The 138,799-nt window shown below is 49.7% G+C and overlaps 7 protein-coding genes across 13 annotated transcripts; 4 read left to right on the plus strand and 3 right to left on the minus strand.

Moving 5' to 3' along the window:
- Positions 1-44,005: 44,005 nt before the first annotated feature.
- WDR93 (WD repeat domain 93) lies at positions 44,006-56,065 on the minus strand. The gene is made up of 17 exons (XM_075764435.1): positions 55,723-56,065; positions 55,006-55,350; positions 54,042-54,237; positions 53,326-53,390; positions 53,006-53,088; positions 52,026-52,149; positions 51,434-51,472; positions 50,421-50,508; positions 49,602-49,785; positions 49,363-49,433; positions 48,843-48,929; positions 48,403-48,534; positions 47,635-47,851; positions 46,878-46,938; positions 46,009-46,162; positions 45,702-45,882; positions 44,006-44,539 (listed from the first exon to the last, which is right to left on the minus strand). The coding sequence occupies exons 2-17, from the start codon at positions 55,267-55,269 to the stop codon at positions 44,422-44,424; spliced, it is 2,064 nt and encodes a 687-aa protein (XP_075620550.1). The 5' UTR covers positions 55,270-55,350; positions 55,723-56,065; the 3' UTR covers positions 44,006-44,421.
- On the plus strand, positions 56,063-61,600 carry PEX11A (peroxisomal biogenesis factor 11 alpha). Of its 3 annotated transcripts, XM_075764439.1 has the most exons (3): positions 56,063-56,201; positions 56,659-56,774; positions 58,357-61,600. In XM_075764439.1, exons 1-3 carry the CDS (start codon positions 56,146-56,148, stop codon positions 58,920-58,922), a joined length of 738 nt encoding a protein of 245 aa, XP_075620554.1. In that variant the 5' UTR covers positions 56,063-56,145; the 3' UTR covers positions 58,923-61,600. The 3 variants fall into 3 exon arrangements, 2 of the variants coding, with proteins under 2 accessions (XP_075620554.1, XP_075620553.1); XR_012837430.1 differs by lacking the exons at positions 56,063-56,201; positions 56,659-56,774 and having other exon boundaries at positions 57,500-58,976; positions 59,094-61,600; XM_075764438.1 differs by lacking the exons at positions 56,063-56,201; positions 56,659-56,774 and having other exon boundaries at positions 57,500-58,947; positions 59,094-61,600.
- Positions 61,601-61,720: 120 nt separating this feature from the next.
- On the plus strand, positions 61,721-71,808 carry PLIN1 (perilipin 1). Of its 2 annotated transcripts, XM_075764436.1 has the most exons (9): positions 61,721-65,040; positions 65,802-65,860; positions 67,228-67,426; positions 67,575-67,657; positions 68,024-68,276; positions 68,445-68,644; positions 69,176-69,328; positions 69,997-70,230; positions 70,750-71,808. In XM_075764436.1, the coding sequence occupies exons 2-9, from the start codon at positions 65,816-65,818 to the stop codon at positions 71,119-71,121; spliced, it is 1,539 nt and encodes a 512-aa protein (XP_075620551.1). In that variant the 5' UTR covers positions 61,721-65,040; positions 65,802-65,815; the 3' UTR covers positions 71,122-71,808. The 2 variants fall into 2 exon arrangements, with proteins under 2 accessions (XP_075620551.1, XP_075620552.1); XM_075764437.1 differs by having other exon boundaries at positions 61,721-65,860; positions 71,580-71,808.
- A 200-nt stretch (positions 71,809-72,008) lies between these two features.
- Positions 72,009-75,734, minus strand: LOC104631238 (ras-related and estrogen-regulated growth inhibitor-like protein). The gene is made up of 4 exons (XM_010298640.2): positions 74,938-75,734; positions 74,457-74,510; positions 73,916-73,992; positions 72,009-73,431 (listed from the first exon to the last, which is right to left on the minus strand). Exons 1-4 carry the CDS (start codon positions 75,089-75,091, stop codon positions 73,006-73,008), a joined length of 711 nt encoding a protein of 236 aa, XP_010296942.2. The 5' UTR covers positions 75,092-75,734; the 3' UTR covers positions 72,009-73,005.
- A 79-nt stretch (positions 75,735-75,813) lies between these two features.
- On the plus strand, positions 75,814-86,073 carry KIF7 (kinesin family member 7). 4 transcript variants are annotated; one of them, XM_075764285.1, is made up of 18 exons: positions 75,814-76,161; positions 76,918-77,118; positions 77,377-77,788; positions 78,535-79,066; positions 79,385-79,522; positions 79,668-79,895; positions 80,279-80,478; positions 80,747-80,853; positions 81,155-81,325; positions 81,668-81,870; positions 81,986-82,183; positions 82,450-82,575; positions 83,064-83,240; positions 83,534-83,749; positions 83,971-84,177; positions 84,567-84,765; positions 84,867-85,016; positions 85,227-86,073. In XM_075764285.1, exons 1-18 carry the CDS (start codon positions 75,858-75,860, stop codon positions 85,607-85,609), a joined length of 4,152 nt encoding a protein of 1,383 aa, XP_075620400.1. In that variant the 5' UTR covers positions 75,814-75,857; the 3' UTR covers positions 85,610-86,073. The 4 variants fall into 4 exon arrangements, with proteins under 4 accessions (XP_075620400.1, XP_075620402.1, XP_075620399.1 ...); XM_075764287.1 differs by having other exon boundaries at positions 81,170-81,325; XM_075764284.1 differs by having other exon boundaries at positions 85,224-85,752.
- Positions 86,074-87,742: 1,669 nt separating this feature from the next.
- Positions 87,743-105,171, minus strand: TICRR (TOPBP1 interacting checkpoint and replication regulator). Its single transcript, XM_075764156.1, has 22 exons — positions 104,413-105,171; positions 103,577-103,862; positions 102,801-103,042; positions 102,307-102,550; positions 101,652-101,787; positions 100,751-100,893; positions 99,804-100,016; positions 99,056-99,204; positions 98,188-98,282; positions 97,738-97,831; positions 97,482-97,561; positions 96,920-97,162; positions 96,234-96,330; positions 95,911-95,983; positions 95,269-95,409; positions 94,676-94,766; positions 94,096-94,157; positions 93,106-93,261; positions 92,203-92,357; positions 89,698-91,993; positions 88,542-88,655; positions 87,743-88,196 (listed from the first exon to the last, which is right to left on the minus strand). The coding sequence occupies exons 1-22, from the start codon at positions 105,067-105,069 to the stop codon at positions 88,078-88,080; spliced, it is 5,886 nt and encodes a 1,961-aa protein (XP_075620271.1). The 5' UTR covers positions 105,070-105,171; the 3' UTR covers positions 87,743-88,077.
- A 5,986-nt stretch (positions 105,172-111,157) lies between these two features.
- On the plus strand, positions 111,158-119,986 carry RHCG (Rh family C glycoprotein). Its single transcript, XM_075764730.1, has 10 exons — positions 111,158-111,690; positions 114,998-115,184; positions 115,657-115,807; positions 116,562-116,709; positions 117,102-117,268; positions 117,961-118,098; positions 118,449-118,585; positions 119,126-119,250; positions 119,433-119,506; positions 119,669-119,986. The coding sequence occupies exons 1-10, from the start codon at positions 111,480-111,482 to the stop codon at positions 119,732-119,734; spliced, it is 1,404 nt and encodes a 467-aa protein (XP_075620845.1). The 5' UTR covers positions 111,158-111,479; the 3' UTR covers positions 119,735-119,986.
- The last annotated feature ends 18,813 nt before the right edge of the window (positions 119,987-138,799 follow it).

A 138,799-nucleotide genomic window follows, 5' to 3' on the forward strand; every position in this document is an offset into this window, starting at 1 on the left:
AGATTTCAGCCTTACACAAAATTGAAATTTTGGTCGTCTTTAAATAACACTACCCTCTTTGCCACAGTGAGCAGCAAACTACATTAGCCAAGACCATTTTTTAAACAGCTGTTAAGAAAAATGGGATCTTCTAGTAAACACAATCATGTGTCTAGACTGGGCCTGAGAAGCATCCACTAAAACCACCCAAAGAGAGAGATTTAGCAACAGCAAAGCTTTCCTTCACAGAAGAAGAGGTCTTACCCTGAAGGATCCAGAGCAAACCTTCACTGGAGAGTTTCAAGGAGCTGCTTTAAGGAAAAAGGAGAAGAAAAAGTTAAATTCTCTCCCAGGTTCAGCCCCAGCACTTTCCCAGATGGTTCAGATGCTTCCGATGCAAGATTTTGGCTTCTTTCTCAGCTGGAGTCAGGCCTCTGAAGAGTTATTGCAAAGCCCAGCACCCTGGTCAATAATTGCATCTGTAGAGGTTGCATTGTTATGTGTCCACAGCTGGACCCCGGTGCCTCCCTGCCCCTTGCTACCAAACTCAGCCTAGCACCGGGCAGGCAGCCTGCAACGTCTCATGTCTGATGGGGAATAAGAGCTGCAAGTCAATACACACAGGAGCAAACCCCAGCAGAAAGGGATCACTGCAAGGAGACATCGTGAAGGTCTTTGTGTTTCCATCAGGGCCAGGTTTCCTGGTCCTCAGAAAAGGCAGGAGGTGGGCTGTACCCCCAGGGCTCAGCTCCTGCCTCCGGATCCGTCCCACTCCCTGTGGCTGGCCTGACCTGGCAAACCTCCGCTGTTCACCTTGAGGCCATTCCCTGCTCAGAAATGCCCAGACAGTTTAGATTATCCTCCTCCCTTTCTAAAATGTGTCTTGTACTCATGGCCAGGGCAGGAGCACTTTAGATAGCATATATAGAAGTAAATGATAACTATAAAGCAAATAACAGCAGCGTAGAGGGAACAGCATCTCCCAGAGTGCACTAAGGCAGTGTTAAGAAACACAGAACAAGCTGCTCTGAATATCAGATCAGGAAGGATGGCGTTTTTCTTCCTCTTCTGCCTGGTGAAACCCCAAAGGCATTTCTTGCTCAGCTCCCAGGCACAATGCCAGCACCTCTTTTACAGAAACTTGTTTTCTAGCCAAGTGTGGGGACTGTGAAACTGGTTAATCAAAACGTCCTGCTCTCAATACTCCAGTGGGTGCTGGGTTTTTCTAAACTTCCACTTTACCTCCCATGACAGCAACCTACAGGAAGTCCCGACAAGAAGAATCTGTTTTCCATTTCTGCTTCCCAATTAGACATCCCTCCCTCCCCATTTACCAGCGTTCCTCAGGGACACTTCCATCCTCTTACTCCTCCAAACTTATTGCTCTTATCCAGCATCTCCTGCTTCATCATTCAAGTAATGGTTTGTAGGAAGGAGTATGAAAGCACACTGTGTGTATGGTATGGGGGCCAAAGGAAGCTGTTGAGAACTATTCATCAGAAGAAAATGTGTTTTACTACACCGTGTCACTTATCCATTTGGTCTAATCAGTGGAAATGGGTGGAGGGTGCTGCTTGGAGAGGTTTGAGGTGCCCTGCATGGCTCAGTAAAGACAGGACATCAAAATACAAGAGAGAAAATAAATGAAAGATGTAAAGTGATATTAGTGTTACAGCAGACCTGGGAATTTCCCGCATCTCAAAAATCACTTTTCAAGGGTGGGTGGATTCCCACAGCACTGCTTTTCCCCACTCAAAGCAGGGCTAAGGTCCCTGAGCACAGGGTGAGGAAGTAAAGAAAAACCTCAGGGATGCTGCAAGAAACATATTCAAGGCAGTGATGGAGTTAAAAGTCCAGCTCTTGGAGGTACTTGAATGTGGCCAGTGAGAGACAACCAAGGAACGTGCACGATAATACAAAGATGTTGAGCAAGAGCCTTCAGGATCAAGAGGACTTTGGCAGGATCCAAAGCCAGCCCTAGGGTAATAGAAACATCACTGCCCAAACAAACTAGAGCAAGCATCAGGATGCTGTTGTGGTAGCAGGCAGGTTCAAAGCAAATCACTAAAGACTAAAAGATTACACCAGGGAAGAGTCACTGCGTGCCCTGCTTCTCTTGTACTCTTCTCTGCACAACCTCCGCGGGCCACCATCTCAGGCTGAGGTCTCTTCAATGCAGTATTCACCATGGGGGTGCTCCTGCACAGTAGGAATGGAATAAAAAAAATAAATATAACTTGGTATGGTCCCAAAACTAAATGAACACTTAGCTTCAATTTGCACTCAAAAAGGTGGATTTTGAGCTCTGGGACACAAATAGGATGACTAATAAGAATGAGTTAATAGAAATGGAAATCACCCCCATCTGAAGTGGAAGTAAAACCAGAGCTTAACGCTCTAGTTAGGGGGACTGGGTAATTCCTGAGGATAATTAAAAAAATAAATCTATCAAGGCATAAATGGCAGTGTGTGCTAGGGAACAGCAAGTGTAAAACTGCATTTAAGAGCAGCCCATTAATCTGACTGCAATAGCGTGCAAGATTTCCTGAACAAGTTATGAAGGGAACAATAATTAAAAGATACGATGGTTAATGGAAAGCAGTATAAAAATGTAGCACGGGTTTACAAAGGGAAGCTCATGCCAGACTGAGTCCAATATCTTTCTTTAAAACGATAACTGGTTTTCAATGGGGGAAATGTGGTAGGTCTAATCTATTTGAGCATCTGTAAGGAACTTGTTAATAAAACTACATGGAAAATTGCTAGTTGGAGCTAGGAAAGAGAGAAGGTGCTACAAGAATTAGTAGCAGGTGAGAAACTCACCAAGGAGGTGACCAGGATACACACAGAGGGAATTACGCGTCCCAGAGGAGCCTTGGCCATCCTGGACTGAGCTCAATGACCATGTCTGGCACTTTTGGTGCCAGCACTGACTCAGGCAGGACAACTGCAAACTCTGATGGCAACCTGAGTGGGAGAGACCAGCTCCAACAAGGCTGGGCTTTACTGCACAGGGGCCACAAAGACACGTCCAGGACCAGATTAATAAAGTAGGATTAAAAAAAATGTCTAAATTCAGTCATGCATTTAGGTGTCAATGAGCATCTGTGGTCTGACATGAGAGCTTATCAGTTGCAAAGGGAGGACATTAGCCCATATCAGAGTAGACACAAGACACCAAAGTCCTAAAATACACCAAGTCAGAAATTTCTGCTAGAAGTTACCCAAAATCTTTGCATAATTTTACAGAAGAGAGCAGCAAGGTGGCCATTAAGGATGTACGTACTATTTCATTGCTCACATTTTGGAAAGTTCAAACACCACCCATCACTCAGACATGCATGATGTCCTTTCCACCCACAGCTATAAAACCACCACCTCGAGGTCAGTAGTACTATTCTAAAAAAAAAAGCCCCACACAAAAAACCCCACAAAACCCCAACCAAAACCACTAACCAAAAATTCTCTCAGCTTGTGTTTGGCTGAAAACAAATATCCAAGAGATCCTTCCTGGAGACATGCACAAGTCCCAGTCCCAGCATCTACCAGCTGATAGCTGCATCCTACCTGGCACAGGCTGACTGCCAACAAAACATTTTCTCCACATTATATTCTTGCCCTCCTATCTTTTATCTTAGACTAACCTTAAAAAATTAAAGCCACTGCTGGGTTTCTATGGTTGATGAAATTCAATTCTCACATCTCAGGTACTTAATAAACCTACATGCAGAATGAGCTTTTTTCAGGGAATGTAAAAATTTATTGTCTTTTGAAGTAGACAAGGACAGTAGTGTAGGTGTCCCTAGTTTTAGAAAAGTTCTGTGGAAATTCTGTGTCATAAAGCATCATGTTTCTGATGCTCCCCAAGTCTGCAGTTCTCCACAGCTGCAGAACAGCTTTCTTTCTTCACACAGTTTCAGTCCATCCTCTGTCTCTTCTCTGCAAGCTCAGTCACATCACTGCAAATGACAAGGTGTGAAGTTTGCATCACACTGACAAAGAGAAGATCCAGATACTCTGTCCCCAGCTTTGAGCTATGGATACTGCTGGAGCACTGAAGATGGATGTCAAGCATGTGGCAAACCATCTGCCCCACAAGGGCCAGCAGCATTGGCCCCCACCACAGCTGGACTCACCTCAGTGATGTTTTGCAGCATTTGATGCTGTTCTCTGTAACAGAGAGGGAACCCCTTGAAATCTGCTATGAATGTAGTTTAGAAAAAGGCACTCATTGGCAAAGGAAAGGACTTGGACCATTCTTCTGCCATCAGATGGGGAGACTTAGCATTTATTTATGGCTATTAATCAATACTGTACTGGCACAAGTCAAACCCAACACCAATCTACTGTGGAAAAGCCCAGCACACAACTTGCCCACCATAGTCCAGACAAGTCTGATACCAAACAGGAATGACATTGGTCTGGACAACAGCTGGCTGTGTTGCCACTTTCCAAAGGCACTTTCACCTTGCCTTGCTGGAGCACGCTGCCACTCTGAGTTTTCCAACAGGCACAGTGGCTCTTCAGCTCCACGATCACAAGCCAGTGCCTAGAAGGCACAATTTTCCCCATATTAGCAAGGTGGCAGATACTTTGGTGGCATGAAAGCATCTGTATGGCTATTAAAGAAATAAAATCAGGAAAGGCTGCGCACACCAAGTGGTGCTAAACTGCTATAAAATTCAAATCGGGCTGCATTACATTGCACAAACTTCCCCCCAAACCCACCCCAAGTCAGGTTATTAAATGCAAGTGACTCAAGTGCTGTAGAGGAAAAACAGTATGAAAACTCCTGAGAAAGCCAATGCATAATTTTCCTATCTCAAGGCCATAATGTAGCAGGGCTAGGAAGGTTTCCTATTTTGGAAACATCAGGCAGGCACGTTCTGTCTCCATCCCAGCATGCTCTAATCAAAAGCATCCCGATCTCAGGTTCAGCAGCTATTTGCGGGAACAGCCAGCAGCATGCAAGCGATCAGAGAGATTACAGAAGAGACGAGCCCCGCACCAAGCAGCCTTAGCTGGGTCTCTTACCCTCCTGAAACGTACGTCTTTGTGCTTTAATATCTCCATCCACTGCTGCACGGACCAGACAGGAACGACACAGACAAGATGTGAGCAGTATGGCCAAACCAGGCTTTCCAGGGCATCGCTCACTCAAGGATGCTAAAGATAATTGGGTTTAATTGCACACTTGTGGTGTGTCTTGCAGCCTCTGGGTATGGTGAAGGAAGCAAAGAGAAGGCTGAGAGCATGGTGGGAAGCTGCTCAATCAGCCTGGAAAGTACCTGCAAAGAGCAGCAGCATTTAAAATTAGAAGTTGGCTTTCCAAGGAGACAGAAGAAGGTCCAGCCCTGATATAATTTATGGTTTAACTGTTTTAAAGAGGCTCAACTATGCACAGACTCATGGCTCTACCCTCCCTGAAACCAGAGGTTCAGACATTGTAAAATAGAAATCAATGTCGATGAGCCAGAGCTCACTTTTCATTACAGAAATAATGAATAAACAGCTACTCTTCACAAAGGGCAATAGAAAACTTTACAAGACCATCCACAAATTGAATCTTAACAAGCTTAAAACATGAATACCATAAGCATTTGATCTTTTATGGGGGGGGGGGGGGGGGGGGGGGGGAGAATATTAATTTACCACTGAAGAATATTTTGGTTTTTCATCTCCTGTAATGAATATCTCAGAGAAAATCAAATCAGTTTGCATTACTACATATATATCATCAGATCATACTGAGGTACCATTCAGAAGGTAATTGAATAAAGTTTTTAATCTTAGATGACATTCAAACATAAGTAAACAGTTTTCTCACTATTAAAAAATATCACTCTTACTTAACAGGCAGCAGCCGCAATGACAGCTTTTAAAGAGATTGCAGCAGTAAGCTGAACAAAATGACAGAGCTGACAATATCTCTTCAGTGGTCTTTAGAAAACAAAGTTTGCTCACAACTGTTTCAGTCACTGTTTCAGAAGCTTTCTGGGAAAGATCAGTTTACATGAAGATGGTCAGAAATTTATAGAAGACAAGTTTTATATGCAGGAAGATAAATATAAGGTATCAAAAAGATACAAGAAAGCTGATACAGTTTATAAACCAATCTCTTCCTACTATTAGCTTTTGGGGAGATAATGAGCATCTTGTCCTAAGACTTGATATGTAACTGAAATTATTATGGGAAAAGGCAATACATAACCTTAGTAATCACTATTTTTTTTATTTCTACTCATCCCTATAAAGGAATCCCTTGAAATATTTCCATTGAAAAAACTGTGATAGCTTTCACCAAAAGCCTTCTTGTAAAGGGATGAAGAAAGCACTGTGTTTCTGACACAAGGGCAGCTTGCTCAGCTGCTCCCCAGACTCCAGTCCAGCTGGAGCCTCACACTCCTGCAGAAAGCACATGGCCATAAGCCCCCGTGAAGCTTATGGGATCACCAGCAAAACACCAGCAGTTAAAACTTCTTCATACCCTGACTGTAATCAGCGATTTGCTGCCTGCAGGCCCCTGTGCCCACCGTGCAGGGGGAGGACAGGCTGCAGTGCTGGCGCAGGGAGAGGACACTCGTGCTGCTGAACCACAGGGCAACACAGCCCCAGCACCTCCTGACCCACAGCAACCATCACAAGAGCAGCACTGAAATACCCTGCCTGAGGGTGTTTTTCCTTCCCTGGCTTTCGGTTGAGCCCCCTTAAGGACACAGCCGTTGGTTCCTCCATGCCCATCCTCCCGCTGAGCTGAGCGGCATCAGGGAAACTAAGGCAGCTCAGGTGCTGGTGTTCAACACTGCCTCCACTCATCACCTTTTTGGGCACATCTGCCCTTCCAAGGGTTTAAGGAAATCAATATCCTCTGGTCTACAAGTATAAGTGAGACACAAGGCTTCTAGGAAGAAGCACTATATTTTACTGGGACAGTGATGTAGTTAGAAAAAAGAAAAAGCAAAATAGGAAGGAACATACTTGCCTGGAAGCCTTCCTCACTGCTTCTTTTACCTTAATACAGATATTGCAAACCTCCTTCCTGAGATATATGAACATTTAAAGAGTTTGCAGAATTTGCTGAACACTGTGAAACTGGCTCCACCTCGACACAGAAGTTCCCACAGTAAAACCATGCTGCAATAATATCCACCTGAAAGACATTGCTGTCAAAACACAGCATGCCCGCTAAATTGAGTTGTATTGCAGAGACTGCAAAATTCCCCTAAAATGAGGACTAAATGCAATCATCCACAGACAACTCATGACCTCCTGGTCAGTGCCAAGTTCAAAACCAAGACACCCCCCCCCGAGACTTCTTCAGATATCTCAGCTCCTGGCTTCAGAGAACCAGCCTCTCCCTCACTGCCTGATCTATACATTCAAATATACCCTGTCCTGCTGCGCTGCACCAGGCTCAGTCCTGCTTCACCTGCATGGTGCCCACCATGTCCCCATGTGTTTTGGAAACCCCTGCAGTCAGAATTGCTCTCTGTTGAGAGTAGTTAACAATCCACTTAGCTCAAAATTAGCTCTAAGGTGCAAGGCCAGAAGATATTTAAGTCAGGAGGAATCCTCTTTAATTAACTTTGGTGGAAAGAAAGTTTGTCAGATCAGGTACTGATGTGTTTGTTTTGGTTCACTAGATTTTTTTAATAAACACGTTAGCTGCAACATACTATGCTGAGCTTAATTGCACAGCTATAACAAATTCAATAAAGAACATAGTTAACAATTGCTAAACTGCAGTTGCTGCTGTTATGGCTTCTAGAGTTATTACAGATGGTGGTGGTCATCTGTTTCCCCTGGAGTCTAAGCAGAGCAAGGCCTGCATCAGCCCATAAAAGAGGCAAAAAATGGGAGACTACACTTTAATTGTGTAGCAGGGTTTTATAAATTTCAACTTCTGTTAACACCTTTTCCTATAGAGAACAAACAGCTTCAGCTGGCATGGTCCACCCTTCTCCCACCCAGGAGCCATTCTGTTCCTTCACTGAGAGCTGAGCCCACTGTGAACTTTGCTGCAGAGATGCTCCAAGCACTGAGGACCAGTCCTGCTAAGCTCTTCAGCAACACACCAGGACAGAAGATCATGGCATCGCTCCTGTAGGGCTCACTCATACCAGGGACAAATAATGAACCATTTTACTCTGCAAGTCAACACGTGGCTTTAAGCATTTTGGTTCACAAGCTGGACCCTTTTGAAGGGAAGAGCAGAGAGCAGGAAGAAGAGGTACCACCAGCACCACCCTGCTGCCATGGGGCATGCCATCGCTGCTGTAAGCATTATGAGGGTTTGCCCAGTTTCTCTATCTAAACAACACAGCTAAGCAAAATGCAGATTGTGTTCTTCACTAGTAACATTACTAGAGCCTCAGACAGTTTTTTGGCTATTACTTGCCCATGTGCTGCACAGGACTTGACTGATGAGGAGCACTTATTTTGCAGCAAGAAGAATCAATGCCTCTACATGTATGATCTTCCTCTGGCAGGAGAGGAAAGCTGGACTGGGGCGGTTGGAGAGTCATCCCAGCATGGTGCTAGCACAGATCAGGAGCACGGCAAGGGCAGAACAGGTGAGACCCTGTGATCCCCTGTACCAAGCAGCACAGAGCAGCTCTGCACACACTGGATTTTGCTGATGGAGACACGTCCCACCCCAGGGAGCCCTCCAGGCACAGCCCCTCCACATCCCAACCCATGCAAGTCCCACACTCAATACAGACTGACCCAGCTGAGGCAAGGAGCAGCAGTGACAGAGACAAATAATTCTGGTTTTGTTTGACATAGATTCAAATTTCTATTCCTCCTGATAAGCTGAGCAGCAGTTGATCTCAATACATATATATAGAACATGTATTCATGTGATTCATGAGATGGACATCTTCCTTCTCTACCCATATCCCTCAGTGCACAAATTAACCTCGGTCAATCAATCATTCTATCAGCATCTATCACCCTATATTAACTCCAGTGATAAGATGAAGTTTAGATATAGGCCTCTAACCTCTGGCTGGTGCAAATGAGTTTACACAGCCCATACTTTTGCAATCCCATGAGAAGCAATAATACCTACTACCTCCGGTTTAATGATGAGCACAGACTGTGTATTCGTACTTTACGGTTACCCTGGAGAAAGGTGAGGGGAAAATGCACTCCATAGGCATACTGATGAGTTATATAGAAGTACTCCCAGTACCTATTAGACCCTCTAATATGATGTAGTCTATTAAGGAGAATGCGGGCTGGATGAATTACTGTACTCTGTTCATTTTATGAGTGGTAGGCAGAGAGGCTGTGGACAGAAGGAAGTTCTCTGACTAAAATTTAATCAGACAGAAGACAGTGCACAGGGGTTTTGCTGCTGTTCCACCCATCATCCCTCAAGAGGCGAAAAAAAAAAATGATCCTTCCTCAGTTGTGCTGATAGATAAGAATTACTGCCACACTGGGGGCAAGGGTTGAGGGCATTTTCTCCACAAAATAGACTCCAAGAGCTGTTCGTTCACTTTTGCCTCCTCCCAAAAGGCAATCATGTCCCAAGCCATCCATTGCACGTACCCTCAAAATGGTGTCATTTGTTCCACTCCTTGGTAAAGTCCATTTTGGCCTAAACCAGCAGCAATTTAGCAAAGCAAAATAAATTCAACTTCTTTTGGTAGATGAAGCGTATTAGTCATGGAGAAAGATCTGCAGTTTTCCTCCTCCTGCTTGGAATCGCAGCCTGTACTTGGCCTCAGGTGGTTCAAAGCATTTATGTTTGGAAATACTCATTGTCTGCAAGTAAAATTGTGTATTGCCACTCATGGGAAAGGGCAAAAATTCTCCCGAAAGATTTTGCAGACACCTGGTGCCTGGCTGACCGTACACCTCTCCAGACCACACAGCCATCCAAGGAGGCATCACCAGTGACTAGCTATCCCACTATTCGGTGAATATTCACTATTCAAAGGTGGTAACGAAAGCAGAAAGAAATAACCTGCTTCAGCTGTGTCACAGCAGAAAGCCTGGAGAGCATCAATTAAGGTCAAGGGAAAGATTTAGGAGGACTAAGAGCACAGGAGCAGTCAGCAGCAAAATATTGCCAATTAACATAAAAAGTGCACAAGATGTTCATTCTATTTAAGCTAGTTAAATACTGAGATTAAATGTTATGAACTATTAAATAAAATTAAAGCCAAAATTAACTGCCATGCATGCTATGCTTTGCCTTATAATGGCTTATTAGCGGTGCTCACCCAGGAGCACCACCCCTCTCACACACCACTGATGCTGCTCCCTCCCAGGGTCTGCTTGTGGTTAGTTCCTGTGTGCCAGGCTCCCAGCAAAGCCAGCAGGCAAGTGCTCAGCAGCTGTGGTTCAGGAGCCTGCCCTTGTCTGTCCGAGCTAGAAACAGCTGGCGATGCATAATAACCAGCAACCATCGCCTGAACAGTTCAAGCAACAGTTCTCTTTTCAGAGCAGCTTTAAAATCCCCCCTTTCCACGTGTTCGCTAATTAGTCACTCCTAAAAATACATCGTTTGCCCTGGAGACCAAGAGGATTAAGTCACAGATTCTTTTTTTTTTTAAGACATGATATTTTTATAGGACGAAAATTTGGTAAATATATGGAAATGAACAAGCTCTCCAAAAAGGTTCTCTAATTTTAAATGAAGACTGTTCTGCACCACCAGCTGTTTATATGCACTGATTGAAGGCTTAATTGACAAGGGATTATTGCTTATTCTTCCTAATATATGGTGAATTACATTTTTCTGACTCAGCACATCATGCTGATGAGAAGCCTGGCAAAACATTTGTGACAGAATCAGTTTGGAGAGCAGGACCCACACATGCTTTTCAACAGGAGCAGGTCACTTGTCTACATTGACTGTGTCTGCTCACCCCAAGCACTGGAGAGCCATGCTGAGTCTTGAAGAAAGCCCGTGACACTACCCAAGAAGGCTGGGTCTCCATGGTACTACGGAGCAGCTCGGCCAAGAGTGCTACAGAGGTACCAGCAAATCATCCGTGGTGCAGAATCGGCAATCGAGGGAGCACAGATGTGTTCTGAGTGTACAATAGGATCAGAGTTTAAAACTGCAAGAGGGTTTAAATATTATTCACCAGTCGGGTAAATGTCAGATCTACTTAAGACTATGAGCATTTAATAATGCTGATAAAAATTAGCAAAGGCTGATAATTGCTTTGCAGAAAATACAGCACAAGAAATGAACATGAGGAGGATTTAAATCCCTGTAATATTTGAAAGTAAAAGATTTTGTCCTTAAAACACTTCATGGATCTTTAAACTGGGAAAAGGTTTTTCAGAAAGGGTTTCATGGATTTGAGAAGTGCATTTGGAAATCTTTCCAGAAGTCTCGGAGATTAAGTTAGAAGAAGCTAGTAATGGGTGCCCTCAAGTCCAGCTAATTCCCCAGACTCAGCCCAGGAGCAGCAAAATGCCTCCTCAGTTTTGCATTTCTTGCAGGGTGATACAAGGTCTTGTTGGTGTTGACAGAGAGGTCATATACAAGACAAGATGACAAAATTCTTCCTTGATCAAATACTGGCTTTTGTGCTTAAGCAAATGCTTCAGGCAAGCGAGGCAGACCATGGCAGAACTTAACAGGCACTTGAAAGCATCCTGACGCTCAACTCTTAAGAGACATCCTTTGCACAGACCTCTTTGGGAGGTAGTAGCAGCATACAGCAAAGGGCAACAGCAGTCTGTCAGCTAGTGTGAAGCTTTGCCCTGGCATAACTTCCCCAAGTCAAAGCTGGACAAGGAGCAATCAAGGTTGGATGTTGTCAACTAGATGGGATCTTAAGACAGAGCAATATTGTCCTAGCAAGTGGCACTGAAGAGTCTCAGCAAAAGGAGAGAAGCACTAACAAGACTCAGATTAATAGTCACTTCAGTAAGGGGAAAGGACAGATAAGCCAAAGGAAGGGAAGAGTCTGTAACAGCAGAAGTGGTCCCAAGCAGCAGCAGAAGCCCTAGGAAGCCCTCTAAACCCCCACGTCCCCAGGCTCTTTACCTACACTTAAGCAGTGTGATTGCCTCGGTGGAGAGGTGGAACATACCTGCTTCATCACCCCAAGGACAGGCTCTTAATTCAGTGCCAATGACTTGACACACACTGCTAAAGGCTTTCAGCACAACATGGGAACACAACAGGCATAGAACATCACTGTTACAGGTTTCTGCTGTTTAAGTCAGGAGACAAGAAAGGATCTGTGGAAAGCTGTGAGGCCGGATTGTGTCTTTGAGGCATTTTGGGGCTCCAGCAGCGATGCCCAATTAACACAAACAGCCAGTGCCAAGAGCACTCCCAAAGCACTAGGTGCAGATTACTCTACAAAATACAGACATCAGCTTACTGTCTCCATGCAGCGTGTTTTCCAGAGGCTCTGCTGCATCTCACCAAGTAGAGTTGTTTTCTTAACCTACTGCTGTAGGCTATGGGTTTAGAAGCAATACAACAGAAAAGAGGAAGAATGAGGATAACCCAAAGAAAATAAACCTGCGCTTGCTTCAAGCAAACTGCTGGCTTATTCATCAGCCAAGAATTAAATGGCCATGGCTATTCAGCTTGGGGTTTGCTGTACTGCCCCATGAAATGAGACACTTTTAGCCTGGATTCGCTTGCTCTGCATGCTGAGGGGCAGGGGTTATTGATACAGAGCTGATAGAGAGCAAATGTTTTGAGAGCCATTGAGCACTCCTGCCAACGGAGGCTCTGCAAGAGGCTATATCATTCACAAGAGAAGGGTGTGAATGCAAGACACAGTGCCGCTCCTGCTAGCACAGGTAAGATGGCCAGCAAGGACATAGCTAAGGTCCCTGCACACATGTGCTGGCCTCCATCTGCATCAAGTCCATAGCACAAGGTGCGCTTCCCCAAACTCCAAGCTCACAGTGGGGCCTCAATGCCCACCAGACTCCATCATTACTGCTGTCAGATAAGGGAGCTCAGAGCCCAGTGCTTGGAGCAGTGACAACACCAGTGTGGTTCTCTCCACTTGAACTTGCTTATCCTTGAAGGTACAAATGATAGCCACGAGGTGAGGTACCTTCATGCTGTACAGAGCACACCAACCTATTGAGGTGAGGTGCCTCTGCAATCAGCTGCTGTATGAAAACAGCCTTTTCTGTCAGGCTTTGTTCCTAGTAGTCTAAGTTCAGCCAAGCCAGCTATCTGGCAGGGAATGCAAGAGGGGGACAGGAGACATCAGGGAAAATAGGGAATCAAAGATGCTTCCTCTGCACTTCAGAGCACAAGAATTAAGGTACATCTGTAACTTCAAGAGCTCTCCGAGTGATACTCACAAAAATGAGTTACAATGCACGCTTAAGCCAAAAAAATTACCCACGGCTGTTGAACAAGCTCTTGTAGCTCAGAAGATGAGAGTGTTAAAGCCCAGCTGCATTGCTGAGCAGCTTTCCAACTCCCCCACTGCAATGCCTCTTCATGCTGCAGTTCATGGGTCACAAGAACGGAGGCTCAAGTCTGTGGGCTAGTTGAGGTGCTTGACATCGATGTGCAAGATGGCAATACATACAATGGGTGTTTGGGGGACAGCTATGCTGATTTGCCTCAGTTTTTTCTTATTTTGTTGATTTCTGTAGTGATCTGAGTGACAGTAGCTGGCAACTGAGGGACAAAGGGGTTGGACTGACTTGTCCATGCTGATCAAGATGAGTATCTGCTGCAAGAGTATCAGGTGAGTTATTAGGTGATAGTGAGCAGGAAGGGTTAAAAGGCCACTCCAAGGCCGATAGAGATACCCTATTGTAATGCCAAACCTAATTAGGACCACAAGCTGGGGACAAGAGGGGGACAGCCAGTCAGCACAGCACTGTTCTGGTTTACAGGGGTTGCTGGTCTAATTCAGGATCCCTGGGAACACGCAGAGCAAAAGGCTCAAGAAAGCTGAGAAAGTGAGTAAGGAAAGTAAGTGTGCTACAGATGCAGACCATGTAATTACAGGCAGAGACACCTAGCTGGCTCAAAGGCAGAGGCAATTGAACTTAAGTTCTTTAAGGATCTAACACGAGAGCCAACGACCTCTAATGTCAGCACTAAGTAGAGAGTAGGTGCAACTCTTCAGGTTCAATATCAGTTTATTTTGCAGAACAGAGCAGCCTGGGCACGACTGGGAATGGGAAGCGAGCAAGAAGGTTTTTCTGCAAACTCATCTGGAAAGACGACAGGGAGAGCCAGGAGATCAGCCAAGGGGCTCACAGCTGGGACTTGCAGTCATGAATCTGTCTTAGCCCTGCAGTGACTGGGAGATGCCTCCCTGTCTCTCCATGCAGCAGCTCTGGCTTATTATAGAAGCTTTGCACAGGGCTGCACCCTGCCTGAAGATGAGTCTTCCTCACATCTCCTACAAACATTGTTGTCTACAAGCTCACTGGCGTGCCTTAACTGGAGCAGCAAGGTCTCTGTTCTCCTTTGCAACAGCTGAGGAGTCATTTCTTTAGATACACCACTGATTTCCACTTTGGAAAATTTAGCTCATTTAAACCAGTGGTGGTTTTTCCTCTGCTCTCCTGGGTTAAGTTTCTTCACTGTTCCAGATTTTTCAAGCAACAATGGGATTAATAAAAGAGGGAAAGAAGGGAAGGAGATATTAAGGCTTAAACATAATTTATATAGCTGGAAACTTAAGAGGGTGGAAATCCAAAAAACCACTACTTCATTCCTCTAGGACAATGGCTTTCGGATATTTTCATTGTACCTACTTTTTGATCATTTAAAGAGCAAAGGGGACCCTTGTTACAGGCATCCCCTGCCATACAAAAACAGAAGATGCTCTGCCCCCTGCCAGGTCACACTGCCTTGTGCCACCAGCTCCACATTCAGACAGAAAATAGCTTTTTCGGCCCTAAGCTCACAACATCCAAGAGGCCATTGCCTTTGAGCTGGCCAACCCCTACCTCATGTTAGTGGAGACAGTGCAAGGAACTTAGAGGGGCAGAAATAATGGGTTCAGAGACACACTGAGCTCCAGAAACACACTGGGCTTCTTGTATTTTCTTCACACTATGTAACTGGGAAAAAACCAAAACATAGTCTACGTAGATTGCAGCAGCATGCTTTGCACCAACACACATTCAGTACATGCTGCAACCTTGCTCATATGAGTCCCTACACAGAGAGACTTTTCAATCCCAACCACCACCACCTAAAGCAAAGAAACATTCCAAGAGGGTGGAGAAAAAGCCACTTTCCTAGATTGTATCAAAGCTGTTGGCAAAGACAAAGTGAGAACTTGAGCCTCCTTCCTGCAGGAAATGCTGAACAAACAGCAAGATGTGCCCAGCAGCAAGGCCACCGAGGGCACCAGCAGCTTTGCAGAGCTGGACAGAGCCATGTATTGTCATCCCACTCTTGGTGGCAGCTCATGTCCCAGACCCTGGTGGGACCCACCCTTGGTGGCACAGGTGCTGCCTCACAGCAGCAAAGGGATGCACAAAGTGCTTCAGAAGAGAACAAGCTGCCTCAGACAAACAAGAGAACTTGAAATCCTGCCCAGCAAATCATCCCCCTGAAAGGGAACTTTCAGATCAGCGTTTATTAATTCTGGAGTGTGATTTTGTTTCCAAGAAACTTTGTCGGCTGCAACAATAAAAAAAATTGCTGGTTTGGCAAAGTTTCTGATTGAGGAGAATTCAAGTGACAGCATGAGTGTTTTGCTGATAACAAAATCATATAAGTTTTTGTTTTATAGCCACTGCTATTTGCTGCAGAATATTTATGGGATGTGCAAAAAGAATCTATACACTCAGCACAGCTCACACTTCTTCCCCCTGGATAGGTCTTTTTCCAATCAGAAGTTTTGTCTGTACAATGTACAGATGTTACCTCCCAGAGATCCAGCAGACATCTCTGCTGCATGCACACAGGCCAGCTCACTCCTCCTGCATGGGACCAGGACTGCCAAGAGGCACCAAACGGAGCAGGCAGGAGCTGCACAAGACACGTACTCACCCATGTCCATGAAGTCCTGTTAGCTGGGGTACAACAGCCCCTGTGGGTTGAAGTGGATGAAGCAGAGGACCCTGTGTCACCATGCAAAGGGACCTCATCTAACAGGGCAACCACTGCTTCAAAGCCCCCAGGCTCCCCCCAGCTGGTCACAGAGGCTCAGCCCAGCCACGGCAGCACCAGCCAGAGCCCTCTGGCCACAGCATTACTGTATACAGCAAAGCCCTCGCCAAACAAATCTCACCTGGGAAACCAATCTGAAATTTAGTTTAGCCAGAGGAACACACAGTTGTCCTGCTCCTATGCACAAGGCCCATAAAAGCCCACTTGACAGCTCTTTCCCTCCTATATTTTAAATACAATCAATGTTGTCCAAATAGATGCTCTCATATAAGCTGTTTCTAGGCAGCCTAGGTTATGAGTGTTGTTTTATCTGACTTCAAAGTGTGTGATTTGTTTGTTGGTTTGGTTTTTTTTAAACACCTCTTGCAGTTAAGACGAGAAGCATAAGGTAATTTCCAGCTCTGGCTCTTGCCTCACTCAGTTTGCCTAATAGATCTTCAGGCAATGCTGTGGGTTACTTGACTGTCGCTAGATCTCACGTTGCCACCTCTGAAAAACAGTGTGTTGACAGACACCGATGACTGTAGGTCAGAGCAAACAGCTGGCAAATGGCTATTAGCGTTCCTGTGGAGGAAGCAAGACTATCAAGCCTGGAGTATTTATCAGACTGCAGGAGAGCTGACTTGCCTGCTAAACAGGGTGGGTTGGGTTTTTTCCCTCCGTTCAGATGAGGAGGGAGTAGGAATCTCATACGGATGTTTGCTGGAAAGGAACAGCTTTCCAGTCTAGCGATAGCAGCCTTGCCTCAAATACCGCTATCCTGACAGCCAGGATATATTGCCTTCTACTTTTTTTAAGAAGAAAATTCATGGATTTGCAGCTACAAACCCTACCTTTAATCATCTAGGTCCAGAGATCTGATTTTTTGTGCATCTCCAGCAGAGCCCTTTGATATGCAAAAGATGCCTTAACCCCCAGGTGATGGGTCTGACATGGAGGTTCAAGAGCACAAACCAGGACCACGTGTTTCCATTCAGATGAAGGACAATGATACAAGTTGGGGAGCACTGCAAAGGGCCTGGACACCATCTTTGATACCTGCCTTTCTTAAGGACATGCACATGCTGGAGATGTAGAAGTCTCCTCCAACTCGATTGAGAATTGCAACCTACGTGCACCAGGTCAGGATACCCTGCTGAACTGTTCAGGCCCATGTTTGCCAGGTAAAAACAAGCCAGGTACACACAGACAGGGCACTACTCGAAAGTTGTGACATATCTGCCATCATTACTGAACACAGCTGGTTTCCTTCATTTCTCAGTGAAGCTCATCAATCTACAGAGAGGCTATTACTGTTATTGATGTGCCTCAGACCCCAGGAGTCCTCAGACTTCCAACCCCAAGAGCTTTAAAGTCATGAATTAAGCACTAAAAGTCATTATTAAAAAAGCTCCAACCATTGCATTATTTTCATCTGCCGTCTGTTTAAATGCTTTAGGCTATACTTAGCTCAAGGTTTCTCTCCACAAGAGCTAGAAATGTACTTGCTCTTAATGAAAAAAGTCTGATTGTCCTGGAGTTATGCAATGATTTGAACTGAAGTTTTCATTATTGCAATACTTGCAGTATAGGCAAAATGCTCCAGTGCTCCCAGCTTGTCCTTGAGAAAACTTTGCTAAAGGTGGGGAAGGATGAAAATCCAAGATCCATCCAGAGCTCATCTCACATCATTTGTTCCCACACACCTGTGGAAGACAGAGGTGAGACTGTGCCACCATTCACATCAAGGCAGTGATTTTTTTCTTAGGATTAAGTTTCTTATCTCAGGTGTTCACCTGCACTCCTCATCTTTGATTTTAAATCACTAGATCAAGAGGAATATGGTTTACCTTAACTTTTCCACTTGGATTCATTTTCAAGCCACCAAAAGTGAATTGGAAAGTAGACCACAGCTTGAAGTTCCTGATCTGCTCTGATGAATCCACCACAATCCTCTCAGAAAACAGCCTTCATTCACCCACTTTCACCAAGAGCAACACTGATGGTAACAAGTGTGGGGAAGAGAATATTTGCCCTCAAAATTAAGGCTTTTTAAATTTTGCATTTTCCTCTTTACTGAACTCCCATTTACCCCCAAGTCCTAAAGAGGAACGAAGCTCAACTACAGGTGATTCAAAGATGTTCCCTTCAGCAGTTACAGTATCTGAAGCCCATAGACTCCAGACAGAAATAGCCTGTTTAGATTTTAATTACTTCCAATTCATTAGTAGAAAGTTTGTGGTTACAAATTAGGACCCAGTGCTCCTTGAAATCTGTGGAAAAAATGGCACTGAGATCAGACTTGGCCTTGCAAAGGAAAAAACCTGCTCTTTCTTTAAGAATGGTCTTAATTTCTATATTCAGAAGGAATTCAAGAAAAATCCGGTATGTTTTTAAAGCTGGGCAGCGCTTCAGTTTATTTTCTGCTTTATAAAATAATCCTATTGGAAACATCTCTGTGCACACATTCAGTAACTCTATTTCAACAGAAAAGGAAGCCCTACCCAATACTGTAGATAGCTTTAACAAATACTGAAAGGATTGCTCTACAAATACCACAGCCCTGTGCAGCACAGGAATCAAGAGCAGCAGCTGGAAGGTGGATGCATCATCCCCATACATAAAACACACCACTGTCCTTCCACAGTACCCTCGTTATGCAATAATCCCCTCTATATGGGTATCAGCTTAGTCAATAGCAATATAAAGCAGATTTATAACAAGACATCCACAAAAGAATGGTGTGGAACTCACGCATTCACATTGGTGGTAAGGCAGTTGCTCCATTAAGGAATGAGACCATTCACTGAAGTCAGTGGAAAGGGTCTTCGCTTGTAAATGAGAGCCCACAAAGAGAGCTGTGCCTTGTGCTGTGCTCTGAGCAGGTCCATCTCGCATGGGTTCCCTCTTTGGAAGTTGTGAACAGACCCAGACATCTGGGAGTCTTCACATCATCAATGAGGACCAGGCACTTTGCACAGCCCCCACTGCATTTTGGGTGGCTAGATGCCAACACAAAAACCAAGAGTAATAAGTTTCTCTTAAGACCCTGAATAAACTCTGAGTTAAAGCAACTTGCAGATTCAACTCACACCCGTCCTGGCTGAATCAATTAGTATTTCCTGCTGCTGATACCAAGGTCTCCTTTCTTGAGAGCACTGAATGCTCTAAAGCAGCTGTATCACTCACTCACAAGGGCACTAAATTCCTTTAATAAGTAATTTTTAAACCACCTACCACACTCAGCCATTCATGTCTTCAGTGCTCATCTGCTGCTTTACTGAGGCCCTTTGTTAAGGCACAACATGATTGACTGGAAGCTCTCTAGGGTGAGCCAATTTTCACAGAATATGGCTTTAACAAATTCTATGTAGCCAACTGGAAAATTAAGAACTGTCTCTTTTTTTTCCCAGGATTTATTAGGTTTGAAGTGGTCTTTATAAGTGTCTTCTCAACATGCCAGTGCTATCTAATCAATTGAAGATAAATTAAAGGTTTGATCAGATTTTCTTTCACAGGAATTGACCTGATGATTAGAGATGATGCCCTGTGTGTAACTTCATCCATTGCAAGAATTGAGGCAACCTGACCCATTAAGCTGTCAGAACAAAGTTTGATTGTGACCCATGTCAGAATTGCTGGACAGTATTGACAAGTTTGGCCCAATATCCTTTGCGCTCTCAGTTGCAAGAGATGCTTCTCAGGCACGTGGTAGTGATGGCTGTAAGTCTCCCACGCGCCTGCAGAGATCCTGAGACAGCCATGTATTCATTTCAGGGAAATTATTGAAACAGGGACAGGAAAAAAAAAAATCACAGCCCACAGGAAAAAAGTTCCTATTTGAGCATAACGGATAGCCCCTGGGAAGATGACAACATTTGTGTATTTGCTGATAGAACAAGCCAACAATATGACTGGGCCACAAGAGAAGCTAATGAGTTTCTGCAATTATTACAGAAGGTCTGCTCAGGAGAAGCTAGAGATTAGTGTCATTGCTCAGGCAGTGGTAGGGGATCTGAAAAACAGGACAAGCCCAGGCATCCTAATTCAAGAAGGATCTAATTCAGACTGGAACAGGTACAAAGAACCATAGATGTTTAGTTAGTCTCCCAAAAGAAGATTAAAAATAGCTCATTTTGGTTTGCAAATGAAAGACCAGGGGTACAATTACAGTCTTTGAATAGATCAGGGAGATTACTAGCATCAGAACCTGCCAATTTTTACATTGAGAGCCCCGAGAGCTGGAGTGATCCCTGCCTCCACCAACATGTAAGGCAAAAAGCAGTTTTGGCACAAGAAGAATTTTTGCATTTAATTTCCAGCACAAACTCATTGATTAGTTAAGTGTCTAAGTGTTAGATGAGGGGAAGTCTGGAAAAGCTTTCCCATAGGAGGGGAGAGAGAAACAGGCATCCTTCATTAAAGGGCATCTTATCTTGCAGAGAGGGTAACAGTGGCACAGCCAGTAGCAACCTGGTCTAGACTTCATTTGCTCTTGCTTTGACAGCAATGTTTACATCAGCATTGTTTTATTTTTTCATTGATGACCATCCTTCCCCTGGGAGGCTGTCTGAGCACATCCCAGCAGCAGCACCTGCTTGCAAGTTCCCTGGACAGGACCGGGATTCTTCCTTGAGCCAAGATATTCAGTTAAACCTCCAGCTCTTTCCCTTTTTTCCCTGATCCCACACAGCAATTTGTAGGGTCAGTAAAAAGCCCCAGTAGCACCTGCAAAGCTGTTTATTTTTCAGTCTCTTCATCACTGAATATTTCTATGAAGCAATTGGAAGTTTTTCAGAAAAGGGGAGAAGCAAGTTTAACATATTGGAAAATTAAAAATTTAGGGGCAGGATAAAACTAATTGAATCTTATATTAAGTTATACAAGTACAGGAATGCCAGTACAATTTTATTATTCATACTTAGTCTAACAAAACCCTCAGGCCTTTAATTTGTCTCCTCTCCAGTACCATCCTGCATCACAAAAGGGTTTTGCCACAGAGCAGAGGTCAGGCTTGCTGCCGAGTGCCACAAGCTGTAAATACAGCCGACTGGCTTCAGCCGCTTCCCCTGTGGGACTGACATCAGGATGCTCTTTTCTAAGGATAAATGAGAAGTACAGCACCTGAAAGCTCATTTGCTTTCATGCTCTGTACAACTGCTTTGCTGTCAGAAGTGGGCACAAAATCATGCAAAGCTAGGATGGGTGAGTCTCAGCTGGGTTTGTGCATTCAGCAGCATCCCCAACACACAGCAATAATTCAGGGTTTGTGCAATTGCTGCTCATCAACAGGCCAGGAGGAACAGCTTTCCTTTTTCCAATGCCCTCATCCATCCCCTCACTTCTCTTTGCATGGCATTCGTCCCAGCTATAATGACGCCTTCCCTCCCTCTTTCAGCTCCCCCATTACCATCTCGATTGCCTTCCTGGGCATGCCCCAGGCTCTGGGCACACAACCCAAACCCGATGCCTGCACCCACAGGGCAGCATCACCCCCCTGCCACCTCAAACCAGCCCATAACCAAAATTCAGCTGCTTCATCACCACCACTTGCCCTCAGAGGGATCCCAATAGCATTAACCACATTGTTATTTTACAGGATCTCCACTTTCTCTTTAAAATGCCCCAAATACAGCAAAGCTCACCTAATCGCACCCCTTCACCAAACCTCCCATCCAGATTTTTTTGGGGAGCAGGAGGCGGCACCATAGTCCAGAGGAGAGCAGGCAGCACAAGACAGGGAAGAGAATTTTGCCCATAAAATGATTCAGTTACCATCATCCTCAAAGACTAAAACCTTATAAGACCCTGGAGACACAGATACCTTTAGTTTCCCATGCACAGGAGCAGACAGCAGTGGGTAACGCAGAGGGGAATAGGAGCTCTCAGATCTCACTGAACCTGGCTGGAGAGCAATGACCTTGCCATGACATGCTCTTACTGCCATGTTTAAATCCAAGTTCTTCAGAATATCATGCATTTTCTGGGGCAGTAGCAAGCACAGCATAAAGGCAAGTCAAGCTTTGAGATAGTCAGGACTAATACATTAATTTTGCCTTTTCATAACGTGCATTTAGAGGACCTCCTGTAGACCACAGGCAACTACTCAAGGACTGCAAGGTATTTAAGCCAGGGAAGCTGGCATCCTCAGGATTTACCCAGCTTCCTCAGCCCAGTCCCAAATTGCCTGAAGAGGGCAGGGCTGTGTACCAAGCAGCTGCCAGCAGCACATCTGACCCCAGGAGACAGAACAGCTAGTGTCGGAGCTTGCATAACCTGCAAGACCTGCTGTACTTTAGTCCCCAGACCTGTAGGGATATGTGACATTTTGTGTATCTTCTGGACTAGATATTTATTGCACCATTACCTGAGCTCAGCATGCCAGCTGATCCTCATTAGCCCTATGTCCCTGTACTCCTTTGAAGCCCTGTTTTGAGTTGGTTGTCCCAACACAGGAATTCAACATGTTCTGGAAGATCCATGTGGCTCAACCTGCCTGAGATCTGGGTGGATTTTGATTTCACACATCAAGTTGCACAGTGAAACCTTTCTGCTCCTAATCTATTTCCCAGCAGGATTCACAGGACCTTGCTCTTGAAGTACAGATCCCTGCTAGCCACTCGCCCCACTCAAACCTCAAGCTCAGCCTGTGCACCATCATTCAAAACTGAGTGGGGTATAACTTCCACAATGCATTTCAAGAAAATTTCAACAATAAAAAGCCAACAAGAAAATGAACAGCTGACTAAACTGTGGCAAAACTGACATGTTGCATGGTTTTGAAAAATTATTTAATTTCCCTTATTGATACAAGCTATGCATTCGTAAGCAGCTCAGTGTCTCACCAGCCTCCTGCCAGACTGAATCATTTTAGCTGGAAGATGAGAAACCCCAAAAGTTCAAGGTTGGCACAACAGCAATCAGGCTTTAGGTCTGGAAATACTATAGACAGCTAAGCAAAATATCTCTCAGCCTCAGGACATTTGAGATTCAATTTCATCCAATAAAGCCTTCCGCATGCCGTCCACCGCAGTGCTCAGCAGCATCGCAGGACGGGGTCCATGGGAGTTCTGCAGTGGCCCAAGCCCCAAGTGGCACAGGAGCACAGGGCTGTAGCACTACAGCATGGAGGTACCCACCAGGTACCAAAGGGTACCCTAGAGAGACAAGTACTTAGCTGCAAAGATGCCTTTTAGGTTAAAATTTTAAGGTGAGAACTACCTCTCCCAGGATGAAAAGAACCATCAGAGCATCTCCCTCAGACTGAGAAAGGCAATGCAACTACACTGTCTTGCTGCATCTGCAGGGACACCTCAGACAGCAAGCTGTGGAGCTGCACTAAGTAGGTACATATGGTCAGGGACCACCTTCAAAACATAGCAGTTTTAATTCTTTTTGTTCCTGTGCCAGACATGTGGCATTTTACCTTCGGTTTAAATGCCATCAGCTTCTATTCCCATGCTGTTCCTATCTAAAATTTGTTCTCTTTCTCCTCCCTTCAATATTTTAAGCTTCCATGGAACTAGATTTTTTTCAAAGGAAAAGTTTGTAGCCAAATATGTCCATGTCATAAGATGAATGATTATACAGCTAAAGTAGTGATGTTTTCAGGATTAATCTTACCTAAATATTTCATTTCTTCAGTTTGAATTATGAACCTTTTTTACATAAATACTGATATAGTTTATAGATCATTCCTGAAAGCAAAGTTTGATTAAAAAACCTAGCAAACCACTTGGGGAAGAAAACTTCAGTCTTATCTAAAAGATCATTTTTGCTGTCTACCAAAGAACCCATGGCAAGATGATAGATAGTTCACTTATTTTTTTGATAGTGGTTTTATTTTGACTAAGAGGACTATCATAAGTCTTGTGCTACTTTTGCCATTGTTGAATTAATATAATGAAACATTTAAGTATAAACTGCTAGGCACTGTCAGGGACTACGTGGGACTCACTGTTCTGCAAGGATTTGGTAGTGTGCACCTTCTGTATGGTGGAATTCATCGAGAGCTATCGATACACATTTCCTCTAGAAAATTAGAAAGCATAAGAAACCCTGTGGCAGACAAGATGCAAGACTGATGAGTTGCAATCAGTATAAATTAGCGCCTGCAAAGGATAAATCCAATACGCAAGGAAAGAAAAAATACCTATTATGACTATCAGAAAAATCCAGGTGCAACATGAACTTGAGAAAGTCACAAGATTGTTATTTACAGCAAAACCTGTTCAGCAACTGGAGCTTTGCAAAAAAAACCCCAAGACTCTGCTAATATCTACTTAGACATCATGAAGTTGGGTGTACACCATCACTGCTAGGCAAACCCAGCTCCCTTGTGCACCAAGGTAGATTTAATCTACACTTAGAGGCTCTCTTCCTGGCAGAATCACACAACAGGTGGATGTATCCGAGTCCTGAGCAGCAGCAACACCCACACCTGCTGCTAAGGGCAGCAGCACAGCTCTAGCACCACACACACGGCAGAGGTTGTAAAGGTCCAACAGGGGCAGGCAGCTCCGGAGCACAACACTCAGTGCCTTCCATGAAGCGAGTAATGCCCCCCCATGCACACCTGAGCTGCAGCATCCACCACAGTGGTCTCCAGCTCTGCCAGAGCCAGGCAAGGTGGCTCCCCTGTTGGTGCCAGCTTTTTGAAATACGATGGGGGTAGCAAACCTTCCCTGCATAGCCTGTCTCTCCAGCCACCTGCCAGTCAGGGCCCCATCCTTCTCAGCTGTTAGGTAACACGTAAGAGCTCCTGGAAAGCCCCCAGATAGCCCAAGCTGTTGGGGAGCAGCCTGGGAGACCCTGAAGGCAAACCCCTTCCTCCAGTATGGGACACTTCTGATCTAGCTTTTCCTGAAGCCCCTGGTTTGACATTCTCACTAATACCCCCTCCTGGTGCTGTGTTGTCTGTGTGCTAGCCCCAGGAATCCCAGATACTTTCCATCTGGAATCTGTTACACAGTCTTGCTCCAGCCAGGACTGTCCATGCTCCAATTTCTCACAGCTGCCTCCCACCTGCTCTGAAGACCACCTCATCAGACCCAGCAGTGACCCGGGATAGCTCCAGAACTTGGTGACTTGCATTAATAAACCAGCTGATATGGAAAAGACTCTCCCACAGGCTGCTGGATGTATCTGGTCCCCAGGTCCTGTCCATGATGCTTGCACCAAAGCCAGATGCTCAACCACCACCTGGGCACCAGCTCAGAGATTGTTGGAGGGCTAGCTGGAAATGAAAGTGTTAGATCTGCCAGAGGAACAGTTCTGCAGGTTTCTGCATATCCAACAGGGTCTATTTTTCTCCTATGGGATGCTGTGCAGCCAGAATAGAGACCCAAACTGGACTGGAAATGCTCTCATAGACCATGCAAATGAGAAAAGGAAATTGGTGTCAAGGACAAGCACAGCCCAGTGTCACCAGGCACCCCAGCAGGTGATGTAAGCCATCTAAGCTATGGATTTCATTTAAATCTCCATGTTTTTACTACATCTGCACAATCTGGGTAACAATCTCATCCAGCAGCTCTTCCTTAACTAGGAGATAAGTACCATTAATTACCAGCAGGCCTGAGGATATCTCCTTTCCCTACTACCCCAGTTCCTCAGGCACTTTGATAAATACTGAGTTTCCTCTTGTAAGGGGGAGGGATCATATCTGCAAAGTGTTAATAGTCTAAAGCCACTTTCAAAATAGCTTGTACCAGCTGATAAGTTTATCCTACATCTCGGCACTTTAAAAACAGCAGCTCCAAACATATTTTTTTCCCCAACCAATTTATCAAGATTTATATCAGATTCAGGTTTTCTATTCCAGCTTGACTTGCCCAATTTTTCAACATTCTGTAATCAAACCCCGAGAGGCCCATGACTCCTGTGCAGAACATCATCTGCTTTCGAGATGCTCCTGGGTTATGAAATGAAGAGGTAACTGTGTCGGGCAATAAGCAGGAAGAGAATATTTCATGAATACAAAGGAAATAATTAAAACTCAGCAATTTATTTGGGAACATGTATGTGCTTTTGTTGGTAGGAGAATGTCATCCCCGGCTTTTTTAATCTCAGGATGCACTGATGTATTGTGACACTTTGTGCTTTCCGGTGCCACGCATTTCCATCCATTTCGTTCCCTCAAGTGGGGCAGGCTTTCCAATGGATTGTCACCATTTAGTAATTACAAATATAAATGTCACTGCTGTCAAATAATATAACACACCTCACGCATCAGGACACAAGCTGTTTAAAATCGAACTATTATAGTAAAGCCGCCGCTCTGTGAATACGCCTTGATTACATTCAGAGACATTAATCATTTTTAATAAAAACTGAATTTTGTCAAGGCAGCAATGAACTTTCCAGAAGATATAGGAGCAAAGTAATGTTTCCAGAAGGCACTGTTCCTCCAGGCATTGCTTTAGCACTGGAGAACAGCTCGAGTACATAACATATAGCTGTAAAAAGCATTTTATGCAAGTGACTCCCATACAGCAGTTCAACACTGCAAAAGCCCTGAAAGCTGCAACTCTGAACATGCAGCAACTGCTCACCTGAGCACAAGCAGAGCCATGGCAATCAGTAGCATTGCCTGCATAAGCACAGCCCTTGCAAGCCGGGGTCCACAGTAATTGTTTTTACCACGCTGTCAATCCCACCCCCAGGAAGAGGTTTCCCTGCCAGGCTGTTCAATGCCAAGACAGTTTCTATTTTCCACGCTGTCAGTCTCAAATCCTATCAGATTTCAGGCTGTAGAAGACAGATTATCTCGGCAGCATTATGACGGATGCACTGCTCAGGTTGTCCAGTTACTCAAAGAGAAAAGGGTAAATTTTTTCCCCTTATGCCTTTCTATCAGTGTCAGACCCATCTGCCATCCACTGCTGCGTTCATCTTCGTCACGCCTGGGAACTGTGAGTCTACCAAAGGGTCTATGGCGTGCATTAATTAAGCCAAAACATGGTTTGATGAAAGGATTTAGCTTCTTTATCTTTCTAGAGAAGGGATATCCTGGGAAAACAAGCTATGATTATTTCCCCTATATATTAAAGAAGTTATTCTGCATCAGGATCAAATTGCAGTCACAGAGTGGAGCAGCCACTTGGCACAATGATAGATTGCTGTATCAGTCATACCTGTGAACCTTATTTACAGAAGCACCACAAAATTATTTGAGCTGGCAGCCATTCCATTTTGAGAGCAAATATAGCTAAAAATGTTTTCTATTGTACAGAATTTACAACTTTTAAAAAAGTTAAAAAAACATGCCTCTCCTCACAGTCCTTCAGATCCTGCCTGGTTTTTTCAGTTAAAAAATTATTAAAAGCATGATGTATTTGCTAAAACATAGACAACAAAGTTGATGTCATTGCTCAGTCTACTTACGAGAGTCCAAGTCTGAGACCAAGAGCAGATGAAAGAGGAGACAAATCTCAGACCCAGATACTGCTCAGCCTCAGCTTGCTGCACGTCCAGCCAAGTCAGAGGCTGTGTTCTGGATTTACACCACTGGAGCTGGCATACACCATCATGGAGTCAGCCTGCACTTAAAATCCTGGTTTCCCAGGTGGGACTGAGCCTTGCCCAGTTTGGGGTGAGTGGAGACACTGGTTGCCCAAGCACCAGTGCTCAGGCATAGGGGACAGCAGAAGTCCCCTGGGGACACAGCAGAGCCACAGCAGCTACCCACTCTCAGGGTCAGACCAGCCCCAGAGCCCAAATTTCTTACCTTCCCCACACATACACACACTTCAAAATCCCAGGAGAGCTCAGAGCCCCCACACGAATTGGGTACAGCCACAGGGACAGCCCTGCTGACCCCTCTCCTCCCCTCAGCTCCATGTGCTCCCTTCATCACCCCGGTACAGCTGCACACACAGCTGCACAGCAAAAGCAGACTGAGGAACTGACCTGGTCTAAAAATAGGGACAACTCTTTGCAAATAATCTCTTAAATTTAGCTTCAGAAGATGCAGCAAAACTCTGCTTGAATGAGGCTGGTCTGCTGGGAGCAAGGTGCCTGCTGGCAGGGAGCACCCACCATTGCACGCTCAGGTCCTCCCAGGAGACGTGGAGTTTCTCCATGCTGCCCTCGTGCACACCAGCAGCGCACACCGCAGAGCCTGTGGTGCCCACAACACCACGGTCCTCCCCTGGGCCACCCCCACCAGGCAGGGCCAGCCTCACCAGACAGACACGAAGCACTGCAAGGCAGCTCATCTGGCCTACCCCAAGGGTACCCAGTGGCTCCAGCACATAGTCTTAGTCAACAGCAAAAGCCTCTAGATTTTGGTGTTTACTATTTTTATAAGCTTTCCTGATGAGCTGGAACATGCATCCATACATTCCACAAAAGTCATCTGTCCACAGCCAGCAAAGAGAAGCAGGCAGGTAAGACACAGAGAAGGCAGAATCTGTTACGAATGCAACTGCCAGAGCACACAGCTCTTCCCCTGCCAGCCCCTCACATTAACCAGCTCTGCAGCTCAGCCCCCTCATCCTGATATCAACGCACATCAGAACAGAACTTGTGTCAGAACACAGACCACATTGCCACCTACCAACAGAGTCAGCCCTGCACTTTATACCTGAAGATCTCTCCTGGGTGCTTATTACAAAGTCAGGTCAACATTTGACTTCCCTGGCACCAAGCAGAGCAGCTCTACTGAAAGCTGTTTAAACTGGAAGAGGTGGCACTGGCACAACCCCCTCTCCCCAAACATGCTCCCTGAAAGACCAGAGAACATCACCACAATTAAGCACCCTCAGCACCCCACAACAAGAGATTGAGTCCCAAAGTGAAGCAGCTGTTTCAAGCACAAACAAAACCAGAGCAGTCACCACCCAGACCTACCGTTCAGGCTCCCAAGCAGCTTCTCTACAAAGGCTCTTCATCCTGCAAGCTTCCAACTTGAGCTCTTCACCCACCACCATCCCTCTGAGCTGGGGAAGAGCCTTTTATAAACTCATGGCCCTTAATGATTTTCAGGTGGTCTGGATTAATGCACCAAAAAAAGTTCATCTTCCCCACCTGTAAGCTCTTACTCCAGTCTCCTGGATGTCCTAGGGAAGAAACCTGTGACTTTCACAACAAATCATTTGTGTTCCCTCATGGGAGAGAAAGGAGAGGCCAACCTAGAGGAAAGAACTGACAAATGGAAATACTTTTGGTGGTTTGGTGGGTTTTTTTTCTTTCTGGATAAAGAAACAAACTTTTCTATGTGCTAGAAATATAAAGGTGATGGGGCAGAGCCAGCAGCAAAGCACGCATCTCCTGCTATAAAAGATAATGCACATGTACAGATGTAATAAAAACATCAGCGTCTCGCTCTGTGCCTCAGCACCGGTGTGTCACCGAGGCATTCCTGCCAATGCCACCGATGACAAACCGGCACTGCTGCTCCATCTGCGGAGCCAGGTCAGCGATGGAAGAACAACCTGGAGTCTACTCAGCCTCATAAATCACTGCCAAAATTGTCGTGTGCAGACAGCCCCTGCTGCACCTGGGGTGGACGAGGCAGAAAGAGCAGAGCTTGGCGTCACCAGCCCGGCCGTGGTGGCCAGCGAGGCTAGTGAGCAGCAGCGACCTGTCAGAATGGGACCTCGAACCATGGTGTGCTGTCTTGCCCTTCACTTTTCAGCATCAGTTTTTAATGTGCAGGGTTAAATTTGTTTGCATTAGTTTCAGAAGAGAGAACGGGTCTTTAGCAGTCTCCAACACTACATACCTGTCAGCGCTTGCTGCTGAGGTGCAATGAGGCATCCCCCACTCTTATCCGTGCGTTGTAAATGAAAGCCAGAGTAACAGCTGTGCTTTACAATCAAAGGGAACCTTCTTGTGGACCATTGCAGAAATGATGCTCTGTAAAACGCAGTTTTGCTCTGCACATGCAAAACGTGAGCTCACTGAGATCACACAGGTGCCACTTGCAGGACTGGAGCCCCCAAACCCAAAATGTGTGGCCAGCTCGGGGCAGCCGCAGGGGCAGAGAGCAGCATGCCCACTGCAGCATCCCTGAGGTGGCTCTAACTTACACCGGGGTGGATGTGCATCCAAATTCTCCCTCCCATGGCAATCCAGAGAGCACAGCATCCTCCTCGTCTCCGTAAGTCCTGCACAAGAGCAGAAGGAGGGCACACTGCAGCCTGTTTCTGTGGGGCTGGGAGAAGCACTCACCCTGCTGGGAGGGCTCCAAGAGATAGAAAAGTGGTTTTGCCAAAGTGATGGCTGTACACAGTGCTTCAGTGATGGCACAGCCATAGAACTGAGCTCCGATTTCCACGAACATCGTCCTTCTGATCTGTATGTGAAAATCTTTAAAAACCCTTTTCATACACCTCAATTATTTTAACCACTTAGCCATCACGTTCCAGTATTGATTTGAACACATACCAATTATTTAAGTCAATTGCCTATTAAAATCCATTTTCGGCGAAAGGTCAAACCTGCAAATTGAAACCAGATGCAGTACTTTATGCCTATCAGTATTGTGATCTGCACATGAGTTCATTATTATGTTTCTGCAGAAGTAATTTCACTTGTCAAATTTTGCTCTGGATGCCAGTGTTGCTATTACCAGCTCTATTAATTAAGAGGGCTTTTTATTATTATTAACAGAAAGTTTTAAATACCGCGGTCTCAAATAAAGATATATAAAAAGGCATCAGGGCTTACCTACCTATAGCATGCTGCTCCTGGTGTTCAGAGAGAAAGGAAAAGAAATTAAGTTTGCAGCTGGACATCCATTTTATTCAGACAGAGAAAATCTGAGGAGCTTTAAGACTCCCTATTGAGAATAACAGTGATAAGTGGTACCCTCCTCCAAATCTGCCAGCAGCATCGTGGTTGCACAGGCAGGACTGCATCACTTGTAAAGTGCGGTGACTTCTGGGCAGCTGTTAATCCACTTGGAGCCCATCAAGAGGAAAAGGCCACAGGCATGGCCTCTCCGTGTCACCTTGAAACTTCCGTCAACTCCTGATGAAAGGCAGCAGAAGTACAGCAAACCTCAAATAGCCTCAAAGCAGTTACGCTGCTCTCTCCCTTCGCAGCCAGAGCTGGGAAATCCCACCCGGACTTGCTTTGGGCTGCTTTGGGCTAGCATCTGATTTTAAGGTCCTAGAAAAATAAAGGCCAGTTACTCATGGGTTGCTCTGCCACTGCTTGCATGTGTCTTCCCCCAACACACCCGCCGCCCTTTGCATCTTTCTTCTATGTACAGGGATACAAGTGGCATATGCAGTAAAGAGGACATTGGCACGCAGCGGGGAAACATGGCATTTTCTCCCAGAGTCTCAGAAGTGTTTTGTTTCCTTTGAGATTGACCCAGTAACTGTCCCAAGAGAAAAATTAATTTTCTTCTGAACTAAAAATCATTTGAAAGGAAGCCAGCAGTTCCAGTGGGAAAATGCTAGCATCCCCCTGGGAAAGCTGGAAACCAGCCAAAATAGAAATTTTCATTTTAAAATGCCAGCTTGAAATACGGCATTTGCATTTCTTCCCTCCCATAGCAGGCATAGTTTTCCTGTTAAGATGTTTTTAAAAAGGTTGTGTTTTGGTGGAAGGAGGGGGTGTTTGATACTTCTGATAGGAAAATCTGATCTCTGACCATCTCTGAACATCTGAAAGTGTTTTGAGCTTTTTGCAACACAACCTACATTCTCATTTCAGGGTGCTACAAGTTGCACAGATCAAGTCAACACATTTGAAGCATCTGATGGGTAGTTCAGTTCATTATGTGTCTCCCAGCCCAAGGAATCATTTCAGTTGCACGTTGCACCAAGGCTGTACTTTAATTACAGCTACTCCCATAGTTTTTCCAAGATTTCCTAATAGCTCTTTAAGACAATCTCTGGGAAAAGGTGGAAGAGAAAACCAAGAGAAGAGGAGCTGCCGTCACTGCCAAGCATAGTCGTCGGTTCAGCAAGCACCCACAGATGAACGATCTTTTCTTCCTAAATGTTAAACCTTTTCTTTCAAAAGTTCTCACTACTTTCTTGTAAAAATATTTCTTTGCAGCGGAGCTCTAGAAAATCTTTCCAATTTCCCTGTATTGTATTTGCTGAAGAAAGGAGCCTGCCAGTCCCCAGCGGGTCATGCCAGGAGCAAGTGGGAGCACGTGGGTGTTGCAGGGAGAGTGGGTGGGTGCTGTGGGGAGGGTGTGGGTGTCACAGGGAGGGTGTGTGGGTGAGTGTGACCCTTAGAGCTCCATCCCGAGTGAGTCCTTTGTCCTCTTATCTGTCACAATCAATTGCATTTTTGTCTGCTGTTGAGCACAGTTGTTCAGCATTTGCAACAATAGTGGAATGGTTAAATTTTCTGGCTCCCAGCAAAGGCAAAAAGGAGGGGGGTGGTTGTCACTGGCTTCTCTTACCTTGTTTTTGTGTCTTAAAATAAAGTGACCCTCCAGAAAAATCTGCTGTTGCATTTAAATCTTGTATCCCAAAGCGCATGTTCCCAGGCCCGCAGAGGGGCTGGACTTTGCTGCCTGGCTGACAGCGGACGAGACCACTCTGAGCAGCTCTGCTCCCGGGTCCCCCATGTCTGGGTGGGCTGGGGAAGGATCCCAAGGGGGCAAGAAGGGAGAAAGGGAACGGCAAGACCGGAAGGACGATTTTAACAGCTGGCTGAAGCCATGCTCTGATTGCAGAAGAGGTCTGGGGGTGGGGAGTGACGTCTCTGGCGCTGCCATCTGCAGCCTGCTGTTAGGTGGCAGAAATACACCTCCATGGGGAAGATGGATGAGAAACTCCATCCAGCTCTATGACTGGCTCTACGTGCATAACCAGGAAAGAAAACTCATGGCAAAATGTTTGTTTGTTTCCTTGCACCTCCCCTATATTTAAACTGAGATAAATGTCACTGAAATTAGAGGAAAAAAATTTTCATTTTCAATTAACGTTCAGAGCAAGCAGAGTAGCCAGACTCCAGCTGACTCATCCAGGAAGGTTTGGGATAGCGGGGCTTGCATGAAGCAAAGGGCAAGTTATTTCTTATTCTCCCAACACCTCTCTTGAAATTAATCCCAGGGGAGAATATACTTTATTTTACAGAAGAGTTGGTATCCTAAGGGGAAGTCTTAGAAAGGCGCAGGTGAAGGGGCTGCACCCAGAGCAGATGTGTCTCTGCTGCACATCTCATGGGAAATGAGATGTCTCCTGCAACCAGGAGCGTTGTGCAAACAGCCACAGAGAAGGGGTTGAGGATGGAGAAAGGCATCAAAAAGAGAGAGTCCTGTTTGAAGGGTTGTAGTGTTGGTCCTGCTTCTGATTGGGTTGGGCTTAACTCATCTCTCTTAAAACTTATTTGAAAATAAGTGTGTGGACAAGAGCCTCTAGAAAGGACCAGTGGAGGGGATTAAGTTGCTCTCTCAGTGCCCGTCATATTTCCAGGTCAGCTGTGGAGGCGGCTGGTCTAAAGGCAGGTCGGGGCCTCTCGTGCAGCAGGTTTTGTGATACAGGCACGTACCTGCCGGGAAGAGAGTGGTGGGGCCAGGCCAGCAAGACTAGCAGATGGTGAGGATCTTCCATCTCAGCACAAGCGGCGGGGCCGTCTCAGGAGGAGGGGAGGCTCGACACCTGCTCTTTGAGTCTCACACGGCTCCGTGCAAGCAAAGGGATGATCCAGGAGCGGGAGACACGCTGGCCAGGGCACCACCGCCCCAGCTGTGGTCTCTGGAGGCCACAGCAAGAGGTCTGTAGGACCACAGCTTTTGGAGGTAGGAGTCGGTCCCCACTGGGGATTGAAACTGCTTCATTTGCCCAAAACAAACCACAGGAAGGGCTAGTGCCTTGGAGCTATGTAACCCAGGGCTAAATCCCAAATAGCAATAACCTCTCTCCACCTCTCTTCCTTCCTTCCTTCAAACAAGGATGAGATAAGTAAGAACCCAGCCCTGGGCAGGATTTCGCAGTCCGTGGCAAGCAAGTACTGCCTCTTCGAATGTGATTCGCAAATGGGAGGCATCTCAAAGCAACTTCAAAATGACCAACATCAAGGAGTTAGAACAATTTGGCTGAGCTCATCCCAGTGCCAGTGTGAGATGGTCCCTGGGCAGGGTACACAGCTGATGCGAAACCGATGCTACACTTGATCTTCGCTGAAAGGCCATTAAAAAGAAATCAGAAGAGACTGGCTAAAAGCAATTTATGGGGTTACAAAATGATGTATTACATGCACCATGGCTCCAGGTTTGCAGTAATTTAGGCTAGTATTGATTGAGGAGAGACTGGGGCATATTCCACCACCTTTTTAATTCCAGTCTGATTTGGCCACTGCTTGCAGGTCAGCAGGCAATTTGATGAGACAAAAACAAACCAAGCATTAGAGCAGCCTAAATCACACGCTTTTAGAAGTACCTTGTAAATAACTTTTAAGGCCAAACAAGGAGAACAAAATGAAAGAACTGGCTATTAAGAAAATCAAGACTGAAGTTTCAGGCTGAGAAAAAATGGTTTTATGGCATAGTTAAGAAGGAGTATCACTCACACATACCATAGCTGCCTGCATTTATTTTCCCAAACAAATATGCTGTCTTTTTCCTCATATTACAGTGTTAATTGTGATTCAATATGAACTGATTAGATACCAAAATAAAGCCAAAGTACACACGGTTGCTTACAAAGGCCTCTAATCATATCATTGCAGCAATGGGATGGATGACTTGGTGGGATTCCAGATTACTCAAACCATGTAATTGTGTAGGATTGTCTCTGCACTCCGAGGAAAGGGATGGGCTGTAAATCTGAGTGTAAATGTCCTATAAGGGTAAATCTGGGATGGTTTTTCTCCTGGAGGTAGTGATTACAGTATTAAGTGTACTGGCACATGGGAGGTGTTAGTGAATAGTGGAAACCCATCAGTACTTGAGGTGGAAATTGCCCATCGACTGACATCAGGGAAGAAAAGTTGCCACTTCAGGAGATGAAGCACAGGCAGAGGAAGTGGGAGGAAAAGGTCATTTAATTCTTCATTATGCCCCTCTGATTCTGGGGTTGAAGTGGTCCCCTCCTCACAAATCTGCAATATGTGCATGAAATCCTAGTCCCTTTCCCCTCTCCCTGCTAGAAATCTGCCCTGTGCGTTTGCTGTAACTTCTCAAACATGTCCACAGTCTCAGAGGATGAGAGGGTGGAGGAGGGACGTGGTAAAAGGGGGAATCGCTTCAAACCAGCCAGTGTATCCGGCTGCAAACTGCCTTCAGTGTCAGCTACAGTGCCGAGCTCACCTCTGCTGCGTTCACATGTTGATCATAGGCAAAGGACTGAGTAAAGAAGATCGATTACGTAGCTCATATCAGTCATCAGGTGTTGGATTTAAATGGATTTTCCAAGTTTACTGGGACTATCAAAAGCTTGAACTCCACTGTGCACAGGGAAAGAGAGACACAGAAATCTCTGATTGGACTAATTAGCACTTTCTTGCAAGAAGGCTTCTCTGATCTCTAATTGCATGTTCATTTCAGTCTTTTAAATCACGCTTGCGAGGCTTTTTTCTACTTTCTGCAGGTAAAGGGAGGCATGACCTCATGTTTTGTCACACGTGTTGGTAGAGCAGCAGATGTGATGTCCAGGTTTGCTGAAGCTCGGGAGGGAGCAGGAAAACTCTCCGCATTTACTCCAGACCGAGCAATTGCTGAGGACTGAGTTCTTTATTTCTGGCTATCGGGACGCTTGATCAAATAGCATCCCAGGCAAGATGAAATCCTACAGTTTGGGCTCATAATAAAATCAAGTTGAGTGGAGTGAGGGACGACAACATCTCCTTCCATGGGCCTGTGGAAATTGTAACCTGCTCACAAATATACATGTATCAGCCTAGCCAGGCTCTGATGGACTCTCATAGCTAGCACGGAAACCGCAGGGCTCAGCTGCCAGTGAACCTGATTCCACCCTTCTAATAATTAGTTGTGCAATCAAATGAAGCCACCTGAGCATCTTGTTCCTTTGCTTCAACTCCAGAAGACAAAGACCTCAAAAGTTATTGGCAGTTTTAATTAAAACTAGCTTTGAGATACAGAGCAACCTATAATGGTTATGGCTCATTCTAGATAATACTGTAATAACCCTCTCTCATATTAAATATAGCAGCAATATTGTTCACCAGAGATGAGGACATTAGCACAAATAATCAGCCTCACTGTCGTGGGGAGGGCACTGAAGCCAAGAGGGGGTCTAAAATGATTGCACAAAAGGCATTTGCTCCTGAAAAAGAGAATATCCTGCAACTCCCTGCACTCTTCAGCATCCTTCCCAGAAGACCCCCGAGTCTCCAGCAGATTTAGTTCAAAATCCCCTTCGTCTCTCAGCAACCTGCTGCCAGTGGGAGGGGATTTCCAGGTTCCTGCCCCTGCCTGGGCACTGGCTGCATCGTCTCTGCGTTCACGTGAGCCACTTGCCACTGGCACTCAGCGTTAGCAGGGCAAGCTGCAGGCACAGCAATTGCAGATGTGCCCACAATTTCTGCCCTGTTCAGCTTTTCTGATTCCAGGCCTTGGCTCTGCCCAAGGGGTTGCAGCAAACACAGGGCTCAGCTCATGGTTTACCCAGAACCTAATGTTCGAGTAGGCTGATAAATATAATTGCTGGTTTGCTGCATTTCAGAGCTGGCGTCGCCATGCTGCTCCAGCAGAAGGGCTTTGGTTGGATGCCCATGAGGCTCTTCCTTGTCCTGGAGATGCCAAGAGCCACTGTGGATTAGCAGACCCTTGCTCTGAAGCAGTGAAGCTCAACAGCTAAGGATGTGCTCTGCAAACATACCGCTGATGCAATGCCTGGGGGACAGATAGAGGGTCCTTCAGTAAAACTCACCTTCTGCTCTTCAACACATTCAAGGAAGCCACACGAGGAGTGAATTCGACCCAGGGAAGTTCAGTTCAGAGTCTTGGGTGGACATTGAAACTGTCCAAGTCAAATGGCCCTTGCAGCATTAGCCAGTGCAATTTTATTGCACAATGAGGCAATGGAAAAATTGTTTCCTCATGTGAATGACAGCCAAATCTTCAGTGCGTTTCCTAGGCAAATATCTTATGTTCATCTGCAAAAACTTAGAAAACTGATTTGAAGGAGGCCTTTTGGGGACAAAAAGTACATAATCCATTTGAAGGAACTCCAGTTGAGTATCACAATATAAAGGCCTCCAAGATCACTCATTTCCTTTGAAAACCACGCCTCTATTCTTTCCTAAAATACTGAGTATGTGCATAGAGCTCACTGGAACACGTTTTTGCTCAAAAGACCATTTCAGTGAAAAGGGTTGTGATTTTTTAAACTAATGAAACAAAATACGGCGATATTCCTCCTTTGAGAAAAAATTAAAAATAAACCCTACTTCCTTAGAGTTCTTATTCCTTCTTCACCCTGTGCCTCTAATTAGATAATAAAGACAACTGAAAAAATACTGGGTTCATACTCAAACTTTGAAAACATCCTCACGGGATTTTTTTTCAAAAAAAATGGGGAAATGCTTAACTTTCCAACAAATGATACATACCTTACTTATAGAACTATAAGCTTCTGCTAACTTGAAATCCCTCACATATGAAATGCACTTCAGTGGCCATTCTGCTCAGGAACAGTTCATCCTTGGGAAAATATTATTGCTGGAATGCTATGTGAGTCCACAGCTTAGAGCTGGAAGATGCATTTAAATTCTCTAAAGAGACTTTAGGAATTCATAACAGTTCTTGATCTACCTTTGGGGAAGGAAATATGTCTTTTTTCTGCTGCAACAGCTGAAAGCATTAATTGGCTCGTCTTTTCACCAACAATTCATTATATTTCATTATGTGCCTTTTATGTGTCTGTTCTGTAGCCCCAGCGCCTTGCTAAATATTTCCTAGCTGCAGGATGGCATCTTTGAAAGAGGCAGAGGGGCTCTAGGAGTTGCTCTGTTCCCAAAGAATGAAAGCAAAGCCAAAATTAAATGGGAAAATGACTGTCACCACAATGATAATCAAACTGCAACCTGTATTAGTGTTTTTCCTCTGGAATGAGGCAACAAGATGCCTGTCTTTCAACAAAATAATTATGTCATAATGAGACTTTTCTAATGTCTTTAGTAAGAGAAACTGTTGTTAAGACTGACTTAAATGGAAGTGCACGAGCAGAACAGGTAGCCTAAATGACAGTCAGGCTGGATATTTTCTTCCACAGTCTGGAAGATTAGGATCAGTGCAGTCACAGAGACATGCAAGTGTAAAATCCAGATCTGGATTTCAGGTTTTTCCTCAAGAGGAAGGCCTTTGATTCAGAATCATTTTGTAAAGGAAATGTGTAAGTCTCTATCTGTTCACTCTGGTTCCGACAAGTAAATAACCTCACCCTCTCTGATCCCTGAGGAATGATGATTTACAACACTGGTAATGTGCACTGAAGAAAAATACAACTTGTTCCTGAAAACAGCTGATTAAAGTGATCATAGCAAAATGAAATAACTCGGGGCTTCCTCCTTTTATCACTCGTACCTGCTTTACCCCTTGTTACTCCATTCGGCAGCACTGGCTCTGATTTAATCTGCAGGAAGGGTGCTTGTCTGCAGTGCTGATCAACACAATTCAGCCTTTGCAAACATTTACTAGTGCCAAGGGTAAGGCTTTTAGCAGAAGTATTTTTAAGAAAATGAATTGCTAAAATATGAACTTCCACAGAGACAGCACCAGGGAAAAAATAATAAAAAATGACAAAACTGTAGTATCCTCTGCCTACTCACTGCAGGGTAGCACTGTGAAGGGTAAGAGCTATTGAAGTGGGAGGGAAGTACAGCCTGGCAGATCTGTTTAGTCCTGTCTCATCCACCATTGCTGCCACAGTCTCTGCCAGGAGTCCGTCATGGGGGAGATCCATAAAGGGCAAAAGCTACTGGTAATGGAAATGAGCATTCAGTTCCCATTTGGACAATTGCAAATCTTTTCCCTGGTCTGTCTCCCCTCTCCTGTTGTCTCTCTGCACTGCCCCAGGAATTGGGTGAAATGCTTTTCTCATTTTCCTCTGCCACCCTAAGAGTATGTTATAGCCGAGCTCATGGAGAGCAAGGACGCAAGTGCAGAAGGCACAGGGAAGGCTTCAGGCACCCAGACCATTTCACTTCTAGAAACTGAGAATCACAGGAAGTTTGGGCTAGAAAGAACTCAAGAGTTCCCACTATACTAGTGAATCTGCCTGGCCAGGGCAAGGTCTATACGATGCCATTCCTGGCAGATGTTTGAGAAGGCTTCCGTTGATGGATGCTGCATGACTCCCCAGAAAAACTATGCTAATGCTGCCCTTGCAGCCAGTACAAATTTCCCCTCAGACCTAACCTGAACCCACTACTTTGCTCCACCATGGACACTGAGAACTGTTTAGTCTGCCTACATCTGCTTTGCTTCTAAGTCCCTCCACACGAGCCACCCCTTTTGCTGGTGGGCTCTTCCATCTCCCAGAGATCCAGCAAGGTCCAGTGACTGGAAGCTGGAAGGTGACCTATTGAGTTTATAAACAGGGTGCGAATTCAAACAACACAGGTAGTTTAACAACTGGGACAATTTACCACAGGCTGTGCTGGCGTCTATGATGGGCAGTTTAAAATTAGGATACCGGATGTTTTTAAATGATCGCTGTGTTTCAAAAAGGAATTAATTCAGAAACATCCTCTACTTAGTGTTTACCCTGCATTACTATGCTATATTATCCTATAATTGGTTGTTAGGTCAGGATTGCAACCTGGCAGGTTCCTCTTCCTCGCCTAATTAGTGTTTCTTCCTCATAGCTCAGCGCAGGACTTGGTTTTTCCCCCTACAGATCTGCATCTCCTGTGCACACCTCCTCACAACGCACACCTATTCCCTCTCCCCGCCGACGACGATCCAGCCCTTCGCATGCAGAAGAGCTGCCGTTTGTTCAAGCGGGCCAACACGAAGTTTCTAACAAAACAAGCTGTTCAGCCTGACGCGCTGGGGGAGGTCGAAGTGTTTCACACTTGGCAGCCCAGGCCAATTTGCCATTCAGATACCGTACATTTCCCTCCTGCCTCATCGGCAGCCCTGCAGTGACATGAGTCATTTGCCTTCCCCTCCTTTTAAAGCACGGACTTTCCTGGGGCTGAGCCGAGACACAGCGCTGCACAGAGGAGTGCCACGTGAAGACCTGGCTCTTGCCATGACAAATCCTCCCCTGCTGCACGACCAGTCTGCCGCGCTACACCCCAGACACAGCACTTGCTTATGTAGGGTGCGAGTTCTTCATAGCACGAGCCCTGTCTGTCTTCAGCTGTGTAAAGTGCCTGTAAATCCATGGGGCGATAGCCAAAACACAGCATCGCCCTAGTCATCATGCAAATCTCTTATCTCTCTAGCACCCTCAGGTAGGCTCAGCCAATTTCCTCCTGTATTTTGGCCTCGAAAACTCAGCTCATTTCTCATCCCAGCCAATAGTCCTGCTATTGCAAAACCAGGGATGAAGGCCAGCTGAAGCGAGGTCCCCTTGCCCTGTGAGTGACCACACATAAATACCATACCAGGTCCTAGAGCAGTACTAGAAACACTGGATCACGACAAACTGGAACAGAAACAGGAACAAAGTGGAAGGGGTTTGCAGAAACCCAAAATTAAACAGCCTGAGATGTCTGGCACAATGCACTAGGGAAGATTGAAAGAGTTAATCTGCGTAGCTTGGCTGAACAGCGCAACTCAACAGCTATAGCCTGTACTCAAAGGGAGATGAGAAACTGCACCCTGGTACAGAGAACTGGCATTAGAGGTAATGAGGTGACACCAGTTTGGACAACAAGAGCTATCTGAGCAATTAGGAATGGGATGCGGTACCTGGTTGACCTATATCTAGACACAAATTTGTGGAGCAGGGAAGGAAGCTTGGCCTTGTGATGCCCCTACACCCAAGTATGCTCCTACTTGCAAACAGAGCAAGCACTCGCCGGGACTGCCCTGTCCTAGGCACCACCGCATGTCCCATAGTGTCTTGCAGGGACATTACTTGCCCAGATAGCACACAGAGCTCTTTGCAGATTCCTCCTTAGGATGGCTTCAGGTTGTACATGGTGAGGCACTATGGGATGTGTGGGTTGTTGCATTAAGGCTGGTGACACAAACGCAAGGAGCACGGTTCCCGGAGCACGCAACACTTTGGCTTTTCTGAGGACCACGCTCCTTCCAACAGCGCAGACACGGCTTACCCAAACAGCCCAAACCTTTGCTGGCCCTGGGGAGTGGGGGAATCTTATCAGATCAGCCTCTGATTTCCTCTGCTTCCACTGCACAAGCAAGTATGCAAAGAAGTAAGATGACATTTGGCTTCTTGCAGAGAACAGCAGATAATTTAGTGAGATTAAAGAACAGCCTCCTCTCCCACAGAAACCATCTCCGCATGGCTGGGCAGTAACCCGGCTCTGCTGGAACCATGCTGCTCGAGCGCCTCTCTGTGGATCTGAGCTCCGCTTCCTCCTTCTCAATCCACCGATTTTTGTTTTTAATTTTTTTTTTTAATACAAAGCCAAATTGCTCCTATTATACCCAGGTAGCAGCTCCAAGTTCACTGAATTTGGCACTGAGAATAAGAGTGGGCCTGGCCAAACAGTTTCATCTTTTGATGGTGATATTTAGGATATCTCTCAGGGCCTTTCTATACTTTCCAGCAGCAGAATAGCTCAAATTGGCTCAGACCTACTGCTGCCTAGGGCTCACAGAGTGACCGAGAATGGAAGAATAGCTGGCAAGCACATTGCTTTTGGAATAAGCAATCAGGTGCCTCTGGTCCTCTCCAGAACATGCTGTGGAGCTTAGCACACAGCTCCATCACCAACGCACATGTCAACACACTGATCATACCAATTTTTCTGTATGCCTTCAAAAAAGCAGGAAACAAATGGTCCCCTGCTGAGGTCATGAGTAAAAACAAAGGCTCTTCATCAGCCTCCTGCAGCTGCTTGTTGTTTTCCTTTCTCTGTGGAGCCTGCCAGCTCCTGGTTATCTTGGCCAAGCACATGATTAGGGTTTTAGAGCAAATTCAAACTGCAAACAAGAAAGCGTATCTTGAGATGAATATACACAAACTGGTGGATGCACAGTACATCTAACTGTTTAGCAGATCCTGTCCTGCCTCTTCTGATGCTAGGCAAGCCCTGCTCCTCTTCTGGATAGAAAGCAGATGGGGTAGGATTAAGGGTATAGACCCTCAAGCCCTTTACATTTGCACAAATAGCAAGAATTAGGCCCAGTGCTGTTTGAGGGGCCACGTATTAGTTGTGCTGGCTCTCTGCAGCATGGGAAGCAATGCAGGAAGAGGAATTTCTGCCCTGAGTAATCCCCTGTGCCCAGTTATGGCAGAAGGTCCATTGTTTCTTAAAGTACCCCAGAAACAAAACAATTAAGTTGTTACTGCCACCACAGCAAGAACAGAAGAAAGGATCGAGGATTTTTCCTTCTTCACCTCAGTGCTGAACCAGGTGGCTCGGTTTAAACAGGCATTGAAGGTGGTTTGAGCTAACCCGCTTGACTTTGCACTGAAGCAGATGGCAAGTGTTCACACAAGCCAGTATCAATATCCTTAACAATCAGATGAGCTGTGAAGCTGTAATCTGTGGCAGATGGAAAATGACAGCACAAAGGCTTTACTATGGCCCTCAAAGCCCTTCACAAAGGTAGCAAATAGGGAGGTTTAATTCAAATAGTTTGTGCTTACCCAGAGCAAAACCACGCATCCGAAATTGTGAAACAAGTGGAACTCTTCTCCCCTTTCCTACCTCCAGAGTGGGTGACTTTATTTCCAGAGTATAAACTGAGATCTGTCACCAAAACTCAATCCAAAATAAGGCAACTTGCTATGAAAAACTGAAATGGGACATTGGCATGGATGTGCCTACATAGCTCAGTCTGTGCTGAATCCCTGGCACCCTGCATTGATGCTTTGCTGAACCTTTGGGGGACCTGGAAAAAACACAGCTCACCCATGCACACAGATTGGAGCGGTTGCTGGCAGGTTTGTCAGATTCTTTGTGGATTAGACAGTCATCCTGGAAGCATGACCGGTTGTAAAAAGACTGAGCGCTCTCATGGTTTTTATGCTCGAGAAAGCATGTGTTTGCTATGCTTGAGAATGGATATTTTGGGTCACCTTCCCTAAAGCCCCTCAGGTTCCAGAGGACCCCCTGACTACCTGAAGAACAACAAAGATTCCCAGTGCAAAATGCAGGTAGGTGTCAGCCCTCCACTGAGCAATCAAACTCTGCAGCTAATGTCTAGATGCTGCCAGTCTCCCACAGGACTACAGACATGAAAATACTGACAAGTGAAAGACTGACCAGGGAGCCTGCATACTTTTTTGCCCCATCTGTCAAGTATATAGGGCAAGCTACTAACTTAGTACACTTCTGGACTAAGAAACAAATACATCTTGGCCTTGCATTGTCTCTGCTAGTTCTTTGTCCTGTGTTGTCTGTAGGAGGGATGCTTCAGCTTTTAATGGCCTTTGACCAACATTCTGGCCATACTCCTGGCCTGTCTTTGGCTCAGCACAGCCCTGACTTCTCCAAATCCCCCCCCAGCTTCTGTGCTGCTCCTCAGTGACATCAGTTCTGGGCTCTAACACCAGTTCTAGTCTGACCTTAACCCAGAGAGGTTGTCTGCACATTTCCAGGCTGCAATTCCTAAGCAGTCTTATCCCAAAGCTGCCTGCTTTGAAGTCAAAAGAAACCACTAGACTGCAGAACAGCCTAGGTCAGGCCTGACACACTCTGCAGTGTCACTGCTGCTTGGCCCTGCTATGCTCTGGAGGATGCCACCTTCGTGGCTGATTTGCTGCCTGGTTTGAAAAGAGCAGGTCTCTTCCGAAGCACAAGGGTGCTGCTGCCTGCGCATCTGAGTCAGAGCGGAAAATGAGACACATTGGTGAGCCCCAGCCACAGAAGGACATCAGAGTCTGAGAAAATGTGAAGAGCAAGAGATGTTTACTGGAGAAAAGGCTTTATTAAGGAGGGACATTGTAGCATACCATATTGCTCTGATGCTCCAGGTCTCTGGAACGACTCAGAGATCCAGCACAAATCCTTAGCTGAACCACAGAGATGCTGGGATTTCCACCACGGTGAGAGGCCTGTCCTACCTTTCCTACCTCTTCCATCAGCAGTGTTTGTCTCTGATGAGGAGGGGTTGAACCCTGCTGGAACAGGCTGAGGGTTAGGTAAGGAGAGAGGCAGGGTGCAGATCCTTGTTGCTGAGCAGTGGCAGGCAAGCAGCTATTTCGGATGACAAGTTGCCCCAGGCTGGAAAGCAGTAGGATAGATTTGAATAGTGTTGTTATCAAAATATCAGTGCTGGATCATGGGTCTGCAGGACTGTAACAGTGCAGAGCCTGGCCCTCAGGATGCAAGGCTGACTACAGCTTCTTCTGTCCCTTCCCTTTCTGTCTTTCTTTGTCCATGGCAGCTGCTTGTGCCTGCAGCCGACTCCAGTACTTGGGCAACTGCTCCCTGAGTCCCAGCAGGCTCTGCTGCCTAACGAGGGAAGAAAAGGGTGGTTAAAACAGGCCCTGCCATTCCCCCGATGCTCAGACAACCCTACCCTGGTTCCCCCAAGGGCCTCTGGGGCTCACTACAAATTAAGCAATTCAGATTTCTTGTGGCCAGAAAACCTCAGTGATTCCCTCATACCACTCAGCACTCAAGTTTACTGCTCTTGACAGCAATGACCTCTGTATTTCTCGTTGCCTGTTTGCCTCTGTAGACCCACGTGTCTCTGCAGTTGTATCTGCTCTGGCTTGAGCTCTCAGTACCCAGGGAGCAAGATATCCCTGGAGGTGATGTCTCCCTCGTTTTCCCGGTATAAGGCAGACAAGAGCCTCCTCTCCAGGTTTATGAGAAGGAGGGACAGAACTGGTGGCTAGTAGCATAGGATGAAACTTTTCTGCACTTAACTAGCCAGACAACACCATAGGATCCAACCTGCAGACAGGAAATTAGGGAAGGCTACCAGGCAATATGTGCTGTAAGGTCATACCTGCACCCACCTGTTCCTTTTCAGATTGGAGAATTAAGGCATAAGTGATAGGAACAAACAGAGTATCATTGACATAAGTTCCCAAAAGCAGTAATTCAAGGAAAAGGTCACGCAATAAGAGATGTCACATTGCCATCTAGTGACGGCATGAACTCAATGCATCAGCTAAGCTCTGCAACCTCGGCCTGAGCGTGGGGGGGAACCTTCTCAAACCGAGAAACATCCACACAAAGCTGTTTAAACATCAAATGAACCTAGGAATGGAGGGGGCAGCAACGCACAAAGAGATCCTAACTCTGCCTGGGTATGGGGTCAAAAGGAAGAGGCAGACACTTAAGTGAGGATCATATTCCCTGACAGAATCTGTGTTACACAAAAGCACATTAGAACTTGCAAGCCCTCTCTACCTGGAATGACAAGCCTTCCCGAGGCATCCTGACTTATAGCTGTAAAGCTCTTCCAGGAAGGACAGAAGGGAGAGAAGGAGGGCTTCTGGGTGGCTGTCAGCTACCTGAACATCAACCTTACCCAGACATAAATCTGTCACAGTGCATAGAACCACCCAGAAGCTCCAGGATGAGACCTTGCACAGACCTGAGCAACACCACCACTTACAATAATGCAGGTGCACTTACCTATCAGGCAGAAGGAGACCCTTACCTATCACGTAAGAAAATGTTACATCTCTCAATCAATGGCAGGTTCTGCAAGGATTTGGGAGGCAAATATGGTTCCTTTGGGAAAGCCTCCATCAGTGGGTAGGAGTTGAAGTCAAAAATGAAGATGGTGCTGTGACTGGCTCTGCTCTGTGCCAACGCACCTGCTGCCTGCTGCTTATCTCCTAGACAGAAACAAGAACAGTGGGCTATTGCATCAGCAGTCATCCAACAAGAACTATCAAGGATCTTTGTACAGCTGAATGCACCCAGTGACCACGTATCTAAGATCACTCCAAGGTGCTACCCACCTCGAAGCAGCAGGCACCAGTTCGCACTATCCACTGTGAACACTGGCTGCCAGGGAGATCCTACAGCATGAGAAGGTGGAGTACTGAAGCAGTAAACAATCCGTAATGTGGTGTTCATCAGGGACACTGTGCCATCCCAGGAGAAGACCAGGGCCTGAAACAGTAAGCTGACACTTAGAAATAGATGTAAGACAAGTGAAAAATATTTCCTGGAAAGGACATGGAATGACATTCAGGACTGCACATCCCCAACCATGATGCTGTTTTCTTTGCCTGTAGCTATAGGGTCACAGCAGGTCAACAACTGGCTGTGCAGGGACCTTGGCCTGGAATTGCTGCAGGTTGGAGTTGAGAAGGGGCAGCAGTACAGGTTAGAACTGGACTAGATCCAGCCTTCTGCAGGGCTGGCTCTGGAGAGCAGCTTTTAGTCTTTCTCTCCCCATACCCAAAAACTTTCTGAGGCCACCTGAAAGGTCTGGGTGGATTTGTGCTTGCAACCTCTGCTCACCATAATGTCCTCTCATATTTGACCCTGAAGCTTCGTGCTTGGACCTTCTCACCTTTGCAGGTGGACCTGTCCATGTGCAGAGGGCCTCAGTGGTTGTTAGAGGACATGGGTGTAAGGGCAAACTGAGTAAGTTCATAGAAGAGAAATTCTTCGAGAGTTACCAGCTACGTACAGACCTGTAACTGGTGCAGGAAGTCCCCATGCTAAAAACAGGAAAGGATGTGAAGGCAGTACCATATCTGATCAACCTTTTTCTTCACCTTCTAGGCATCTAGTTACAGCCGTTACTAGAAACAGGATGCTAGGCCAGATGGACCTATGTTCTCACTCAATTCTTAAGAGAGCTGGCAGTAATACTCACTGCACTGGGGAATGCCAGGACAGGCACCACTGCGCTGACAGCAAGATTTGGATCTTCAGGCCTGTAAAAGAGACTCGGGCTTATGCTCCTGTTTCATGTGTCTGGCACAGACTGAGAGACTGTGATGATGACAATCGCTGTTTGTGGCACACAGGCTGGCATAAAGTTCCAGCCAAGCCCCTTCCCTATAGGGACAAAGCCTGCCTGCTCCTGGGCAGGAACACCCAAGACCTGTCCCTGTGCATTCCTGTATATTGGAGATACAAATACCCTGACTGCCATGGAGGCATGAAACCATAGCCTTCAGAGCAGCAACTTCCCCAAAGCTGAGCCTTCTCCTCAAACCAAGGGGATAAGCGAACATAAAATTGATAGAAAGATGGCAAGAAATGCTTGTCCTGACTCCTAGGGGGAAGTTATTCTGGCAAGGGCAGAAGAGAGAAGTTGTTCCCCTGAGTACCCAGCAGTAACGCAGCCAGTTGAACGTCAGCCTGGGAGCAGTGCTATACACACTTGTGTCCTAGCGCATAGAACTGCCCAGAAACACCTCTAATTCTAGCATAACCATTGGATTTTAGCACTGGAACTGACTCCTAGCAAAACCACATTCGCCGCTGACAGCAGCACAGCAGAGCTATCTGAGTAAATGCAATAGAAAGTTCCCTACCCCACAGATATCTGGGGCTCCCTGCTGGACCTGACCACTATAGCACAGGGTTTCTTTGGCTGGAGTGAGGTCTATCAGAGTCTACCTCACCTGTCTGCCAGGAGCACGATGCTGGAATTCCCAGCCCTGGGTGCTTTCACCAAATAGAAAGAGCTGTCTGTACACAGCACTAGAAGCTGCACGATGGGACAGGCAGGATCTGTACCAGGGCAAGGTGTCTCATCGCTGGCAGCTACAGAACTCCGCAGGAAGTGGATGCTACGGATGTGACGTTCCTCTAGAATGGCAGTCACAGACAGTGGGTATCCTGGGGAGGCAGGGGAAAAAAAAACAACAACAACAACAAAAAAACCATGACAGCAGTTTAGTAAGAAAAAGGAAAAAGAAATTTATCCAAGGAAAGCTTAGCTTGGACTGTGGCCTGCTCAAGGGCAGCAGCCACCAGAACAATCCTGATGGCAGAAGAAGATTCTTCTGCCAGGAGAACCCCTGCATCGTGGCAGGATGACAGTAGCACTGATGGCAGCCTCAAAGATGACCTGAGGGTGCAGTTGCAAAGCAGTGACTGTCACTATCTCACAGCCTCAGGGCAAGATGGTCCTCGGTCCTTGCTGCAGCAGTTCACAGCCCCTGCATTGCTGTGGATAGGAACAGTTCTGTCAGGGCTGGAGCACTCAGGTCATGTTGGCAACTTCTGGCCAAGCATCCCATTAACAAGTGAGTCCAAACTATTTTCAGATTTGCTTGTAAACTCACAGCCAGTCCCCTGTTCACACCAAACCATAACGTCAAAATCCTAGGGAAGGGAGCAGTTTACCCGCTGTGATCCTAATACACAGTCCCAAAGGGCAAGCTCACCTAGGTGTTTATCCCAAATAGTTATTGTTGCATCTTCACATGCCAGTGCCAGGTACCTGGAGCAGGAGCTGACAGCCGAGCATGCAATTGGAGCTGCACATGGCCACACAACATCAGGTTTTGGATCATAATCTAAACAGAAGGACATGAAGACAGATAACTGTAAGAAGGTACAGAGCATTCTCTCTCATGGTACCAGCTTCCAGTTTCCCAGTAAAACACACACTGTTCTGGGGTCTCCTGCCACAGTGGCTTCACTAAAAATACTGCCAGTCTGTGCAACATGGAACCCTACAATCCAGCCTAACCCACAAGATATGGGGCAGCTCTCCTCCCCATTCCTCATTTCCCTGAATCATGAAGATCCGGGCAGTATGACAGCCACTGAATACTCCCACTCCCCACAGAGTGCTCTGCTAGAAAAAGCAAGGCTTTCTTACCCACTTTCTCCTTGAGTGGACGGTTAAGTAAGTACAAGCAGAGATTGTGGCTTCCATCCCAGTGCACACTGATGCCAGCTGGAACATCTGGTACAGAGAAGGGGACAACAAAAGAGAGATGGAGATTAGGGACAAAGAAAGGAACAATCCAGGACATCAAAACACCATTACAGCTCTCAGAGTTTCCCTGATGGGACTTACAGAAACCCTGCTCACATAGAAACTAAACTACAGCAAACTCCTCCCCTTGCCTGTTACTTTTATCTCGCCTATCATCTTTTCTGGTGTTTTGGGGGTTTTGTGGTGTTTTTTTTTTTTAAACTATGGAGCTAAGTTTGTTTCATTCCCTACCAGTGACTGACTTACAAGCCTTATGGCTGACATTTTTATCCAGGCTTATGTCCTTGCAGATGGAATTTATATAATGAACCCAAGCCAGAGCCATTGAGCTCTAACTGGAGCTCGATGTCATGCAACAATGTGCTCCATAGGTTAACAGGTTTTTGCCCATTTGGATTACCTGGCTGTACTTTCATTTCAGGTCCCACCTGTAGGATCTGGCTAGGCAGGAGAAAATGAAAAGTAGCATGTCTGAAAAAAAGGAAGTAAGAAATACACGTAAAAGAAAGGCTCTAGCCCTGTGTCCTGAAGCTTTGGAATGAAGAAGGCAAAGCTAAGACAGAAGCTTCCAGCTACACTTGAAAAGTGCCCTGTGTTGAAGTCTCATGGACTGAAATTCTGGGTGGTGCTCCCACTCACCTGGGGATTTCCTCCTTGCTCTCTCTCTCACCCTCCGCCTCCAGATACTCCTGATAAGTGCTGCGGAAGATTGCTTCCTGCTGCTCCCACTGGGAGTTCTTGATTAGGTGATTGTACCCCAGGCCAAGCATGCTGCCATCATCTACTTTCTTCAAGGCATCTAAAGGGCTTTTAAAACTACTGCCTGGATTGGGAACACAAAGCAAAAAGGCACAGCCCTGGAGGAGTGGACACCATGGCGTGCTCAGAGGCACTCTGACCATCCCTCAATCAGGGTGGCATTGTCTTGAAGAGGGACACACTGCATCTTCCACAGAATATATTCTGTGGGACTTTCCAGATCACTAGCCCATTTTCCAGTATGTGAAGCCAGGGACCAGGGCAAGTCTTCTGAGGACCCAGCTCACCTTGTCTTTCTGCGGCATTCTCCCTGACAGTGTCCCAGCATAAGGTCTGCTCCCTCCCCATTCTCAGCATTTTCCTATGAATCCAGGACTTAAAGTGGTGAACTATGGATGCTGTTGGGTTTCTAGGGTCTAGGGAACAACCTCCTCCCTCTCCAGTAACAACGAAGCCGAGGGTGTCTAACACACACTTGGAGACACACTGAAGTTATTTTGTGCTAACAAAGGTGACACATGAGATGGTCAGGTAAGAAGCAACTCCACTACAGGATTACATGTAACCACAAAGACAGGTCAAGAAGGGACCAGGGAGCACGGTACTGAAACTTTCTGACCTGTTCTGTAGTTATAAGGGCCATGATTCTTCTGCCTCCTGAAGGAGGACGCAGGTTGCAAGTACAGAATCAGTCCTGACCTGTAATGGGTCTGGGTGGCTTCACTTTCAGCAGCAGCACTGGGAGACTTAGCTTTGCATCAGCTCTGTTTGCAGACACAGGAGACTCCTGCAACAGAAAAATGTCAGCCTGAGAACTGTGTTGTGCCCTACACTGCTAAGTTTTCACCTGTTCATGGGAATCAAATGCTTCCTAAAGGAAGCATATGCAAAGGTTGGCTGACACTGCTTAGGAGATACTGGTGTCAGGCCCGTTCTTCAGGCCAAAACACAGAAGCTTGAGGGAGAGGGAGGTCACTACTTTCTCCGCAACTTTACAAAGGATGTCTTGCCCAGACATCTCCTGTCTTCGTGCCCTAAATAACCTCCACTTGTGATCTTACTCATCTCTCTGAATTACTCTTGTTGCAGCACAGGCCTGGGTGGGGCACAGCAAGGCTCAGAAAAAAAAAGGAAAAAAAAAGAATAGAAGCAGGACTAAAGGTTGCAGAGTGCTGCTGAATACAAGAACCAGATTTTACTTCAGAGAGCCCAGGACTGGAGGCCACATATATTCATGGCTGGGAATAGAAAATCCGAGCAGGGGACCAGCACCGATGTGTCACCACCACCACCACCCCCCCCACCCACACACATTGACACTTGGCTAAACAGAAAAGGTCTGGCTAAATAATCAACCATGTCTGAGAAGGAAGAGGCACCAAGAGGAACTTGGGTAGTCTACATGGAATCAGCAAAGAGGGAATGTCTGGGTGTTTGCTTTTGTCTTGGCTAAGTTAAGGGGGATGTTTGCCCTGAAGACAGGGCTGAGAAGCAGCTCCCTCTTAAATGGCCAGGAAAGTCTTTGCTGAAGGAAGCGGGAAGAGTTAGGAGGCAGGTATCACAGCAGGTTAGCTGGAGGTGCTGGGCAGAAGGTGCCTGTGTGTTGAGAGGTGAAAGCTAGCAGGGTGAAAGCGATGCAGGAGAGGGTTAAGCACTGACTCAGTATTTAAAATTCCCCATAACAGCTCAGGATATTCATTGAGGCCAGTTACCATCTCTGCAGAACCATCTCCATGCAGCTCCAGACTTTTCTGCCAAAGAACCAGACGTGACAGCGGTTAGTGCAAACAGGCAGAGACCCTGCCCTAATCAGGGAGGTTTGGCCATGACCCCACCAGACTCCTCTTGTAGATAGGTTAAAACATGAACCCTGGTTCAGGACCAGACTCCCAAGTGGAGTTACCAGGTCCGATTCCCACTCCTTCACCTTTCCCCTGTAACATAAGGGAGAAGCCCTGTGGGATTACCCTTATATAGGGCCTCCTCAGACAGGGCAATACTCCTGGGAAAGGAGCTGCCAGTTCCAGGGAGGGGCAGCAGGAATGCTAGCCCTGGGACCCAGGGAACCTCATTGGAAAGCCTGTCTTAGGAGAGTAAACATGTCCCAATAACAAAAAGGCCTTGTGAAATGTGGGATGGGCGGCTGTAGCAGCTGTAGAGACATATACTCCATCCCCTGGGCCAACAGACTTGTTCAGCCTGTATCTTGCTGCCACTGTCTGCAGGAGCAAGGCTTGGGGAAAGACCTGTAGGTAAAAGGGTGTAAGAAAAAATAGCACAGTGGGAGATGGAACTGTTCTGTACCGCAGATGTCCAACTTGACCTCCTCTCCCTGCAAGCCAGCCCTGCTGCAGCTCCTGGGTTCTTTTCTGTCTCCTTCAGCCAGGAATCCTTAGGCAATCGGTAGATCTCCAGCCAAGCTTTTGTGCTGTCTGCATTGGGAAACCATGTTGAGCAATTGGAAATGAGGAGAAAAGGTCTTGCAAGCAAGCAGCCTCTTATACCCTTAAAACAAGATTCGGATATTTCTTGAAATATAAAATCCCTGTAAACTCCATGCAGCCCACCTTTCCTCCCACTTAAGGCTTCTCGTCCTTGACTGAGACTGACATCTCAGCCTCCAGATCAAGTCCTTAAGGTCCGACATCCACCAAATTCCATGAAGCGACTCAGTCAAAGAATTTAACCAGTAGCCTCTGAGGTAAAGTAGAAAGTGAGACGTGGTCTGACACTGGTTCTCTGTGGATGCTACATATCTCATTCTCAGCATATGTCCAGGCAGATTCCACCTATAGGGGTTCAGAAAACCTGCTAGCAGCAAATGGGTTGACAATGGCAGCTGCCATGAAGCAGAAGAATGTTGTAGCAAGGAGTTTGTTGCAGTGTTTTTAGAGACTGTCTCTATGCTGTCTGGCTTATATCCGCAGAGAAAATTCTTCAGGTGTACATATTTCCAGTGTAACTGATCCATAGCAAACCAGAGGAAGAACTGAGTTTGATACTTCTGGAGAGGAGCAGGAAACCTGCTTTCACTGAGCCTTCTGGGAGCTGGGAACTGCACTGACCAGTTCCAGATAGCTCACTTTTGGGATCAGTCCTGATCCACACCAGGCCTTTTGGAGACAACAGAGAGTGGCAGGAGCAGCTCTCTAAGCTGGAGAAGGGACTGGAAAGGTTAGGAACAGGATCCCTGGGAACCCAGAATACTTTGAGCATTTTAAAAATATTGCTGCTGGCTCCTCTGCTAGAGCACAACAGTCACCCAACACAGCATGATCCTGCACTTGCCTTGCAGCATGACTCCTGTGTAATCACCTCCTGGGGACAGCACCACCTCCACACAAGCACTTCTCTTGCTGATATCCTCCTGCCAAAGAAAAATGGGCTGGCATCAAAGCAAGATCACTGATTCAGAGAGCTCCATGGACTTAGGCAGTTCTCAACAGGGTGAAGGCCAGAGAGGTTGTTGGAAGAACAGAAATAAATATTGGACAGCACTCTTGAAGTGCTGCTGCCCATGACAGAAATTCCAGAGGGCAATTAGTACTCCTCATGATTGATTACTTACCAGCCTTTGCCCAGTGTCTGTGGAATCAGTACTTACTATTTCATTTAGGACTTTAATGAGTAGGAAGCTTTCCTTGTGAAAGCAGAAAAGCCAGACAAGCCCTGGAATAGAAATACAAAAGTAACAGGAGGAGGAGGAAAGTGAACAGATGGTAGCCATGCTCTTGTGAGATGGCTGTTACAACATGTGCAGGAGAGTGAACAATACTACATTTTTTTCCTGGGCTCAAGGAAGAATATCCCACTGCTTCCAGCACTAAACTTTTGCTGGCTTCCTTATGCCAGCACCAGCAAACACTCAATTGTACAGAGAGGTGGATAAGCCAGATTGAAAAGTATCTCCACCAGAATTGATAGGATTCAGATGAATCCACAAACTAATTACCACAGGGCTGTGCAATTACAGGTGCTGAAACAAAGCATGGTCAGGAGGTCATACCTAGCAGTGGTTCTTTTCTGTCTGGTCCATGGTGTTCCTAGAATATGCTGCACTTCACTCCCAGCTCTGCACCTTCCTCTGCTGCTCCAGAGGACACCAAACCCATGCTCTCTACTAATCCCAAGGCCCTAGGGCCACTCTGTCACCCTACAACCTGTCATCTAACACCCTCTTTGCAGGACTTTGTAGGAAAACTGTCAGCCATGCTAATGTTCCTCCTGATTTAGCACTCTTCCATAAATGCAGCTGCCAACTCTTCAGCTCCAGAGCACAGCCATCCCCAGCTAGGTCAAGGAAATCCATGTCACACTAACCCATTTCATCCACAGCAAGCAGGACGTGGCACTCATTCCCCAAATCCGAAATATGGATGGCACAAATCTCCGTCTTGACTGCATCCCAAGCACAGATCTCCTTATAGTCAGACACCCTGAAGGCAGCCAGACCCACGGACAGACCAACAAAGATGTATTTTCCAGACACTGCAAGGCAATTGGCTCTTCCAGTTACCTACCAAAAAAGGGAAAAATGTGTGTACCTAACCACTTCCCCAGTGGAGAATACATCAGCCATACTAGCGATATACTCCTAGCCTTTCACCAACAGAAAACGCTGATTTATTCTACAAAGGGAAATTTTTTGCATGAGCTTTCATCAGAAGAGCAAGGGAGGGGCTCTCATCTGTCACAGAGATTGTTCTATGTTGGGAATCAGAAAGTGTGCTCCCACCTTTCCCCTTCCAACAAAGAGAAGGGGCTTGAAATGCCAAGAACTCAGTAGCACTCAGCTCTCCCACCACTAAGGCAGAGCTGTGATGGGATGCTGAACTGCTCCAGGGAATTGCAGAACAGCAGCAGATGCCAGCATATCCTCCTGGATACCTCCGTGTATGGATGGGGAAGGCAGCACTGCCCGTCTGCTCACAGCACTCCCATTAGGGTATTCACCATAACACAGAGCTGAGTTTGCCCATTTATATGCTACTGACTAATTATCTTCTCCTCAGCAAACAAGGGTGGAGCCAGCCTGAGAAGCAGAAGGTGAATTTAGGGCTGTTTAATATCTGCTTCTCTCTTTTCAGAGAGGTGTGATAGATGGGTGGGAAGCAGAACCTGTCAGACAAGCTTGGAAACTGCAGGCTTTTGAAGTGAATCAGTGAGATGGTGGTGGATTCTGAGGAAGGTGATGAACAGAAGAACGTAAAATCAACTGAATGGATATTCTCTAGAAAAGCTGCTACAGTGATTAACTCTCTCTCTGCTGTGATGGGCTCTGTACCTGGAATTCAGCTATAGGAAAGCATTTTGTGGGCTGGACCTTTAGTTTCTGCGCTTCTTGCAGCATCTCCTTTCTTTCAATGATTTCCATAGCATTCTCAAAAGCCAGCATCACTAGTTTGTTGATCATCCTGAAGGGCTGAGGCAAAGCATCATGCTTCCGATCGGGATCCTGCAGGAAGAAATCTTCCTCGTCTTCCTTTAGCCAGTCCTTTTCAGATGGTGGAGGAATCTCCAGGGGATGCGTCCGGATATACACAGCCATGGTTCTGCTCTCCCAGATGCAAAACACACTACAGATGCAGGAATCACAGTAGGTGTAGAAGAACGAAGAATCGTGCAATATCTACTGGCATGAGGTAATGGGGGAAAGAAAAAGATGATTAATGATCTCAGAGAGGGAGAGGGGTTTCCTTTCAGTATAGATAGCCAGAGCAGCCCTGTTCTATATAGCTCATTTCTACTTGCTGCATCGCCTCTGTTACTCGGGGCTTTTGTCTTGCCCTGGGAATATCAGCCACACAGGCACCTGTAGGCTGCCTGCAGAAAAAGGGAGTGTAAAAGCTTTGTATGCATTTGCATAAGAAATATGACAAAACATTCAAAGCTATTAACTTGTTCTTCGTTAAAAGGCTTGTTCGGCTTGAATAAAATCCCAAGAAATAATTCGGAAAGCAGGTGATTCCACTGGAAGTTATAAACCTCATTTCCAGCCCACCGGGTTGTTTCCTGAGCTTCCCCCTCCGCGGCGGGGCTGGGGCCAGGGGCAGCTCACGCCAACGCCGGGCTCATGGCGGGCCCACCTCCACCGCCGTCACCCCACACAGCGGTCTAACCTCGGAACAGGACCCGGGAGGCCGCACCGGGCCGAGCTGTCCCCCTCCAGCCTCCCCGAGCGGAGCCGCCGCAGCCGCTGACGGCGGATACCGGACAGCCGCGGCCGGGGGGAGCCTTTAGCGGGGACACCTGCCCCGCTGTTGATGGTCGCCTTGGCAACGGCACGGCGCGGCCCGGCCCGACCGGGAACGCGCACAGGAGCGGAGGGTTCCGCCGGCGGGGCGGAGTCCAGGCGGAGCGGGGCGGGGCGGAGCGGCGGCGTTCCCCGCACACCTCCCGCGGCTGCCACCCCTCCGCCGCCGCTATGGAGGGTTTCGTGGACTTCACGAACCGCAGCCAGGGCCGCGACCAGCTCTTCCGGTGAGTGCGGAGCCGGCGGCGGGGCCAAGCGGCGCTCAGCAGCCGCCCCTCGGTGCCGGCTCTTCGGGGAGCTCCGTGGGCCCAGCGGCGCCGTGGGGTGGAGCATCCGCACTGCCCCTCTGGGCGAGGGGGCCCTCAGCAGGCCCCTCACGCTGCCCCCCGCCGCCTTAGGCCACCCCCCCCGCCTGGGTCGGGAGAGCTGCCCGGTTCCCCCGGGCCGCGGGCGGGCACCAGCCCGTCCCCTGCCGTACGGATCCCTTGCTGCTCCCCGCTTTGCCTGTCCTCAGCCGCCCCACCTGCGCTTGTGCCCCTTCCCTGGATATCACTCGCCCTGGCACGGCGAGGGTGCGAGAGGGGTGACCTTATGCCCCGAAATAAGCGGTGCCCTGCTGCTGCCACTCCTGCGAATTGCCCGTGTCTCACCTGTGTACCGTTTTCCTCATTTTTTCCATTCCAGAGCCACTCAGTACACATGCATGTTGCTTAGCTATTTAATAGAGCATAAGGCTGATAAAGAGAAGCTGGTAATGAAACTCAAGCAGTTGGAATCTAGCATGAGCTCTGGCCGGAAAAGTAAGTACCTGCTGTCTAGAGGGATAAGTCCTTCACTTGCTCCTTCCAGCAAAACAGCTCCTGGCCTTGCGTTTTCTGTAGTTAACTTACCTTGAGCCACAAAACCTCTTTTAGTATATTCACAAAATTGTCAGTAGACCTTATCCCTGCCTTGGCCTGCCAGCTAGATAGAGCCAGTTAGACATTTATTACTTCCTCGGCCTCCTCTCCCATTAGGCAATCTGAGTTATCGCTGAGAGAACTAGAGGAAATAAGTTAACAGTCAGCTGTTACTGCAGATCAGGTCGTCATCTCTGTTCAGGACAGAGCAGAGTTACGATGCAGGGATGGCTTACTGCGCTCGCTTTACTCCTTCCAGCTAATGGGTTGAGACAGCCTAACATTAAAGATCATCATCCCAATAAAATCACCTCTGAAGGACCATCCTGCAATATGGCTTTTTATATCCTACTTCGCATATTCATTTTCTTTAGCATTTATACTCTACTAAATCATATACCCTCCCATACTTTTCTCGTAGTCTAACCATTTGCATCACTTCACTCTGTGTCACGGTTGCATCCATTGTGGTTATGCTCTTGCTGTGGTTGTATTGCTTGCTTTCACATTGACCTTACGCCTGCTTATCAATTGCTCAATCCTGGAACAACTTCAATATATGAGGCAAATATTCTGATTTAATGTATTACCATGGATTTGTTTTATTATACCAGTTAATAATTTGTTTTATTATTCCAGTTAGCTCCAGAGTATGGTAATTTCTCGTAGAGAGGCCAACTGGTTTATCAGCACAGCCATAATTCTCTTGCTTCTGCTAAACAAATCACTAATAGACGTCAGGCCTAAATTCAGGACTTACAGTTCCACTAAGCTCTGGTGCTGCCAGCATCTGTCAATGTGACAGTGCAGCAGGTTAGGAAAATTATTTTGCATAATGTTGTATTAACATTCTGGGGTGAAACCTAAACTGTGCAGCAGATGAAATCAGGCTTGCCATATATTATACCTTGAAATGGAATATACTGTTCCTGTTTGGAGGGAAACACGTGTACCTCTGACAAATTCATGGCTGAGGAGGGACTTGGGTCTCTGTGTGCTCGGCATGTGAATCGCCAGCTTTCACAGAAGCTTAGGAAAGGTGCAGCTTATGGTCGCAACAGGGTTAGTGCAGTAACATCTCCCGCCCTCAGGGTTAGGTGAAATCCCGTGCAGTGTACAGCTGAAATTGGAGCCTCTGTTGTGTCACTTTTTTGCTGCACTGACTAGTTCAGAGCCATGGGTGATATTGGTCCAGAGGGTACCCAGATGCTGAGAACAGAGCAGCAGGAGAAGGCTGCAAGTCCTGGCTATCAACCCAATTTGTGTGTAGGTCCTGGGCTGGTGCAGGATGGAACTGAGATGTTTACACCCCTTTCCTCGCTAATACTAGCTTCTCGCACTGAGAAGAAAATGCTTAAGCATACAAATGCCCAAAGCCCACTACATTTTTTCAAAAGTACATGTGAACAGTTGTCCTGCATAGTAAGGCTGTGTCTCTACGGTAAAGGCCAGGCCATGCTAACCTTTGTGGGGTTTCTTGCAGTGTTCAGACTGGGCAACATGGTACACGCCTTGGTAGCAGCCAGGAAAACTACACAGCTGCCAAATGTGGTTCCTCGCTTCTGCCTTACAGCCTCCAACCTGACCCGTGCCCTCTACTTCGTCTGCGATGCGGTCCTGTGGTTGAAGAGCGTTGGGCTCCAACCTGACATTGATAAGCCAAAGTGGCGGAATTGGGCTACCAAGTGTTACTACTTTTCAATCCTGATGAATCTAGCCAGGGATGGGTATGAGATCTCCTGGAGGCTGGAACAAGCTGTACAGGAAGAAAAGACAAAGGAGAATTCCTTCTGCGACAAACGCAGTCAGGAACTAAACTGTGTGAAATGTGATAGTTTGCATGGTTTTCTCCTCCTGCTGTTTCAGATACTGAAAAGACATCCTCCTTTGCTTCTGGACTTGGTGAAGAATCTCTGTAATCTCTCAGGTCCTTTGGATACACTAGGGATCTACAAGACCAACCCTGGAGTGATTGGTTTCTGTGGCATCCTCTCCTCCCTGGTGGGGATCCTCACATTAGCAAGCCCACATCTGAAGCTGAAACACTGACGTAAAAGGAGCTGCACAGTACACAGTGAGCCAACAGCTTTGATCCTCTGATAGGTTTTTATCCTCCATATGGCACTTTCAAAATGAACATGTCTCACAGTAACCTCAAGATTAATTTTGTCCTCTGAATAAGTGAATTCTACCCTTTTTCCCTTCCCTGTGTCTTTGCAGATGAGTTTGGTGCCATGATGGAGTGGAGATGGGAGAAAGCAGAGTAATATTTCACAAACAGAAACGGGACTTGGAACATGGCTGCTAGATAAGGAAATACTGGTGTTCCTATATTTTAATACAGGGTTGTGAAATAGCTGCATAGACTAATAGGTATATGGCTCATAACTAATCATGTTTACACTGGAAAGTGGGAACTCACCAATCAAAGGTTTCTGCAGTCAGATTTTCTATAGTGGGCTCAGGCAAGTTAGGAGCTGTGGTTAAAATGGCCTGAAGTCAAGTGTGAGTGTTCTGATGGGTTTGGGTTGATGGATCCTGTTATCTGTAGGCAGTGGTTTGAACGCAGTGTGATGGTAACTGAAGAGTGGTATGACCTGATCTTCCTGTGATCTCTGTGTAACGTGCACTGATGACGCTGGATCTGTAGTCTAGCAAGTGGCAAATTGTGTCCCAGGAAATCAGCACTTTCTTCTTTTTCTTCCATAATGTGAGTCAAGGACCGTTGGCCACCGAGTCTGACTTCTCCAGCAGGCCACAGCTGAGGGTTTTGGTGAGGGACAGCATGTGGGAGAAGCTTGTCTGAGTGCTGATGATGCTGTGATTTGTAGGGAACTGGGTTTCCAAAGCTGTGAATCTGGAACCACTCACAAGCACGAAATTTCCCATTACACACGCACCTTAACTCCCAAACCCCTATGATTCCAAGTGCAACAATTTTCCATTAATCATATTGTGATAATTTTATGTGAAAAAATCCAGTATAATAAGGAGATTTGGAACCTGCAGTTAAGGAGAGAAGCCTGGCTCAGAGCTCATTGAGTCAGAAAAACTGCAAGGTGGTGTTTCTAGTTGTGTAAGCTCCTGGAGGGAAGGGAATGGAGTTGGTAGTGATAATATCAGAATCCCCTGTGAAAAGAAAAGCTTATTACTGGATTTGGGCATTCATGGTTTAGATTTTCCTATCTGGTCCTCCCTATCTTCCCCTCTCATGACCACAAGATTTCTTGTGTGATCCCTCACTGGTTGAATGGGTTCTACCATTTGAAAATGTCTTATGTTTGCCCTGCAACTGCATTATTGCTCATCTCTTACCTTGCTGGGAATGATCGCCTGGCAGTGTAATCTAGGTTAAAGGGGAAACGCTGTGTCCAACTAACAGTTACATGGTATGCAGTCTTTGTTGCTCCTGACTTTGCAGAGTACCAGTTCTGACACCATCTGAGAAAAATTTGCACATTATATAGGAGATAAAATTATCATTTTTCCTCATCAGAGTTAGGCTGCTTTCTGGTGCAAGGGCTCCTCATTTAATCTGTCAGGAGATGTGAGCAGAGACTACTCTAACGTAGACCAAGGTACTCTCTTATTATTTCTGATGCTGTCTGGAAACAAAAATTAAAAGGTTCTGGTCTCCTTTATTGAAAGGAGAAGGCTGTGGAATTGAGTAGGCACGGTGAGGCAGTGCCCCAGTTTACCTTAAGTCATTGTGGTCAGGCTTGGAATTACTTCCAGTCTGAATCTGAAGTGTTAGCCTGCCAGTGAAGTGTTTGAAAAAAGAGGTTGCTGGGCAGGATAATTAAGTGTGCTTGAAGACCAAATGTGGCCTGCAGCAGCTCCTCTTTTTAATATGGAAATGAATACCAGTAAAAGTAGAGCGTACTGGCGGTTCAGACCATAATGGAGCATTATGTATGGGATATGTTGTCTTCAAGGGCTTCCTCTCCTTTTATTAATGGATTATTTTTTTTTTGTTTCTTTACTCCATTTGCTGTTGAGCTCCTGGCAATGTGGGGCCCATACCTCCCTTGGTCAGATTTGATCATTACCTCCGTGCGTAGCAACAACTGTAAGGAAGGAAGAGGAGTCCTGATGATCTGGCAGCGGCGGTTTGGCCACCTTTTGTCTACAGAATTTCATCTTCTTGCACATTTTTAATTCCTCTCAGGGGAGCTCTCAGATACAAAATACTTCTTCCACTGTTTTGCGAACTGATTTCTCTTTTTCCTTGTAGTTTGTAGGTGAAGGGAAATGTATTAACGTACTGATGTGGCCCCTAGCCAGCTACACCTCCCTGTGCGCTGCGAGGGAGGAGGGTGGGTTTTTTCCCTTGTGCCAGGCAAACGCTGTGCAAAGCCGTGAGCCAGGCTTTGATGTTTCTCCTGTAGGGACTGGCATGGATTAGCAAGTACAGACTTAACCTGGGAGATGGAGCAGTGAATTTTCAGCCCATCTCAGCCTTACCTTTCCCATTCTACATGACTTAGGTTGGAGCATACGGTTGGAGTAACAGTCTTCGCTGGATGTTAAGCACTAATACTTGCCTTCTGCCCTGCAACTGGAGGCTAGTGATTTAATGTACCTTAACATAATGTGACTGAAGCCATAGAATCACAACAAATGGAGAAAATCCTTTTAGTGCCTTTTTTCTTGGTATCTGTTTCTAATCCAGCAGTTGGAATAAGGACAGCTGTTTCAACACAAGCAATAAACTGAGATGAGTGTGACACCATGTCTGTGTGTGTAACTTAAGAGATGGAGAAAAGAGATGCTGAAGGAGGAATCTTCCCTCCTATCTCTGAATTGTCTGAAGGATAATACTGTTAAAGAGACATTGCCTGTAATTGTGCTTGGCCTATAGAGCTTTCCTTTTGCAGTAGCAAGGTGGCAGCCAGATTCATCAGGCTCATGTACAATCCCCATTTCAGCTGCAAAAAACATGAAGAAGTAACTACGTGAGTACCAGGTAAAACTGCAAATATGACGTGCCCTGAGACAAAGTGACATTTTGAGAATTGCCATCACTTGCCCTTGAGTACCAGTGGTGAGAGCTGGAGCCTTCTGCCCAGCGTAGGCACAGCTACGGTGAAAGGAACGGGTGCACTGGCATTTTAGTATCTTATAAACAGCCTTTCATCTGGATGGGTCTTAGTATCGTAGGGCAAATCACTGCAGCTGTTTAACTACAAATGCCCATCCAGGTTGGGGAGTGAAGGGTAACATCACCAGCTGAGATGAGGAGGGATGGAGCCGGGGTAACAAAACCGAGCTTACTGTTAGCTCTTATCCTCTGCAGTAAGAGCCTTGGAAACTTGGAAGCTCCGAAATGTCGGTTCCTGAACAATGTATAAAGCATTGCATTCAGCAATGATTTAGCAAGACTTTCCTTCTGAATTACTGGTCTCATACACACTTCGCAATGGAAACAGTTAACAGGAGAGTGGTCTGTGTGAGCTGTGCAGTGATCTTCTATTCTGCGTATGGACAAGGCCTTCCTAGTGTTAATACTGTGATTTCAAGAAATACGTGAGCCATTCGGGATTCCCAGGTGAGCAACAAGAACGATCAAAGGTCTAAAAACCAGCATCTCCAGGGAGGGACCGAATGAACCGGTTCTGTAGAGGAAAGGTGACTGGGGGAGGGTGTGAGAAGTCTTCCAGTGTCTAAAAGGTTGACTGCCAAGAGGAAGGCAATAAATAGGTCTCTAAATCCATCCAGGAGGCAATACCTTTATATTGCAGCAAAGGAGAATTAAGTCACACAGGTGACTTTTTTTGAACTGTAAGTAAAATAAAAGAATAAATGGATTGCCCAGGAAGGTAGTGCTTAAAAAAGAAACTGGACAGACATCTGCCAGCAGTGGTTTAGGGGGTGCTGATCCTGCCACAGGGCATGGAAACAAATCGGTTACCTCTCCAGCCCCCTCCCAGACCGAAGTGTAAAGATGCCTTACAGTTCTTTGGAGATCTGGTACATTAATGGCTATGGAGCAGACTGCAGACACAAGGGTGTAAAACTCCGCTTGCCAGCACCCAGCTGATCCCAAGTGTTAAATGTTGCCTGCAGAAACACAGAAAGTATTTCTGATGTGAGGTGGAGTGGCGGGGGGTGGAGACGGTGTGGTGCCTTTGCACTGCAGAGCCGGGGCTGGCACAGCCTTCGCCCCGGAGGAAGGAGAAGGGATGAGAAAAAGCGTTAGTAGGGCAAAAGCTCTGTTGTCTGTTGATCCCAACTCCAGCCAAGGCAGAGGGAAGGTTAGCATGCCCCCTGCACTTTTAGCATGCCCCCTGCACTTTTAGCAAGGCCAGCCCAGGCTGGAAAATGTCTCGCTGCCAAGACGAAAAACTTCTGAGCGGGCTGCTGCCCTTTGTCCCGCTGTCTGGAGAGCAGTGACTCACCCCGCCGAGCTGGAGGCAGCCCAGGACGTTCATGTGCCTCTGTACCCAGCAAGGCAGGCCTGCGAGCTCTGCAGAGCCCGGGGCTGGAAGCGAATTCCAGGCTCTTTGGGAGGAAAGGGGGTATTTTCCTCCCATGCATGGCTTTCCCGCGTCCCTCGGAAGGCTCCCACCCCCAGGTCCAAGCAGCGCAGCCAGGAGCATGGAGCCATGCAGGCTCATTGGGCGCACACCTTCGTGCCCTGCACGGGGATGCCAGGCAGCCACATGCCGAGGGTCTCCCTGCCTTGTGCCGGGTGGTCCAGGACACACAGCAGCCTTGTGCCAGCAGGCTGCCTGCATCTCCCATCAGCACTGATCCCCTTGGGTTTTTGCTTTCTCCTCTGGCATTTGTCCTCTTCCCACCACGCTGCCCTCGTCTCTTCAGTGTGGCTCATCCTTGATCTCTGTGGTCAATAACCAAAACCCATCGCGGGTTTGTACAGGTGGTGTCATCTTTCTTTTCAATCAATAACTCAAGCAGATTAGTTAATTATGATGTGAGTTGGCAGGGTGCCTCCCACATGGCAAGGCAGGCTGGCCGTGAAAGAGCTGCAGTAGTGACACCATTGCTGGAGCAGTTGTTCCTCTCCATGCAGTACTTGTGAGGCTATATTTGGAGAACCCTGTCCTGTTTTGGCTCCATCGGCACAGGAATGACCTTGATGATTTGCAGAGTCTAGCAGAAGATCATTAGCAGGGTAAGACATTTAGAGGCATGGAGCACATGCCGTACCAGCGCAGACTGGAGCACTAACTGTGCTTAGAGGTGCACAGAGCAAGGGGAAGAGGTGGCAGGCAGAAATTGCAACAGAGGAAATTCCAGTTGGACATAAGGAAAAAATGGTTTATCATGAATGTGGTTAGCACTGGAGCTGGGCCCCAGACACATGGGAATCTTATGCTTGGAGAATTTTGAGACTTGACTGGATGAGACCTTGAGCAGCCTGATCTAGCTTTGAGGGTAGCCCTGCTAGCAAGAGTTGGATGAGGTGACTTCCAGAGATCACTTCCAACCTGATTTTTTCCTCCATTTCTGTCTCTTCCTAGCTCTATGCCTAGAGCTTTTCTAATGCAATGTCTGCCCTGACCCTCAGCGAAAAGCCTCCTCACCAAAATCCTCAGTGGATTCTTTTAGAAATTACAGACCTGGCCAAACTAGATTGTTTTGTGTAAGATGTGTACCCCATGTCTGCCTTCTGCTCCTTGCGTTTAGTAAATTCTCCTGGGGAGAAACTATGTTCTTGGTCTGTATTGTATTTCCCAACAGGATAGGGTCCTGGTCCACCATGGAGCAAAACAGGGGCTGCAGAAATGCAGGAAGTTTTGAATCTCTTAGGAAACCCTGCCTGACTCTTAATCTTCTCCCTGGATGCTTGTGATCTCTTGCTTTTGAGGTAGTGAGGTCCAAGAGCAGCTTCTTTTCATCTTGTCTTGGTGGAGTGGCATTAAACCCCAGGGCATCCCAGCTATGCCACAGTTTTCTGGCTTCTGCAGGGAAGACAGCAAAGGGGATTTTCTGTTGTCATCTGTTCCAAATTACGGTGGCTCCAGGGAGCTCTTTGGCCAGTTTCCACCACAATCCACCAGCTCCCAAACCTGCGCAACTGGGAGGTGGGGCCTCGTGGTGGTAGTGGCCGGGCCACAGTGCATCACTCTCACAGGACTTGGGTGAAGGGACGGAACAGCCACCACCTTCTGCTCCTGCTTTGCTGGGGACGGGCTGCCCCTCGGTGAGTAGCCTGTCCCCACCAGGCGCTCCGGGGACAGCTTCGGGGGACGGGGAGGGGTGAGAGCAGGGATCACCCGCACTCCCCAAATCTCCTGAATTTCGTCTGCTGCTGAGAAAAGGGGGGGTCTGTGCCAAGGGTGGGAGCTGGAGGTGTGCTTTCAGGTGTCACCCAGCTGGAAGCAGTGGAGACGGGTGTTTTGTGGTGCTTTTGCCCCCCCACATCGAGCTGGGGCTGCGCAGGGACAGGCACCGGCGCCGTGAGCGGCAGAGCTGCGGGGCAGACCTGTGGGAGGGGGATGCTGACCACAGCTGGGCAGCTTGTCGCGTCCCTACCTGCAGCTCCTCTCTCTGCTCCTGTCCTGCCTCCTTACCTCTTCTCAGCCTGCATCTCTCAGCCTGGCCCTCGTGCACATCTGTTACCATCCTGGTTGCTCTGAGCTTGCTTTACAGCTCTGTCAGTGCCCTTTGTCCTGCCTTGTACTGTAGCTCCTCCAAACTAGGTGCCTCTCAAATAATTTTTGGCATCTTTGGGTGTTAAGACGCGCTAGCAGGGGAGGGCTGTGTGGAGTCATTGGGTTTACAGCTTAACTGGTAAAAAGTCAAGCGTTAGGCAATGTGGCATCCATTGCACTCATGGGAGGTGCGTGTCTCAGCCCAGCTCCCGGCTCTGCCGCACTCGGGGGGTGCAGGAGTGAGTGGTGGGAGCCCGAGCACAGCCCTGCCTTCGCAGCGGGGTCTGCGGCTCCCAACTTGGCTTTGCAGGTGGATGCGTCACGATGACGGTGAAAAAGAATCAGACTCTGCAGGATGGAAGTGCCCAGGTGGGTGCGGGAAGAGGGAGAGAGGGGAGGGCAGAGGTGTGCCAAGGGCACGAGGTAGTGTGTATCGACTCTGCCGGATGAATCCAAGTCACATCTCACACTGTCCCATGTGTTCCTCTGTATCTTTATATGGATATTTACCTGGAATAGTATAGAGCATCATCAAAGGCAAAGGATAAAACCTTTTGCTTGCTTGAAATTAAATAGTTCAGAATCAAGAAAGTTAACCCTGAGCTGACGCGAGCCCTTGGTGATACCTGCCAGCAGTGCCTGTCCTTCATCTGTCCCCACTGTGGACCCCAAGCCTCCAGCAGTCATGCTGCTGTGGATGCAGCGCTGCTCTGAGCCCCCGGGATTGTTGAACTGCAGGATTTGTGAGAGGGCTGGCTCCGCATCAAGCCAAAATTAGCGCAATATAGCACAAAAAAATACAGTTTTTCTCAATACGCAGATTCACAGCCCAGTCATGGTCACAAGTGGGACATGAAGCCAAATTCAGCCTCTCGCCCACTGGTGATCAGGGGGAAGATCAGCTTTTGTTCTGCTCTGTCCCGTGCAACCCAGAGAGCTCTTGCCTCACGGCTGCTGTGAGGAGCCAACATTGACCTCGGTCCTCCCTTGGGGCTGCAGCGTCTCAGTTGTCTCACCTCACCAGGTGGATGCGGGGTGAGAGCAGGAGCAGAGGGTCGGAGCTGCAGGTTTATCCTGCTCACCCAGCTTGCAGGGACCTACCTTCAGCCGTGCTCTGGCACTGGCAGTAGACACAGGTGTCAACTGTGCTGGTTTATACTGGCATCCCACGTCACCCATGCTAGCAGGGTGTGGGGACACAGTGCCTTGCTTCCTTGGAGAGCTCTGGTGCCCTCTTCTTCAATGGCTGCTACCAAAGCCCTTTGTGCCATGAAGGACAGACCCGCTCCTCTCCCTTCCTCCTTTTTGAGGTCCATATCCCTTGCTTGTCATGGCGGTGACAGGACAGAGGTGCCACATAGGCAAAATGGACTTTGCTGGTCCAAGGACAGGAGCAAGGGCTGGGTCATGTGGAAGGAGCAGCAGAGCAGGGTGGAAAGCCAGAGGGAGCAGCTGGATAGTCAGGCTTGGGAGATAGGGGGGGAGTGGGGACCACCACCTCTCCAATACTGCCTGTGGTGTCCCTTCAGCAGCAGCGGCCAGTCTGCTTGTTCATGGCTGTGCCATATGCAACATAGCCGGGAGACCCTCAGTGGGTTTCAAGAAATGCCCTCCTCCTCCAGCCTGAGCTGAGGTCCTCTGTGGTCACCACAACACACCACGTCAATCGTGTGTGGACGATGGGCGTTCCTCAGGGAAAGGCTGTTGGCTAACCAATGCCTGTCTGCCATATGCAGGAGAATGTGCTGCAGAGGGTCCTGCAGCTGCCGGTGGTGAGCTCGACCTGTGAAAGCCTCCAGCGGACCTATGCCAGCACCAAGGAGGCCCACCCGCTCATGGCCTCGGTGTGCGAGGTCTATGAGCGGGGCGTGCAGGGCGCCAGCACCTTGGCCATGTGGAGCATGGAGCCCGTGGTGCGCAAGCTGGAGCCTCAGTGTGAGTCCATCAACCGGGGGGACACAGAAGAGGGGAGCCCACCAGAGCCTCCCGTGGTGGGACAGTACTGGCACTAGCACATGAGACCCCCTAGCAGAGCTCAGGAGCTTTTCTTACCAACCCACCCGCATGGTTTTGCCCGAGGCAGTTGCTGTGGCTAACAATCTGGCTTGCCGGGGCTTGGACCACCTGGAGGAGAAGATTCCTGCCCTCCGGTACCCTGTCGACAAGGTAAGTCACAGGCAGGACAGTCTGGGATCCCCCGGCCCCTCTGCAGAGCCCACAGTATGTTTCCTCTGGGCTTGTTTCTGGATGGTGATGGGTTGCTCAGGGGAGAACAGGGCAGCAACTCCAGGCAAGGACTCCTCCAGGGGCTCCTGCAGCCCAGAGGATGGTGGGGTGCTCCCAAATATAGGTCAACAGCATCCTATATCCCATCCCTGACAGCTAACTCCAGTCCAGACTGGAGAGAGCTGTTATGCCCCTCTCAGGGCTGTCTACTGGCATGGCCGTGGCTGGGGTCCCTGTGGTCCCTCTGGCTGTCCCTTGCCACCCTAGGCACAACAGCCGGGCTGTTCTCTATCTCTCTACCCACAGCTCACGTCTGAACTGAAGGACACCATCTCCTCCCCGCTCCAAAGTGCTAAAAGCACCATTGGCAACTCCATGGATAAGATCATGGAGCTGGCAGCAGAAGGCTACGAGGCCACCAAGAACACCGTGGAAACAACAGCAAGGTACACAAGGAGGAACTCGGTGAGCCAGATGGCAGCCGCAGGGGTCGACACAGCCCTGGGAGGGCTGGAGAAGCTAATGGAGTACCTGCTGCCGGAGGAGGACGAAGAAGCAGGTAGTCCTGATGCCCAAATCCCATCTGAAGGTGTATGGGGAGGGCTGGCCACATGTAGGGTGACACCTCATTCATGGAGTGTATATGGCAGGAGGAAGCCCCTGGATTTTGGTCCAGGGCTGCTGTAACCCCACCACCGCTCTTCTGCCTGTCCTCTTCTGCCTTTAGATCAGAAGCCCAAAGAGACACGTGGGTCAGCAGTAAAGGTGTCCCAGCAGCAGCCCAGCGCTCCCAGTGCTCCCAGCACCCTGGGACGGATTGGCACCTTGGTTAGCACCGTCTCCCACCGCGCTTACCAGCAAACCACCCAAAGCCTCCAGCGAGCCAAAGCCAAAGGGCAGGAGCTGGCCACCTGGATCCCCATCCTGGTGAGTGCCAAAACCCTCCTGCCAGGCTCCTGCTCCCCCATACCCTCTTCTGGGCTGATTCTGCTTTCAGATGAGATATTTCAGGCTCCTTGAAGCACATCCAAGAGCAGAGTGGTAGGTGCTGTTGGTTTCCCCTGCTCAGCGGGACAAGCCAGGGCTGGCAGTTCCCGTGGCGTGTTCACACACATCCTTGTACTGTGTTAGCGGGATGAGTTATTTTTAGCCAGCTCCCAATGTATATTGTTGATTTATGGCCTTGCCATAACATCCTCCCTAATGCAAAAAGCCCTTCCAGGGGCCCATGGAGGATGGGGGGTAGGACGCGCCTCTCCTCTCCCACCCAGCTCTCTGGTGGGAACCTCTGTGCCGAAATCCTGGAGCTGTTGGCTGCCCTTGGGATTTCTTCCCACATGCATAAATGAACCCCTCTGCTCCCTGCGCACCCCAGGGCCCCCGTGAAATCCTCGGGCTAAGCAGGATGGGGCGATGGGACCTGCCAGCTCCCCCTGAGCACTGGCTTTTTGCTTCCAGGGCAACCTGGCCAAGCCGAGCGTGCCGGAGGTGCCACGGGTCCATGGTGATGGGCAGAGCACTGAGGTCGGCTGGCTGAGCCGACGGCAGAGCAAGGTGCCGGAGCAGAAACAGGAGAAGGCAGGGAAGAAGGACAACCACCACACCAAGGAGGTACGGAGAAAAGGGGGGCACTGAGCCGGGAGTGTCCCAAAACATCCTCCTGGCCACAGACCATGGTTCCCACCATACCCCTGGGGACCAGGCCCCCATCCCTGCTGAACCCTGAACTGCAGCTTGCAGGAGGCGAGGGGGCAGCCCCCTTCCCTGACTCCCCAAAGCTGGGGGTTGTGGGGAGCCTCTGTGCTGGGCAGGGTCACCCTGGCTTGAATATTCAAGACTCCATTGCTGCTGTGGGGTGTCAGCACTGAGTGACCCACCGAGCCCCTGAACACCCCCGAAAAATGCCCCCCGCCATGGTCGCAGGAGCGAGGGGCAGGGTGAGCCGGCAGGGCTGGGAACGGTCCCGGGCAGCGGCTCCGCTGGGACACGGGGACGGGAAGCGGCAGGTCGGGGTCGCTGCCCTTCGCCTCTGCCTGCAGCGGAAACGCAGCCTGGGGCAGGGGGTCCCCAGGGGCCTGGGAGTGAGGGGAGCTGGGGAGGAGGATGGACAGGGAGCGACCCTGCTGCAAAGGGCTGTGGTGGCTTTTGCAAAGCAGCGAGGAGCCGAAAGCACTCAGGCTTTGAGCTGCAGAGGGGGTGGGGAGCCCCGGGCCAGCCCTGTCTTGCCCGGAGGGGCTGGTGGGGCCAGGGCCCGCAGCCGGGCTGGTTTCTCTCGGCAGGCAGCGGACGGCCCCGGGCTGGTGGGCAGCGTGGCTCACAACCTGCAAACCGCCTGCGCCTCCGGCATCTCCAGCGTGAAGAAGGTCCCGGCCGTGGCCTGGGATGCAGCAGAGGGGTTGATCCTCTTCACCCCCCGCAGGCTGTCCAAGGCCATGGAGACGGTGGATGCTCTCGGGGGGACCCTCGTCAGTGCTCCCAAGCATCTGCTGGGCACCCTGTACAGCTACGTGCCAGTGAGTTTGTCCCCAGCCAGGTCCCATCCATCTCCAGCAAACCCCATTTTGCCCTCCCTCCTCCCATGAGCACCCCATAGTGCCGGGTGGTGCCAGGAGGTACCAGAGCACGGAGATGTGGTGCTGTTGGGACACCTCAGTCCCGCCCTCCTCCTGAGCATCTCTCAAGCCATGACAAGCTTGTCCGTGAGTTCCTGCCCATAGAGCCAGCAGATGGCCAGTGGTGGCACCTTCACATGACTCACGCCCAAGCCGGGATACAATCACAAATTCCTGGGATTTGTGGGAAAGTTTGGGCTCAGACCTTCATTCCTTCAACTTTCCTTCCTCACCCCACTCCACTGCTCCCCCAGGGCCATTTCTCCACTGCAGCTGCCTGGGAGTCCCTCCAGTGGGGACCCCTCTGGGGACCGAACTGGCTTGCCCCGTCATCCCCCAGTTTTAGGGGGGCTGTGTAGCAGAGGGGAGCAGAGCCAGCAGGCAGGTGCAGCCTGGCCAGGCACTCACCCCAGCCCTCAGCTCCGCAGGCAGTCCGTGAAGGAAGAGGAGGCAGCCAGGGGCAGCAAGCCCAGCCCAGAGACGGAGCAGAAGGAGGAGGACGCCAAGCCCACCACCCCCTCTGCCGAGGAGAAATCCCACCTGAGGGGTGACTGGCGGCTGTACCGCGGCCATCACCCCCTCTCCTTCCTGGGGCTCGAGGACCCTCTCTTCCTGCGGCACAACCTCTACCGCAGCCCTGCCTTCGAGCCCGAGTGCCCCCTCCCACGGAAATCCGCCTTCACCCCCTACAACAGGCGGGTGAGCGAGGGCTCCTACCGCTTCAGTCCCGAGGCCATGTACAGCCGGGCTTACTACGCCAACCTCTACAGCCCTGCCTTCAAGAAGGACTGAGCCGGCGGGGAGGATGAGCGCATCCCAGCCCCCTTCTAATCCACCCCCCCCAGCACGCTTTGCCTGGCACCCCGCCAGCTGCCCGCACGCACCCCTGTACTGGGACAAGAGCTCAAAGTGGTAGACATGCCATGGGATGTCTTCTCCTTCTGGAGTACATCGGGGCCAGGAGAGGGGAATAAAGGCAGCCAAAAGCCCTGGTGGTGGAAGGAGAAGGTACAGGGAGGTAGGATAAGAGGAGGAGATGCAGAAGGAGCGGTGAGACCAGAAAAGAGACAGGACCAGGAAGGCCTCACACTGGGCCACCCTGGTCCTTGTTGAGCAGATAGCATGGAGTAGATGATGGGCTATGCATTGAGAACAGCACTGAGACAGAGCAGGGAGAACAGCAAAGCCATCAACCACCATCATAACAAGCCTGGTTCCCCATGCTTCCCTCCCTCCGTCCCTGCTTGCAGGGCCCATCGCTGGCTACAGATTGCTCCTCTGTGGAGAAGCTGAAGGGCCCCACCAACCAGCACAACTCATGAGTCAGAAAGCTTTCAGCGGATGGTGAGACAGATGGTGGGGGCAGGAAGATGACCAGTGACAACGGGTGGAGCTCCTGGAGCCCCTCTCTCTTGCAAGAAGCCTGGCTTCCCGCAACACCTTGCTGTATCTGCTGCAATAATAAACCTTTCCAGCCTGCCGCTCACCCCATCTTCTTGGCTGCTTTATGAGAGCAAGCCACCAAAACAAGGGAGCAGAGTGGGGCAAGACACCCAACCCAGGGCCAAGGGAGTGGGTACAGGAAACTCGTCCTCGAGACGGTGGCGGTTCGTTCCCAGCACAGTACGTGTCTCTTCCCACGCCTCGAGTACAAATTCACAGCCCTGAGGAGCTGGGGCTTCATGCCAAAGACGATTTATTGCATTTCCAGAACACAGCAGAGAAATCACTGTCTGTACTGCACACACAAACCCAACATGCTGATTTCCCAGGCGCACCAGGGGGGTTGGGGAGAAGCAGGAAAAAACCTCTCGGCAGCAGAAGGGTTCAGTGATCAGCCCAGCGACCCCTTTCCCCACCTCCTTTCCTCCCCAGAGACAGGCTCCTTACAGAAGGAGCGGCTTGGGAAGGCGCACGGTGCGATCCCCATCCTGGGAACGAGCCACGCGCCTGGTTTTTCCCAGGGAGGGTTTGTACGGCGCTTGCACAAGGGAAACTGCCACGATCGCTGAAAGGCTGTGGGAGAGAGAACCACGAGCAGGATGGTTCAAAAGCAAGGCGGGTGAATGGGAGGTGTCAGCCCTCACAGAGGTCCTCCAGGGTCAGCTGGGTGCCGTGGGCTCTAGGACACTTGCACACAGCAATGCACACGCAGGAACTGCTGGTGGTTCCCCAGCGGAGAAACCCCCACCTTGCCAGCTCATGGGTGCTCCAAGGTTACCAGTGAGAGGACCCTGATGAGTGTCAAACAGGAATGAGGATCTCAGGGTAGGAGCAGGGCGACAGGGAGCCAGGTGGTCGTGCAGAAGCTGCATGTCCCTGCTCACTGACAGCCTGGGCAACTCCCGCCAAAGGAGCTGGGGATGATGCTGCCTGGAGCAGTAGCAAAATCACCTGGTGGTTTCCAGCATTAGAGGATGGAAGGAGAAAGCAGGAGGCACTTAAAAAGCTGTTACAGCAAAGAGTAGAGACTCTGCCCCATCACAAAGCCAAGAGGAAGGCACTACAGTCCTTAGCCGCACTGGCTGCGTATGGCAGGAGACCCAGACCCCGACGTTAGGAGGACAGCAAGGAACCCATCGTACTTATGGAAACATGCACCATCTCCACGGACACCCAGGGATGAGGCTTAGTCCAGCCAGGCAGCACAGAGAGAAGCAACACCCATGCCATAGCTCAGAGGGAGTCCGTTCGTTTACGGGCAAACACAGCCGACATGGTCTTGACGATGCCACGAATCCCCGTCCCCTTTTTCAGTGCCAGTTTGGTGTCAGGGATACGCGCAGCCAGTCCGTGGAAGACCATGAGGGCCCCATGATAAGCCTCGGCTGCAGAGACCTCATAGAAACCACAGTCTAAAGAGAGGGCCAGGAGCCGACCCTCCTCGCTGGACACCACCCGTTGGTGGTGCAGGTCGCGTTTGTTGCCCACAATGACGATGGGCACCTTCTCCTGGCTCTGCCCCTCCTTGGCTGCCTTGATGAACTGGATTTTGAGTGGCAGGATGTTGAAGCTGGCACGGTCGCAGATGCTATAGACCAGGACAAAGCTGTCTGCCCACTGGATTCGCTTCTCCTCTGAGGATCCCTCCTCTGCCTGCTCCTGGGGAAAGAAAAAAAGGAAGGTTTCTTTACCTGGCTCCCTCCCTCCATGCCTGCTAGCACGGGGTACAGTGATCCTGAGCCCGTCAGGACCAGGGCAGCTAGCGAGCAGCAGCAGAAGGACAGAGAGAAAGAGGAGTACTGAGGAAGGTAGAGCAGGACCTGGCAGACCTCACCAAGGGGACATGATTTGGGCTTCAGCATCACTGTCCACACCTGGTCACCCAGCTGGCAAGCACTGCAGGCTGTAGGTGGTAACAGCATGGGGACCTCAGAGTGGCACTTCCACTTTGTCAGCACAGTCCTGTGCTCAATCCAGGCTGATAACACCAGTGCCTCAGTCAGAAGACGGGCTATGGTGACTATTGCTACCCTGCCACCAATGTTGCTGCCCTGTGTTCTGCAGGCAAGAAGGGGTTAGTTCCCTAAAGAGGGGTTTTTTCTCTCCGGAGCAAAAACAGGCAACGGGAGAGGAGCCCTCTCACCTGGGAATTGGGGACATCCCAGATGTGGAAGAGAATCTCTCTGCCATCCACGGTCAGGTTGTGGCTGTAGATGAATTCTGCCAAAAAATGAGAATTAAAATGGACATCATCATGAACCCAAGAGATAGCTCCCTCAGCCTAGGGGGTCTCGTCCTAGGGACAAACCTGTCATGTCCACCCTGGCAGACTTTGCTCTACAAGGCAAGGTCCGAGGGCTCTTTTCGTACAGCAACAACCATGCAGAGCATGGCAGTCTCCAGGGTTGTGACCACCCAAGCCTGCCTCCACCCCAGCACATACTCCAGGCACACTGGTGCCACCAGCTGCCACCCAGGACCTTTTGTACCCCAGAAAAGCAGTTCTGGAGCAAAGAGTTGTGTCACTGAACAAATACAACCACCAAGTCCCCCATGGGGCAGGCGAAGGCCCTGGAGAAAGGCAGGAGAGGATGGGAAGCAATGAAATCCTGTGGGCAGAAGCAAGCTCGCCCTCTGACCCCAGTCCCTAACGGGAACCAGCCTGGCCCTGGCCTGGCACTCACCCATGTCTCCGTACTCCCCAATAAAGCGCCGGGTGAGGAAACGCACAGTCAGAGCTGCAGAGGTGAGAATGAGAATCATCAGAATAACCCTAAACCTAAAGGATTTTCCTTTTTAAATCTGAGCCGAGTCAGGCAGCATCCCCCTGTAAACTCCCTCTAGCAGAAACAACCTCTGGTTTTCCCCCAGCCCTAGGCAGGTCTGTGACAGAACAGAGGCACAGCACAAACCAGAGCATCAGCAAACCACAGCTCAGCAGAAAATACCTTCCCCTGTTGCTCGCCCGCTGCCTGCCAGGGTTTGCTCAGCTCCCCCACCTCGAATCACTACCACTCCTGAAAGCTCACCCCATCTCACCAGTTTGCTCCACGGGGTTCCTCTCCGCAGCTTGTTCTCCAGATACTGCTGCAGTTTTCAGCCTTTCTTGGGAAGAAGAAGCAGGTCTCCCTGCCTGGGAACTCCCAGCTCACGGTCAGTTCTTACCTGATTTCCCCACATTGTCCGCTCCCATAACGAGGACGTTTGCTTCCATCTTCAGGGCGGTGGGGCCTGGTACCTCCATGAGGGCAGGGTGGTCAGGGGTGAAGCTGGCACTCCGGCGCAGCGGTAGCCGGAGCCCCATGCCGAGCGTGGCCATGCCTCGCCAGCGGTCCCAGCGACGCGTGCGACTCCTCTCAGCGCAGCCGAGGAGCCAGCGCTTCCCACGGCACCCAGGGGACCCGCGAGGGCCATACCCCTCCCCGCAGCCGCAGGGGCGGTGCAGCAGGAGCCGCGGGCGGCCAAATGAAAAACTTCATTATCGCTCAGATTGTCCCGAACGTACGTCAGTGCCCGGAGCCGGCCCCGCCATCCTCCAGCATGGCAGGTGGCCGGGAAGCACCGGCTGTCTGCACCAGCTGCTCTGCAAACCGCATCCCGGGAGGCTGCCCACGCCGGCACCTCAACCACGTTGTCCCTTGGCAGGACCACGTAGCCCCTTGTCCCTTCCCCACGGTGACCGTGGGAACGTCTGCGAGGAGCGGTGGAGCGTTGTCTCACAAGCGATGGAGCATCTCACGAGTGGTGGAGCGTCGTTTCACAAGCGGTGCAGCATCTCACGAGGGACGGAGAGCTGTTTCACAGGCGATGATTATCTCACGAGGGATGGAGTCTCTTGTGAGTGAAGGAGCAGCAGCATCTCGGGAGCACCCTGCCCCTCGCCCCCGCCCCCCAGCCTCCGCAGCCCACCCGTGCCCCCCACCTCAGCCCCACCGCCCGCTCTCTCCCGGGCTGTTCCCTTCGTGCCCCCGCCCCGCAGCCCGGGCCGGCCGCCCCCTCCGCGGCGCCGGGCGGAGCCGCCTGACGCCATCGGGGCGCGCCGGGCCGGGCCCTTCCCGCTGCCCGCTGCCCGCGGCGGCCCCACCATGGCGGCGGAGGGGGCGGCGGTGCGGGTGGCCGTGCGGGTGCGGCCGCTGCTGCCCCGGGAGGCGCTGCGGGGGCACCGGCCCTGCCTGCGGGGAGACGCCGCCACCGGCGAGGTGGCGCTGGGCCGCAGCCGCCGTTTCCGCTTCGCCGCCGTGCTCCCCGAGGCGGCGGGGCAGGCGGCCGTCTACCGGGCCTGCGTCCAGCCGCTGCTGCGGGCCTTCTTCCGCGGCTTCAACGCCACCGTCTTCGCCTACGGGCAGACCGGCTCCGGCAAGACCTACACCATCGGGGAGGCCAGCGTCGGTGAGTCGCGGCACCGTGCCCGCCGGCACCGCCGTCCCACCGGCATCTCCCCCGGCCTCCGCTCTCCCCTCCGACCCGGCCCGTGCCACATCGCCACCTCCCTCCGTCCCAAGCGAAGGCACCGACGCCACCGTCCCAGCCGTCCCTCCCAACCCACCAGCCCCTTCAGCCCAGCCCCACCAGCCCATGTTTGTAAACACTGAATTGTTTCCATACGTTCACTCTACCTCTGTTTTCAGTTTCCCCGTTCAGGCTATCATTACACCAAATTTGGGGATTGCCCTTTTACACGGCTGTTGGAGACAAAAGCAAAACCATTTAAAATTCAGACGGCAGGGTACTGTGGCCAGATAGAAGCAGGCTGCGAGCACAAGAAAACCCCCCTCAGAGCTGGGACAGTTGTGGGGTCACGCTGGCTTCACAGGACAGCACGCTGTAGCTGCAGGCATGGTGTTTGCTACCTGCCAAAACGCTAACGTGCATTTCCCTCATGAGGAAGGACTGGAAACAAGCAGCGTTGCTGGAATCCAGCACAGCAGTGGGATAGGATTTGCCCCAAGGTCCTGTAGCTTAGAAACACTCAGAGGGATGTTTGCTCCGGGCGGCGAGGGCTGAGCTGTGGGAGGGTTGTGAGGCTGCTCCTTCCCAGCTGACGTGTGTGCTGCAGGCAGGCTCCTGCCCACGGCTCTGTCCCCAGCCAGCACGGGCTCCCCGGGCATTCGCTGCTCTCCGTGACCATGTGCATCTCTCTGCCAGCTTCCATCAATGAAGACGAGCAGGGCATCATCCCACGAGCCATGGCCGAGACCTTCAGGCTCATCGATGAGAATGACCTGATTGACTACACAGTCCGAGTGTCCTACCTGGAGGTGTACAAGGAGGAGTTTCGGGACTTGCTGCAGGTGGATACAGCCAGCAAAGACATCCAGATCCGGGAGGATGACAAAGGGAACATCGGTATGTGTGGCTGGTCACAGGCTCCCTTTTCTCCCCATGCCCGAGGCCAGTGTGGGGTTGTCCGTCCCTGAGGGCAGAGCCAGGTCTTCTCCCTCCATCCCTCTCCTGTAGCAGATTGTTGTGCTTGGTCCTGCTCAGTGTGGAAAGCCGATCTGTGCGTAGCACGGTACAGGCAGAGCAATGGCACCAGGCTGTGCAGAGGAGCTGCGTCCTCGGGCAGCCCGTCCCTCTCAGCCACCGCTCCGTTTGCCGTTGCAGTGCTCTGCGGTGTGAAGGAGTCAGAAGTGGAAGGGCTGGACGAGGTGCTGAGCCTGCTGGAGATGGGGAACACAGCCAAGCACACGGGAGCTACCCACATCAACAGGCAGTCAAATCGCTCGCACACCATCTTCACGGTGACCATGGAACAGCGGCGCAGGGCTGGCCGCCTCCCCCTCCACCAGCACCCCCCCTCCATCCCTGCCTCGGGCCAGGTCCTGGTTTCCAAGTTTCACTTTGTGGACCTGGCGGGCTCGGAGCGAATTGTGAAGACGGGAAACACGGGGGAAAGGCTGAAGGAGAGCATCCAGATCAACAGTGGCCTCCTGGCCTTGGGCAACGTCATCAGTGCCTTGGGAGATCCTCGCAGGAAGAGCAGCCACATCCCCTACAGGGACTCCAAAATCACCAGGTGCAGCCGGGACCCCGGTGCTCCGCATGTCTTCTGGGCTCTTGTCCCAGCAGGAGGGAAGTGATGCTTCTCCCTGCCTTTCCCACATCCAGCCTGCCAGGTTGGGTGGTAGAGTCCCCAGACTAGCCAAGAGGAGCTTGCAGGGCCAGTTGTCCCTTCTGCTCTCACACTGGGGCTCTCAAACCCACTGCTTGATGGTACGAGGCCAGCTGACCCACTGTGCCTCGCAGCAGTTTACAGATCTACCCTCTGTGCAGGTTTTTACGTAGGGAAGCTTGAGGAGCAGTGAGGCCAGAAGTGACGGACTAGCTCATCACAGTGCTGCAGAAGACAAAGCTTGCATAAGTCATACTGCTGAAGCTGAGATGGGGTCTCAGTGTGGGTTATCCTGCCCCTTCCTGCCTAGCAGTGAATAAAAAAAAAGCTTCCAGTAGGCTTGTTTGATGGTCTGCTGTTAGTGTTTAGCTCGAGCAGATGGCCTTTGCAATCTCCACTAGGTTCCCATGCAGCATGTGCCTAGCAGTGATCAGAGAGTCAGGGAGTTCCCAGCCTCAGGAATTATACGGGTGGAAATTTGCCATGGTCTTAACATTATTCCTCTGCTTAATCATTCTGCTCATTCTATTAGTGCTGATCTGGGCACCGAGTGAGAATGTCCCTTTCCTTGGGCTTAACCTCTGAAGAGGGTTGGAAACCTTCTGATTATTCTGTATGCCAGCTATTTTAATCGCTCTGCTCTTCCCTAGGATCCTGAAAGACTCCCTGGGGGGTAATGCCCAGACCGTGATGATAGCCTGTGTCAGCCCGTCCTCCTCTGACTTCGACGAGAGCCTCAATACGCTGAACTACGCCAGCCGGGCTCAAAACATCCAGAACAAGGCCGTGGTGAACTGCCGCAAGGAGACCGAGCACGTCGAAGAGCTTCACCTGCAGATAAAGAACCTGCAGAAGGCCCTGGAACAGCGTCACCGCTCTGAGACCCGTATCATCAACCGCTCGGCCACCGCCAAACGATGCGCACCGGACCCCACGGCTCGGCTGCTGGCAGAGTGCGCACATTACCGGACCTGCACCGATGCCGCGTACCGGCTGCTGATGGAGCTGCAGGAGGACAGTAACCTGACAGTGGAGCAGATCCTGCGGGTTAAGGAGTGGTTGTGCGCGGTGGAAAGCGAGAGGAGCGAGCTGACCTCGGCTGGGCTGGATAGCGGCATCGAGAGCACCTCAGCAGAAGACCAGAGCTCCGAGGCACAAGGCTCAAAGCTGGCAAAGGCCCAGGTAACGGTTGGGGTGGTTTAGCTCTGAGGTGGGGTTCACCTGATGGCCACTGAATGCAGCAGCCTCAGCACAACACGGTGGAAGGGTCAGGAGAGAGGGATGAGAAGCAACCCAGCCAAGAGGCTGTGGGGAGGCAGAGTGATGTGGTTCTTGGAGCAGGCAGGGAGAGGTTGGGTTCAACTGTGTCCAAGAGATTTATTTGACGGGAAAAATCCGGGTCTGCAGAGCTGCTGTGCCCTTGCAGAGTCCAGTATGGGAAGGGAAGGACAGAGGTGGATGCTGATGCTGCCTCTCTGCATGCTGTATTTCGGGGGACAGGTCAACACCGAGAAGGGGTGTGAGTCCCTCAAAGACGAGCAGGTGGCCAAACTGCAGAGACAAGTGGAGCGCCTGGAGGAGGAGAACCGTGATTTCCTGGCTGCCCTGGAGGATGCCATGGAGCAGTACAAGCTGCAGGTATTTCTGAGCTGTGTCCTCTTTATAGGGACCTGCCCCACTCCTCCCCTTCCTCCCCAGGAGAGTGCAGCACAGCTTTCACATTCCTCTGCAGCAGGTCCAGGATCCACACGTACAAAACCGCATTTTTCTTGTTGCCTTCTAGAGCGACAAGCTGCAGGAGCAGCAGGATAAGATCTCAGAGCTACACGTGCGCTTGGAGATGGCAATGCCAAACCTCTGCGTGCCAGAACTGCTGGAAAACCTTCACCTGGTGGCTGCTGGCCAGAGACCTCACACAGCCCCGCTGGATGCTGCCCCATCCCATGGCCTCGGCAGGGTTCCCTCGGGGCTCCTTCCCGCTGAGCAGAGTGGAAGAGCCCTTTGCGGGAAGGTGAGGAGCTGCTGCCTTTTCACTCAGATGCTCTCCACTGAGGGAACTGCTTTTTCCCCACTGTTTGATCATGAACCTTGTCAGAGGTGTAGTCCAGAGGACTGTGTACATCCAAAGAAATTCACAACTCTGGCAAAACCAGCCCAGCTTCAGAACTGAGGCTTTTATGTCAGTATTATGGGTGGGTCCCAGATTCGCTCAGCTTCTGAGCGGCAGGAGGGCGGGCAGCTGGGTCTAGCAGCATGCCAGTTCTCCTGAAAACGTGCTCAACTCCGTTTTGTTGCTGTTCTTTGTGCCTCACAGAGATGCCCAACTGAGAGCTGCTTTTTCTAACACCAGCTCTCACACAGCATGTCTTCTCTCCTGATTCTCTGCCCCAGCAGCTCAACAGCAACCCCTCCTTCCAGGAGGAGGACCTCGCAGGCTGGCACCTGAACCACGTGCAGTGCCCGACCAGCAATCCTGAGATCAAAGCCATGCTGCTGAGGAGGGAGCTCAGCCAGGACTCAGAGAAGCCAGCAGAGCTGTCCTCAGGAGAGGAGGAGGAGGAGTGGGAACAGAAATGGTCCCTGTCCCAGCGCCGGTGAGTTGAGGCTGTCCCTGCACTGTGTAGTGCCCTGCCAGTTGTGTAACCTGGCTGTCCCACCTCTGCATCTCAGCTCTCATGTAGGAGCAAACACTGTCTCTGGGGTCAGTGATTCTGCTGAGACAGCTGCCTGCTCGCTGGGGAGCTGATTACCATCTTTCCTGACCACAGCTACTGTTTCTTTATCCTTCTGAAGCCTCTGGATCATGAGGGTCCATAGGTTCTGGCAGTGCCCAGACCCAACTGATTAATTTCCTGCTCCTAGAAACAGGATCCAAAGCTGGAGCAAGAACGAGATTTGCAAGTTGAACGAGGAGCCAAGCGGAGGCAGTGTCCGCTTGATTCAGGAGGAACAGCTGGAGCTGTCAAAAGGCAAGTAGCAACTATAGGTTGTTGGACAGTCTTCCTTGGGCTGGTGGTACTTCACGGGTGCTGTTGATAGGAAGGCAGCGTGTCCCACCTGGATGATTCCAGAGGACAGAAATGGGGCAGATAATAGTCTAACTGCTTTTGTTAAGGAGAAACTTGAACTGCTGGGGTCTGGCAAGAGCTACGTGTTTTGGTGGAAGCTGCAGCTGACTCTGGGAGATGCTGTGCCAGGTCTTGGCTAGAGATCTGAGGTTGGATTGTCCTTCTGTCACCCAGCTGCTAAGCCAGAACCTTCCTTACCCAGGAATCTGTGTTGCAGAGGTCTGCCGGAGGCGGGAGCCACTGCACAGTCCCTGGGAACGCCTGCCAGGGAAGGACTCTGAGTGGAGGCTGGTGCAAGCACAGCAGAAGATCCGAGAGCTGGCAATCAACATCCGCATGAAGGAGGAGCTGATCACAGAGCTCATTAAGACAGGTGCAGAGCTGCTGGTGGGAACATACGTGTATTCCTATGAAATCTCCTAGTTGGGATGCTTGGTCTCTACTCTCACCCTCACCTTCCCTCCCTGTGTTGTCCGTGCCCAGTCCCTTCCCCTGTAGGCAGCAGAGCACAGTTTCTCCATCCCTCTAGCTGAGTGAGACCCTTCCAATTGGTTTCTCCCCACATCTCTTCCCCGGGCTAGCTGAAGGCAAAGGAGCATTCAGTCTCTGTAGTCAAAAATACTTGAGGAAGAGAGAGGAAAGGTCTGTCCTTCGGCAGGATCCTGGCTGCCGGGGAGGGGGCCTGGAGGTCACAGCGGAGGGGGGTGTGTTGCAGGCAAGGACGCCCAGGCTCTGAACAGGCAGTACTGCCAGAAGATCAGCGAGCTGGAGCAGGAAGCAGAGCAGGTGCGGGCAGAGCTGAGCGACAGCCAGAAACAGCTCCAGGAGCTGGAGGGCAAAGAGCCGTGGGACCCCGGGGAGAAGCGCAAGCTGCAGGAATACCGCACACGTGTGGCAGCCGCACAGAGCAAGGCACGGGTGAGTGGGAAGGGCTCTGCCCACCCAGGAAAGCGGGCGGGGGAAGACTTGGGGGCTCTCTGCAAAGGGCACAGGAGAAATGCCGAGCCCAAGGGCAGCTTTCGCCCTCTGGCAGGTTCTGTGCAAGAAGAAGCAGGCAACAGAGAGGCTGGTGTCACTCTCGGCCCAAAGTGAGAAGCGAGTGCAGGAGCTAGAGAGGAACATTCAGCTGATGCGGCGGCAGCAGGGCCAGCTGCAGCGCCGGCTGCGGGAGGAGAGCGAGCAGAAACGGCGGCTGGAGACAGAGGTGAATAAGCGGCAGCACCAAGTCAAGGTAGGAACGGAGAGGAGCAGTTGTGCTACTGTGATATTTGTGAGGATGACAGTGGGTGGGCTCTGCAAGCTGCTGGGCAGACAAGGGTGGTTCTGATGGGGTCCGGGAGTGTCTTGGAGAGCTTGGGGATGGAGAGAGGATTTTAGGGTTTTATTTTTTTTAAGAGTATCCAAAGAGCTAGCAGAGAACATAACCTGTCTGTCCCTCAGCCCCTGGCTCTAGGGCAAACAGCCACTTGAAGCTCACAGCTGCTCCTTCCCATACAGGAACTGGAACTGAAGCACGAGCAGCACCAGAAAATCCTGCGCATCAAAACAGAGGAAATAGCAGCTTTTCAGAGGAAGCGGCGGAGCGGCAGCAATGGCTCCGTGATCAGCCTGGAACAGCAGCAGGTACAGGCAGAGCAAGCCTGCCATCTCCTTCCTGTTCAAAGGGGACTGCTGTGGCAGACAGCTGGATGACAGGGGGAAGCAGGGGCTTCAGCTTGAGATGGGACACAGCCCATCCTGCCCTTGAGGAGTACAGTCCTTAGTGTTACTTGTGTCTAGTAGCAGAGGACTTAAATCTTGTCTTACCCCCCCAGGACTAGGATTTGCTTCTAAATCCTAGCATTGGTAAAGAAGCTGTGAAATCTTGTCACAGAAGGGTGGTGGGAGATGCGGCTCTAAGGACTCCTTGGCAGCTGTGGATTTAGCTCAGCTCTGCCTCTCAGAGCAGCTGGAAGTATAAAACCAGTGAAGCCTGGGCTATAGGGGTTAGCAGAGATGGACTCGAGACTCTCCCTCTAATTTCAACCCTGTTGCTCTTTAGTCTAGCAGTCCTGAGCAGTGCTGCTGCTGTCTGCACGCACGCACATGCCCTTTGCTTCTCCTTCCCTCAGAAAATCGAGGAACAGAAGAAGTGGCTGGATATGGAAATGGATAAAGTTCTCGAGCAGCGCCGGGCCCTGAATGAGCTGGAAGATGAGCTGCGGAAGCGGGAAGCTATTGTGGCCAAAAAGGAAGCCCTGCTGCAGGAGAAGAACGGCCTGGAGAGCAAACGACTGCGCTCTAGCCAGGTAGGACAAGAGCGTGACACCTCAGCCCCTCACTTGATTTCCAGCAGGAAAGACCTAAGTGCCATCCTGGGTCAGGCAGAGGACTGCAGATCAGGATGAGGTGGTGTTGGGAAGCAATGAGCAAATCTGCCTCTCCAGGAGAGCCTGCTCGTGCTGTGCCTCTGAGCTAGTTTGTTTGATAGCCCTTGGCTTAGGTGTGCATGTGGGGTCACTGAACCTATGAAGGAAGTAGAAAGGGGCTGGGGATCTGACTTGCCTTTAGAGCAGATCCCCTTGAGCATCTTCTGCTGCAGGCCCTGACAGATGACATAGTGCGTGTGTCCAGCCGCCTGGAGCACCTGGAAAAGGAGCTGACAGAGAAGAACGGGCAGCTGCGTCACAGCAGTGCCCACAACCAGCAGCAGATCCGCCAGGAGATCAATAACCTGCGCCAGGAGAAGGACCAGCTGCTCAAACAGAGGTTGGAGCTTGACAACAAGCTGCGTCAGGGCACCCTGCTGTCCCCAGAGGTACTTCTTCTTGGGCTGGGCTGCTCTGCTTGCAAGAGCACGAGGCAGTAAGAGAGAAGTAAAGACCCAAGCGTGGGGTCATTAGGAGATGTTCCCCCACATCCCCAAACTGTGCATATCCCAACTTCTTGCCAGCACTGTTGAGGTGACAAGGGAGGTTAGGGCAGGGCGAGACAGAGCAGACCCTTTGCTCTTTAGTAACTGCAGCTCTGCCCTGGCAGGAAGAACGGATCTTGTTCCAGCTGGACGAGGCAATTGAGGCTCTGGATGCAGCCATTGAGTACAAGAACGAGTCCATCACGTGCAGGCAACGAGTCCTGCGGGCCTCAGCCAGCCTGCTGTCCCAGTGTGAGATGAACCTCATGGCCAAGCTCAGCTACCTCTCCTCCTCTGAGACCCGGGCTCTGCTCTGCAAGTACTTTGACAAGGTGGGAGACAACTAACCTCTGTGGTAGTGGGAGCTGTAATACCTAACTGAACTCTTATTTTCCTCAGCCTCAAGCCTTCTGCCTGCTTCCTGCTGTACTTTCACCCTGTAAAGTCAGGCCACAAAGCCACAGCACCATGATCCCCACCTGTCCCAACACCTGGGAGAGAGGCTTATCTAGTCATAGGATGCATGGATCCCTGTGGTGGCTCTGCCATGTTGGAGCAGCCACCCGTTGCTCTTCCCTCTGCGAAGCAGCTGTGACATCCCAGAACTACTAACCTTTGTACGCTGTACCAAAAAAACCTAACTTGATCAGGCTCAGTGGTGCAGGAAAGCTTCCAGGCTCTGAAGGAGGTGAGATGTTTCTTGCTCTTGGGTCCTGGCCAGGTGGTGACGCTGCGAGAGGATCAGCACAGGCAGCACATTGCCTTCTCAGAGCTGGAGATGCAGCTGGAGGAGCAGCAGCAGCTGGTGTACTGGCTGGAGGCAGCTGTGGAGCGCCAGCGCCTGGAGATGGATCGCCAGCTCACCCTGCAGCAGAAGGAGCACGAGCAGAACATGCAGTTACTGCTCCAGCAGAGCCGCGGTAACCACCCAGCTCCTGAGATGGACAGCAGTGGCACAGCTTTTGTCTTTCACAGGGCTTGCAGCTTGAAATGGCGCTTTTTTTTATTTTTCCCCTTGTAGAGCATATGGATGAGGGGCTGGCCAGCAGCAAGCTGCGGTATGAGGTGAGGATTCAGGGGCTGGAAAAGGAGCTGAGCCATTATATGTGGGCAAACCAGGAGCTGAAACAGAGGCTGAGTAACATGAACCTCCATCCTGGGCAGACCAAAGGTGAGAGGAAACCCAGGCTGGGGCTTTGCTGTTCCTACCAAGTTAGGAGGGAGTTTAAATTCCTTTCCCTGACAGCGAGAGCTTGGAGCAGAGTCGGGAGCAGCGCAGGTCATTGTTGGCCTTGAGCAAGTGCTCTACAGACACTGATTTTGCTTATTAAAGTAGCGATTCTGATACTTACCTCACTGTACCCCTAATTCTTCCCAGCAGGGATGGAGAGAAGCCTTCACGGGGCTGGGGACAGAGCTCCGCCTGCGCTTGGGACCTGCGAGGAATCCAGCCTTGGGGACCAGCCTGTGCCTTTGGCTGTCGCTGAAGAAAACCATCGGGCCAGGGATGAGAGCAGGGACCTAGTGCACGCCCCTTTGCCATCGACGTGGAGACGTTCCTCCCTGCCCAACGACAGCCCTGGGGACCTTCAGCAGAGGGACGCCGAACACTTGCTGAGAGCAGGGCAGCCCCACGAGGTGCACCGGCCTCGGACCCTTGCTCCTGCCTCCAAGCCCCGCCGGGAGCTCCGTAGAGCCAGCCTGAACGTTACCCCAGTGCCTTACCACCCAGCAATGATAGATGTGAGGAAAAATCCACTCTAGACTCAGGCTTAACACTTACCTTGCACAGGGCAGGGAGAAGCAGATATTGCCGACCTGAGCTTAAGAGCCTTTCTGCCCCCCAAGCCAGCCCAGTGACAAACCGGTTACATTTCAGAGGCCTGAGGAAGGGAGAAACGTGACTTTTCATCGTAAAGGAAATAAGCGTCAGCCTATGTTCCCAGTGTTGCTGCCAGTTCAGACAGCACTGACTGGACACCTTTCCTCCTGCATCCTCAGCAGCCTAAACACTGGGAAGTGGGAGATACCTCCCACCCTGGCCTCTAACACTAAAAACTTGTTTACAGTTTGAAAACCTCTGCTGCAGGGCTTGCTCAGCCCTAGCAGCCTTAGAGGAAGATGCTCTGCAGTCCTGCAGAACTTGTACATAGATTTTTGTAGTAACTTTGTTTTTTTACATTTCTACTGTAACTTTTCTAATAAAGCAGAGTGAGTTTTATGAAGCAGTCACTTGTCAGAGGCTCCAGTCATCACTTACTCTGGGTGTGTAGGAAAGAAGTTTTATTTAAACCTCACTGCATGAAAACTCGGCTCCTGTCAGTGTTGCCTTCATGTTTAAGTACCTGCTTTGTAGGTGCTCACAGTTAGAGCTGGTAGGCTTCCTACATGGAGTTGCTGCAGGAAAAGCAGCTCCAGACAACAGCAGAATTGTCTGAGATCCAGGATAAAAGCAACCCTGGTTCAGTGCCATTTTCTGCTCCAGCCTATGAAATGCTTTAAGCAGCATTCTCTTACTCTTGGGGAAAGTTCCAGTCTGGATGTAAGGGAGATTAAATATAATCCTGCAACTTAATGCTGACACCATCCACCTCAGTAAGGAAGAACGTTAAGTTTAACTCTGGCAGAACAAGAGATGAAAGCCCAGGTACCTGCTTTAAGAAGAGCAGGGGAGGGGGGAAATAGCAGTTTGGCTACCTGACCCCAAAAAAGCAATTCACTGCTTCAGCCCAAAACATAGCTATCACAACTACCATATGAGGAATAACATACACCAAGTTGAAAGCCAGCACCTGAAGTAGGAACCACCTGATCTTCCTCCTACTTACTTGATGTTGCCTGTAGGGATGTGGCTTTGGGGGAGGGGAAACATTACTGAGGGCTCTGGGTGTGGCTGAGCTGCACAAGATTTAAGTTCAGAGACTTTATTTTCTACTGTTGAAAACAGATCTTCAGTAGAGAAAAGAAGCCATTCTACTGAGTAGTAGTCTTGGAGCTCCAGGCTTGTGTATCAATCCACATCCTTGAAGCAGGTGCACCTCTCAAGCAAAACAATCACTAGTAAGCACACCATTCCTCAGCTTTCCTGCAACAAATTGTGCTTCCAGGAAACAAATCCCATTCAATACCATCTAGCCCTTCAAAGCTGCGTAACAAACTTCTGCGTTGTCATGCCTGGTTCAGGATGACCTTACACTATCTTTAAAGCTCTCTGCTTCTTGTGCATTCACTAGAGACAGTGGAGTGACTTCCCCAATACATGGCCATGCAGAGATTGCTGTCCTAAAGGAAAACCTCAGCCCTTCCAAGAGAACACAGTTTTAGCCCCTTGTAGGCTATGTCTCAGGCACCAAATCACAGCCCCTGCTGTCTTCAGGAGGTTAGAATGCAAGGGCATATTTCACAGGTATTTAATCAGTGACTCAGTCTGGTAAGGAGTAGTCTTTGAACTGTCATCTCCAGTTACTACATCGAGTTTTTTTTACCTCTGTAGGAAGTTTCCCCAGCCAGTCCTCTCTGGCTCACTGCAAGTTTGCAGAAAAGGACAGCGAAGTTACTCCATCAGCACCTGCCCACCCAGCAGTGGCCAGGAGTAGATACACAAAACTATTCATGATCTACAAAGAGTGAGAATCAAACTCCTGTCTTTCCCTGTTCCCATTTTGGCATTTATCAAGTATTTCTAAGTAACTTACTCATTAATCCATCAGTTAATCTGCATGTTATTTTCCCACTAAGCTGAGGCAAACTGGATGCAGCTAGCAGAAGGATCCAGACAGTATCAGGACAAGATACCCACCAGGAACACACAGTTGTTCTGTACCAATTCACCTCCTGCATCCTTCTTCCTGCACCCATCACTTGGGCTAATGACAGATTTCTGATCAAGTGACACAATGAACATTCACATCAGTTTATTTTACAAGAAAGATGTAGAAAAATGACAATTCTCTCTTTACCTAGCAGAATTGAACCTTCACTGCAGAACCCAGCTACCACATGCAGAAGAAGTGCCAGAAAGACCAAGCTAGGCTTTGAATGGATGGAGAGATGCTGCAATTGAGGTTAAAAATGAAACCTTTAGAGTGGTCCTTATTTCCACTGTCATATGCTTGCATCCAGTCTCCTACCAACACAAGACAGCTCCAGTCCAGCACCAAGATCCTTGTTAAAAAGCATGTTGTACAACTGGAATAATGCAAAAGTTTCCCATACTCTTCTAGCTCCAAACTTCAGCTAAGCAGCTTTTTCCGTGAGTAAGTCCTGCTAAGGGGCCGCTTCCTGGAAGCCATGATGTGGAATGGTGACAGCTCCTGGTTGGCAGTAATTTGGAAGGCATCGGATTCGTCTTCTACAAAACAAAGAATAAGTTAAAGCCACAGTTTGCTGAAGTTTACTGGTGACTCCAAGGAGCCAAATACCAACTGGAAACAACAAGAAAAGTAAGCTGCACTTCCTACTAAGCTACTCTTCATCGCTACCTCCCCTCCCTCCAAACTTCCCAGTTCATACCAAGTTTCCTGGAAGCATGCGAGACGGAGACACTGAACACAGAAGCGGCAGCTACAGCCACAGATTTTCTGTGCAAAGACCAGTCCCTCACACAGCATGCTTTTGTTCTCATTTATTTGCAGACAAGTGGAAAGCACACCTAGCCTGCTTGAGCTCAGCCCTTCCTTACAGCACAGGTGGTTACCTCGAACACACTTTCTCCGAGATGGTGGTGTCTGTCCCTGGCACAGCAACGGAGACTGGGTCAGTGCTAGAAGGCTGCTAGCAGAAAGCGTGCTCTTCACTGGTGGGGTTGAGCCTGGAGAAGCACAGTGAGATGCTGCAAACTGAAAACTCAAGAGCGCTTCCAGATAAGTCTCATACACAGCCTTTATTCTACCTTGAAACTTCCATCTCTACAGGTGATACTTTATCTGAAATAAAAATCTAGGCTGGCACAGTGGGTTTCTGGCATCAAGAAAGGTAAATGGTAGTCTGGAATTCTCTCTTAGGGCATTTAATTTTCTTAGGTGGTTTAGTAGAAAAGCACTTCACTTGTATTAAATATACTCCTCAGTTAACTCACGTGTCCTGGAAAAAAACTGTTATAACCATGATGGTCTGTAAATATGAAAACAAAGTCTGTAGATACAGATAGTCTCTTACAGGACCAGCTTAAGGCTAAATACTGCTATTATTTCATGTCCTGAATACGGACTAATGTCACTTTAAAGTTTGTCTCAGTGATAGCTGTTGAATGAATAAGACATTGCCTCTGTACACAAACCTTTCCTTGCAAGAGGAAGCAGACACTGAAGCTTACCTATCGATACAACAGCAAGGCAATCATTTGCTAGTAAGGCAATCATTTCCGATACCCACTTTCAATGGAACCGCCACCATGGGTGGCTAGAAGAATTGGAGCACCAACAAATACCAACATCCACAGGACTAATCCCCCCAAGGCCCCAGTCTACGCTGAAACAGCCAAGCTTTAGACTTAAGGCAGCTGGCTTCAGTGCCAGATGCTGGGCAGAAACAGCTAGCAGCATCACCACAAACCCAAATACATCACCAGTTAGATGCAACTGGGATCCTCCCTCCCCAAGTTCTCAAACTTTTGCTTTAGTTCCTCCAGCCTCTTGCTCTTCCATATTTATCTGATCTCTCTTTCCCATCATTAATACTCCATTGATGAACGCCTCCATATAATTAACTTCCATGTAATTTACAACCCACTCTCTCCACCTCATTCTCTTTCAGACAGTCAGACAAAAAACAATTGTGTTCTTGTTTTGTCTACCCCGCATTTTTAACCATCTCTGAATTTCAGTGGAGTGCCACTCATACCACTTAATTACCTGAGAAAGGGAAGACGTCATCATCCCCTACACAACTGTGCTGCTCAGGAGTTATGAGCGCACATGCTCCTGGTTTCTCAGGAAGTACAGAGTCCATCCTGGATTTGCTTCTGTTGCCCTCATCTGTGGAAAAGCCAGCAAGATCCAAGTTGCACTTATCGGAGCAAAATCTCTTGGCATCATGATTCTCCTCCTTTTCTGGCGATAGATACATAAAGACCCGCTTCCGAGATTTCAAGCCAAAAGTTCCCAAGGCAGAGTCCTCATCAGCCCTGGGTTCAGAGTCACTAGGAGATGCCTGATCCTGGAGCCTGTAAATCCCTTCCAGTTCAAATTCCCCAAGAATATTTGTTACTTGGCTGCTACAATGCTCCGAGATCTTCATCTCTCCTTCTCTGCCTGTTGACATTCTCTTTTGCTCATCAGCATTCTTCTCACTTTGACCACAGCTAGCGTTAGCAGTGCTGCCTGCTGCTCTCTTTCTCCGAGGCCAATCATTGATAGCATCAGGGGTAGTCTTCCCCTTCTGCTTTGGGGAAGGTGTCCAGGGAACTCCTGCTTCTAAGGGGGATGGGGATGTAGCGTTAGAGGCACAGCTTGTTGGGGTGTATGACTGGCATATGTAGGTCTGTCCTCCACCCTTCCCAGGTGTACTGTGGAAAGAGTGAAAGCAGGACGGTGAAACACAGGCAGCTGCTGGTTTTCCCGGGTGCTTGCTACACCAGGTCATAGCAAGATCACTAAAGGGGCTTTCCCCTCCTTTGGGTTTGCTGGCGCTTGCTTCAGGCTGAACTTCCAATGATGAGCAAGAGCCAATTTTCTTAATGCGAAGTTTGGGCAGGCCTGAAGCTTGCATTTCAAGTTCAACTTCGTAAGTCGGTGGGCTAGCAGAAGACAGTTTGCAACGGCTTTTAGGAGTAGAGAACTTGGCTAGAAGTTGAGGATTTCCCATCCGTGCTGCAGCCTCCCGCTGTCTCCTGTCTGCGGTGCAGCGTAAAGAATAGGCAGGAGCAGACTTTGGCATAGGAGGCAAAGTATTCAGGGCAAATCTGGAGTGTCTCTTAAGACTTGGAGCCTTCAGTCCCATACATTCTTCTTTCAGCAGGGTTCTTGGTTCCACGTCATCACTAACTGTTTGAGAACCACTTAGGAAGGACTCACAGGAGTTTGCACTGGCATTCCCCTCCTTAACCAATTGCTCACACTCCATCTCAGCATTCTGTGCACGTACCTGCCCTCCAGCAGAAGGCTTTGGAGAGAAATGCTTTTCCAAGTTTTCAGAGTCCTCTCTTGGAAAAGACTTTTGAAACGCTACATCCATCTGTTTATTTTTCTCTGATACAGGGGTATTTTCAGTAACTTGGGACTGACAAAGCTGAAGGCTTTCTACAGAAGAGTTACCACCACTATCATGATGATTGTCCTTATTTTCAGGTGTTGCACATGCAAGTGTGAGGTTCTCTCCTCCAGAATCTGGTTCACATTTGGCCTGCTTAGATGTGTGAAGCAGGGACTTCAGTGAAGTGCCAGTAATACCTGGAGATTTTTCAGAAGATGGTTTAGATGCACTAAGGTCCCAGTCAGACTCCCTAGCCTGTGTGTGGGAAGGAGAGCAGGTTGCCACAGTGTTTGTGGAACTTTCACGGAGAGGAGAACTGAAGAGAGGCTCCAGCCTCACAGCAAGCTGCGATATTTCTGCACTCAGTGGGCTGGTATGTAATTTTGAACCTGGATCTTCAGGTTTCCTGGGAGTACTTTTAGTTGCTCGAGATAGCGGATCTGACTGCACCTGAACTTCCTTTGTGAGGATTTGCCTCCGAGCACCAACCGGAGATGCTAGTTTTGAGAGGTATCTCAAGGAACGTCTTGGAGTTTGCTGTTCTGCAAAACATCTTTTCTGGACAGCAGAGGGGGAAGAAGCAGCTGGATTTGAATCCGTCAGAGGTAATAATGAGGTATTAAGCACTGCAAACCCTTCATGTTCTGGTATTTGTAAGCCAGCCTCTTTGCAAGGAGGGGAAAGTCCTTCTGCTGGAGAACAGTCCTTAGAAGTTGCTTGCAAGAAGTGAGCCCTCTTACTTTCAGTTAACGCAGATGGTGACTTGACCCTTTGTACAGGATGAGAAAAGTACTTTCCCAAACACTTAACTGCAGTCTGCTTAGCAGCTGGACTTCGGCCAGGAGTCTTCTCCAGCTTCTGTGGTGTCCTGTGGAGAAGGCGAGGTGATCTCCTTGGTAGCTTACTGGCAGAATTCAGTGCCTTCTGAGCAAATTTATAAGGTGTTTTTCTAGGAGTCTATAGGGGGAAAGAAAAAAAAAAATTAAAGAATCATGGCTGTTCTATTCCAGCAGTATTATGTACCCCTCTTGATATTTACTCCTCAAGATTTAAAAGCCAAAACCCACTTGATTAGACTTAAGAGAAACACTAAATTTAGAGATGTTTAGATCTCACTAAACATAAATAGAAAAAGGTGATGGGAAGAAAGAGGAAAGTGTTTCTACCTGACAGGCAGTCAGCTCCTCTAAGTGTAAGGAATCTTTTCTTGTTCTCCTTCCAGGTGAATGCTTCACTGCAGAGCTACACATGTCAATGACTGCACCAAAGAAAAACCTCTTGGGAGTCTGGACAGTGGGGTTCTCTGAGTGCCGCTTAATGCCTATAAAGTGGAACAGTACAATTCAACTAACATCAAGTAACCTGCCACAAACAATTGTCTCAATCACTTCATATGTATAGACAAGTAGTGTACAAAGCCTATAGCCCTGTCATGTTCTTTTCTAGCCAAATGTTAAGACTTCACCAGAATTATTTTTATTTCCCCAATATGAAACTAATATCTACCTGTAGAAAGAGTACTCAAGCAGGAAAAAAAAAAACAAACACACAAAATAGCTCAGCCTCTTATTCTATTTATAGCTTGTAGCTTAAGAAAGCTCTGGTTCATGACTAAGAACTCTAGTAAGTATAATATAAAGAACTAAATGTCACCATTTATAGCTGGTAATCCTACTGAGAAAGCCAAAGAAGATTCCATCAGTCATTGCTTTATGCTGCCACAGAGTAGACTGAAAGTAGCTTTAGGATTTCTGTCCCATATTTTACAGGGATTTCACTGCATTTAAGGAAAGCAGACTGACAATCAGTGGTATTCTGTTAGATGGGCCTGACTGGTTTCTTAAGTTGGCAGTGTATTCATCATAGAAATAGCTGCCTTACCATCCTACAAATTCAGCTTCCCAATTCAAAAATAATTACTGGGGATGAATTTCTCTCTACAGAAGACATTACATGATAGCTCTTAGCTTCTTACAGTCTCTTGTAGAGCCAAATCAAATCAAACTTAGTGCCATCCATGCCAGCTTTTCAGATCAGTAGTATCAGCATGCTCAAATCCCATTCAGTACCTTCTACATCCTGCAACGTACAGCTCTCCTCTTCTTGTCCCCGATGGACTCGCTGTGAATTTTGCGAGCTGGGCTGTGTAGCAGAATAGAAAACACCAGAGTAGGTCCTATTCAGAGCCAGCTGTTTGATGCGTGGGCTTCTTCTCAAACCTGCTTCTGAAAAGGTAAGAATATTGGAGATTGAGGCTTCTTTCTCCCTCAACAATGGGAGATCTTCAGGAATAGTTCATAACTGAAAAGAACACAGACTAAGAAGAAATTTTCCATACAACTATCTCATGCAGGGAGGCAAGTGTGCAAAAAAGAAAGCCTCAACTCTTGGGTATTTGGAACATTAATGCATACAAATCTCCTTCCAAATCATAATGCCCCCTCCTTTAAGCAATGATTACTCTCATCCCTCTCTAGCTACTATATGGAAATGAATGCTAGAAACACCATGTTCAATTCAAGTTACATCCAGGTTACATGATTAGTTAATTCTCCTGTCTTTTAACTAGTGATTTCATTTTCCCGTTTGCCCAACCATGCTGTTTTCTTATTTATTCCTGGAGATAAGAAACAGCAGTAGCCAACATAACACAGAGAGAGTCTACAGAGCCAGGTGGCCATCTGATACAGTAGAAATCAGAGCAACGTTAGGGTCACAGCACAACACTTTGAAGTTACATTAACAATAAAAACAATTGCATGTGCTGGTTTGACAGTAATTATAGCAGCTCAGAATCTTGTTCACCCTCAAAGCCCTTCACGTATTTTCATTTGAAAGAGTTACTATCTACCTTTCTTTCTTACCTTCTACTATACAGGATTGTCAAAGCAGCAAGCAACATGTGGTTCTATCAGAGCAGGCTGTGCTCCACCAACAGAATACCACCACTTTTTTACTGACTATTCATGAATTACCGAAGTTGAGGCATGCTCATCTTATGAGTTACAAAACAGCAAAAACAGCTTTAATAAATGAAAAATAAGAAAATCAGTGCTTACCATTCATGGCCTTCTCCGGAGACTCTTCTACAACACCAGTGTCACAACCTGGGTCAGAAGACCTTGAGAAACGACAGACATTTTGGACTTAGCATACTGTCCACATTTACAAAAATAGAACTTACCATAAAGACTGAAAAGCAATACTCTATTCTACAACAGTATACTGCTTTGTGGGCTACTCTAAGGGAGCAATTAGTAAGCTCTTTGCCTCCTAGTAACATTTGACTGAGTATGGGTAACTGTCTAGCTATGGTATAGGTAACAGTTCTACATGGAAATAAATGCTAAATTTCAGCCTGGGCACCACAAATTACAGCACAGGCCTTTTCAAGCCCTTGAAGCAGCAACCAAACCTTAACAGCAGTTTGCTGCAGGAGTTAAAGTACCCTGACTGACACAATGAAACAGACAGCATTTCTGCCCATTCAAACAACAGAATTTAGCCACCACTGGTTGGTCTTGCTGCCATAGGTGAAGATGACACTTTGACCACAAAGATGATATCTGGTTCTTGTGCTCACAGCCATTAATTAAATATCCAGTACTTAATGAAAAAATTCAGGAATAGCTTACTCACCGGCCTTTGATCTGTTTATGCAATAGCCTCCTAGAGACCTGTTTATGTAGTGGTGTTTCTGCAACACTCTTGGTCAATAACTTGCGATGATCTAAAAAAAAAATCAAGCAAGAGCTGTAACACTGCACAATTATAAAGCAGTTAGGACAAATAAATGAGTAGGGTTTTTTACATGTTTCAGTTTAAAAATGACAGCCAATATGGAATCATTGTGCACTCAAGCTATCATCATATATTTTTGGAATCCAGTGTCTACACTCCCTTCCCACTCCCTCAATATTATTTAATAGTACTTTGTCAGAATTTAACCTACTGAGATAACTTTTATTCTTCATCTTTCATTCACAGATCCTTTTTTAAGCAAACATTTTTAACATTTGTTTTCTTTATGAGGTGTAGAGTTCAATAGAATATAGGTTTCTGTTTCAATATCATCCTATTCACTATCTAAACACTACAGCACTGATCTAAAAATATTTTCTCCTTCATTAAGAACATAGCATTATTAGTTGTTTCAAAGAACTGAGGATGCAAGAAAAGGAATTTTAGCAAGAACTCTTCTGCAACAATCCTACACGTGCAAGTCGTCCTACCTTTAGTGCCTTCATCGGTGCATTTGTATCTTAGGCCTTCCACAGCAGATACTGACTGGCTTCTAGGCATCTTCTTCATAGACCTTTTCGATGGTGAAAGTATCTCTTCATTGAAGAGGTTCCTCCTTACCTTTGTAACCTCTGTGAGGCAAGACAAAGCAAGAAGTTATCAGATTGAAAAGAAGGGGGAAAAAATAAAAAAGTTACAACGCAACCAGTCAGTGCCCCAGATGAGCAACAATAAGTGAGCTACAAAATCTCAACTGAAGCACATGTAGGTCAGAGAATGAGGTGGGATTTAAAATTATTAAGTATTTTGCAAAGAGACATCCTGTTTCCAGATATAAAAGGTCACTCCTGTACTCACTTTTTTTCAGGGCAGAAAAGATGGAAATAATTGCAAGATTCAAGGAAGAATTGAAAGATTTTCTTTGCAGAATAAACGATTTGAGGTTTTTTTACATGAGAGCACATACAGAATACAAAGATTATTTTTTCCTCAGACTTTTTGTAGAATTCAGCAAAACTTCCTTCAGATTTCCAGCACGCTTCAGCATAATTTCATCACAGCTCACTAAAGTTTAGAGGGAGAATATGTGCTGAAGATGCACCTTTCCATGGAAAAGCTGGAAGTCAATATACCTTGCACTGCTTCTTTCTGCCTTAAAGGCATTTGTTGGGACTTCTCAGAGGCAAGGTAAGAACGTGAGTTCTCCTGAAACAAAAAAAGAAATCAGCCTCAGCAGCACTTTAATGTTAATGGTTAACTACTATGAATATTAACTGTAAGCTCTGAACCACACATTATTTCAATTTCTCCTTCAAAGTGATTTTGATCTCTGTACAGCTGGTACAGGGCATAATTACCAAGTGAATGCAGAGCAAGAGTTTTCACACTCAGGTGTCACTTCACAACATTGCTGCACCCCTGCAACCCACCCACAATCCTTTTAGAAAAGTTTTACCTTTCTGATAGGATTCTTGGCTATCTTGGGAATCTCAATTTGACGCAAGTTCTGTGGTGCTTCTGTCATGCTCCTGTGTCTGGCTAATACATTTTTCCTTTAGAAAGTATACAAGGATAAAGTTAAAATAAGATCAGAAGCATAGATATCAACCTAATGGCAATTAAACTCGAGTTTGACTCTAGAGATAGGAAGTCTTTACATACATTCAGATTGCAAATTCTTCACATTTGTACCTCACTTAGGTTACAACATTGAAAGATGATTTGCAATATAAATGGCTACAGCTAACTTTAAGGTTGGTATTAAAACTCATTTCACAATCTGCTTAGATGTACACAGGATCCCCAAAGGTCAACAGTAAATTGCAGTTTAACAATACAGGGTCACCTACTGCACAGTAGAACATCCTCTTCCTCTTATGGAAGATGCTCATGAACTGTATTTGTGCTTAAGATGAACATGCAGAATCAAATTTACACTTTCATATAGTCAACAATGGTAAGTTAAAATGAAAAGTGGGAGGCCTTAGTATTTCTCTCAGGCTTGCAGAGCTAGCAGCAGGTATCAGCTTGCCCCAACTAGCTATCCAGCAACAGAAACAAAAGATGACTGAGCTGTAGGTTAGAAAACTCCTCAGTCACAGCCCAGGATAAAACAAGCTGCCTCCTATTTGGAATTATTACCTTCTCTTTTTGGCAGATCTGGTGCGCAGCTCCTCCAGCTGATCACCCTCAGTGCCTACATAAACACCACTAGGAGTTAAAGCGGATGATAATGACAGTGGAAGGCCTGGAGATTTGCTATCCAGAGTCACGGAGTCATCACTGAAGAAGTCTGAAGGCAGAACAGCTGCCAGCTTCGGGGGTATTTGTGTACCAAGACCATAGTAAATATCTCCAAGGGTCTTCGGTATAGAATTCATATACCTAGAGCATCAGAGAACCCACATTAAATACAATCCCTCCACAAAACTGTCAACATTTCAATCCCAAGGTTTGAACTAATTTTTTATTCTTAAGTGTCAATTAAAAAGATAACTGAAGATCAACTGTTTTTTCATTAGTTTACTTGCTTATCAGCTACTTTTTCTTTAATCAAGATACAAAGTGTAACAAGCAGAATGTATCTAAATTGAAAGTTACAAAGATGCAGTAAGTGAAAGCTGTAGATTGCTGTTTACTCAAAGAAGATATTCAACCAAAACCACAGACCCCAGTAGTACTTAAGTCATCCTAAAGAACTTACAATTCTAATATTTCCTCTAGAAATTTTGTAAGATACCCTGGGTCTTCAGTCAGACATAAAATGCGCAGCATATCCGTCATCTGAAGAGAAAGTCAAGTGGGAAAGTGGATTAAGCTGGTGACAGTTGCAACACCAGATTATTTTTTTTTAGCAAGGAATATAAAATAGTTACAGTGAAATCAGAGGAAAATTACAGGTTCCAGGTCTGCATTTCTAGTGCCATCCAGAAACACAACCTGGTCCATAATTTACTTGCCTCTTCTAACAGCTGCTCCATTTCATCAGTGTTGCTTTGCAGAGAAGGGCAGTGAAGACATAACTCAAGTCGCAAAAATACCTGAAGTTGGCACCTAAGAAAACAAGTAGTCATTCACTGCCTTTTTTTCTGGTGGAAACAGCATATTTACTGCAAAAGGTACGCTCGAAAAAGCAATGGGAGTGGAAGTGGCTCCTTTTGACAGCATAATTTGGTTAGCATTTCATCTTGGCGGCAGGGAAGATGCCTCATTTCAGATATAGGCTCCAATGCTTATCACACAGCATATGTAATATTTGCATTTAATGAAGTGTATTTACTGTAACCAGATATTCTCCTTGGAATATTTACCCCATGTACTTCTCCACTTGTACAATAAAAGCCATCATTAAAAACTGCTAACCAACTCCACAGTATCTCAGAAGTTGAGGTAAATAAAGTGTCTCATACTCTCTGACTTTGGTCTCCTTCTGTGAGCCATGCTGTTGTCTGAGCATTTTGCTGGTCTTCAGGAGATGGTTTCTGACTCTTTCCACACAGGCCACCTGCAGAGACACAGAATTACAGCAAAAACTTCAAGTCTGTTCCCTGTCTGCAGGACAGGGTTTTCCCCCGCTCCTATCTTGACCCATTCTTTTGGAAATAGCTCAAATTTTTTCTCCTCTTTCAAGGAAACGAATTCTCTTTTTCTTTCAGTAGCAAAGTCACAATGACATGAGACATAGAAGAACTTCCAGCTTGAAATCACAGGGAAGGCCACTTGCTTGCAGCGTCAGGCCTTCTTCAATAACTATGGATTTGTCTTTCACAGTATTTTTTTTCAATTATTCACAAGTTCACTAATTTTGGTTTCAGTGACCATCTTTGGTTTCAGTTACAATCTTTAACATTACTTACAGACTTAAAGAAAGAAATACCTCTTTCCTGGAGAAATAGCAGGCCTAGATTTGCCAAGTAAAGAAAAACCACAAGGTGCACCTTTTTGAAAATACAGTTTGCAAGAATGTATTTTTTAAAATACTATCTTTGAATAAGTGAAATTAGAATTCAGAATGAGGTCAATGTAAAGGAAAAAGGTATCTGTTCCAATCTTTAGCAAAGGTGTAAACTGATAACTGAACTGGATTTTCCTACATTCTTTACAACTGCCTACACTTTTTCCACTACTGAGTGGGCACAGAAGTAGTTAGTGGTTTTAGTTTTGACTACATGAAACCGCACATAAAAACTTCAGGTAAGATGAAGGAAAGGCAGCCTGAAATAGCAAAAACTATAATTTCCAGATCAGTAACAACCCTGCCCACATGCTCTCACCAACCTCTTTCTCTTTGGCATCTTGTACTTTCAAGAACCTTTTAATGGCCATGATCATATTCTGGGCACACACAGATGAAAAAACTCCCTCAGCAACAGCCTTCTGGTAGCTTGCAATTAAATGGGACTGCAGTTCCTCCTCAGTTTTGAAGTCTGTAAGGGAAACAGTCTAAGTTAACTAAATGTCTGTTCACCACACCTTACTGATAAACGCTTATTCCAGCTGAAGAGGGAAACAGAGGAGGTAATCAAAAAGATTTTCTCCAGCAAAGATGCATTCAGACCACAGAACACTAACAGAATCAGTCCCAGGTCCAGACCCATGACAAATTATAAGCTTAGTTTTGAGTAGATCAGCAAGCTTTCAGGTTACCATAGCAGTCAAGAAATTCTCTTTACTTCTGCACAAGTAGTAAATAGGACTACATTTCCAGTTACACCTTGACAGGTGCTTCCCTCAACTTCTTTTGGTTAAAAGAGACAAGAGATAGCTCCTTATTACTTTTTTTTCAGATGGAGGCAAGGCAGGAAACTAACCCCAGGAGTAGTTGTAACACTAGGTTGTAAACATTTGTAGAAACTAATCAGAAGAAGGGTGGGGAAAAAAAAATAACCACACACTGCCAAGCTGAAGATACAGAAACCCAAACATTGATCTGCTCCCTAGCACCTAATACTCCATCATCCTTCCCTCTCCCTTCCATAAAAATCCCATATGATCTCCTACAAATATCAGGACTGATAACACACACCGACTGATATTTTAAGTGCCTTTTCCTTTTCTTCCACTTTTTCATCCAATCTTTTTGCTGAAAGCTTCTGTGGAACCTTCTCATTCACTGTTGGCGGCACACCATCAGGTTGAAACTTCTGAGCTTTTACATTCAGTCTTGCTACATTGAGCATCTGCAGGGATCTGGACATGGTCTTCATCTTCTGCCTAACTGGGGTTCGGGGAACTCCACCTGCAACACCACAAAAAGAGAGATCTACCATCAGACACACTGAGGCAGGAATTCCACCCAAGGTAGATCATAATACTGAGTCCTATGTTACTGTCAAGTGACATTAGTAACCTTCTAGTGGAAAACGTGGCCCAAAAGGCTTGTATTTCTCCATGAAATAAATGTACAGGCAGCATAGCAGGCAGCTACTTCTTTAAGTAAAAAGCAGGTGAAAACTGTTGCTCTGCATAAGAACTTACATGGGTATAATCAGAAGTTGCATATATAGGAAACAGTCTTATGTCACAGAAATAGAAATAGCTGACAGAGCAAGACTTAGGGATACATCAAGTCAGGGTACAATCAACTGTGGTCAGTGTACTGAAAAGCAATTTTTAAACTCTTCTAGAAGAAAGTGTTTTATTTCTCCAAATTAGAACAAAGTTGAGAGGTTGCAATATTTACTACTAGTCGGAGCAGTCCTTATTTCAACAACTAGTGAAACTGCAGAGCTCTGCATGCTGCTTTTTCACAGTTCTATCAGTCACTGCACAGCCTTGAATTAGTCATTTGGGTTGTACTAAAGGACAATTCTAATATTAATTGACACTGTCTCTAAATAAAAAAAAAATCTAAAGCATGCCACTACTCAGGAGAGTTCAGATTTCTAAGGTTCATGCATTAAAGAGGCTCGCTGAGAAGTCTTTATCATATTTCATTGACAACACACACATATAACCCCAAAGTATACATACGTCTTTTTTTGTTATTTCCTGGTCCAGCCGCAGTAGATGTTTCACTGAATTTTCTCTGGTACAACTCAGATAGGCTTTCTGAGAGTTCCACTTCCAATTGGTCTGCATCATCCTTCCCATTAGCACAAGGAACCTGCAGGAGCCTACATAAGAGACCCATTCAATAGTTATCAAAAAAAAAACGTGAGTGGGAGGCATATCTCTTATTCCCAGTGGGCAGAAACCAGAACCAGGTTTTTCTAGGTGCCGGTCCACAGCAATATAGTGGGAGTAACACGTGCTACCACTCTTCCAATGCCTGCTCCCCAAAACTCTTACTTAAAAGATACAAAAACCCAAACCACCATCTTAAAAGGTTCACACCAAGTTGGAAACCAGCATGACAAGAGTTACCTGATGTACAATGGATATGCCACTGACCCATGCAACAAAGCTACACGAGCAGCTTTGTGCTAAGCTATCCTGCATGAGGTTGGGCTTGGTTTAGGTTTCACTCAGGAAGCTCTTTGAAAAAAACAGGCTTTTCATTCCTACTAAATACCAACTGTGATAACACCACCACTATCTTCAGTATCTTGCAGTGCATCTTATCATACCATAAGAAGAGCTGAAGTCTGACATTTCCCCAAGTAGCTTAGGTCATTTTAAGTCACGTATATCACTCCTGAAACTGTCAAAATTTTAATGCACACAAACTACTACCCAAACATCCTGTTCCCAGTTCCTTTTGTCTATACATTAAGACATAATGTAGCAAAAGCACACAGTAAACTGAACACAGAAATAAAAGCACTAAGAGGAGCATTTAATTCTAGAAATCTGAGCAATGCTACAGCCATACTCCCTTAACAGGAAGCAAAAATCCTTGATTATTATTCAGAGACATGTTTCAGAAAAATACCTGAATGACTCCATCAGATTTGAGCTTGCTCCACAAGCATTTGATGCAGGATACCATGCTTCAAGCACGGAAGGATGCCAGGGTCCTGCATGGGAGAGTTCCCGTTGGACCCACTCTGGCATAGGAGTTTCTTCTCCTGTGAGCAGACAAAAAAATTTAGAAGGAACCTAAATGAAATGGCAGAACATCACAGCCTTCACAGAGGTACTAAAGCAGACGTTTCCAAACCTTTGTTCCTGGAGGAGCAATTTAATAACTGACACATCAGACTCAGAAGAAGTTTTATTCTAATGCAAAACAAGTGAGCTAAAAGCAGCCTCCTTGCAGCCACACCCAAAGGCCTTACGGGCCAGGGATGGCCTATGTGACACAGTTTAGGAGACCTCATTTTAAAACTTGTCCCCAAGCACAAGTAGTTATGTTTTATCTACAAGCTAGTGGAAACTAATGCTCTATCAATAAAATAGACAGGTGCACCAGTGCAAATTTCTGCATCACATCACAAGGCCTGAGCTACAGAAGACAAGACAAAATAAACAAGTCCCAAAAATAAGAGACTCCTCACCAAGGAAATCATTAGCTTTAGATTTTTCCACTCCAAATTAGCTCTAGAGATGATCAAAAGATGGTCAGTTTTGCATTTCCTGACACCTACCCATACTGGCCAAAGAATCTTCCACCGATGTGTCAATTTTACTCAACACACTATTCACAATATCTGGGAGATGAAGAGCATGGTCTTGGGAAGAGTTCTCTACTACAGCTCCTTCAAGGTCACATTGCTGAACTTCAGCAGTCTTCTCAGTACTGAGTACAGTCAGAATTGCAGTACTCTCAGAAAGTGGTGACAAAACAGCAGTGCAGGGGCACCAAGTTTTAGATAGAGATACCTCAGCAACCTACATTAAACAAAAAAAGAAAAGTTTATATTGTCTAGAAATACAGAGACCTAAGCAGTACAGATACTTTACAAACAGGTTATAGACTTACATACTCTCCTAAAGAATGTTCTGAACTTACCTCCAAATGAGCAATTTGCAATGCAACAAATACCACTATTATTGTCTTCACAACACGATACACTGTCACACCTTTTGTAACAGCTCAGTTCAGAATAGATATTAGTTTAAGGCAAAGAGAAAGATTTACCATGTGCAGTTCTTCAGTCACTAGACTCCTTAACAGCTGATGAAACAGTGACCTGTTACATTCCGCCTGCTCAGCCTGCGAGCTCTGCAATATCCAGCTCTCTGTGAGAAAGTGGCCAGCCTGCATCAAGCTCCAGCTCGTCAAGCTGCCTTTCAGGAAGATGTTGACTGGACAACGCAGCTGTCTTTGGCTCATGGCAAGGGGTTCCAAGATCACGGCACAGCTTTCCTGCTTCTTTCCTCCTGTGCAAGGATAAGATAAAGTAAAATGGGTGATTAAACTCGGAATAACTCTACAGTAAGCGTATTGCAGAACTGAGCTCCTCCCCAAGCTCTCAAGGAGTTGAGTGCACAAAGGGCCCACTAAAGAAAGAGCCAACATGCACTGCATGTTGCTTCAAAGCTAATCTGTTTTCTTCTGAAGGGGCAAAAAACCCCTTGTGTTCTTAGTTTAGCTAAACTAAAGCTGAGACAAAGCACATATAAGAAAAGGGTGTACACCTATATAAGGTGGAACCAGCAAAGAGCTCTTCATACATCCAAACTTCTGGAAGCATGGAAAACTGAAGAGACTAAATTAGAAATACGGGCTAATAGGTCTTACACCAGAGGAACCAGAGCACACGCAGGACTATTTTTAAACTTAGGCTCTTAAATATCTGAAGTTACTTCTACACATACTGTTCATAGGGGAAACTCATCAAGGACTCTGCATGAGAGATCACAGTTATTACTATGCTCACTTATTTTTTTATTTTTTTTTTTAATTTTTATTACCAGGCACGCTGAGAAACAACATCCCTTCTTGCTGGGGGAATACTGCTTGAAATACAGAGGGCTTCGAGAACAAGCAGTTCAAAGTCGCATCCAATGGCAGAAGCGTGGTCCAAGGCACAGTCTGCAGCATGGGGGAACTTGAGTCAACAAGAAAGCCACGAGCAAGATCTGCCCTGTGGTGACTCAAACACGGCACTAAGGTTTCAGCCGGCAAAATGGTGCCTCCCATCTGACGGATCAGTTCAAACATTGCCCAGTATCCAGCGTGATCTGGGGATTCGATCAGCTGAAATAAAATAACAGAAAGGTCTGAAGATAATGTTGGCAGTGAGATAACCTCCATCTGAACAAATAAAGGTCACATGCTTTTAGAAAAACTGGCATATGTATACGAAGCATCTAAATGCAGTGCTTTCTAAGTGGTTTTATGGACTTTATTAGCCTTCACACGACCTCAATAAAGAAAATACTATTCCCACTGAATTTGGAGCTAGCTAATATTTTCAAGCTGGGGTTTTTGAATCTGGCATCTAGACACTTGAACTATCAGACTGCTTATTTGCAATTCTGAAGACCTCCTAACTAACTCAAAGCACCAGAAAACCCATCAATAAATGCAGTAGTTACTTAATTGCTGATATATCTCAGTCTCCACACGGATGATGAATACCATCCCATTTTTCAGTCTCTTGCTGAACAAGATTACACAGCAGTAACTGAAGACCTTTCTCTACCGCTCAAAGACTACAGCATAAAACTGCTCTCCCCTCTTATACAGGAGACTAGCACAGAAGATGGCCTGCTAGTCCCCACAGCTGATAGTATAATCTCATTACCTGAGACCACTCGGCAGTATCCACCCAGAAGAGCGTGATTTTCTGGTCCGCAATCAGCTCCTGGACACTCTTGGGCAGGAGTTTCTCTGCTAGCTCCTGAGCTGCGGGCAGCTCGCGAGGGGAGGAAGGGGCATCGCTCCCAGACACGAACTGCCGCAGCTCCCTCCGCGAGTGGGGGCAAGGGGAGAAGAGGAAGATGGCGTTCACGAAGCCCTCGGGGGGCGCCTGGTTCTCCGGGGGCTCGCCGGCGGCCAGCCCCGTCCTCCGGCTCCTGCGGAGAGGCTTGGTGGGGGACGCGATCTCCGGGCGGTCCCACTGGAAGTCCAGCAGCGTCTCCTTGAGGCCGTTGTGGGTGAGGGCGACGCGAGGCGCCGGCCCGGGCAGGACGGCGGCGGGTCCCCGAGCCCCGAACCGCTCCGCCAGCTCCTCCTCGAAGCGGGCCCAGGCGCGGGGTCCCGGCGGACGAAAGCCACCGCCCCGCGAGGCCCCACCGCGGCCCCCGAGCGAGTCGAAGAACCTGAAGGCCCAGCGGAGGCGGGGCAGGCCGAAGCGGCAGCCCAGGTGGTTGAGGAGCCGCAGGGCGCCGCGCTGGAGCCGCACCCGCCGCCCCGGGCTGGCCGTGTCCAGCAGGAACACCACGCTGTGGGAGCACGCCATGGCGCCCGCCCGCCCGCCGCCTCACGACGGCCACCCCCCGCCGCGCAGCGCGGCCCGCGGGCCCCGTCAGAGCGCGCCCGCCGCCATCGCCCCGTACAACTGCTGGCGCCCTCGCCTCGCGCGCCGTCATTGGCTGCCGCCGAGTGCCCGCCCCCCTCGTTCCTCTCTCCCCATTGGGCCGCGACGGCCGCGGCGGAGTGGTGCGCCTGCGTAATACGGCGCCCGCGCTGGTGGTGGGCGGGGCACGGAAAGGAGATTCGAGCTACGCTCTCCGCTGATTGGTCGGCCATGGCGTGCGTGCGAGGGAGCGCGGCATTCCATTGGCGAGAGTTCGTGACGAAAATAGAGGGCGAGGCCAGTGTCCGGAGCGAGGCGATTGGCCGCCGCCGCCAATTTAAAATTTAAAGCCGGGTGGGCGCGCGTGATGATGACGTCATTGCTTTTCTCTCCCCTCATTGGGCGTAAAGGTGGTGACGTTACGATGATGTCACCGCCATGACCTCAGAGAGGCGGGCTGGGTTTCTAAGGCGGGAGGTGCGGCCAGGGGAGCCCGGAGGGTGGGCGGGGCGGCGGTAGAGCAGGCCGGGGGCGGCGGGCAGCGGGCAGGGCGGGTAGCTCTGGGGCTGAGCCGCAGGAGTTGCCGTTCCTGCCCCGGGCAGGCGGCCGCTCGCCGCTAGAGGTCAACGCCTGCCCGCAAACCGGCTCCTCTGCAGCACCCCCCCCCCCCCCCCCCCGCGTCACCGATCGGCCGTACGCCGGCAGACCGAGCCCGGGACAGAAGGGACAGGGACGGGCAGGAGCCCTGCCGGCTTACCGGAAGGTCCTGCACACCCGGAGAAGATGTCACCCCAGGGCTTATAGTCCTTCCCGAGCCTCTCTGGAGGACAGCAAGGACAACCCACGGCCCATATGGGTGAAAAGGTGTAGGGCCGGGGCACCTGGGTAGGGGCTGACAGCCAGGGAGGTGGAGGACAAAGACCCTGAGTTGTCATCAACCAGCTTGCCCCTGAGCATCGTCTCTCCACAGATCTTAGAGCACATCTTACCCCATGGGTGTTAGCAGGCAAGGTGTGATCCAAGTGTGGATGGATCACACTGGGTAACAGGGAGGAGGAAGCCCTGCAGACTAGAGCCGCCCAGATGTCCGCACCACCCTTCTCTCCAGAGCTTGAACGCCCCAGCCTAAACCAGTGTCACCAGCAGCCAGTCATATTTATAAAGCAACAAAGACAAGCGGGTAATAAACCACCCATTTGGCTTTGCTGGTGACTATGAACGCAAGTGGGTTTAATGAGCTGGAACGAGGAGCTGATCCACTCGGGTGCACAGGAATAACCTGCCACCAAGAGCAAGGGAAGGACACCAGGTCTCCCTGGTTGAAAGAGTGGCCTGCGGTCTTGGGGTCGTGGGGTCCCTCCTTCTGGCTGGGCATTGCTCATGGCCCCGTGAGACATCTCACGCTGCTTGTCAATATATCACTCTCCTGTATGAGCCCTGAAGAAGAGGCAACCCCACTGTGCTCCCACTGCCATTGCCCAGCCGCTGGCTCCCATCCCAGCAGCCCGCTGAGGACACTTAGCAGAGTGTGACCAAAACCTGCCTTATCACAGTCCACCTGGGACCAGAAACAAACTTGGGGCACAGGGGAGTTTCCCAGCAAAGCCTGGCAGCTCCCCACACAGGAATTACCGCTGGCTGCTCGAGCCCCTGCTCCTTTCCTGGCCGCTCCAGCGTATTTACTCTGGAAGCCCATCCAGCTCTTGGGAAAGCCATCAGAGATGCTGACTGAGCCCCGGTGACCTGCGTGGATCCCAGTGTGACAGCTGCAGTCGCTCACACCTCTGCTTCTCATGCTGTCCCGCGCTTGCGCTGCTCACAGAGACGTTCGCCCTTTCTGCCTGCTCTCCAAGGGCACTGACTTCTCCTCCTCAAACAGAGCCCTTGGGTTCTCTCTGGACAATCATTTACTTGCCAATAAATGCGGTTTCTTGAGAGGAAGGAGAGGGCACAAGAAAAATCATTGTAAATTGGGCTCAAGTTTGGTTGGCACTTTGGTCCAGATAGGGTTTTATGTAACTTTAAAAAAGTCTTACTTTATTTTGACCTTTTTCCAACATTTCTCTCCAAGTGATATTTAACGGTGAGGACTGAAAAAAGGGCTGAGAAAACCCAGACCTAAATGAACTGCTTGATCTCCCACCGTACCACCACTCTGTCCCGCCCCAGTGGAAAATTTGTTTGTCGTTCTGCTGAGCCAGCTAAAAAAGTTTTTATTTTGGATTGACTCAGAGGCTTTGCTTTCAGGACACTCCTCAAGGACCTGCACAAGGAACGAGTCACCTTTGATGCTGGGCAGTGCCCCGAGACTCACTTGTGCTGTATGAAGGCTTCTGAGCCTCCCCGTATCATCATCCTCCTGTGCCCTCTCCACCCCACATGCCCAAAAGCTGGTAGTGGCTGCTGCCTACTACTTCTGGAGAGCAAGTCAAGGTCGGCAAAGGGCTTCTAGGTGGATCTCCAGGGAGTCGTCTGAGAAGGGAGGGAGCTGCAGGAAGGGAAGGGGGCAGGCTGGAAGGGTTGACTGTGCTTCTTGGGCATTAAAGTCCTCAGAGGTGGCTTTGGCCTGGGTGTAGCATGGCATGGGAGGTCACTGATGCCTCCTGGGGAGGCGAATTCCTTGGTTCTCTGTCTTAATGGGAGAGAATTTGATCTGCTCACCAGTGTGCTAGGCAAGCCAGCGTGAGCTCCACAGTAAATCCAGCCAGGAACAAGGCTTGCTGCCTGCTACAGCCTCATGTCCCTCCCCTGGAGAAGTTCTGATATTGCCTGGTTTTACCTGGTTTTCCTCACTCCGGTGAATCCTTGGAGCTGCCAGGAGATAAAGGAGGGAATGGCAACGGTAAGCAGGCAGGGACTGTCAGGCCAGCGCCCACAACGCTGCAGACAGTGGAGATGGTGCTTCCAGCTCTGTCCTCCCCTGGGCACCTCCAGACCCCCGGGGTTCTCGGCTTTGCGGTCACCTCTCAGAGCTGGCACAACACCTTGGCTCAGTGTTGGCTGTGATAAGAACTCCGAGACGGTTCACAGTGGCCCAAGTGACCCCCATTCTCTCCTCTCCAGGGTGAAGCTGCCCCAAGGCCTCCAGGCAAGAGGGAGTGATTTCTGTGTGCTTTAGATTTTTTTTTAATATCTCTCAAATATTTTTAGCGCTCATAAAAGTGAGAAACTGGGAGAGACCCAACTGGGACCAGTACTGTACAACCCTCAACCAGAGCCTTCCCATGACTGTTGCCAGCCCTAGTCCCACATCTCCAGATACCTGCCCCTCTTCCCCCAGCATCATCCTGCTGATTTTTTGGGGGAAACCTTACCATTCTCATGGGTGCTGGACATGATGGGCCAAATTCAGTGGTGGAGCAGGCAAGCATTGCCTTCAGCGGGCACCGTGCTGGATCACACAGCGTGGAGTTTCCAATGGGGCTTTTAAGAAGCTTGATATTTGTGACTGGGGCATGATGAAATCTGCCCCATCTGTCCTACCACACAATTAGGTAGGTACCTTGTAGATGGATGCAAAGGACTTGGTCTAACCCATCGTAGGAAGCTCTCTGCCAGCATCACTGCAGGCATTTGTGCTGGAACAGTCCCATCAGCCTTTCCAGTGTTACCCTGGTCCCGCAAAGGAGCCTGGAGAGAAGGCGGTCCTTTAATGGGCTCTCACAGCGTGGGCAGCCAGCGGAGCATGCCAGCTCAGATGGGACTGCAGTGGCAAAGTGCTGATCTGAGGGTCGATAAGGAGGGGCAGTGCGAGGCAGTGCAGCAAGGCGAGACTATCAGGCCAGCAGAAAAGCTATTAGCCTTTGTTCTCGTCCTCCAGACACAGGGGAGAGGGGCCAGGGACAGCAGGTGGGACAGAGCTGCTGCCTCCTGGGCTCTGCAAAGGCTTCACAAGCTGCTTTTCTAGGGATGCTGCCATTTTAGTGAGACCCTGGATTGGAAAGCTCTGCAGTTTGATTTCTTCTGCTAAAGGGTAATAACAGCATAACTGCTGGTGGCTACACTACCAGGCCGTAGCAAGTTCCCTTGTGTTCTAAAACACTCCTCTGTGCCTCTGTGTTGCCTTTCTCAAGGTGTCCAAGAGCTGTTCTAGGGTGGGGCTGAAGACTGGTCCTACCATGTAGCTGGCAGGAGAACATGCAACTATCAACAGTGCTTCTAGCAATTAGGGCTCAGGTATTGTTTAGGGATTTGAGCTTCTTTCTAGTTGGAGATCTCTTCTTTCCTAGTGTGTACAGCTGAGACTGCCCTGCAGAAACCCTGTGTAATGGGAGACCCAAACACTCAAGGGAGCGCCCGTCCTCAGAACAACAACATCCACTTGTTTTAGGTGTCCCCACCAAGTGACCATGGTCCAGCCAAAGCCGGCTGAAGCTCTGCTTGCGCAGGGTAAAGGGCTGGGCAGATGGAGTTCCCTTTTCCTCAGTCCCAGCATGGACAGGAGGGGAGCAGTGCTGCTCTGGACCCTTGCAGAGACAAGTGCAGCACTATTTTGCAGTCCCAACCTCCCAGTGCTCCCCTGGGGCTGCAGGAAGGAGCCTGCACCCCGATGCTCTCCCATGGTCCAGCGTTCACTTGCTGTCTGGGTTCACTTGCTGTCTTAGTGCCAGCTGACCCTCCCTCGTGTGTCTGGATCTCTAGCTGGTTCCTCTGCCATACAGAAGTGCTCGTGACCTGCATCTCCCTGGCTCTTCCCAAAGCTGCCTGTGCCTGCACGGGGCCCAAATGAGGTTGGAGAATGATTTTGTGTGGCCGTCAGTCTCTTCAAGACCATCCACAGCTTTTTTCTGCCATCTGTCATTTTGAGAAGAAAGCAAACAAGAATAAATAATAAACTCAAATTATTGCCTAATCAACACAGAAATCAGTGCTGCTTGCTCAGCCGACGGGCCACAATTAGATGCCATCAGCAAATTTGGGCAGCTTGCCTGGGCTGCAGTCTTTCATCTCTTGAAGACTGACAGGCATCTCAAGGATCTGCAGGCAGAGGAAGGAGCTGGGATCTGCTTGGAGGACTCACCTGGCTCTTTGGGAAAAGAGCACATGATTCAAAACCATGAGAAAAAAGGAGCATTGTGTTTATGTTTATTAAGTAAAGGAAGCCCCATACCAGAGGAGGGGACATTTAGGCTGCAGGGATGAGGTCTCCAGCCCCATTTCCAACACCATCTCAGAGCACTGCCCTGCTTCATGCAGCCCCAGCTTGCCTTGTCTTGCCAGGATGATGCGCTGGGTAAATCATTCTGGGAAATGATGGGACGTGTGTCACTTCTACATCCTTATAGATATATGGCAGCCTTAGCGGGGCTGTCGCATGTCTGTGCATGTGTGCAGGATCTTGGCATTTCATCTGAAGCATACATCTTCCTCTTCCTCCTGGGACTGCCCCACTGACTGCTTTTCCGAAAGCAAACAGCGAGATCCGCGCCCAGCCCAGTGACTCAGGCAGCCTTGGCAGGGATGCGCGGAGGCTCCACAACTCATCTTCTCCTGGTCATCGGAAGGGAGTGTGGCCCCTGGGCTCAGCTGCATTTGCTCTTGGTCAGAGCCAGCTGTTCTGGGTAGAGGGTGGACAGCCCCGGACAGACCCCCACTGCAGCAGGGCCATGTTCCCCCATCTCCGCACCCAGTACAGAAACTCGCAGGAGGAAACAGACCCTGGCGATGGTTTGGTGTTCCCCAAGATGCTCTGCGAGTTGCCCTGCATGGGGTGGCAAGCCCATCCTCACTCACCTCCATCCTGGCTCACACAGTGTGGTCAGCTGTCCCGGTGCACACTGCAAAGCAAGGAGCAGGACAGTCTCACCCCAGGGCAAAGGACCTCCTGGGACTGCTGCTGCACTCTGCAAGACAGGGGGGACAGCTGAGAGCTGGAGCGAGGGGCACCCTCCCTTCACCCTTGGTGCTGGCTGGGGAAGGGTGCTTACGGAGCCGGGCCGGGGGGGAGGTGGCAAGGGGACCACCCAGTGCAGGGAGGGAGGGCACTTGGACGGCAGGGGTCAGGTGCTCCTGCAAGGGGAAGGGAAGGGGTGTGGGGCCGGGCAGAGCAGGGGGCAGGCCGCCCGGGCTCCACTCCCCACTCGCACTAGCTTCCACGGCTACTTGTCCCCAGAGAGGCAGGGCTCAGAGGTGCTCTGAGCTGCTCAGAGAAAAGGTGCAGAGACCTGTCCCTCCTCCCAAGAGGGCGAGAGGAGCAAGCCTGCTGAAGGTCCCAGGCTCTGAAACGTGATCCTGCTGGAGGCACCTCCCTGGGCCCCACCTCGCCCTCTCAGACCTATATATGTCGCCCGCCTTGGCTGGGCACGGGGGACGCAGGCTCACACGGTCTGCCGAGCCCCCGGGGATTCCTGTGGATGGAGCGGCCGAGGCACCAGGGGATGGCGAAAAACACGTACATGCGCTGGCGGCTCCCACTTGTCTGCCTCCTCTGGGAGGTGGCCATGATTGTCCTCTTCGGAGTCTTCGTGCGCTTCAACCCCGAAGCTGATGCGCACTGGGAGGAAGAGAAGCGAGAGATGAACCTAACTAGCGACATAGAGAACGATTTCTACTTCCGATACCCATGTGAGTATTTGGGAAGCCTAGTCTTGGTGCTGGCTGTCCCCATCCCATCCATCCCATCCCCACCCATCACATCCATCCCATCCCGTGGTAGAGCCTGTCAGAGGCAACATATTCACCAATTGCTGGGAAGTCAGGCCCTTGCCTTGAGGCTGGTTTGGGGTACACCAAAGAGCAAGAGAAAAGCCTTGTGGCCCTCCAATGCTTTTGAGGTTCCATCAGGGTACCGTGACACCAGCACGGTATTTTTCAGGAATAGGACTGACGTGTTCCCAGCACCCTGCAAGTTTCGGCTTGCTGCCCCCTCCCTCGGCTCTGGATCAGAGCGAGCTTTTCTGTGCATACGGAGGAACGGCTGTTGAGATCCTGTGACATCTTCCTCCCCTTCCTACGTCCTCCCCCACACTAGTAAATTACCCTTTAGGTACTGGCATTTCGATGCCGGAGTCCTCCTAACTTGCCAGGTTCCCAGGGCTCTTGGGTCACCACATGGTATTGCCATGGGGATTATTCAGGTAGTTAAAGCCCTTCTGGCCAGGCGGTGCCTTTAGCCAGCTTTGATCTCCAGGGCTGGTCATCTTTGTGAGCCGTTGGGAACAGGCTGCTTCTGTAGGCAATTGTTTCCAAGGAAGCAACAGGCCTGAGTCATGCATCTATTTAGAACATTTCCATTAAAAACACCTGCTAAATCAAAGGAGCTATAGAAACCTGTAGCTGCTGAGGATTAGCTAGTTCAGAAAAGGATTTGCTTACAGAAACCCACTGCTCAGCTGGCCTCTGGGTTAGTCTATGGCCGTGGCTGCCCTGGGCTCTCCCTTGAGATCTGCCCTTGGGACTAACACCACACAGGTTGGTGTGAAGCAGCAGCAATGCCCAAGGGCTGCTGTTCTCACTGATGTGCTGGGAGGAGATCAGGGGTCCAGGAAGGAGATTGTAGGAGCTAAGGACATGACTTCTCTTCTGTCCTCATATCCCACCCCTGCTCCGCAGTGCCAAATAATCCCCCTCAAATGGCTGCATGGATTCATACAGCTAAATCAACCTAAGAGCAACTGCTTAGCTCTTCAGAATTACAATTCTGTTTCAGACCTGAGGAAGGGCTCACATGCCCAAAAGCACAGATGGTTTTTCTCCGTTATCTAATAAGAAATACTCTCTCTCTGCAAAGATGGACAAACGTGGCAAGGGGACTGAGCTCTGGCATTTTGATCCCTGTGTCACTCCAGCACTGTTCAGAGGAGAGTGCGATAGTTGAACACCCAAGGATCATTTATATTAACGTGTCTGCGACTGCTGCTGCCTGTAGGACCTCTCTGCAATGGCAGTGGGATAGGACTGACAAACTGACGAGTCCTCCAAGCCCAGAGATGATGGGAAGGCGTGCAGGAGGAAGCCTATGCGTGGTTGTGTTAGTGGTGCCCATTGCCAGGTCCAGTTGGTGAGATAATTCCTTCTTATTTTGAATCACACATTAATATTCCCTAATGGGAATCCCTAATCCCAAGGGAAAAGAAATTAGATTCTTCAGCACAGGTAGCATTCCCAAAGCCCAAACACTTCCTCTCAATAGCGACAGTAATTGCCCTCCCACAAAAGCAAGGTCACAAAACCTTTAGGGCATAGCAGCTCCTGGGCTGCCACTGATTGATGCCAACACTATTCTTCTCAAGGGAAAACAAATGCAAGGTTTAGAAAAAGGCTTTAGATTGGGTGCAGTTTGAAGAAAGACCTGCTCTTCCTAGGTTTGTACAGGGTCTAGCACACAGTAGGGATCCTCTGTGTGTCTGGAGGTGGCACAGTCTGCAGCTTTAACTCTGACCTGTGTGTTTCTGCTAAAGTGGGAATATATAATGCAAATACCAGCAGGTAATTCTAGCTTAACGCTGGAGAAGAGAGGTAGGGAGAATAAATACAGCTGCAGAGGGAAAGTCTATGGGACTGTATGGTAAAGCCAGAGTTAGGAAGACTGGTTCTTAGGACATGCAAAGAAGCACATTTGAAGTGACCTCTGCTGAACAGCATCGGCTGCAGATCTTGTCTGTTCATTTTTTTACAAGAAATTTCATAGGCATGGGGGGCATTTTTAAAAACAAGCAGGTTAATTTGTCTCTACAATATGGCACTACATTGCTGGAGCCTGTCCAAATGCTCATCCTTATACAAGTTGCAAAATCTTGCAAAGCACCAAAGGACGAACCCTAGCCCTTAGTGGAAGCAACAGATACAACCCTGCAGTCCCTGCAAGAGCAGATCCAGGGCTGCTGGATTTCAGCACAGGTTTGGGGTAGAGCAGATTCTCAGTCACTGAATTTTCTTTGCCGTGAGTTTGTACCTTCTCTGAGGTGCACAGACATTGCTGGTTATAGTGACTTTAATGGTTTGTGCGCTGCATAATGCCGAACTTGCTGGCATAGCTCCGTCTATATTGTGTTTACCTGTTCTACAGCACGGGTTTGCTCATGGGAGTTTCCTAGGGGGGAACCCAGCCTTGTGTCTCCTGCTCTTTTCATGGACAGAGTGGCCTGCAGTGTGAGAGTTTGCATGGTTCAATTTGTAAGCATGTAGCATTTCAGCTCACTTAATTGCTAAGTTATGCTTATCTGATAGAAACATGCAGCATTAAAAAGTACAGCAGGTTTATTGCACCAAGAATTTCTTTCAAGAGGCTCAGGCAGGTTGGGTTTCCCCCCGGGGAAGGACATCTGAGGGGCTCCAGCTAGCAGGTCTGAGCATTTGTGGGAAGAACTGGGTCTCTCTGGTTTAAGGACTCAGAATCTCACAAGGTGGATCCTGGTCTCAAGGGTATTTTGCCACTGATTTCAGTGGCATTTAAAAATGTATTTGTAAACTTTCTTTGTTCTTGTACTCTTCTTGCTCTGAGCCATCACCAGAACCCTGCCTTGGATGGGCCTACCCAAAATGACCATTTATGTGTTTTTAACAAATCTTCACTGTTTGTTTTATGTGACATTTTCCAAGTTTTTTACAAAAGGGGAAAAAAACCCAATCCGAATAGAAAAATATTTTCCTTTGCACACTCTATTAGTCTCTGGTCTTCTCTTGCATACAGCTTTTAATAAACATTTTTTACTTTCAAGACTGAGCCTTTTAACCAAAAGCCAGTTTCCAAAAGCTGAGCCATTTTCAGACTTAGAAATGTGGGGACATGGGACAAACACACATTTTTCCTTGAATTTCCGCCCTACTGTTACTGATGTGGTTAGTGTCCTTGTCCTTTCACGACCAACTTCAAATGGCACTCACAGCCCTGCTATCCCCAGAGACCTGACAGTTCCTTCCCTCTGCACAGCTTTCCAGGACGTCCACGTGATGATATTTGTGGGCTTTGGCTTCCTCATGACGTTCCTCAAGCGTTATGGATTCGGAGCCGTGGGTTTCAATTTCCTCCTTGCTGCCTTTGGGATCCAGTGGGCTCTCCTGATGCAAGGCTGGTTCCACTCTTTCAAGAGCGGGAAGATCCTCATTGGAGTGGAGAAGTAAGGAGGAGATGGGCTCTGGGATGCCACCTCTTGACTGGCCAGTGGAAGAGCTGGGATGGGAGCCAAGCAGCTAGCAGCACCTGTCCCTACGTTACATGCAAACAAGTCTCTAAACTGTTGTCTTCCCTTCGCATACCTCCACTTGCTTTCCACCTTTTAGTCCAAAGGTGCCTGCCATTATGGTGGTACTGCTTAAAGGAAAATGTGAAATGAGCATCACCCCTTAGTCCCAAGCACCATAGATGCTAGCGCTGAGAACATACATAATCCACATTATTTAAATAATTTGGGGGAAAGCACCTTTCCTGGTCAGTGCGTCAGGATGGGAGGAAGAGCAGTGGGAAATCCAGGGCTGGCTCCTAATCACCTATTTGTCTTCAGGTGGGATCTCGAGAGCTGGGGGTGAGTGAGAGTCAGTTATGGAAGAGTATTTCCTCATTAAACCACAATTATCCTTCCCCTTTTCCAGCCTGATCAATGCTGATTTCTGCGTGGGCTCTGTGTGCATTGCCTTTGGGGCCATCCTGGGCAAAACCAGCCCCATACAGCTTCTCATCATGACTTTGTTTCAAGTCACACTCTTCGCGGTGAACGAGTACATCCTCCTCAACCTGCTTCATGTAAGGCTTTAGGCGGCATCCGTTTGGTTCCACTCCTTCCTCTCTGCATCTCTGCAAATTGTCTCCCTTTGCTATGGCTCCACCAAGCCATTGCCTTCATAAGCATTTGAAATGCAAGAATTCAGGCAGAAAAAGTAGACAGATTATGAAGGAGGGGGTCAGCGGGTGGTACTTCCTTGAGAAGGGAGATCTGGGGTTTTACACAAAAGCCTGGCAATTCAAGAGCACTGGGTCCCTCTGCTGCGTCTCCAGGCAGATGAGGAGTCTTAGCACAAAGGACCAGTCACTCTCTTTTTGCCTGAGATTTCCCTCTCATCCATTTTCCCTGCTGGAATATGGGCGTTGTAGAAGGAAATCAAGTGACAAAGAGGACAAGATGTCTGCTGATAGAGGCAGGGTTCTTGCCCTCCGAGAGAGGGCTTGGAGGACTAGGAAGCAAATGAGCTCCCAGAAGATCTAAGTACACATGGGAGCCAGCCTGGCTATCACTGCAATCCACTTGCCATGAGGACAGGTCAAAAAACTCCTTTCTGCTTCAATGCCTTCCAAGAGCAAGCTAAGAGGAATGCCATGACCATGCACAGGACCAAGCGAGCAGGACAGATAGCAGGACCAGAGCATTTTTGTCCACATCTCCACTGGACAAGGCTGGAAGGACCAGTGGGCAGACAAGCTGGGCATGATGCAAACCAGACCTCAGCTCCAGAATAAGTGGCAATTGCAGAAGCAAACCTCTGTTTTCCCATGGCTGCAGGTTAAGGACGCGGGTGGCTCCATGACCATTCACACCTTCGGAGCCTACTTTGGCCTCACAGTGACACGCATCCTATACAGACCCAACCTGGAGCAGAGCAAGGACAAGCAGGGCTCTGTGTACCACTCCGACCTCTTTGCTATGATCGGTGAGTCAGCCCTGCCTCAGGGTGCTGGTACCTGCAGACCACTCGACTGCAGAGGGCTGGTCCCTCCTGTGTCTCTGGGAAAACCAAACTGAAACCAGGATCTGCACCTGAGAATCTGTATCCCAGTCTTCCACCTCTCAGAGCTACTCAGCTCCCTTCTTCAGTGGCTGCGCTCAGATGGTGCCTGGGAAGACAAGGACATGTTTTGGTTCCCCCTCTCTGCCAGCCCCTCCTGATGCTGGTCCCATCATAGGGATCGTAGGTCTGGAGCAGCTGGACTACAGGATTTAACTTCCCCTTGTGCAGAAAAATCTTCTTTAGAGGTTTTTTTCAATCCCTGTATTCTCTCTTTTCCCTTAATCTACTTTGTCCCCTCCTCCCCATCCCACCAGGTACCCTGTATCTATGGATGTACTGGCCCAGTTTTAACTCAGCAATTTCTGACCATGGGGATGCCCAGCACCGGGCTGCCATTAACACATACTGCTCACTGGCTGCTTGTGTCCTCACCACAATGGCCTTCTCCAGCATGCTGCAGAAGAAAGGCAAGCTTGACATGGTAAGTGGGGAGCACAGAGCCCTATGCTGCCCAGGAGACTTATAATGAGGTTGATGGAGGGTCCAGGAAATGGTTGGCACTTGTCCTTTGCGGAACAGATACTGGGTTTCAGGGCGCAATGGTGAAACCAGCATGCGGGCAGAAACCCAGAGGCTATATTGCATAAGCAAGTGGGAAGTGAGTCCTGCAGTGCCTGAGGTGCAGGGTGATGCCCTGCACATGGTGGCCCATGTCACAGCAGGGACTGGACTTGCTCTGCCCAGAGAGCATGTTGATGAGCATGTTGCAGAGCCATGTTTGGCAGAGCTCTCCAGCAAGCCGAGCAGGGCCTGCGCGGCAGCTCGTGAGCAATCGGGGGGCTGACTTGTACGTGTTATGTGTGTGGGTGACATGTCTCTGTGACAGCAAAGCTTGCGTGACACATGGGTGAGACAATTTCCATCTCATCACAACTCCCCACCCAGATTTGTGGATGCAAAGAGTGTGTGTGGTACGGGGAGTGGGAGTCTGTGCGCCTGTGCTACAGACAGAGGCTGCCTGTTCTCTTGTTTTTCACCAACAAGCAGGAAAATGGGCCCTGATATTTCCTCTGGAAACATGTTCAGAGCTGATTCTCCCACTTTGCCATTTGCACCATCCCTGAGCAACTGCAGTCTCCCTGAGATGCCAAGACAGGGCGGTTACTTCTGCAGGTACACATCCAGAATGCAACGCTGGCGGGTGGCGTGGCCGTGGGCACCAGTGCGGAGATGATGCTGACTCCATACGGCTCCCTCATTGTTGGGTTCATCTGTGGCATCGTGTCCACGGTGGGGTATGTCTACCTCACGGTGAGTGCTGCTTTAGGGGTCTGCAGCCTTGGTCCAGTTAAGGAGACCAGAAATGGATTCACTTCCCTTTGAGGGTTTCCGCTTTCCACATGTGGATGCACTTCTGGCTCCATTTACTGCCCCAAAATGCTCAGGAAAGTTCAGTCTCCCAACAGGAGAGTGTTTGGAGGATATGTTGTTATTTTATCTTGAGCTTGGCTCACATCTTTGTCTACAAGCCCTTAGCTCTCTTATGGGACACAACATCACTCTTCCTTCTCTGCTTGTCCCAGTCCTCCATGGAAGGAACTAATCCTTTCCAGGGCTGTGCTCATGTCCCTGATCGCTCTCTCTACCTCCCTTCCCTTCAGCCTTTTTTGGAGTCCAGGTTGCACATCCAGGACACGTGCGGCATCCACAACCTCCACGCCATGCCGGGCCTTATTGGGGGCATTGTGGGGGCCATCACTGCTGCTGCAGCCACAGAGGATGTGTATGGAAAGGAAGGGTAAGACAGCTTGAAAATCTTCCCTGAGAATAGATTTTACCTGGGGCTCCTTGTGCTGGGAGCAAGGAACAATTAACAGCCCTTGTTAATTGTCCAGAGTTGCCCCTTTCCCCCTAAAAAATCATGGGGTGCACTGACTGTGTCAGGCTTACTGAAGCGTAAAGACTCATCTCTTGTAGCTGACTTTTGGTGGCCTCAAAAAGTGAGCCACAAGCCTACTGCTTGGCGTTATTCTGGGGCACAGTGGGTGGGGAAGTGCACCTCCCTCCATCCCTGCATTGTTTTGGGGGTCAGGTAAGGCTGAAGGTCTGAAATACAAAAGAAATGTTTATATTTTGGGCTCCTCCTAGGTAGAGCTTTGCCCGGGGGCCAGAGGAGAAGGAAGTGAGCGATCTTTTGTGTCATTGCGACACTTTCCTGGTCCGTTGCAGAAGAGGGATGGGGCTAGGGAGGAGTCCCTGAGGGAGTAGGGCAGCACGGCTCCTCCAGAGCTGGGGAAGATCTGTCAGGAGCAATCCTCACCACTTCTGCCCTCGGCAGGCTCATCAAGGTGTTTGACTTCACTGGCACGTACCAGACACGGACACCCAGTGTCCAAGGAGGGTTCCAGGCGGCTGGCATTGTGGTGTCTCTGTTGATCGCTTTTGCCGGAGGAGCCCTTGTGGGTAAGCGGGAGGGGAGCACAGAGAGGGGAGGGTTGAATCCAGCCTGTGGCACTGAGCACCGTGCCAGGGCTGCATTTGCCCCCTTTGCTGCCGGGACGGGCGGACTGCGGCCATCCGCACCCTGCCTGCATCCCACACGGCACTATGGCCCCCTGCCCACTGCCCTGCCCACCTGCTTCCAGGGGCCATCCTGAAGCTGCCGGTCTGGGGCGACGCCGCCGCCGAGAACTGCTTTGAGGACGACATTTACTGGGAGGTGAGACTAGGAAGGGCAGCCGGACTGGCCAAGACACCGAGACAGGGTTTGGGGTCGAGGCCGGCGGCGGGGAGGGGGGCGGGAGGCACAAGATGGCGCTGTCGCCCCGCGGCGTGAGGGGCTGCCGTGGCGCGGCGCTGAGGGGGCTCTGCCGCGCTGCAGGTGCCGGAGGACGAGGAGAGCGACGTGTACCACATGCACAACCCCGACAAGCCCGCCTCGCCCTGAGCCGCCCACGGCCCTCCGCCACCCCCCGCCACTCGCTGCCCCCTCAAGGGGGTGGCGGGGCTGCCCGCCATCTTCGCACCCGCGGGGCTGCCCCCGCCGCCTCTTCCCACACCACAGGACCCGGACCTCTGCTTCGGGAGGGGGGCAAAGGCTCGTTTTCTCCCTGTGATGACAAGGCACCTGGCCTGGCCCTTCTCTCCCGCTTTTGTAACAAGCTGTTTTGAATAAAATAAAAACATGTTCTTCTTTCCAGGCCTGTGCTCCCTTGTGTGAATAGTGGAGACGATGGGATGTCGCCCAGACCCCGTCTCTCCTGCCGGCAGCATAGAGCAGTTGCTAGGGGAGCTCATGGCTGCCAGGGGTAAAGCAGAGGCGCTGGGACACTCCCGGTGCCTGGGGGCCAAAGTGGATGCAGAAGCGATGGCAATGCAGGGATAGCACAGGCTGTGGAGACACTTGGCTTAGGACCTGGTGCCTTAAAATACAGCAACTGGAGGCAACAGCCAGGCTTTCCACGGTGGGGCCGAGCCCATGTGGGAAGCACAGGCCAGACTGGTGCTTTTGGGGGGGGGTGCTGGGGCTCAGTGGCTGTCCCTGTGCTCACGCTGCCATCCAAGGCCTGGGCAAGGGCCAGATTTGAGTCCGGCTACACTTCTACATGCCTCCACCTTCACCTTCTCAACTGCTTTACAGAGGCCTCCATCAGCTCCTTGGGAGCCTTGTTTGCACATACGGCGCAGGCTGGCAAGACCCTTTCCTCTTTGGTTTCAGCCATTTCTTCCAGTGTCATCAGACCACTCCTTCCATTCACCAGTGCTATCCTGATGGGAAAAGCTAGATGCCAGAGCACAGCCAGCAGCTCTTAACTGGACCATCAGGCTTCAGCCAGAGTTGGAGGAGACAGAAATGAAAATCAGGCCTAAAACCTGCATGTTTTCCAGGGTGATATGATGTGAGGAGCAGGAGAGGAAAAGGGGGGGAAAAAAGGAGGTAGGAGGGCTGATAGGTCTCTTCACCGCATCTAGCTGTAATTCTCACACCTGAGGGGGGAGTCAAAAGTAGCTATTCACATCCCCTTGGGATATGACACCCTCATTTTCCATGCTGGGTAAAGACAAAAACCCTTTACAACATGTTTCTGGAATTTGTCAGCGGCTGCCAGCAGCAGCATGTTAATTAAATGTCGGCAAAGATGGAAGCAAGGAGGCTCTGCTCTAATTGGACACTTTGCTTGGTGGAGCTGAAAAACATTGTGACAGAGGAGGAGGCGCCAAAACACTGTGTTCCCCCGCCATGGCGCGGGGCTGGGGACAGCCTGGAGCAGGAGATGCTCTCTTCTGAACCTCTGCGTTGCCTGAGACAACCCCGCCATTGAAAAAGGAAGGGTAACAAAATAACAAAAGGCCTAAAATCCTGCATCGGAATGGTCTCAAGCACGGCAGCAGCATGGAGTAAAGGAAACGGGCTTGTTGGCTAAGGGGAACCTCAGAAATATCGTAGCTTGGCCATCAGGAGCTCTAGCTCTCTTGCCAGCTGGTGGTATAGCGTATATTCTTTTATGATGGCAAAGGCAGGTCTGACAGGGTAGAAATGGTCTCCAGAGAATGATCACTGCAGAGGCTGAGCATATGTTGAGCTGCATCCCTTCCCCAGGGCAGGGATGGGAAAATGAGGGGGGATTCCTGATTTCCCTGTGCTGGGATCTGCTGAAGGAAGGAGATCTCCTCCCACCCTCTTTGCATTGGAGAAAGGATGTAACAGCCATTTTCTGTTCACAGCTTCATCTGTGGAGCCCGTCAGAAACCGTCACAGAGACATTGACTGACAGGTGCTGTAGACAGTCTTATTTCAAAAGGGGAGTCCTAAACTTTTTGCCCCAAGCTTTCAAAACCACCTGAAAGCAGAAGCAGACCTCTTGGGAACCATATTTCCTACTGCCTCACCAGAGCAGTGCCCTTCTGTCCCACCCCATTTGAGCTTCTGGCCACATCCCAGACAACCCAGCATCCAGCTGGGCCCCGTGGCCTCTGGTCTTTCCTCCCAGCAGCTTGCAAGGGGCTGCAGGGATCACTAAGTGCAAAGACTGAGCAACCCTTGTTGCTTTAGCGAGGTAGCCAGCTCGCATCTCTGGTGGGACAGGTCTGTGAGCACCAGGAGATGGTCCTACCCCATGTGCACATGCCAGCAGAAGGAGCCCCAACCTCGCTCCCCTCTGCCTCCTCCTCGTGGGAAGATACCTAAATTGCCCAGGCTGCTGGGCAGCGAAGCGTTTTATTGCCCATGCTCTTGCAGGACTCAGTCTGGTCTCAATACCTAAATCACTCGCTGGGGCTGGCCTTGCAGTTTTAATTCCCTGGCAAACAATGCTGGGGTCGGGCTGGCGCGTTTGAAGTTCGGTCGCAGCCCCAGCAGTGGACAGAGGGTTTCTCAACGGGGGAGCGCAGGGAGCAGAGGATTGGGCTGCTCCGGCAAGCAGGAGGATGTGAGAAAGGGGCTGTCGATACCCGCAGGGATTAGGTGGTACAAATTGGCTGGGAAGCACCGGAGGCATTGACCAAAGTTGTCCTGGGGCAGGTTCCCATGGCGGGGCTGGCTGAAACAACTCGTCTTCAAGGAGGCTGGAAGGCCCAGCCTGGCTGCTAATCCTCTGGGATCTATGGAGCACAGAGCAGAAAAGAGGTTAAAAAAAAAAAGGAAAATCTCAAGTAAAGGTGGTGGTTTCCCCAAGGGGATGATGTTACAGAGAGCGGGAAGGGGAGGGGAACAGCATCATTTAATCCCACTTTTAATAGGCAGGTGGTGGGCTTTGCCTGCACTCCCGCTCCTGAGAGCTGTTGCAGAGATTTTGGGGGAAGACCTTTGCTCACCTCCTCTGTCCCCCTCTCCTGGTGGGGACCCCTGTGCTTCGGCAGAGGGTCCCCATCTGCAGGCCTGCCTGGGAGAAAAGGGGTCCTGTGCTCTGTGTGTGTTGGTGTGCGTGGGTGTGGGTGCAGGTATGTGGTGCAAGCACCAGATTTGGGCTGAAACAGGCTCATTGCATGCCTGAGGCACTGGCCACAGCAGATCTCCCACTGGTGGTGTGCCCATGTGTGCAAAGTCCCGTGTCCCCACGCACATGCCTTCAGCCTTCTTGACCACACACAACCAGGACACTGAAACCCACGTTGTCCACGTTGCCAGCAGTGTCAGCACACCCTCGCACACGCGTGCCAGCCTGCCAGCCACGGCACCGCTGTGCCCATCCATCTACCTTTGCTGTGCACGTCCATCGACCTGTGCCGTGCACGTCCGTCTACCTTTGCGCTGGAGCAAGCGCATGCATGTCGGACCCGGCGTGTCCACGCCTGCGTGAGCACCGCTCCATCCCCTTCTGAAGGAGCGCTGTAAATTGTAATCAGATTAGGGCAGCCGGTCGCTTAGGGCCCTTGAAAAGGGCATACGTCCCCTCATCAGTACCTAGCATTGAGTCGCACAAAGGGTCTAAGTAACTCGGCAGGGGTCGGGCCCTCTGGAGCGCAGGGGAGGGGGCTCGCCTTTCTTTTCTCTCTGTCCCTTGTAATTATGTCAATTTGCTAGCCAAATTGTTTGCTTGAGTGGACAGTGGGGGCTTGCCCCCCTTCCCGCCTCCCCCCCACCCCTAACCCCATTCATGTGCTAATGTGGGAAGGAGCATGGCCTCCTGACTTCGGGAGGTGGCCGTTGAGGAGCAAAGTACAGGGGCCACGGGCCAAGAGCCCCCCATCTACATGCCTGTGGATGCTTTGGCCATACAGCCCAGATGAACGGGGCACTCCTGTTTGCTTTAGCCCATGGCAGGGTGTGCAGTGCCCAGCCAGCCCCAGCCAGCCCTGGTTTTCTCTGGCCAGACTTGGTTTTCTCCAGCCATCCCTCACCTGTGCCGTATCCCAGCTTGGGCCATTGCATCCCCAGGGCAGCGAGCTGTGCCCCGCTGCGCGGCGGCTTTTTCGGCACACCTCCCCATCCGCGCACCTCCCAGCATTTGCATATATTCTGCCCGCAAATCCTTGTCAAGGGGAGCTCTTTATTGCCTGTATAGATCACAGGGTGTTAGTTAAGGGGCTTCTTTGTATTGCCTCAGACAGCTGGGGTCATCAAAAGTCCTGTGGTGGGAAGGAGAGACAGGAGGAGGGGGGAAGCTCTGACAATACGGACTGAAGGATTAAAGGAGCATATAAAGTTCCTATTGAGTGAGACAAGAGGCTGTTCACTCCCAAGATTGACAGCGACCAGGAGGCGATTCCCAACACAATGTCCAATTAATTCTCTACCCTCTTCGCTGCCGTCTCCTCCCTCCCTCCTCTCCTGGACTGGAGCATGAGCAGGGAAGGGCTGAAGCCAAGATCCTCAAGAAGGTAATTAATTATTCTTGACTAAGAGGAGCCTGCCGGGGTGCAGGCCAGTCCCCAGGCTCGCTGGGCATTTATCCCCCTCCAATGGGCTCCCATCAGCTTGGGCCACTTTGGGGTAGTTTTCCATCACAGGCAGAGCTGTCCCACCAAGGGTCCATGTCCATGGCAGGTCCTGCACCATAACCATGGTTAGTACTGAGCCCAGAAGAGGTAGATTTAGGGCTAAAGCCAGGCTGGCAGCGGTATGCAGCCGGGCAAGACAGTGGCAGCAAGAGAGCTAGGGAGCAGGGTGCAGTGGATGGGCATGCAGATAATTTGGGGAGAGGCAGAGCAGCATGTGTCAGGCCTGGGGATCAGGTCTTACCCGTGCATGCAGTGGCAATGGTTAAAGCAGCTCCATTCACCCTGGTTTTGTAGGGAGAAGTGGGCTTCTGGCCATAAGGATGCATTGCCACTGTCCCCTGGGCTGGCTGCCCACACTGGCCCCAGTGCTGGACATAGCAGGATCTGTAGGAGATATTTGTGAGTGTTCTCCTACCTCTCCTGCTAATGGCATCTCTGATGTACCCCCATGTACAGGAGCAGAATCTGGTCCACCACATGAAATTCCTGCAAACCACTGAGTATGAATTGTTTGATTTGTTTGGTCTATTTTTTCCCTTGCAAACATCTCAGCCCAGAGGGTGGGACTAATCAGGAAAGCACCTTTTCTCGCAGCTGGCCAACTTTTTGTTGGTACTCTCTGCAGCACTGAAGCTCCCAGACACAGGTGGCAAATGTTCTTCCACAGTGACAAACATCTCCAAATCACCTGGTTTGGGAGAAAAAGCCATGCAACCAGGAGGGCCCGGTTCTCAACACAGGGGACACTTTGGGCAGCCCATCTCCCCTGTTCCCACCGCTCAGCACCGACCCCTTCCCCTCTACCACCCCTGCCCGTGGCACCATGCTGGCGTGGGGTGGGGGGACTGGTGCTGCCCACACCATGCACCCCATGAGCAAGAGATGCCCTGGGGATGCCGGCGCGGGGCTGCCAGTTGCTCGGTGTCTCCTGCCTGCTCCCTCCCGCCGCACACGCTCCCAGTGAAGTTGTTTGAAAGTCTTCCGGCAGTTTTCGCGGCCAGGAATAACAGATTAGCCATGATCTGATCAGCCCAGTATCTAAGCTGTATTCTCCCCGCTGACAAGTATTTGAAAGAGGGGAGGGGCCACTTTCAGCCCAACGATGAATCTTTCACCAACAAGAAAAGACCCTTTTTTCTCCCGCCAGCCGCAGGCTGCTCCATGCCCTGTTGCTAAGCGAGACCCGGGGCCGCTGCTTGCACGCGGCCAGCTCCAGCAGAGCCCTTGGGTTAGCAGGATCAGGAGATTCACACCAGACATCTTGTTTTTTTGGGGGGGTGTTTCTTTTCTCACCCGCCTTTGACTGGCAGATAACAGCTTGTCGGCGAGGCCTGGGGATGCCCCTGCCGAGGCGACTCACCCAGGGAGGAAAGGGAAGATGCAGAAGCCTTTGGAGGGCAGATTGGGGCATTGGGGTCAGGGGCTCAGTCCTAAATGCCTGGGGTTTGCTACCACACGTGGGGATGTCCCTAGCTGGGCTGAAGAAGGCAGTCACCCCACATACCCACAGCCTCCATGTCCTGGTGGGTTGGGGGGCAGCGGGACCTTGGGGACATGGCCTTGGAGGATGCTTGGTGCTGGTGGGCAAGGAAAAGCCTGGCTTGACTTCATGCAGGGGTAGCTCTGGGCATGGGCTTGCAGGGGGACATGTGGCAGAGGAAAAAGGAGGACCAGCTTTGGGCTAGCTTTTTGGTCCCCACAGCCTGATACTGCTCTGGAGCACCCTCTCCCCCTGCCAGCACCAGCCAGGGCAAACCACCCTGTGAGAAAGAAGGGAAATAACTAAAACAAAGGCTTTCCAGGCTATTTCTGGAGCTGCCAGCATGAGGTGCCCTCGCCTAAGACATGGTGCTCACATCTCCCTCCTCTCCTGCAAGGCAGCGGTGCAGGCAGGGCTGTAGGCTGCCAGGCCTTGGGCTGGCACCTTCCCAGCTCCCTGCCTGCCCTGCCTGCCCTCCCTCGCAGGCAGGGTGCTGGGGGGGAGGAAGGAAGCGTGTACCCCTCCAGTGACTCTCTAGTGCCACTGCCGAACCTCCCTCACCGCCCCGAGCAAAGGCACCCCCCGTATTACCGATGCACGGCAGCTCAGGCTCTTTGTGCTCAGCCCTATGCGGGAAATCCTCCCTCTCTGCTGCTGTAGGGAGCCTGGAGAAACCTCCTCGTCCCTACCTCAGCCTGGGAAGACTTTCTTGACCTCCTGCGAGCCCTTGATCTCACAATGGAGGGAGGTGAGCAGGGCTCATTGCGCTAACATGCAGGAGAACTGTGGAAGAGACCCACAGGAAGGCTGTTTCCCCGTCCATGGGAAAGGGGAATCGCTCTGACATGGCACCACAAGCTGCTCCCTCCCCACGGCTATGCCCTGTGCCCAGTTGGAGCAAAAAGCACTAGGGAAAGATGCCAGAAGGGCTGCAAAACTTACCGCTGCTTTGAGCAGCACAAAAAGGAAAGAAACCCTGAGCCTTCACGTTTGAAACACAAAAGGCCGGATCCATGGCTGTGATACAGCCCCTTTCTGTAGCTTTAGCAGCACAAGCAGCTGTAAAACTGGCTTCTCTGGCGAGCTGAGCTCTTCTCCGGTTTGGGGGGCATCCCTTGGTCACTGAAGGGGAAGCGCCAGTGCCAATGCCATGGACCACGTCCAGCGCCATGGGCAGCGGGATGGGATTGCCAGTGCCCCGAGGTTGTGCTTAGTCACACTGGAGGCATGATGACTTTCTCCCATCTTCCCAGGAGTAGCAGTTACCTACATTTGGCGTTCTGGAGGAAGGTGGTGTTACAGTGCAGGTGCTCCATCAGTTTGTGGTCGCCGTGGGTAACAGTGGCTGTGCGGGCTGCTTGCCATGCTTGGCCATGGGCACCTACCCCAGATAAATCCCGCCCAGCCAGCAGTTTCTCAAGGGTGTATTCAAGTCTCTCTAGGCTTGAGCCAGCAAAGAGGTCTGCTGACCTCTGAGACATCTCTCAGTCCCAACCATCCAGCTAACTCTCTGTCACCCTTTTTTCCCAGTGTTGGCCACCCCGGCAGGTAAGTACCTTACCACTCCTCTGGTACTTCAGGCCAGATTTCTCACTCTTTTTTGGGTGGCTCTGCTAGCCATGAGACACATCCTCTGCTGGATGGACAGATGTCCTGCCTTGCTGTGCAGCCAGGAATCACTTGTGCAGAGGAGCAGGGGGAGAGCTGGGGGCCTGGAGCACACCCTTCGTCCTCTCCTGGGGAGGCCGAAGGACTTTTGACATACATCTTAAATCTTCCTGGCCCACTGCTTGGTTAAACCTGCAAATGGCGTCTGTTCCTCTTGGATAAACTGCCATGCTCATTCACTTTATTGTTTGCAATATGATGACCCAATACTCACACCATGGACATCACCAACCTTCACATCATCATGACACTGACCAGGTTTCTAGGAGCTCCATGTGCTACAAACAGCAAGTCCTCAGCGACAAAATTAATTGCTGTTGACTATATTTCTTTTGCCTCAGTTGTTTCTCCTGGCTTTGCCTCCAAGCCTTGGCTTTGCCTTGATTTGTGCTGGAAGGTGCTTTGTGGGTGAGAGCAACAGCTCCTCCTTCAACTTCACTTTTCTCTGGGGAATCCTGAACCACTAAAACCAATTTACTCTTTAACTCTGGGTAGCCTCTACATTGAAAATGCTCTATAAAACCCTCCTCTGGGAAGGATGTGGTCTGCAGAGAGAAACCCAACTGTCCTGATGGTCTGATCATCTGCAGGAGAGCACAGGGGCTCTTCCCCAGCCAGGGGCTGGGCAGCACCACTTCTTCTTGAGGAAGACAGGAAAAAATTTGCCTTCAAGGACTAGTCAGTAAAATCTGATCTGAGAATTCATGTCCCAGTGCTGAAATAAACCATTGTGCAGCAAAGAATAGTACACAATGTAAGCACTCAGGAAAGAAGAAAATAATTTTATCCTGATTTCTAGTGTCTTCCTGACTTGTGAGCACCCTCCCATACTCACACATGTCAGCAGAACACAGCAGAGATATATTTATATGAAAATCCGGCTGTCTCCACAGCTATCTATAGCATTTCTTTCTGTGCCCTTAGCTCCATCCCATGGCTATGGGTTTGGTTTGCTTCAGTTTGGTTCCAGCACCTGGAACATCCCTGTGCAAAGGGACCATATCAGCACCTTGTGTCCAAAGGGAACCAAAATAAAGATCCATCGTGCAATCAAACCGGCAGCTTGGATAGATTGGGGGGCACATGGGGAGCCTCGAGCATTGCAGCATCCTTTTCTGGGGCGCCACAGGCCTCCCTGCAGACGAGGGCCCCCGCTCAGAAAGAAGTGGCGGCACATCAGTATGCAGAAGTGGTCGTCGCTCGCCAATAAATTAGCATAAACCACTCTAGGAGGTAAATAGACATACAAGGCGCCAGTGTGTGCAGCGTGGGCTGCGGCTTTGTCTCAGCCCCACTATTGTCACGGCCCCTGCTGCACACTGACCGAGTGGGGCCGGTGTGGTGGGCTCTTACACTTTTGACTGCTGGATAAAAGGGAGGAACATAAAGAGAGGGGAGAACTTTTTTTCAGGTTTTTTTATAAGTCCAGACGAAGTTACAGACGTCTGTTAAACGTCAATTACAGCTGAATAAAGACGTCTGCTTGAGGCTTAGTTATGGCTCCTTTCAGCCTCCAAGATTTTTCCAGGGCTGGCCCGGGATGCCTTCGGCAACCTAATTTGGAGATTGTAACTCTATAAACAGGCTCTGGCATTAATCAAGGCTGGTGAAAATGCAAATAATGGTGTGGAGGGGGCTCGGGGATGGGACAGGGTCCTGCGCCTTGCAACTCAGGGCAGGGAGTAAAAAGAGGAAAGCAAAGAGGAGGAAGAAAGGGGCCATGCAGAAGAGCAGGGATCCATAAATAGAGAGCTTGGTGGGGTTTGCTGACTTTCCTCCTGGTGCTCTGGGAATCTGGTCCCATCAGGACTGTCTGTACCCGCCTCCGCTTCCCACTGGTTAACCCTTGCGGTGCTCCTGGCTGTCTGAGCCAGGAACGTGGCCTTTCCATGCCTGGTTGCTTAGGTTTTCCCAGCAAGACCAAGGCCAAAACACCAACAAACTGGACATTTAATGGTTTAAAATCCTGGAGGATCCCTGAGTGTTTGGGAGAATCCAGACTATATGAGAGGGTGTCAGAGCAGTAGGAGACTGCAAAGACTCGCTCCTTTGGGAGGGCAGCATGGTCCCTCATTGCTTGTTTTGTGGCTTGTTGATATCATATCTATTAGTTCATGGAAAAAAGGCCTCTGAGCTCTAGCTGAGGCAGGGAACGAAGTCCCAGGTCAGTGTTGTCCGCACCATTAAAAGCCATCCCAGTGTCCATGAAGACCAAAACACTCTTCAGCAGGGACAAGGTACATAGGGATCTTCTTCCATCTCAGTAACACCTACATCAAGAGGACGAGGGTGGAGGGCTGGAACTCCCCTTGGCCTCATTGACAGTATTGCCTTGTGTCCTGGGATGCTCTGGCAGGCTGAGGTCAGTACTTGGTGAGGAGACCCATGTCCTATTCTGCAGCCATGTCCTAGCTAGACATTGCATCCCAGAGTCTAGGAATAAGCCTGAAAATCAGAGTGGAATCAACAGAAACAGTGCTGGTGCTGAGAGCTAACAGCGTCTTACATGTAATATGGAGGAGGCTCACTCCTCGCTCACCCAGCCTCTGGAGCACCCTTCCCATGCTCTGCCCCGGTGCTCAGCACTGCACCAGCCCAATGCACCATGTGGTGACTGTGGGATGGGTGGTCCAGAAGTGCTCCGATCTCCCTCCCTTCCTCAGATCTTCTGGAAATCTTCTTTTTTTGAAACATTTGAGAAGATTGGTGCAGCATTTTAAAGATAACGGTAACACAGGACCCCCCTTCCCATTCCCACCTCCTTAGAAAATGTTTTCTCTTCTCATTTCCACTCAATGGGGAGCATCCTCTCCCCATCCCAGGATCTCTTTTTTTTCTCCTTTGTCATTCCCTTTCCCTCATCTCACATGGTTACACATTTTCCTGTCTCGTCTCCATTTCCATATCAGAAAAATCAGACTGGCAGATACAAGACACTCAGACACAAACTCCAGTGACACCCGTCTCTGGTTCCTTGGAGAAACTGTGTCTGTTGTACTGAATTGAATAAACCTGGGGTACCAGGTTTCTCCTCAGCCCATGGAGATGGGGCTTGGCATTCCAGCCACCTGCCATGGGACTGGCTTAAAGGGGTGACAGAAAGGAGGATTTATTGCAGAGAGTTGCAACAGAAATGCACATCTCGGGTCCTTCCTCTTTGGCTATTGCTTGGGTGGTGATCAGGAGGGAGCCTGCCCATCCCAAGCCTTCCCAAGTCCCCAGCCTGACACTGCTGGGGATTGAAACCGCATGTATTTTCCCAGGCTGACTTCCATCCACCTATATCTTCACCGTGATAGGTGCTTCTAGAAAAAAACTGAAGGATCCCCTCCAACCTGGAGAGGGTCTACAGGAGGGATTTAGGCCAGGGGAGTTTCTTTTGGTTACAGTTTCTACGCAGCTGAGCAGTTTTCCTGCTGAAGCATCCTGAGAAACCCATAGCTGGTCCTGGAGAAGTGTGAATGAGGGAGGCGATGTGCCGAAGTTGCAGGGAACCCCTTGCAGGGAGGTGGCACATGTTCACAGGTGTCTTTTGCAGGATTTGATTTTTCACAACGGGATGCGGTTCAGGGGAAAGCCAAGAGAAGGACAGGAGCGTGAGACCTCAGAGGGCTGCAAACACTGGTGTAGGCAGACATGCACAGCACCAGTCCCCAAACAGGCAGCTGGTTGTTATAGACTGGACTGGGATAGCTGGTTCTCTGCGGCCCCCAGATGATGTTACCATAACCCTAGGGTCACTTCCTTTCCCCTTTCACCTGGGAAAAGGGAGAGAGGCTGCTTTTCAGGGAGCTGACAGCACTTCCAAGGAAAGGAAGGTCAGACCTTGTGGTGAGAAAGTATCGCTGAGCCCAGAAACCAAGAAACAACAGAAAAAGAAGGGATGGAGGTGGGGAGGAGGATGGAGATGAGAGGATCGAAAGGGGGGATGTGGATCAGGGCATGGAGCCAGACCGGCAGACAACGCCCAGGGCTTCCCGAAAAAAAAAACAGAGGATGGGGTGGACCAGCGACAGCTGGAAGATTTAATTGCTCCTCTCCGCAGACCTGCTCGGCTCCCTCCCTCTCAGATCTGCATTTCAATATGAGAGCAGCAGTAAGTGGGATGCCGCTGGAAGGGGTTAGAATGATTAATCATTTAAAAAGCAAGATCTTAATTACAGGGTGCAATTTTTGCTATTTAAGGAGTCCATTAGTTTCCAGAAAGGAAAAAAAAATATATATATTGCAGGTTATTCTCCTTTTGAAGAAAATGGGAGGGGGGGACCGGGGGGGCCGCGGCACCCAGGCTGGCGTGGCCGCCCCTGCCGGGGCGAGGGCGTTGGTGTGCGAGGATGGCGAGGGGGAGGTGGTGTCATTTGTTCCCTGAGTGATATTTTTGAAGGGTGCTGGCTGCGAGCGTTCGCCGCACTCAACCACGCATTGGCACAATCTGTGCCGGAGCAGGCAGACGGCTTCTGCTCAGCCTCCCCCGGCATGGCTCCTCCTCCCCGGGGGCAAGGGGAGGATTCGGCCGCTGTCAGCACCGTTGACCCCTCGGCCGAAATAGCTCCCAAAGGGCGTATTGGGGAGTAATTGCCGTGATAACAGCTTGTCTGCTGGGAGCCAGGCTGAGACCTCTCACAGCTCATCTCGCCCATGGCTGGGGCAGCTCCAGCCACGCCGGGGGGGGGGGGGGCTGCAGAGTTGCCATGGGCTGCAATGCCACCCCTGATCAGGGATGCAGGGCATCGGGGTGCAAGGGGACGCCTGCTCAAATGATGCCCGCGATGCCCCGGCCCCGTCGGCTGCGGGCTCGGCCCCGTCTCACCCCGCGCCGCAGCCTGGAGGGAGGTGACGGGGTTAATCGCCCACCGCCTCCCCTCTGACCCCTCTGTGGGTTTTTCTCTTGTATGGTCATTTAGCCGTCCCCTGACACAAAAGGGAGCGATTAAACACAGCTCAGGCCCTTCATGCTTTAGTGGATTAATTTGCTGATCCCCCACGGATTAAAGGTCTCGACAGGATCAGCGGGAGCAGCGGGGCAGACCCCGGCGGGAGGAGGCCAGTGATAGTCCCGGGCAAGCCCCAAACCATAGCAATCCCCTCTCCAGGGACCTCACGGTGTCACCGAGCCATGTCAGGGTTCAAGGCATCGGAAGCTCGCCTAAATAACACGTCCCCAAACCCTTCTGCTCGCTTTGCTGAACAGCCGAGGGACGAGGGGTCCCTATCGCCCTGCTCGCTCCAGCCACGGGAGCAGAGCTCAGCCCCAATGCACCCAGCAACGCGGACAGGGCGAGTGTGAGCGGCTGCTCGGGAGGAAGGTGGGGACAGTGGTGACTTTGGGGAGCTGCACCCCAGTGCAGGGTGGGGGGGTGGGGGTGCAGTTGCCATCCCCAGGCCTGCGGGAAGCAGAGATTGCATCTGCCTTTAATTACTCCCTCTCTGCATATCAGATGCTCGTGCACCTTCTGCACATGAATGCTGATTAATTGCAGGGTTAGGCTCCGAGGCAGGCCGGACCACATTATTTCTGATGTTTGCTCTTTTCACGAGGAGAATAAATGCCATGAATCCACAGTAATCAGTGGCTTTTAGCTTGTCACTCTTATGACACTCTTTACTTAGACCAGGAAATGGCAAATGTGGTGGAAATAAGAACTTTATTATCTCTTTTTTATTTTTTTTTTGTTCCCAAAAGGGAGGTGCGTGGCAGGGAGGGGGAAGAAGGTGGTGGGGGCATCTCACAGTGCAAGAGAGGGAGAAAGTGGCTCCATTTTCGCTGCACCCGAGGAGCCATGCTTCACCCTGTTCGGTGAGGGAGAGAAAAGCAGCAGCATCTTCTTTGCGGAAGGAGGACGGGGTGGTACGTCAGGCTGGGGCTGCCCTGGAGCAGTGGCAGCACCCCGGGGACGACAGAGCTGGAAGGCCAGCAGGGTCCCTGCCGCCCGTGGTCTTGCCTGAAATACTGAGCGCAGGCATGCACCGTACGGCCACCTCCAGGAACAGACGTCCCCACGTGCTGCATCCAGCCTGGGAGACATCCCATAGCCTAACCAGAGAGGAAAAGGCTGGGGGGGACACCCAGAAGGGTTCTGGGCCTCCCGGCAGGGATGGGCACCGGGAGACGATCAGCAGCACCCGCCGCATCTTCCACCCTTCATCCCTTGCCTTCCCTTTCCGGCAAGCCCCGCTCTCCTCCCGGCCGAGCCCCATCGGCTCAGGTGGGAAACCCTTTCACCGCCTCCCTCAATGCCCTGCTACCGATCTCATTGCCGCCGCTTAGCTCAGTGCGAGGGCAGCCCTCTGCTTTTCAGCGACGAACATCTGGCGTGCCGCGGGCGGCTGGCCACCGGCCGCCTCCGGCCCCCTCCCCACGCCGCCGGGGATGCCCGCAATTAGGCAGCCTTTGAGCCCCCAGCCACGGCCCCGCTCAGGTGAGCGCCCGGTTCCCGGGGATGGAGGTGTAATTAAGGTTAATCAGAGGGCCGGGGGGTCAGGGCGGTGGTGGGGAGACCCGGCGAGCCTAATGGCGGCAGTAATTAGGCAGCTGTGGAGAAGCGGTTAATGAAGACGGCAACGTTAATAAAGCTCTTCCTGAGCAGCCTTCTGGCCCGGGTAATTGAGGGATTTGCAAGTGCCATCTCCCCCTTAACCCTGTAATGAGCAGACCCGTGGCGGCCCACGTTAACCCTTCCGGGGACGGAGGTGGTGGCGACAGGGCCGTTGGCCACTCCTGGCTCTGCGGGGACGTGGCAGCGGGGCTGGGGTCGTGGGAGGTGGGTCTGAGCCTCTCCCCTTGCCGCCGGGTCCCCGGGGCTCCCTCTGCCCCGTGGCTTCCCCGGGAGCCCTTTGAGCCATGCTCAAAGAGGCTGGCAGAGACTTTTCTCGCAGATGCTGTGGTTTCCCACGCCTGCCTCGGCATTATGCAATTCCCCCCCCCTCCCCAGCCCTCACTGCCCCCCCGGCCCCACCACCCACCAGCCCCGGGATGTCATCATCAGCCCAGGCCCTGGGAACCCACATTGTTAGCTTAGTAAATAGAGAAATCCCCACTCAAGCATTGCAAATGAGGGCAGAGGGGGAGCCGAGGAACCGCGCCGGCCACGGCAGGCCGCGGGGTCTCTCCCCTCTCTCTCTCTCTTTGAGTTGTCAGATGAATTCAGTGGTTAACAAAGAGCAAGGGAGGGAGCTGAGCTGCCGTCGCAGCTGGGCAGGGTGGTAAGAGCGGGCAGGGTGGTAAGAGCAGGCAGGACTGCAATGCCACTACTCCCGCGAGCAGCTTCAGCCCGGTGATACCTGCCGCGGGTGGGCAGGAGCCCGCCGTTCCCCAATGGCTGTGCCTGCTGTGTACCTGAGCATCAGCAGCTCCGCACCCCAAGGCTCATACTGCAATGGGGGTAATGTGTTGGAGGGTGAGGCGGCCAGGGGAAAGGCTGAGAGGGGCTGGGGATGCGTCCCATCCCCGTTTCACTTCTCTGCTACTGGTTGTACCTGCGTGGCTGCAGTTCCCCAGGGAGTCCTGGGGACCCTGCTGAGCTGTGGGGACCCACCATACCCAAGTGCTTGTGAGCATCCTGAAAGTGTCAGTAAGGAAGTGAGGTAGATCAAAAGATACAGAAATGCTTTTATTTTCATCTAAAATAGAAAACAAGCACAAAAGAGGCTGCTTTTACAGAGTGGTGGTGCTGCTTCTCTCAATGGGGCATGAAAATTGCCTGGTGAGCAGAGCACCCAATGCCAGCTCCGGCAGCAGTGATGCTACTTAGGCTGTTACACAGCAAAGCCTCTCTTGGCCCTACCAGGAGGTTTTCCTTCACGTTTCACCAGGGATCCTCCCATTTCCCTCTAGCTCTGGGTTTCTGCACACACAGGGATGGTTCGAGAATGGCACACGCTCCCCTTCGCAACGTGCACAAGGGCTGAGAGGTGCTGTACGAGGATCTCGCGCTTGGCGCTAGTGCCTGGAGCCAGGCTCCATGCTGAAACCCCTGTACATCTACCTCTGCAACAGCCTGCATCAGGCAGGGCAGCTGGGGGGTCTTTAAAATCTTTATTAAGATGTGGGGCTGTGGATGCCCTTCTCTGCCGCTTGCCTTAGCCTAGAGTCTGAGAAGGTCATGGTAACGTGTCGGGAGCTTCGCAGAATTTCTTCCCTGCCTGGCACTGTGAGCAGTGATGCCATTCCTGATGCCGGGCAGTGCTCGAGGTCCCGCTGCCGCCGCGCCCGCAGAGCTGCTGTCCACAGGAATCCCATGGGCAGGCACAGCCAGAGGGTCAGGAGGAGCCGCGAGCCCCTGGCTGGGGACGGGCACCCAGGGGGTGACGGGGGTCAGATGGGAGAACAGCTTCAGGGCAGTTCTCTCTCCTAATAAAAAGCTTTTTCCATTGTCACTGGACAGTCAGGGAAATCTGCCTGGAGATGCCGGCTGGGAAAACCAAGGGCATGTTTTCCCAGGCCATGGTGATTTGTAAGAGGTTGAAAGATCTCAGTATTTGGTTTCTAATGTTAACCTGGCTTCATCAAACTGTTTTGTTAAACTCATTAAATTGTGCATTTCTATTGTAATAACATGCTGGGGTTAAAATAAAGACCTTTCTGAAGGTGATAGAAGAAATGTTTCACTCCAGGTCTCTGCCCCTGGTTTCTGCTGCTGCAGAAGGACTAGCAGTGGGTGGAGGAGGCTCAGGGAGCCCCCAAAATCCTGCTGGGGGGTTCAGCAGGGCATGGCAGGTCAGCCACCCTGGTAACCTGTGCCATCAGGTGCTCGTCAGGGACCAAATCCTTACCCCAGCATAAGCAGTAGCAATTGCTATTGCAATCCGGCAGGCAGAGGCAGAGCTGCTCGGATCCTGCAGTGGCAGTGAACCCCACACTCTACCCCATTTTAGGGGATACAGCCGGGGCCTGGCACCGCTGTGCTGTGGTTGTCGATCCCCGCGCCTCTCCCCAGCGCCAGACCTTATTTCTGGGGCTTTCCAGGGCAGCGTGTGGTGCTGCAGCCCGAGGCTCGCTCAGGCTCTGAGCTCTCCCCAAATCTCTTGGACTGTCCTCAGGTCAACCCTCTCCCATTAGATTTACTGCTGGTTATACTGGGGGGATTGGAAGGAGCCAAAACTCGCTCCTCTGAGACAAGCCCAAAGAGAGGATGGATGTTTGTCCTGCCCTGAATGTGTGGAGGGGTGGCAAAGAAGCTGCTGAGAGGAGAGAGCAGCTTGGAGCAACGCTTTTATTTGGGAAGGAGATGAAGAAACCTCTCCCTGCAACCCTGCAAGCTGGAGGCCCAGATGTCTGGGCACTTCGCACCCACACTAGGTGGGCAACCATGCTGTGGGGTCAGGCAAGCTCCCAGGATCTTCCAGCCACACACCTATGCACCTCAGGAAATCGGTGGTGGATCAGCCCACATCCCTCCATCCCTCCGTCCTTCCCTGGTCCCACGGGCTGACCCTGCAGGGACACCCCCAGCCCCGTGCTGCCATACATCAGCTCCTACGGTGCCCGCTCCCGACCCAACACACCGTGATGTTGCCGAGCCAGGAGCTGCAAGTGAACCATCACTTCTAGGTATTTTAGGGTGGCTTTTTCTTTTTCTTGAGGAGAGCAAATTCCTATTAAATCATAGGTAAATAAAGGGGAGAAAAAGGCTCAGAAGGGACCAAGGAGTCTCTGATAGCTAGTGGCTGCTGGTGTTGAGCATCACCAAAACAACGTGGTAACAAATACATCCTCTCACCAATTATTTACCAGCAAACCTGCTGGTAATTTTGGCAGATCCCAGAATAAAATATGTAGATTTTTCATGAGAAGGTTTATTTGGGGATTTTTTTGGCTCCATGCTCCATAAAACACATTTACCCAGTCACATACAAAATACATTTATCCAGTTTCTTTAAAACAAACAAAATAACCTCTCCTCTCCATCTGGCCCCTTTCTCTGCTCCTTTCTAGCCTGGTCTGCTTCTCTATTCCTCGCAATATGGAACATGACAGGGTATTTTCAATGCTATTTTTGTCCGTTGTGTCATAGCTTATATTTAAAATAGCATTTAAATCTGCCAAGTAGTGCGGTGTTTTAAACTGCTGTCAGACTGAATTTCTCCTCCTACATACCGCAGATTTCAGCTATGACTTAAAGACAGCTGAGGGAAGCTTTTGAGGAGGGGGGGAGGTGGAGGTGGTTGGGGACCAGATTGTCTGCAGGTACGAGGACAGTGAAAGGATATTAATAGGGTAAAGGGATGCTAAAGGGGCTGGAGGGGGGGACACAACCCCAAAGAAAACCAGGGCAGTTGCATACGGGAGTGAAATCGCCTTCCCAAAGGAAGCTCTGGCTCGGGACAAGAGGCTGCGATGGTGGGAACAGGGGTTTGCGCCGAGCAGCTGTGGAAACAAGGGAGTCCCTGGTCTGAAGGCAAAATGAGAGACCTCAGTCAAGTGGCATTTGCTCTGCATTTGGGGTTCACCTCACAGCTCCCCAAAGTGGGGTTGATCGAGCCTTTAGGAAGAGCAGCCCTAAGGCAGAGGAGGGGGGGGCTTGTGCTGCCTTGCTTGCATTGGAGTTTCTTCATCATTTATTTTTTGGGACACAACTGACGTCTGGGAAGCCCCGGGGCAAAGTAGTGTGGTCATGGCCTATGGTTCCCCCTCCTTACCCTTGTGGGGATCTAGAAATCTGCTGGTGCTTTCCTTCGCCGCCATTAATAAACATCGCAACCCTGCCCAGCAGAGCTGCCTTGGTTGCAATCAAGTTAGCAACATCGACTAACACCCCTCTGAAGTCATCTCCCACCAGAGGAGGTGCTCCAGAAATAGGTTTTCTCTCCCATCTGAACCCAAACCACCTTTGCTTCATATGTTCAACCTTCAGGCCTTTACTGGAGCAGTAGTGTTCCCTGGGTGTCCCGTTGTCCCTTTCACATGCCCCCCCTCTACCCGTGGGCACATCCCAGCAGCGTGATGGGTCCCAAGTGGTCCCTCCTGACCTCTCCCCCTTTGCTCTGCTCTGCCCCTGCCAGCATCCTCCCTTGTGCATCCGTGTCATAAGGAGACACGCCGTGCCACCATGCTCCCGGTCACTGGCACGTGAACGGCACGGGGATGCCCAGGCTGTGGTCCCTGTCATCGTGATCACTGCCTCCCCCCTTCCCTTCCTGACTGCTGCCAGCTCCGCTCTGCTTGGCTCAGCTGCCTGTGTGGGAATCATTGGTAGCACAGGGAAGGCCAATGGACGTGGGAGCATCCCTGCGCCAAGCCCAGCAGGCACAAGCCCCCACACCGCTGCGGAGGAGTTCGGTATCTCTTCTTCCCCATTTCATTTTTGGCTGCAGCCAAAAGTCTGACCCAAAGCAGCTGATGTTCAGGGGAGGTTTCCTCCTGCACCCCTCTCTGCTAGCAGAGCTCCATGCACAAGGGGTGTGGGGTCTCTCCCAGCCCCTCGC

This window comes from Balearica regulorum, chromosome 12 (assembly GCF_011004875.1).
Source record: "Balearica regulorum gibbericeps isolate bBalReg1 chromosome 12, bBalReg1.pri, whole genome shotgun sequence".
Taxonomy (NCBI): domain Eukaryota; kingdom Metazoa; phylum Chordata; class Aves; order Gruiformes; family Gruidae; genus Balearica; species Balearica regulorum.

Excerpts from the sequence above, each read along its gene's own strand:
- PLIN1 (XM_075764436.1), top strand. The coding sequence starts at position 65,816 with ATGACGGTGAAAAAGAATCAGACTCTGCAGGATGGAAGTGCCCAG. Across the intron at positions 67,658-68,023 it reads TCCGGTACCCTGTCGACAAG|CTCACGTCTGAACTGAAGGA; the intron begins GTAAGTCACAGG and ends CTCTACCCACAG. Across the intron at positions 69,329-69,996 it reads ACAACCACCACACCAAGGAG|GCAGCGGACGGCCCCGGGCT; the intron begins GTACGGAGAAAA and ends TTCTCTCGGCAG.
- TICRR (XM_075764156.1), bottom strand. The coding sequence starts at position 105,069 with ATGGCGTGCTCCCACAGCGTGGTGTTCCTGCTGGACACGGCCAGCCCG. Across the intron at positions 100,894-101,651 it reads AATCTGATGGAGTCATTCAG|GCTCCTGCAGGTTCCTTGTG; the intron begins GTATTTTTCTGA and ends TCTCTTATGTAG. Across the intron at positions 99,205-99,803 it reads GGCACTTAAAATATCAGTCG|ACTTCAAAACTGAGGAGGAA; the intron begins GTGTGTGTTATC and ends TTTCCCTTACAG.
- LOC104631238 (XM_010298640.2), bottom strand. The coding sequence starts at position 75,091 with ATGGCCACGCTCGGCATGGGGCTCCGGCTACCGCTGCGCCGGAGTGCC. Across the intron at positions 74,511-74,937 it reads GGACAATGTGGGGAAATCAG|CTCTGACTGTGCGTTTCCTC; the intron begins GTAAGAACTGAC and ends TCACCTCTGCAG. Across the intron at positions 73,993-74,456 it reads TGGGGAGTACGGAGACATGG|AATTCATCTACAGCCACAAC; the intron begins GTGAGTGCCAGG and ends ATTTTTTGGCAG.
- PEX11A (XM_075764438.1), top strand. The coding sequence starts at position 58,050 with ATGGGTGATATTGGTCCAGAGGGTACCCAGATGCTGAGAACAGAGCAG.
- KIF7 (XM_075764284.1), top strand. The coding sequence starts at position 75,858 with ATGGCGGCGGAGGGGGCGGCGGTGCGGGTGGCCGTGCGGGTGCGGCCG. Across the intron at positions 79,896-80,278 it reads GAAGAGCCCTTTGCGGGAAG|CTCAACAGCAACCCCTCCTT; the intron begins GTGAGGAGCTGC and ends CTGCCCCAGCAG. Across the intron at positions 83,241-83,533 it reads AACGACTGCGCTCTAGCCAG|GCCCTGACAGATGACATAGT; the intron begins GTAGGACAAGAG and ends CTTCTGCTGCAG.
- RHCG (XM_075764730.1), top strand. The coding sequence starts at position 111,480 with ATGGAGCGGCCGAGGCACCAGGGGATGGCGAAAAACACGTACATGCGC. Across the intron at positions 117,269-117,960 it reads AGAAAGGCAAGCTTGACATG|GTACACATCCAGAATGCAAC; the intron begins GTAAGTGGGGAG and ends TTACTTCTGCAG. Across the intron at positions 118,586-119,125 it reads GATGTGTATGGAAAGGAAGG|GCTCATCAAGGTGTTTGACT; the intron begins GTAAGACAGCTT and ends TGCCCTCGGCAG.
- WDR93 (XM_075764435.1), bottom strand. The coding sequence starts at position 55,269 with ATGGCTGTGTATATCCGGACGCATCCCCTGGAGATTCCTCCACCATCT. Across the intron at positions 48,535-48,842 it reads TCCACTCAAGGAGAAAGTGG|ATTATGATCCAAAACCTGAT; the intron begins GTAAGAAAGCCT and ends CCTTCTGTTTAG. Across the intron at positions 46,163-46,877 it reads TCCTGGCATTCCCCAGTGCA|GCCCTGGTCTTCTCCTGGGA; the intron begins GTGAGTATTACT and ends TTACTGTTTCAG.